The sequence below is a fragment of the Thamnophis elegans genome, chromosome 7 (assembly GCF_009769535.1).
Source record: "Thamnophis elegans isolate rThaEle1 chromosome 7, rThaEle1.pri, whole genome shotgun sequence".
Classification (NCBI taxonomy): domain Eukaryota; kingdom Metazoa; phylum Chordata; class Lepidosauria; order Squamata; family Colubridae; genus Thamnophis; species Thamnophis elegans.
The window spans coordinates 219,650-358,162 of record NC_045547.1 but is presented as its reverse complement, the minus strand read 5'-3'; the positions used below and the strand labels follow the sequence as shown (position 1 = coordinate 358,162).

The window sequence follows — 138,513 nt, the reverse complement described above, 5'->3', positions numbered from 1 at the left end:
TCCTGAGGTTTCCAGGAAAAAGAGGGGTGAAGATTTTGTTTCCAAGCTCCTTTCGACTCCGTGGCCCTTGGGCTATTTTTCTGATTTAAATGCAGCTCCCTCCAGAAAGGTTGCTTAGAACAGAATAGATCAGAGGAGGAAAAAAGAATGGAACCCCCCCCCATTCCTAAATGACTGAGGAAGACAGAGGATGTCTCCAGAGTATGGAAGAAGCATCACGGGGGGGGGGGGGTCTCAAAAGGGACCGGCCTCACCTGAGCCCTCTTTGCATGAGAGGCTTGGAACATGTGCCTGTGTCTGTGGGGGAGGGGGAGAACACTTGGGCTGTGCTAACATACAGCAATGCCCCCCAACCACCCCCACCCCCCAGGGAGTTGTTGGGCTCCATCCCTGGAGGCTTTCAAGCACAGGCTGGGCAGCCACTTCTCGGGGGGGCCTCTGAGGATTTGGCCTAAAGGGCCCCTGGGTCCCTTCCAGCCCCCAATTCGTCAGTCCCCCCCCCCAGCACCTCCTTCGGGCTCCTCTGCCCACCTGCTCCTTCCCTTCACTGGGAGTCCCTCCCCCTCCCCATGGGATCTGGGGATGCTCCCCTTCTGGCCCTCTGGAGATGAGGGGGCAGCTCTGCCCCACCTGGGCTTTGGGGCCGTTTCAGCCATTGGGAGAGGGGCCCCCCTGCCCCTCCCCAGCCCCCTTTTCTCAGGACTGCACCTGCCAGACCCCCTTCCTCCTCCCCGGCCGGCCGGTCCAAGAGCTGGGGGGGGGGGGCAGAGGACAGCCCACAGCCTGTTAGGAGGCCCCGCCCCCCTCCAGGGGCCTGGCGCAGGAACCGGCTTTTCTCGTCCAGCCGGTTTGACTCGTGTGAGGAGCTGAGACTGCTCTGGGTGCAACAGGGCTCCCCGGTCCCTGCCTCCTGAGGGCCTGGGCTGGCTGGGCACGATGGAGGTTGCAGTCCAAGCTCAGCCTCTGACTGAAGGGTTCCTTGGACCCCCTCCTCTCTTCCTCTGGTCCAGGAGCCGGTGGGGCAGCTTTCCTCTTTCAGAGCTGGGGGTCAGGAGGGGTCCCTCAGCCGGCTTCAGGTGGATTGCCTGGAGCCCCCCCTCCCCCCGCTTGGGATCCGGTGAGCCTGCCAAAGGGAGCTGTGGAGCTTGAGCGGCTGATCTTCTGCTTGGCTCCCTGTCCAGGACAGACTTCCCATGAAGGGCCCCCCAGTAGCCCCTCTCAGCCAGCAGAGCAGCCCTGGCAGGCTCAACCTGCCCTTCTGGGCAAGGGGGCTTCGGGGAACTTGTGTGCAGAGCCTGGGTTTGAGCCGCTGTTTGGTTGGCCCCCAGCCCAGCTGTCCTGGACCCATTTCCTTAAGAGGTTTTCTCTCCCAAAAGCTTTTTCCAAGGCTCTTCGGCCATTTGTCTACCTTTCCCTCTCTCCTGTCAACTCTGTCTTCACAGCAATCCCATCAGGTTGGGAAACAACGGCTGGGCCAGAGTGGCTTCAGGTGGGGATTTGAACCCAGATTCAAGCTGAACCTTAATTCTGCACAGGCCAGCAATTACGCTAATTAATTTGTTTGTTTGTTTGTTTGACACCCAGCCAATCAGCCCTCAGCAAAGTACAACTCTCCACATCTGTAATCCGGGGCTGAAAACAAACAGCTGGGCCACATTGAAAAGTAAAACCACACTTAATGATGAGCTCTGCAAAAGTGGGGAATAATATTTGAATCCAATGAAACGAGTGGCTTAAATGAGGGAGGGCCCAGGGGCCTGATGGCATAGCTGGGTCTTCAGCGGTGAGGGCTTCTATCTAAGGAAACAAGGTGTTTGGGGTGGGGGTGGGGGAACTAAGGGGGTGAGAATAGCTAAGGGACACCTAGAACTTTCCGTGCTGTTTCCAGGCCTTGAGCCTCGAAGGGGGTCCAGCAGCACCTGGAACCTGGCTGGTAGTTAGTGAAGCTCTTGAAGGAAAGGGGCTGCGTGGGGTATTTTTTTGAAAAGCTTTTTTATTTTTCCATCACCCCTCTTACATCACTAATCTCACAGTGTGTCGTCTGGCTACAGTCTTTGTGTCATCATATTTAACAGTTACATCGTTTAAAATCTATTTTTATCTTGCCTTTACATTTCAATTGTCTTTTAATTCAACTCCTCCCCTATAATTCTAGATTCTTTTCCAAACTATTCAATTTTCTGATTCTTTTTGTCTAGATTCATTTTCTATCCAGTGACAAAAACATCCCCATATCTTATAATGCTCTGGTTTTCCCTTCCTCAGAGGGAGAGGTAGTTAAAAAGGAATATTAGACTGTGCAGAAATGAACAGATTAACGCTGGCAATGAAAGAGAAGGAAGAACCAGGACCGTGTGGCTTCTGTGGGTGGCTTGAGATGAACCCAAAGCTTTCCGGGCAGGTCATGGAGTCCAAATGCTCTTCAAGGGCAGCCGCACGCAGAGTCCACTTGGAAGGCAACTGGGGGGGCGAGTGACAGGGGAAGAAGAGGAGCCAAGAAAGGCCACTGCTTGTGGACAGGAAGAAGATCCCATCAGCCGCGGCTGATCCCTGCTCTCCAGCGGAGCTTTGAGTCTTAAGTTCATTCCAAATGACAAGCCTGTTTGGGAGCTCTGAAGCCCCTTCAAACGGCCAGGGGGAAAATACCTTGGAGCCACCCGCTTTCTGCCTTCCTTAGAGAAGTCCCACCAGGGCTCTACATTTGCACGGGAGGCCTGCAAAACTAAAAGAAAGCTTCCAGGTTTAAAAGGGATCTTGAGGGATCAAAGGATCCTTTCTGGGCTAGGAACCGGGAGGCTCTCTAGTCCCATCAGAGGCCTCCAGTTGGTTAGATTTAGTGATATTTTTTTTTATTGATTTTATTAATATTTATAGGCCGCCCTTTTCCCTGAGGGGACTCAGGGCGGCTTACATAAAATGGGGAAGGGCCAGGGCTGGCCACTTAGTTGGGCCTAGAAAGGAGGAAACGGCAAGTCCTTTGAAAAAACAGCAGGGGGTGTTGCCAGGTGTCAAAAAACAACTTCAAGCACAACTTTGTGTCCCTTCCTCCTCTTGTGCAAAGCCCAAAATACAAGTTCAGGAGGGGATGTTCAGCTCTGGATGTCCAAATGGGATCTGCCAGTGATGGACCATTGCAGGAACCTGTGGTTTACCAGCGCCACCTAGAGGCCAGATGTGTTGTCCTGGGGAGAGGCCTAAGAACAGGGGTCCCCAAATTTGGCAACTAGTCTTAAAGTTGGGGAGCCCTGCCTAAGAAGGTCCCTTCGTCCCGTTGTTCTCAAAAAGGCCTCCCGCTTTTGCTCTCCTGAGTTCCAAGGACAAAGGCCTTGAAGATGCCGTGTGCAAGAGGGGCCTTTTCTGAAACCCAATTCCCATAAACATTTGGACCTCCCTTCTGGCACCGAGGGCGTTACTTAGCTGGCTAACACCAGCTGGTGTGGTGCAGTGGTTAGAGCGCCCATTGTAGGCTGATTGCCCACTGCCAGGAGTTTGATCCTGACTGGCTCAAGGTTGACTCAGCCTTCCATCCTTCCGACATCTTTTAAGAGGAGGTAATAGCTGAATAAAATCATTTCTATTTGTTGTGATGAAGGTTAGGAGTCTCTCCTTTGTATACTTTTGGCTTTATTTGCATATTCTTACCTTTATTTCTACGGGGTTTTTCTTTTTGCTTCTATTATGTATGTCTTTCCAATGTTTTCCTTTTTTTATTCATTCTGTTTTGCCATCTTTATTTTAGTGTGTATTAGTTTTACTCTCTTTTTATAACTCTGAAATGCCTTGATTTGGGTTCAGTCGGAGCAACTGAATGGAGCTGAGCATTTACTGGCCGGATGCCCTTCCTGACGCCAACATGCAGTTCACAGCAGATATTTTTTTCTTTGCGTCCTAGGAGAGAAACATCTGCTGCTACCTAGAATTGAACTATCAACCTTCCAAGTGGGAAGAGAATGTCTTAGGCCATCCCACTTCTCTGCATTAGTTTTAGTATTGTAATTATATTTAATAACATTAATTGACAAAGGTATAACAAATTCGATCCTGTGGCTGCTTTTAAAAGGTACTGTGGTGCCACGCAAAGACCAGGATTTTCTCTCTCCCATCACTCACTTCAGCTCACCAGGATCCCAGGAGCTGGCAAACGGGTCACTCGCACAGCACAAGGATCAGTCAGAAGGAGGGTGATCCAGTCTGCTCAGAAGGCAAAATAAACTGTCAGTTGCAATTCGACCTCCGGCAGGCCCTGCTGTTGTCTCTGGCAGGATCGTCTTTGGAGAGATAAAGCTATTTTGTTCCCTCTCACAGCCGGCGCTTGCTTGGCATGGAGAGATCCGAAAGAGGGGAGAGCCCAGCAGCCCCAGACCGGGGATGGAGGTGGGTCACCCTGCCCCAAAGGGACCTTCTCTCGGCCTTGAAGAGGTCCCAGTCCAAGAGGAAGGAAAGCCCCCCCCCATTGATGCAGCTGTGACCAGGTGGCCCCTCCCCTACAGAGGAAGGAGCATATCTCCTGCTGGGGGGGGGGCTTAGCCTTTGGGGAACTATTTGTGTCAGGGAAGAAGGGGACAACCCTATTGGAGAGGCAGCTGAAGCCTGTGGAGCACATCATGCATTTGGTGAGGCTGTGCATCCCAGGCCCTTCCATGAGGGTTTCCAGAGCTTTGTGGGGACACATTCAGGTAGAGAAGCAGGCAGGCAGCTCCAGGACAAAAGAAAGGGCCATTTAGCGGCCTTCTGCCCAACTTAAACAATTGTCTTTACCGGTAACATGAATTGTGCCCTAAAGTGAGGATTCCACATCAATATTCTGCCCATCGGAGGAGCCTCCTAAGTCTTCCACAAACAGGACTTTCTCTTGTAGGCCAATAAAACCACTCATGAAGTGCATTGCTGGAACTGGCCCAGCATCTTTTCCATATCAGCCTCAGAGGTTCATGGTTTCCCCCTGCAGATAAGCCCTGCCCTGAGGGGATGAAAGACCCCTTAAAGGCTGTTTCCATCCTCTGAGGGGATCCTCGTTAGAACTTAAGAAAGGTCCTGCTTGAGGGCGGTATGATCCAGCATTGGAGTTGGGGGCTTGGAAAGTGCCGAGGGGCCTTGTCCTAACCCTGAATGTGTGTGCAGAATCAGGGTCATTAGCAAAAGGTGGGCAGCTGCATTTTGGGCTCCCTGCTGTTTTCAAAGGGGTCTTCAAAGGCAGCTCATGGAGAGGTTTGGTGGAGGGTCATCCAGAGCTGAGCAAAGCCTCTTCTGGCCCCCGCGGGTGATGGACCTGCTTCCTCAGGGACGGTCCCATTTGGCTCTCCAAATGTGGCAACTTTAAACTCTGGCTGGCTGGGGAATTCTAGGAGTTGGTCCACAAACCTTAAAGTTGCCAAGTTTGGAGAGCCCTGCCTGAGAGGCCATGCTGGAGCCAGCGGAGCACAGCCACTCCTTCTCCTTAGCTTGAATTTCTCTCACCCCCGTTGCCCTCCGGTAGTTGCCACTTCTAGGCCACTCTCTCCTGGGCTCAGCAGTGAGCAAGACAAAGGCAGGAGCTGCTGCCTGGTGCCCCTTTTGCCCCGGTGAGTCCTGGTCTCTGGCTTGGCTCCCAGAAGATCCAACACAGTCATTCCAGCGGTTATCCGCTGGGTGTCGCTCTTGCCCCAGCTGTAGAACCAAGCCCCCCCCCTGGGTCTGGGGGCTTGGCCAAGAGAGCCTTCGTGGAAGTTGGGAGGTGAGTGACGGGTTGACGGTCGGGGCAAAAGCTTCCACGGGGAACGGCGCGTGGCGGCCTCATTTCGGAGGCACCGAGGAGCCGGTGGCGGAGGAAAAAACGCCCCCGCAACTAACTTCTTGGCTTTTGAAAATCCAGGCTGAAGAGCCTCACTCTGGCTCTGCAACGGTCCCCTCGGGGCCCCATGGCTGACCGAAGGCTGCGGGGAAAGGCCGCCTCGGGGCTGCTTCTCTTTAGCGCGAGCGCGCGTGTGTGTGATGCCTCCCAGCGCGCTCAACGCCTACCTTCCCCAAAGGGAAGCGCTCTTCCGAAGCCCTTCACAGCCTGGTCTTTGTTTCCCTGCTTCCGAGGCCTTATTGGACCCCCCCCCTCCGCCAGCTGAAATGCTCAGGTAGGTGTGGGTCCCTTCCACCCCCACCCCCTCTTCCAGGGCTGCTGGGGCTATCCAGCTTCTTCCCTTCGTCCAGCGCCTCTTCGGAGGTCCTCGGCTTCCCCGCCCGACGGCTGGCGGGAGGCAGCGGCTGCGGGGCCCTTATGCTTGGGGGCCCTTCCTGCTCTTTCCCACCGCAGTGGTCCCTCGGCCGGGCCAGTCCTCGCAGCGCATTTCTGGGCCATGGCGGTCCCCGTGCATATCGGAGGCGGCGCTTCTTTCCAGGCCGGGGCTGGAGACGGAGCGAGGCAGCGGGAATGATGAGGCCTTGGGGCCCCGGGAGGCTGGCTGCTCCGTTTGGTCCACAGATGCCCCCGGGCAGACTCTGCTCTTCCTGGCCCAAACCTTCCTTGAAACGGACCCGCTTCATCCGGTTACCTCCGCCCACCCTCGGCTCCAAAGAGCGGCCGGGGCTGAGAAAGAAGGAAGGCCCTTCTCCAGAAGACGCCCGAGGCGGGGGGGGGGTGTCCCAGCCCTCCAGCGCAGCCGGGCGATCGGATCCTCCGCGCGTTGTCGGGCGCTGCTGAGGCTGGAGAAAGCGCTGAGCTGGAAAGGCGCCCCAGGGCGGGGGAGCCGAGTCGGAGGATTTGCCTCTGAGCGCCGGAGCCACAATTCAGGTGGGATAAATGAGATGAAATTTTTATTACGCTCGCAGACCAGCGTAATGGAGAGGATAATTTGGTAAGTGCCTCGTTCGCTCTCCACGGAAAACCGCTTTCATGGGAAAGCGAGAAACGGGGGAAGCCCCGAGCAGCCGCAGCGGCTTTCAGCGGGTCGTGAGAGGGAGGGAAGGTGGCTCGAAAGGGCTTCGCTGGCCTTCAGCCTTGGCACAATGCCAGGCGCTCTCCGTCCAAAGGACCTGGAGTGGGACTGTTTCTCCTGGATCCCTCCTGCTGAATGTCCCCGCTGGGCGGAGGGAGCCTAGTCCTGCCAGCAGGGGGGGCGGGGGGCTCGTCTGCCGGCTCACCAAAGGCTGGAGAGGACAGCTGGAAGCATCTGGAGCAGCTTCCCAGGGATGCCCCAAGGAAACTTCCTTGGCTGCTGAGGAATACTGAGGGAGAGTCATCCCTCCCACCCCAAAAGCTGCTTCTATTTATACCTGCTCTGAATGCTCCTCCTTCCCCCCCCCCCAGGTGGAGCCCAGGGAAGGGCTCAGGTGCCTTTCTCCGAAGCCCCTCCAGCCCTGCGGATGAGGGTCCTTGCAGCGCTCTAGTCTCCCCTCCCCCTTTGCTGGAAAACCGCAAGGAGACTTCTGGCAATGGAGCAGGAGAGAAAAGGCTGCTCCTTGTTGGGGAGCCTTCTGGGGAAGCTTGGATGCCCTCGCAAGCAAGTCCTGGGGGGTGGGGGTGGGGGGCAGACGGTCAGGAAGCAGCAGGTGGCTGCAGTGTCCGGGCTCATTTGCCTGACAGTTGAGAGCACCTGTGGGCCCCTCCGCTTCACCTCCTGGCTAGTTCATCAATTGTCTAGGCTGGAACCAGCCTGGAGAAGACCTTCCCACAGGAGCCACTAAGGGACAATATTTGTGGCCCAGGATTGAAATGAAGGGTTATGAATGAAGTCTCTGAGCTTGGCAGTTTCCTTGCAAACATTTCTTGCTCAGCACTGATGAGGTTACCTAGATGGTTAACAAGAAAGCTACCAAACTCAGAAAGCACCAAAGACCCTTCGTTGGCACCTGTGTTGGGATGGGGTTGCCCTGTCCTCATCCTTGGATGCAAGAGGGCAGGGAAAGGGTGGGATATGAGGAGCCGAAACAGAGGGAGGCCGACATCTGCCCCGAATTTTCCCAAGGGATGGGGCCTGTGCTGCTCGCCTCTGGCAGGGCCCCTTCTTAAGGGCCCCACGGAGGGCAGAGGATGGGCACGGCCTGTCAGCTGCCCGGCCTCTGAGCAGGGAGAGAGCCAGCTCCTTTCCTTCCTGCTGTTTCCCATCAGCTGCTCTCCTTCCTCCCCTCTGCTGGCCTTTGTTTTTCAAAGCGCCATTTCATTCTGTTTGTTTGAATCAAAGAGGAATAGATTTCCCATTTTTCCCAGCGAATATCTAGCACACGGAGCAACACCAGAGCCCAGCTACCAACCCCCCCCCCACCCAGAATGGAAAAGGACTCAGCTTCCATCTCAAGTGTCATCACTGTAGCAACTGCAGGGGGGGGGGCAGAGGCAACCAAGGATGAGGTCTGGGGAGGGGGGAGCGGATGTTGCTGTCAGAGGCTTTCCCTGGGCTTTTCCCCTTGCCTTCCAGCTGTGCTTTCCCAGAGTACAGTAAAGGTGGACAGGGCCCTTGCGGGACAAACTCTCTGGGTTCCCAGCCAAGACGGCTGCCGGCTTCTATTCTGCTGGGTTTCAGCTGAGGTTAACTGGGCCAAAGAGGTGCAGCCAATGTTGGTGCCCCTCACCAGTTGGTAGAGGCTGAATATTTCTCACTATTGTGTTCCATTGCACACTGGAGCCCCCCCCCTCTTGTAGGATGTGACCCCAGAAGACCGAGATCCATGAACTTTCACCAGGTGCCGAGTCATCTCTTGCATGATGGGGGGGGGACCCTTGGAAGGAAGGGGGGCCCTCCGCTTAATTTTGGTTTCCGCCAGGCTGAGGCCCAGGGAAGGAAGAAGCAGCCCTCTGCTACTCTAAGACGGAGACCCCCACACTAAACTGCCCAGCTCTGAATATAAAGTTGACATGGGGGGGGGGCGACCTGACCCTGCCCAGGTGGCGCACGCAGGGCCTTCTCCTGCAGCCCCGTCCCTGGCACCCCCTCTGGTCACATCCTGAACTAAGCGGGCATCCAGGTTCTCATCTGGGGAAGAAGAGGGGAGTTGTCCTCAGCGGCCTCTTCTGCTTCCACAGCACCCCAGGATGTGCCTCCCCCAGAGCTGGGGGGTCTTCAGAGCCCACCCCCCTCGGCACAAGGCCTTCGCAGCCGCCTCTTTCCCCAGCGCTTCAGGGCTGCTTCGAGCCATTAGAGCTGAAAGGCAGTGATGAATCCGGCCGGGGCTGCTCAGCCGCTGGCGGAGAAAAGCAGACAGGATTAATCTCCTGCAGGGCATTGGGGCACAGGCGGCGCTTGACGTTTCGCAGATAAAATTGCTGAGATTCACACTGCGCTTGAGGTGGCTGGGACAAGATCTAATGAGGTGCCATCCGGCCGTTGTTGCAGCTGGTGGTGGGAGGAAGCGGGGGGGGCTTCTCCGTAGCGGAGGCCCAGGCCCCGCCTGACTCCTTCAGGCAGCTGAGGGGAGGGAGGGAGCTGGAAAGAGTTTTCCCCTTCTGCAAAGGGAGCAGAGCAGAGCTGCAGCTGGGGAGCAGCCTGGATGAAGGGGCTCCTTGGCCTTGGTGGTTCATTGGGTGGGGATTCTAAAACGAGTGCAGAGAAGAGCAAAAAAGGAGATTAGGGAAGGATGAAAGACGTGGAGAATGGGGGTAGGAGTTGGGTATGTCTGGTTTAGTGAAAAGGATTAGTGGGTAACAGGAGAGCAGCATTCCAGTATCTGAGGGGCTGCCCCAAAGAAGAGGGGGGGTCCACCTATTGTCTGAAGTACCTGAAGGGCAGGACAAGAAGCAACGGATGGAAACTAATCAAGGAGAGAAGCGACCTGGAACTAAGGAGAAGCCTCCTAACAGGGAGGACAATTGAGCCGTGGAACGGCTTCCCTCCAGAGGTTGTGGGGGCTCCATCACTGGAGGTTTTGAAGGAGAGACTGTCTGAAATGGAATCGGGCTTCCTTCCTGAGCAGGGGGTTGGACTAGAAGACCTCCGAGGCTCCTTCCAGCTCTCTGGTTCTATTCGGTTATTTCAGAGCGTCAGAAGCTGCCTGGCTCTCTGCTGGATGACCTCCTTCAAGATTTAGATGGTGGGAATGTGATCTTCCTCGTCCTAGTAGCTGTCTTTGTGGTCTCTATTTGGCCCCGGTGCATTCCTGGACCATCTGCAAGGGCGGGGCACCGCTTCCTGGTAGCCCCCCTCCTTTTGGAGCTGGTAGAGGAGCAAAGCAGCCAAACTCCCTGCTTGCTCTGGTGATGCGTCATCTCACACCTCCGCCCATGCCGATCTGGAGATGCCACGGAGGTCCCATGCAGAGTCTGGAGGCTCTGGGAGACTAGAAGAGCAGAGATGGAACTTGAACCCTTTTCTGCTGGACTCCCCTGAAGCGTCTCCATGACTCAATAGCCCTACTAGGAGAGTAGGTGCAATAGCAATAGCAATAGCAATAGCAGTAGACTTATATACCGCTTCATAGGGCTTTCAGCCCTCTCTAAGCGGTTTACAGAGAGTCAGCATATCGCCCCCAACAACAATCTGGGTCCTCATTTTACCCACCTCGGAAGGATGGAAGGCTGAGTCAACCCTGAGCCGGTGAGATTTGAACCGCTGAACTGCTGATCTAGCAGTAGCCTGCAGTGCTGCATTTAACCACTGCGCCACCTTGGCTCTTAATGGAAGCAGCTGTGGCTATGGGGGCCTTTGCCCATGTCTGGGACTGTATTGGGGCTGCATTTGGCCACGGGGGGGTCTTGCCCACCACCCTTTGGGCTTGTGTTCTGCAGCACGACCTCCTGGAAGGCCACCGGGGATGGCATCTGGCCCAGGGGCTTGCCTGCCCTTCAACAACCCAGGCCCTGTTTTATCTGCCACTGCATTTTGGTGCTTCACCTGCAGAGCTCTGCAGAGGTTACCCCCTTTGCCCCATGGAGAGCCCCCCCCCAAAGAGCTGCCCATTCTGTGCAGCCTTCTGGAGAGGGGAGGGGGGAGCCTTGAGGATCTCCACTTGACGGCAGCCCCCTCCCCATGGCCCAGGCACTGCCCGAGGTCAGACGCCTCCCCTCGAGGCTCCTGAAGTCGGAAGCTGCGATTGTAACAAATCGGCCAATAAAGAACTGATGGCAGCGCTCAGACCAAGGGGCCGACTTCAGGGTGGGCAAGGGCCCCTGGTGCCCCTGGGGGGGAAAGGCCGCACTTGCCCCCCCCCAATCCAAGTGCCCCACTGGAGAAGGGCCTTTGCTGCTGCCCAGTGCAGGAGGATCCCTGAGGATTGGGAGGTGGGGGGAGGGCTGCCTCAGACCCCCTCCAGGCTTTCAATCCAACCTTCCTCCTCCTTCCCAGGCGGCCTCCCTCCTGTGTGTGTGCTGAGTGGGGGTGGGGGGGGACCAAGGCTGGGCTGGCAGAGGCTGTGAAGCCCTTGAACCTTCCCCTGCAGAAGGCCAGGAAATCCCTGAATTTCCCCTGTTGGCCATTCTCCCCTCTGCCCCCCCCAGTGCCTTCCTAGTGCCTGATGGGCTCTGGAGTCCACGGACAGGGCCCTGCTGCTCCCAGCCGAGCAGAGGGAGAGGCGGGCTGTGCAGCTGCCTGTCCAAGGCATCCGTGCCCAGAGAGGAAACGTGGGCAGCCGAGCCTGAAATCTCCTGGCCAGGCCATTTATCAAGCATTACCTTCCGCACACAAGTGCAGCCTCTTGTCTGAAGGGTGAGAAAGCCTTTCGCTCCCCTTCGGCCGCTTCTCTCCAGATGTGTCAGCTCCGATTATCCTCAGCCGCCCGAAAGCAGCCCAGGCCTTCAGCTGCTGGCGATAGGCAGGGCTCACCTGTCCAGGAGAAGCCAGGAGGTCTCTGGGGATGGGCGGGCAGGAGGGTCCCCCTCCCTTTTCAGCAGCCCAGGGGCGCTTTCCCACACAGGCAGGCAGCGAGGGACCCCTTCAAACCCTCGGCTTCTTCTTCTTCGGCTGCGCTTTCAGGAATTCTGGGACTGGAAAGCTGAGGCAAAGAGAAACTCCCCCCCCCCCCTTGTTTGTATGTGTATCTGGCAACTCAGCTCCTCTGTCTGGTTCAAATCCCTCCTGCCTATTGCTGCTTGCCCAGCCGCAAGGACCAGCCAGGCCCACCTGTTGCCCTCTGGCCCTCGGAAGCCCTTCTTAGGCCTCAAGACTTCTGGTGTCCTTTCGGCCCGTGTGGAAGCAGAGAGGCTCCCTCTTGAACTTAAGAATCAAGGGGGAATCCGGACACTTTGAAGTCTGGAACAGATTTTATGGCTGGTATAAGACAAGGGGACAAGACTGGAACAAGCTTTGTATACGGTGATTGGACAGAAGGGTAGACACTGTACTAAGTGGGCTAATAGTTAACGGTTAAGGCTAGGTGTATATAATGCGGATGTGTAGTCGCTGTGACTTCGCCTGAACTGCATTGTTTTGAATGTAAAAACAATGAAAATGTTTTTAAAAAAGATTTCTGGGTGTCCCAGGACTACGTAGAGGGCAGGAGTTCCTTAAAGGCAGGGCAGCTGGGGCTTCTCTGCAGGTTTCACAACTCCTCCTTCAATTGCCGTTTGGGGGTCTTTGAGCCAAAGCTTGTGGGGTCCTTCTTTGGCCCTTCTGCTGTCTGCCAGAGTCTCCCTCCGGCTCTTCCCAGAGAGCCCAGGAGTTTCAGGGGAGGGTAGAGCCCCCCACCCCACCCCCAGTCCCAGCTACTCCCATGCAGTTCTGAAAGACGGACCAATTAGGAAGCCTGAAGCTAACAAAATGCAACGATAATCCTAGAAGTCACTTTAGGCATATCTCCGTAATGAGCATCTATCCCAACTGCTACGCTATTTCTTTATTTATTCTGCATTTAATTCCTGGGCTTTGGGCCACCTGCAGAGGCTCCGAGAAGCGCATATCCCCACCTCTGCCTCGGGTTTGAAGGAAGGCAGCCGTCTGAAGCCTGCAATGCATTTTCTTGAACAAAGAACATTATTTTATGATGGGAAGAATGTCCCGATGAAGGTGGTGCACTTCGCTCAGAAACATTGTATAAACATTGTATAAATGTTACCTGCGACTTTTGAATTCCGGTTCACATTGGAACTGCCAAGTGCGGCTCAAGAGCCAACCGCAGCCCCACCATCAGAGCAGCCTCCCTTCACCCGGACAGCTGACCATCGTCCCACCTGTGAGAAGGTGGCTCCTCTTTCGAGCCAAGTGTCTTTGGGGAGTTGGGGGGCCTTCAGGGGCAGCTTGTGCTCCGTCCTGCACCGGCATTGTCGTGCGAGACCTTTGAGGCGGGTAACCTACCGCCAAGCCCCCCTCCCCCCGGCCCTTCTTGTCTGATGACGTGATCCCTCGCAAATACTTTTTGGGGTAAGGGCTTCCTGGCTACTTATTGGAGGAACAGCAAGCCCAGACCGCAAAAAGATCCGAGAGAGAAAGGCTCCAAATCCATCCACGCAGGCGAAGGCAGAAACAGGCGAGCCGTTGCTCCGGTGGGCCTCGTCTTCATCGCTCCGAACGCTCCCCAGGCTTCATGGCTGCATCCTCAGCTGCTTCTCTGCGGGAGGCCCAGCCCTGCCTGGAGGGGGTCAGCAGCAGCCTGCCCATCACCTGTTTCCTGCCCCTCCTCACCAGCTACGCCCCCAAAAGAGAAGCTTCCCCTCTGCTGGGAAATGCACATTCTCTTCACACTGAGTGGGGGGGGGGTTGTCGTGTTCCCTTCACATCTCCATCGGGTTACAGGGCCCCCTGCCGAGGCTGGCAAGAGGAAGAGGAGGGCAGCGCTGGCCTGGGGGAGAAGCCTCCTGGGGAACATGACAGGTGCCTGCAGGCCCAGGGTGGCCTCCGACTGGGGCTTCGCCTGGCCAACCTGCTCCACGGGCGCTCCAGGTAGACGCTGGTGCTTCCCTGCTTCAGTCCCAGCTGGGGGCTAATGAGCCTGGTGTCCATCAGAAGACTGTAAAAGTCCTTCACCAGGTGAGGCTCTCCCTCCATCCCCCGTGACCGGCACTTCCTCTCCTGAAGGCTCCCGCTTCCTCCTCCCACCAATCAGTGGCCAGCCACGGGGGGCCAAAGGGCGTGGCTGAAATGACGAAGACCCCCAAGAGGCTCAGGATCCTTCCCGCAGTCTTTGAGGCTGGCGTCCTTGGGCCTCAGTGGCCGGAGGTTCCCAGCCCTTCGCTTCGCCTGACCTGCAAGAGAGAGGCAGCTGTTACGGGAGGCACCCCTGGAAAAACCCCATGAGATCTTAGGAACTTCTGCGGTGGCTAGAAGACCCCCCCCCCGGAGAGGCTGAGGGGGGCTGGGGCATTGCAAAAGGGCCCTGAGCTGAACCTGGCCGGGAATTCTGCCCGAGTTAGAGGGAGGGCGGGAAGGGAGGGAGAGCCGGCTGTCCAAACTCCTCGTGAGCAGAGAAGCAGGTTCTGCTCAGAGGTCCGGAGGTCTCAGGCCCCTTTCCTGGGCCTGGTGTCCGGCCACAGGGCCCCAGGGGTCCCTCCCGCCCTGGGCTGACCTCCTTCTCCCGCTCTGCCTTTCCTTCCAGCAGTTTGGCAAATGTGCCGTTAATTCTGCTTTTTGAGCTTTATTCCTCTTCTGAGGCTGAGCTGTGGGAGGGAGACTTTGCCACCTTCAACGTCCCCATAATCACAGATTAATCGTTTGATTTAGCACCAAATCGTGGCTCCCCCAGACTCGGAGGGAGGGAGTGCTCCCCCTTCCCACAAACCCTCTTTCCCTGCTCGACTCTGCAAAGCGCCCAGGAACTGAAGCGCGGCTGCTGTCGGGAGCCTCCTGAGCTTCTTTCACAACCGCAAACTGACGGTCTAGTGGTCTCCCTCGCCGCCCGGAGCCCCGGGGAGAAACACGACGCAGTGCCGGCTACAAGTGGTCGAAAGCAGGCTGTCAGCGCCTGAGTGAGTCCCGTCCCCGGCCCGGCCTTGCCGCATCGTGACAGCCACGTGAGCCTGGCAGAGTCCAGCAGCAGCGAGCGAGCTGCCCTCCCAGAGGCTTCAAGTGCACAGTCGGTGTGGGGCCCCGACTGACCCCTGGCCTTGCCCGGCTTCCCTCAGCTCAGCCCAGGAGGGAGGCCTGACCCAGACAACCCCTCCGCCCCCCCCCCCAGTGGGAGCAGCTTCTGTGGGCTGCACTCGCCCCCCAGTTCCCAGGAACTGGATCTTCCTCAGCCTGCAAATGGCGCAGCTCTCCTGAAAGAAATCAGAATAGAGATGGAAGGGACCTTGGAGGTCTTCTAGTCCAACCCCTGCTCAAGCAGGAGAGCCTCGACAATCCCAGACTCAGAGGCTGCTCAGCCTCTTCTTAAAAACCTCCATGCTGTTAAATTTCTGTTAAGTAAAACATTTGTTGAGTGAGTTTTGCCCCATTTTATGACCTTTCTTGCCACAGTCGCTAAGTAAATCACTGTGTCGAACCTGAAGATGAGACCTGTGCAGCCATTTTTTGCTGCCTGTTTACTAGTAAAAGAATTTGGTTTGACTTCAGGTTGGCCACTCTCTAACTCTTGAGAAGGGGGGCTGTAGAGATGGGGGGGGGCAGGAATGTTACGTCTAGGTGGCCTCCCTTCCCATAGGAGGAAGAGGGGAGGAAGGTGGAGTTTGGGGTCCCCGGACTGACAGCCTGAGGATGGATCGGAGATTGTGACCACGTCGGAATTGCACCGAGTCCTTCCAATGTGATATGTTCCTCATGAAGAGACTGGAAAACGGATGCCTTGGGTTTTATTTCACGGGACGTGCGACTCCCTGCGCTTGACACACTGAAGTTGTTAAATTAGCAGCAGAGTAGAAGTGAATCTGGCTCCCCCAGTGACTTTGCTCCTCAGACGGTCGGAAAAGGGGATCAGGTGACCCCGGGACACTGAAACCATCATAGATATGAAGCAGCTGCCAAGCCTCTGAATTTTGATCCCATGATCATGGGAACACTATAAAGGTCATAACTCTCAAAAATGGTCAGATTTCCCAGTGCTGTTGTAACATTGAACAATCTGTTGTTGTAAATGGAGGACTGTGGGTAGGGGTTCAGCCGGAAGGGGGCGGGGCCTAAGGAAGATGGGAAGCGCTGAGCAGACAAAAGCCCCCCCTCCCCCCCCAGGACTGAAGAGGCAAGGGACTCAAACGGAGCCTTCAATATGGGCGTCTCCTTTTCCAAATCAAGTGGCATTTCATTTTGAGCTCCACTGAACTAATAATTAGGGTTTCAGCAAGTATTTGAAGAGGCCTTAATATGCAACACAGTTAACCAATTTCGCAACTGCCCATTTGAATTAAAAATTCAGTGCTGATTGGTGAATTTCATAAATGAAATCCAGCAGGAGGTTTCAGCTCTTATTTTGCTGAGAGATTTTCTAATCAATTTGTGCACTAATTAACTTATGAATTGATTGCTCAGTGCCTTGGTTGACTAATTTTTCTTCTGCTGGGGGGGGTGGCAATTCCCCCCCTTTAAAAAAAGCTCCTTTGCTACTGATCCTCCGGCTTAATGCAGTAGTAATTAATGCTATTACTATGAAGTAATCAGGAACCCCCCCCTTCGTCATTAAACAAACCGAGCTGCTGCTGTTGGCTCCCCTTTTGTGAATTGAGGAAGAAGAGAGAAGCCGTCTGGAGGTCAGGCGAGATGCAGGCAGGAGAAGTTTCCACTCCTGAGTCCGGCTTTCTCGCCCCAAAAGACCCCTGGGCTTCCTTGCTTTTTCCCCCTCTGAAAACTCTCCGCTTCTCATCCAAGGAGCTTCTTCAGCTCTGACTCAACTCCTTTAGTGAATTTCTGGTGGAACTTGGGAACATCTGAGAGGAGATCCAGGCCCATTGCTGAAAGCCACCGTTGGGAGCCTATTCAGATATTGTTCACTACGTGGCTCACCAGAAGTTCCCTGGAAAGTTCTCGCTGGGATGAGTTTCTTCCTTTGCCAACACGAGTCTTGCCCTCCGTCATGCCAGAATGAGGACGGAAGAGGAAGCCCCTCTGTGCCAGGCCTGCCTTGAGGATGGGCCTCACGTGGCTGGAGGACATCCGGCAGCAGAACGAAGCTCTCCTTCTGAGTGACCCACGGAGACCTCACGCCCCGTTCTTCTCCGAAGGGACCATTCCTGAGCTCAGGAGGAAACCCGTTTGGCCCATTTGATCTTCTTAAACTGCAGCAAGCTCCAGGTTTGGAACAATTGAAAATGGCTGGTCAGAGAGCCCAGGAGATGCTTCAACCGGACAGGGGAAAGAGAAGGAAATGCAGTTCTTCGTTCCAGCTCCTGGTTCAGTTCTGCATTCAGCTTCCCCTCCCGCGTGGTGTCCTGCCTTCTAAACTCTCCCGCTCAGACTTCACCCTGATGGGCACAGAGGGAGCATCATTCAGTCTTCTTAGACTTCTCTCTAGACTAAACGGCTGGAGGCTGCTGGGTCATCATTATTGGGTAGAATCAGCAGGGCAAGAAACTCAGGATTATAATTCTGAATTTTCCTTATGTGTGCACCCTGTTCCTAAGTGCTAAGTAAACTGTGGTTCCTATTAGAAATAGTGGCTTTCAGTATCAGTGGTAGTAACAGCGGTGAGAAAGGGGAGGAAGCCACGGATTTCATACAGGAAGGAGGAAAAAAACCACGGATCGCCATAAACTGCAGAGAGGCTGTTTCTGGCCCAGGCAGAACATCATAAACGGGGATGCTTCTCCTTCAAAGAATGTGCCCAGAGTGGATGCAATCTGGGCTGCCCGGCTGCAGGATCCTCGGTGCGGCTTGTTCTCGACGCAGTGCTGTTGTTGATTGCCGCATCCCATCACCGGTTTGTTTCCAGCTTGGGACCCACAGGGGGAGGCGGGTCCTGCTGCCTAAGAGGCTCCCCTCCACCCTGAGCACGCCTGCCTGGCCCCCCGCTCCAGTCCTGTCATTCCTGCGGCTGAATTCTTCAGGCACTTAAAGATGGCGATTGTGCTGGGACTGAGGCTAAGGCAACGGTTGCAGGAATTGGGGGTGTCTCATCTAATGAAAAGAAGGGCCGGAGGGAGGGAGACGGGACCTGATGGCCGCCTCCCAGGATCTGAGGGGCTGCTGCAGAGAAGAGCGGACAGGCCTGTCTCCAAAGCCCCCCGAGGGCAGGACAAGAAGCAACGGACGGAAACTCATCACGGAGCGAAGCAACTTAGAACTAAGGAGGAATTTCCTGACAGAGGAATTGAGTGGAATGAAGTCCTGGGGGCTCCATGGCTGGAGGTTTTTAAGAAGAGACCGGGCAGCCGTTTGTCCCCTGTTTGAGCAGGGGGTTGGACTAGAAGACCTCCAAGGTCCCTTACGATTCTATGAGGAATTGGGAGCTTTGCTATCAGAAGTGAGCAGCGCCGCTTTCCTCATGACTTTATGCCAGAGCTGGCTGGGATTCTGCACCCTGGCCAAGAGGCATTGGGAGAGCGAGCGCCAGGGGGGCCACAGTGGCCCATGGGGGCCCACTCCTCCCAAAGGCCTGTGCACCACGAGGCCTCCTCCTCCTCATCCACGCAGCCTTCCCCCTGCCTACGGTCCCCACAGATCCAAGCATTGGCATCTTATGGCCGATGTCGTTGCAGGCAGGGTGACCGAGTGATCCAGGTCATGGATCACCTTTGGAAAGAGCCCAGGCTCCCGGGATCCAGACCGAAGCTCCCCCACCCACCCAGGAGGCCCCCATAAGGAAGCCAGGCTGAAGAACCCGGCCCAGCTTCAGCCCTGGCTGGAGACCGAGGAGCCGCGCTCGCTGACCTACATCTTGCTGAGGATGCTGGCAGTGCTTGGGGGAGGCTGCCCATTCATCTGCACTGAGGCGGCCCCCCCCAGCCCCCCCCCCCAACAAGCAGCCTGACTGGTTCGATGAGAATGATGAGGAGATACAGGCTTTATTTGTTGAAAAGCATCGTCTTCATCGTGTCCATCAGAACCACTTATCGTCAGCTGCCAAGAAAAATGCCTTTCCCGGCGCTCGTAGGAGAGTCCAGAATAAACTGTGAAAAATGCAAGATGCCTGGCTGGGCGCCAAGGCAGGCAAAATGCAGAGATCCGCTGATATAAATGCCATGAAACGATTCTTAGAAGCCTTCCGCTCTCTCCGTGGGCCTCAGTCGCTGGGGATTTCTCCTCCTCCCGGGGCTGATGGCACGACTCTCCTTAGGGAGCCGGCTCAGATCCCACAGAGACCCTTTGAAGCTGCCCTCAGCTGACCATCTTCCCTTGACCTTGAGCTGACTCCCCAGGCCAACATCACCAGCCCCACGGGGCAGCTGCCGCTCCAGCCATCTAGCCGAGGGCAGAGCCCCGGGATCCCACCTGCGGAGACCTTCAGCGTTGGTGGCCCTGGGTTATTCCAGTCTTTTGGAAACAAGGATCCATTCCTCAGGGATTGAACGCTGCATCCGTCACCTACCTCTCCAAGGGGAAGGGCTCCTGCAACAAGGGTGGCCCGGAGGTCCTTCCTCAAGAGGCGACTGGACTTCCTCTGTTTTCCCTTGAAGACGTTTCATGTCTCATCCAAGACTCTGGAAACGTCTTCAAGGAAGAACAAAGGAAGTCCGGTCGCCCCTTGAAAAAGCACCTTCGGGGCAACCCTGGATGGCTGAGGAATCTCCACAGACACCTCTCAACAAGTACGCGGCAGCCGCGGAAGAATCTCGTGGCTCTGTGAGGCCCAGAACAGCCTCGCAGGAGTTCTGCTCAATTGCCCGGTCACTCGGCTGGAGCTTGGCCAGAGTCACCCTGAGGCTGACCCAGAGGTTGTAGGACTATTGGCATGGTTTTTGCTATGTTCCAACTTTGGGAGAAGCTTCAGGGGCAGAACTGTGGACTCTGTACAATCTTTGTGGACCTCACAAAAACCTTCAATACTGTCCCCTCCCCTCCAAAGTTTGGCTGCCCTGTCAAGCGGATGAAACCAGTTCCATGTTGGACTGAGAGCCAGAGTGCTGGGAGGAGGATCATCCCCTGAGGCATTCCCAGTGACGGGGGGGGGTGTTAAGCATTGCTCTGTGCTGGCACCCACATTGTTCAGCATGATGTTGATTGCGATGCTCAGAGTCATGCCTTTTAGGACAGTGGCGCTGGAACCGGCCGTAGATCTGGCGGATGGGGGGCTCCTCGCCCCGAGGAGACTTTAAGCTGTTGCCAGGAAACTCTCCTCAGTGCTTTTCTTCTGCCAGGGACCCCCGAAGGTCTCCTCAGAGCCAGTGAGGCAGGTCAGTGAGGACAAATTCTCTGTGGCTTGAGACAACTTTGGACTCACCGTCAACCAAGGACTGGAGCCGTGGACCAGCCTGGTCCTCCTGTGCCAGGCACAGAACCCAGAGTCACAATCAAAGGGCAGAAACTTCAGCCCCTGAGCACTTTGACTTGCCCGGCAGCCCCCGTCCCGAGCAGTGACCGTTGGGGCCGAAGCCAACGGCAGGGGAGCCCAGGCCGGCTCTGCTTTCAGTCGGCTGGGTGGGAACGTTGAGCAATCAGCCCGGCATCCAAACTGAAGGCCTGCGGAAGAGCTGTGGGACTCCCTGCCCTTCCGCCTGTCTGTGGGAGGCATGCAAGACAGCTCAGCCGTTTCCACATGGCTCGTCTTTGCGATACATTAGGCATCAGGCGGCTGGATCAAGTACCAGGCATCGGAGTTCTCTCCAGAGCAAGTCTCCCGTCACTCCACACACGGCTGGCGAGAGCACAGACCGGTGGGCAGGTCGTGCGATGTGTGCGCCGGGAGAGCACACATCCAGGCGGCTCCTTTTGGGGAATGCTGGGCTGGAAAAGGCTCTGGTGGAGGGCAGAGGAAAGGTGGCAAAGAGGCATCAACGGCCTCCCTCTCGACCCTTGGCAACCATTGGGACAAGATCGCTCAGCCCGGCCTCCTCCACAAGGGCTGCCAAGCTTAGGAAGCCAGGCTCACTGTGGAAGAGCAACCGAAGGACGAGTTCTGTCAGTCTGGGAAGGGCAACGCTTGCCCAATGAGTGCCAGGATGTTCCCTGCCCGAATGGGCCTGGCTAATCGCCTTCGGACACACCACGCTCAGTTTTAACGTGGCTGATGGCGTTGATGGAGCGTTGAGATCTCCATCGACCATAATGTTCAAACAGCAACAGATTGTTGAAAATCTTAGAAAGAGGTTAAGATCACCTCCTGCTGCTTTGGTGCAAGAGGAAGGCAAAGCAATGGAAATCCCTGGGCACCACTTCTTTACAGAGCTTCAGGCGCTGGCACCAAAGAGAGGTTCACAGTTATGGGCGCAACTTCACTGTGGCCCCAAGGGAAGCCAAGCGATGGGCTGAAGCCCAATGTGAAGACATCCCAGGCCGCCAGGGCTCAGCAGCCTCCCCCTGCGGGGTCATTGCCAAGACTCCGTGGCCCCGTCAGGCACTGCAGAGTGGATGCCCTGCCGCTTCCAATTTTCCTTACCCTGATGCCCATCATAGCTCCCTGAGCATTCATGGTCCCAGCCATTATTATCAAGAGGAAAAATTTAGAATTATCCAGGACTTTTTCAGCTGGGAATCAGATCTGGGCTGGGACCGCGTGGGTTGCTCGGGTAGGGCTCTGGAGGATTGGGGGTGGTGGTGGCAGGAGACAGTTCTGGTCCTGCTGGACTTCTCAGAGGTTTTTCATTCCTTTGTCCATACTTTCTTCTGGGCTAAGTGGGAGGTCCAGGCAGCATTTTGCAGATAGTGAAGAGGCGGGTGATATTTCCTGACAGTCAGAGCGCTTGACGTGTCCGGAGGTTGTGGGTGCTCCCTCGTTTGAGGATTTCAAGAAGAGACGGAGCAGCCACTTGTCTGAAGGGTCTCCTGCTGGAGCAGAGGGTTGGAAGGGCTGGAAGGCCTCCAAGGTCCTTTTCAACTCAACTGTTATTCTGCCATTCTATTATTCTGGTAATTGTCATGTTACAAATGTTATAAACCGCCCTACAAGGATCACTGTATTTTTTTTTATTTCAGTGTAACTCTTGTCCCCTGGCATATTGGCCATGGCAAGTTGGCTGCAGGGAGTTGGCTGTGGTGAGCTGTTGTAGCCCCCCCACCACCACCACCACCTCCTCCACCACCACCACCACCACCAGGGCTCTGAGGCTGGAGAGGCTTCTGGCCAGGAGAAACACAAGGGACCCCAACTGAACCCAGGAGGACCTGGTGCAAATCACCTGCCAGGAAGGGGCCTTTCAGCCAGGAAGCCACGGAAGGGCCCTTTGTCTGGGCAGAGCCTGGGAGGGCCTTGCCCACTAAAGCCAAGGGGGGGGGGCACGGCAGGACAGGGTGGTCGGGCTCCCAGCATGAAGCCCAGGTTGCACCATGGGGACCCTGCCACGCAAGACGTGAGTGACGTTGAGCCTCACCAGGCGTCCATGGAGGGCCTGGGAGCTCGTGGCACAGCCAAGCAGAGGCAAACCGGCCTCCCTTCCCTTCCCGGCTGCCGTGGAGATTGGCGAAGGATGGCAAGGATTCACGGGTTGAGGCTCTAACGGGCTCCAGACCTTCTCCGAAACGACCCCGGGATCCTCTCGTCTGCTCTCCTCCTTGTGAGGCACTCGGGGCGCACAGGCTTGGTGGAGAGCCAGAGGACTGGATGCCCGAAGGGCTGTGAAGGGAGGGTTGTTACAGCCACCAGATGGGCAATTGGTGCCTGGCAGGTGAGGAAAGAGTAACCGGCCTGACTGGCATGCAGAAAGTCTTGGCTTCCGGCTCCTGGCCTGGCAGGAACAGCCCCCTCCCCCCCCCGCCGTTTCTTCTCCACTCCCAGATCCTCCTTGATAGGAGGAGGCGTTCTGGGGACCCGCCTTCTCCCAGGTGGGGCATTGGGGGGGGGGTCTCGTGGCCGCCTAGGGGGAGGCGCATGGGATACAGGGAGGGTGGGAGGGGGCTGTGCAGCAGCAGCAGTAGCAGCCTCTTCAGGCCCCAGCCATCTCCCTCCACTGCGGTTTGATTTATTGGTAGAATTGTTTTATTATGTATGAATTAAAATTAATTGCATTTTTAGTAGCTGTGAACAATGGATATTTGTTGCACAACGTGTTATGGTTACAGACTAGTAATTTTATTGTTGATGATACTGAATTAATTGTTATGGATGGAACTGGCTGATTGTGCTGTGCTTAATGTGTGGATATGGATTCGGCTTTTTCCTGTTAAATTTTGATGCATGGCTGTGATTCCGAGAGCGGCTCAGGAGGGCCAGGAAGAGCGCAAGCCTCTTATTTTGCCCATCCATCAAGGCTGAAGAAGGCAGGCTCCCCTGCCCAACTCCAGCAGGGGGGAATCGGAGCATTCAGCCCGGGGTCTGCTTTAGGAGGGCCCCCCGGCTCTGCCACCGCTGCCGCTGAAGGATCCCTAGGGAGTCTTCCGGCTACTCGGCCCTTTTATCACCCAAGAGGCTTCTGGGCAGATATTACCTTTAAAGTTGAACCACACCTGCGGGCGAGAGAAAGATGGGAGGGGGAGGGCCAAACGGAAGCTGGTCGCTGGGGAGTTTTTACTCTCTGTCCTGTTTGCACTCCATGGGCCCCTGGCTTCCTCTGCCCCTTCCTCTGCGGCTGAATGGATCCAACATTAAGACTTCAACTCCCAGAATTCCTCAGCCAGCCAGAGTTGAAGCCCACAAGTCTTAACGTTGCCTAGTTTGGAGACCCCCGCTCGGAGGAATGTCCATGAGTACCTAGGCCGAGGTGTATGGCTGGCCCTGCACAGATGAACCCCCGAGAGGAGCTGATCCCAGCATGCACAGAACCCCGGATCCAGGGAGCCCCGAGTGGCCCCGAGGCTTCTCCCCAAGGATTCCTTCCTCGCTGAGCTGCTGCCAAATGAATGCCAAGACAGAGATTCTGTGTTTCGCCTTCAGCGCCTCTCCTCCCTGCAGCCCCTTCCTCAGCAAAGGAATGACTGGGGGGCGGTTTTCAAAGGGTCATAGATGAGGAGGTGACACACAGACACCCCGGTGACCAGAGCCCCGCCCTTTGACAACATGCACCTCATTGAACCCCCTTTGAACGGGTGGGGCCTTGATCACCTGCTGTCCCAGCCACCGGGGCCTTTCGCCTTTCCTTTCCTCATAGGTGGGCAGCCAAATGTAGAGCTGGCCCTTTCCAGAGGTGGCTCTTGCAGCGTCTGACAGCTTCCTAGTCCAGCCAGTTTCCTCTGGGACGTTTGCTGGGACAAGAGACCAAATAAGCTTAATTTCTTTTTGGGGGGGGTAATTTTGCCCCCTCTCAAAATATTTTCTGACCACGTGAATGATCACCAGTCAGCCATGGGCAAAGGGCAACTGCTATTTCAAGCTGCATCACTAGAAGTAGATCTCAAATCATGAGAAATAAAAAAAATAAGGAATCCATCCTACTTTAAACTGGACACAGTCCATTTGCAGAATAGCAGAGTTGGAAGGGACCTCGGAGGTCTTCTAATCCAACCCACTATATTCAGGCATGAGGCCCCATACCATTTCAGACAAATGGTTGCTCAACCTCTTCTTAAAAACGTCCAGTGTTGGAGCATTTACAGCTTCCGGAGGCAAAGGCTTTTCCCCTGATTGATTCTTCTCACTGTGTGGAAATTCCTCCTGAGTGAGATCTCGCCTTGATTGCTTGCCATCCCCTTCTTCAGTTGCTTTGGAGAAACACAGCAGAGTGCCAGGTGACCGAAGGAGAAGTGTGTTGTGGCTGCCAGTAGCCAGCAGAGCTGGTAGCAGATTCGGACAGTGAGGTGGTTGGGGAGGAAGATGGGCCAGTCCTGGAGTCTGGGGAAGACTCTGATGAGGGCTCTGTGTTGGAGGCAGAGAGGGGACCAGGGCCATCTGGGAGTTATCAGCTGCCTTCAGAGTCATATGTAAGTGAAGCAGAAGAACAGCTGGAGCCTGTTCCCAGTGTGCGCATGCGCAGAGTTGCCAGACAAAGGGAACAGCTAAAGAACAGCAGCCGACTTGGGAGGAAGGCCACAGGTGGATGGTGAATGGCCCCTCCCAGAGGACATAAAAGAGGAGCGAAAGGGGAGTGGAGTTTGCAGGAGGCAATTAGTTCGCTTAATTGGTTCGTGACTCTCCGAGACTCCTTGCCAAGTTCTGCAGATATCGGCCTGGCAGCTCTCCAAACCAGATAAGGTCTGTGGCTGTAAATCCTCCCTTGAAAGACTTTACTGGATGTGAATGAGCAGAATTCACAGTAGATAAATAAAAGGATTTTGGTTGGGACCAGGACTTTGCTTCATGCTCTTGGGAAGCCTCGGTCAGAACAAATGGTTGTCCTCCCATCAACCTGGGGCAAGCAGGAGGCTCTGGGCTACAGAGGCTGATCGGCTGCAGATCAATGCTCCAGAGTGGATCCCTAACCAATAGGTTTCCGAGTGTTTAGGAAAGAGCATTTTGGAGGCGCCAGAAGGGCTTTCCTAGGAATAGACCAGGCCTGACTAGCCTGAATGCCTTTTCACAGAGCAACCCACTTCCGTGTCCGTGGAAGGGCAAGTGGCTGCTCTTCAACAAAGGGCCCAGGGTAACAACCGTCACCATTACACGGCTGGGAAGCTGGCTTGTCAATCAGATGCAATGAGCGAACATGAACGCTGGAGAGAAGCCTCCGATGGTCGGGAATGAAAGAGATTTGCCTGGGAAGCTCGGGCCTCCCCGAAGTTCTGGAGGACCTCCAGCCAGCCGCTAAGACCTGACAAATGTCTACTATGTACCCTGAGAGCATCTGCACCAAGACAAACTCCTTGTGTGTCCAATGACACTTGGCCAATGAAAGAATTCTAATTCTAATGAGACTTCCTGTCCACTAGACAGGAAGGGATGATCTCTTTGGCCTGGCTGATGTTGCAGCCACACTTCCTGTAGAGAGAGAGCCTGCAGAGAGCCGGCCATTCAAAGGAGAGCCTGGCTGACAGCCCCACATCCTGAGAATCAGGCAGGTTGTGCTTCTGCCCTACAGAAGCCCCATGTCAGGGGGGTCCCCAGAGGCCTCGATTTGCCCAGATAGGAGGCTGATGTTCCAATTCCAATTCCGATTCCACAGGTTCGAATCCCGCCTTCTTATCAGGCTCGGCTGCAATGAGCATCTGAGATGCTGCTGCATTCTTACATTTCAACTGGAAAAGGAAGAACGGTCCCTTTCTTTAGTTTATTTATGGAAAAGCTTATTTTTCCTTAGGAAACATCGATCTTTATGACTTATGGATGGAAACCCACCTCCCTCTGAAGGCTGGGCAGCCGCTCTTGCAAGAAAGCTGAGAAAGGAAACTCAGCGGAGACGGAGGCTGTGGTTAGCAAGAGCTGAGCAGGGGCAGGACTGACACCTGGTGGTTTCTCTTCTCCACAAGTCAGAGGAGCGGTTAGCCAGCCCCCCCCTCCTCCCAACGCCAAGCCCTGCAAGAGCTGCCCTGGGGGCTTCTGTGGCTGCCCAGCCCGCAGGAGGAGAAGATGGGCAAGGCAACCACGACTCTCTCAGCTCTGACTGAAGAGCAGGAGGGTCAAGAAAGGACCTCTTGAGATCCAGCGGGAGCTGTTCCATTCCAAGCCTCACTGAAGGGCTGGGGGGGGGGGGGCAGAGAACAAGCAGTGGCACGAAAGGCCCCACCTGCACCCCACTGCCCTTTCAGTCAGCAGCATGGAGGGCAGGCGTCTCTGCACACCTGGGCAAAATGTTTGATTCCCCACAGATGAGGACGGGGTGCCCAGTTGCCTCTGAGAAAGGACCCACCATGTAGGCAGAAATGACACTTTGGGAATCACATTTCACTCAACCACCCAATTCGGGTTCCAGCCAGCATCTATGGAGATGCCCGAATGAAGCCCGCTCTGTTTCTCTGCCTGTCTGCCCTGCTCAGGGTGGCACTTTCTGCAGGGAAGGAAAACAAACCCACGTCATGCGGGGTGGGGGTGGGGACACACAGGCCACTCTAAAACAGGTCTACAGGGTTGCAGGCAAGGATGCCCGGCCTTTGGCAGCCCAGAGGAGGGCTGACTGGCAGAAGGCCCACTGTCATTGCCTCTAGGCTGGACTGGGGGCTCCAGGAGGACTCGCTGGCCACCCCTCGGCATTCCCCCACAACTCAGGAGCTCCCCCATTGCAGGCCGCCCTTCACCTGTGGCCCAGGCGCTCCCAGAGTTGCCCGAAGTGACTCTGGCCGGTCAGGGGCCATTTGCGCCAATTGGCTTCGGGGGGTGAGGTGAGGAAAAGCCTCCGCGTAGAAATTGCGCCCTGAACGCCAGTACCTGGCAGGTTTCCCAGCCCGGCCCTAAAGCAGGAGCCTTTCCGGAGCTTCAGCGCGGCTTTGGCGGATCCGGGTTGGCGGCGCGTCTTCCCCGAGTTTTGCCTCAAGTCGTCTCTCCCTCCGCCGGAGTCCCGCTCGAGCGGCTCCCGCTTCGCTTGCCGGCTGAGGGAGCGCCGCCAAGGCCTCCGGTCGCTCCAGCTGCGCCTTTCCGTGGCCCCACCTGGGGGGCAGCCAGGCTCGTGTCCGGCGCGGCCGCGTCTCCCTGCGCGCCCGGCGAGGGAAGCGCCTCCCTGCCGAGGGCGGGGCGCAGCCGCTCCTGCCGCCGCCGTGGAGCTGTCCTCGCCCGCGGTGCTGAAACTGACCGGGCGGGCGGGCCCTTCCCTGACTCTGCGAGAGCAAAGCGGCGGCGGCCGCGGAAAGAGGCTCTTCGTTTGCTGCCGGCCTGACATGGTCGGCAGCTCCGGTCTGCCCAGTCCCGGGAAGGAGGCGGCGGGGGGGGGCACCATTTCTGCGAGCATCGGTGGAGGAGGGGTTGACAGGCTTTCTGGGGGAGCGCCAGGTGGGCTGGACTGTGGACATCGGGGGGGAGACGGGAGACTCCCTCAGCCGGACAGAACCACAAGCGGACAAAAGCGTGGAGCGGCGGCCGGCGAGTTCCTCCCCCCGGGAGCTGCTCGTCCAGTCCTCGTGAACCTCTGGAATAGCGCGTTTCGCCAGCCCCGCTCGCGCCGCTCCCGCGCTCTCCAAATTCGCTGTCCCCCACAGGGTCCCGACGGAAATGCGAGCAGCCTGGGCCGCTCCGGGCAGAGCAACAGTCCCGCCCGAGGCCCGCGGGACCTACCTTCGGGGCGACGGATCCAACGGGAGCGCCCGCGAGGGCGACCCTGCCCACCTCTCTCCTCTGCGCCCTTGCCGGCAGATGCGCAAGGCGATGTCTCCCGCCCGTCCGGGAAGGCTGGACTGGCGTAGGGCTGCCCGCTGGAGCCCGACCCCACTCGTCCGCTGGCCGAAGTCGTCTCTGCGGAGAAGTGTCCCCGCCTGGACGCCGGGCGGCGGCGGCGGCTCCTCCACCCCGTCCGCTCCTGACCTGCATTGACGTCACTGCGTCACCAGGTTTCCCCTGGAAACACGGAGCAGCTAAAAATAGCAACCCGCCGAGTCAGCCCCGGAGAGGCAGCCGGCAGCCACCGGCCAGTAGAGTCGCCCTGGGCCGTCGAGGAGCAGCGGGGGAGGGGCGCTGGGTCCGGAGGAAGGGGAGCACCCGGGCGGAGAGATTGGGGGGGGGGGCGACTGGAAGCTGCTAGCCCCGTCCCGCAGCTGCTGGGCTGCTGGGCTGCTCCTTCCCCCTTCTCCACCGACGTCACCCTTCTCCACCCTTCTCTTCTGGGGTAGCCAGCTGCCCCCCCCCCCACTGACCTCTAAGCAGCACTGTGGGGGCTGCGCAGTCTTTTGAGATCCGTACCCTCACCACCATCCAGACCTTCCGCGCAGCCCTCAAGATCTGGCTCTCCCAGCAGGCCTGGGGATAGGTTCCCAATTCACCCGCCCGAGTGTTTGATTGCTGAACGAAAGTTGTGTTTTACTATTTTTCTTTGTTCACATTTTGTTTTGTTTTTTTGATACTGCACCCCCCTCCCTTGTGACTGTAAGCCGCCCTGAGTCCCCTCAGGGAAAAGGGCGGCCTATAAATTTTAATAAATACTCAAATACTCAAAATTTTGGGTTTCAGCCGGCCGGCAGGTGAAAGGCTACAGGAGGCCCACAGGAAAGGTGAGCCTTGAGAGGCGAAGTCTACCAGTTGGGGGCTGGCAGAGGCTGAGCTGCCCTGCTGGTGGCTCTTCCAAGGACCCCAGGAGGGCTTTAGGAGGCCCAAAGTGTTTGCCACCAGCATTTCAGGCCTTGGGATGTGGATGTCCACCCCTGCTGTTCCAGTGGCTGGCTGGCTCCAGGGCTCTGGAAAAGAGCTTGGCTTTAGGCGAGGGGGGGGGAAACCACCTCTTCCCCCCTGCCCCCTCCCATCACCCCTCCCTATCCGCCTGCATCTCCACAGCTGAGTCCATGCAGCCTGCCTTCCCTTGGTCAGCCACAGGAGCCCAGTCCTAAAGGATTGACCAGAGACCAGGCAAGGCTTCCCATCCGAGGAGGCTAATGTCTGCTCTCCAGGGGACTTGGGGGAGCCAGGCTGATTTTCCCCATGGAGGGGGGGGGCTCCTCTGATCCCTCCATCAAGGTCAGGTGGCTTCACCTCTGCAGGCCTTCCCAGGAGGGGGACACAGTGGATAACCCTGGGGGGGGGGAGCAGCTGCTCCTCCCTGCTGCCGTAGCCCTTTCTTAATTAGGGGTGCCTTTTTTGTAGCTCCTGCACTACTTCCACACACCCTTAAGAGAGGTTAATGCTGAGCAGACACAACATGTTGTGTGAATGCAGCTTCTAGGAGTTGGTGTCCACAAGTCTGAAAGCTGCCAAGTTTGGAGACCCAAATCAAGTGCGAAGGAAGGAAGGAAGGAAGGAAGGAAGGAAGGAAGGAAGGACATGGTGGTGTAGTGGTTGGAATGCAGCATTGCAGGCTGACTCTGCCCACAGCCAGAAGTTTGATCCTGACCAGCTCAAGATTGACTCAGCCTTCCATCCTTCCGAGGTCTGTAAAAAGAGGACCCAGATGGTTTGGGGCAAGAGGCTGACTCAGTAAACTGCTTAGAGAGGGCTGTGAAGCACTGTGGAGTGGTATATAAATCTAAGGGCTATTGCTAGGTGGGAAGGGAGGGAGGGAGGGAGGGAGAGTTGTGGTTAGGCTGACTCTGCCCATTGCCAGGACTTTGATCTTGACTGGCTCAAGGTTGACTCAGCCTTGCATCCTTCAGAGGTCAGTAAAATGAGGACTGTAGGTCCATGATGGCAAACCTATGGCATGCATGCCACAGATGGCACATGGAGCCATATTTGCTGGCACACAAGCTGTCTGCTCTGCTCGCATGCATGTACCAGGCAGCTGATTTGGGGCCTTTTGGAGAGCGGGCGGAGGCCATTTTCACCCTCCCCGGGCTTCAGGAAAGCCTCCGGAGCCTGTGGAGGCTGAAAACTCCCCCTGCCCATGTGTGCGGGGGTTGTGCCCGTGTGCATGGGTGAGGGTCGTGCACGCATGCGCAGGTGGCCAGGGCACAATTTTGGCATGCCTTTGGAAAAAGGTTCGCCATCACTGCCCTGGGTTGTTGGGGGTAATTCACAGACTCTGGGAGTGCTGTAAAGCCAAGGTGTAAATAAGGCCAGGTGGTCTCTGGAACTGCAGCTGAGAGGGCGGCTTAGGAAGGGAGCATCACAGGGGCACACGGGGGAACACTCCTGAATTGCAGCATGGCCTGCTTGACCAATCGCAAGTGGTGAGTAGCCCTTGAGAGCAATTACAATGCCTGCCGTTTTGGAGGCATTAGAGGATGCAGTTGCGAGGGGAGCGAGGCTCAGGCCCTGCTGTCCGAGGCAATTAGTGCACGAGAGGAGCCCACGCAAAGGCTTTCCAAGCCACAGCCGCCCGCCTGATCTTTCAGCAGCCCCCACGAGACCCCCAAATTGTGCATCAAGTCTCTTTGGGGCTGCGCAATTCCCCCGAGAACCAGCAATGGAAAATCTGGACCCACATTGTTTCAAACTCCACAGCCACTTGGCCTTACGAGGTTAGCCTAGTTATGAGGGGTCCCTTGTGCTCTCCGAGCTTGATTGTTTTCTCGCAGACGTTTCATTACCCAACTAAGTAACATCATCAGTGCTGAGCAAGAAACGTCTGCAAGGAAACCACCAAGCTCAGAAAACACCGAGGAAACCTCATTTCAACACTGAGCTACAAATACTTTCCTTTGTTAACCTACTTCCTTATGAGGTTAACCCAGTTACCACACTGAGAGGTAACGTGCCCCAGAGTCCTCAGGCACTTGGCCACCCTGGGGCACCCCGGGGCAAGGTGGGCAGCCAATAAATTCAATAAATAATTAAAAAGAAAGCAAACAATTAATATTTCTCAGGTGCTGCAGAGGCAGCTGCCGGCTTGTGAGCTGGTCGGAGATGCTGAAATTTTTTCACCTTCTGCTTTTTTAACTCAAGGTTTTCTTCTGCTGCTGGTTTTTCCAGTTGGATGCTTGCTAAATTATGCGGTTTTGTAACTAATGTTGCAACATCCGGAAAGCCAGGAGGAATCCCTCCAGGCCCCCTTTTCTCTCACCTGGGGAGGGAAGCCCAGCTGAAGAATCCTTGCTCGGCTGCCTCCTTGTCATTGCCCCACTGGGGGCGGGGAGAAACCGTGGTCTGCAGCTGCTGTGGCAGGGCCCCCTCTCCACACCCCTCGGGCCTCTTGGACAGCCCCCCTTATGGAGGGAGCCCTACTTGGGCGCAGGCCCTCTGGTGATCCCCCCTTTGGGTATGAAGAGGGGGCGACTGCTCAGTCGGTTCCAGAAGGCCCCCCCCCTGCCCACGCCTGGCTGCCCTTTGCTCCACCTTAGCCAGCAGCTCCAGGCTCACCCAGATGATGCCAGCCTCTCTGCCGTTACCCAGCAGCAGGCAGCACATTATGGGCTGTGGAGGAGGGGAAAGAAGCAAACTGGAGCAGCAAAAGCCCCCGCCAGTTCCCTTAGTGGAAGACCAGCAGGTGGGGCATCAGAGGGGCCTCCACTCCCAGGCATCCCCCCCCCTCCATCTTTACCAGGCCGTGGCTGCGAAGGGGCAAGAAGAAGGATCAAATGGCCATGTGCAGGATCAAATCTTCCTTCCTTCCTTCCTTCCTTCCTTCCTTCCTTCCTTCCTTCCTTCCTTCCTTCCTTCCTTCCTTCCCTGCCCCAATGCCAGCATTCTGGGTGTTGACAAATAAAAACATGAGGAATAACGTAGGAATAAAATCAGAACTAAAACACCGAAGGCCCTGATCATTTTCCCTAGCTGGGTCCTGAAATGTCTGCAAACAGCCAAGCTCAGAGAGCACCAAGGAACCACCATTCCACCCTGAGCTCCAGGGATTCTCTTCTCCTGGGAGCAAAGAACGAAAGATAGCAGATGCAGCTCCCTCCCCACCCCCCACCCCCGGCCAGGGCCTGGCTAGTCTAGGGAAGGAAAGGACCAGGGCAGACAGGAGAGCATCTTCCAATATTTGAGGGGCTGCCACAGAGAGGAGGAAGGGGGTCAAGCTGTTCTCCAAGGCACCCGAAGGCCAGACGAGGAGTAACGGATGGAGACTGACCAAGGGGAGATTCAGCCTGGAACTAAGGAGGAATTTTCTGACAGGGAGAACCATCAACCAAAGGAACAGAAGCTGCCTTCAAAGATTGTGGGAGCTTCATCACTTGAGACTTTCAAGAAGAGACTGGACTCTGTCAGAAATGGTGTATGGCTCCTGCTTAGTGGGGGGGGGGGGGTTGGACTAGATGACCTACAAGGTCCCTTCCAACTCTGCTAATGTATTAAAGAGAAGCAGCCAACCCAGAGGACCAGAACCAAGAGTGGCACTGCTGCAGTCTCTTGGCATTTGCTGACAAGAAAAAGGGAGGCCCAAGGATGAGAAAGCCGGGATTTCTTCCAGAGGTGGAAAGCTCCAAGGCAGGAGAGGAGGCCGCTGGGCTGGGCAGTCGGAAGAAGCTGGGCGGCCCAAGCGTTTCTGAGTTTAAAACTGGTCCTTTGCGCTTGAGACGGAGCCGTTGCACCCTTGAGGGGCTTCCGTAACGTCTGTCTGGGTTTCAGGATAAAAAACAGACTCTTGCTTCAGGCCAGAACTAGAGCAAACCTGAAACCTCTTCCATGCCCCTTTGCCCCTCCCTCCCAGGGCCGGCTGGTGGCATGAACCCCAAGGAGAGTTGGGGCTTCCTGGTTCCGCCTGCTCTGAGCCAGGCAATGGGGCCTTTTGTGGGCCCTGGAAAGCACGGCCGGCCTGCTCTCCTTCAGGCCGGGAAGCCTCCTTTGGGGACGGGAGCTAGAGGGGAGGGGGTAGAGATTGCGGGGCTCAACCCCTTGCCCAGAGATCCCCAAATCTCTGACTCCGTGAAACCAGCCAGTCTGAAATCCTCGGGAGATTCCAGGCAGAGGCTGCTGTTGATTGACAGCTCTTGTCCTCTGAGGCTGCAGCGAGTCTCCCTTTCCTTTTTCCATGCGGACTGACCGCTTCTTCCTCTCTCAATTTCCTTTGGCCCTAGACAGTCCTAGACGTTTGCAGACCCCCCCCCCATCTGCCTTCTCTTGGGCAGGTCAAGGCTTCCTCGCAGGGTTGGTGTTGAAGCTCCTGATCATCCCGAAAGCCCTCACTCCGTCTCTCCCTTAAGTCTAGTGGCCAAACTGGAGAAGAGAGACTGGGCCGTCCTGAAGGCCAATGGAACTATTCTCCCCCCCCCTTCCGCAAATCTGGCTGCGATGCTTCCACTGTTTGCATCTGGGTTCTTCCTGCTGCCTCCCCCTGCCGGCTCACGTTCAGCTGGGGATCCACTGGGTCTCCTAGATCCTTCTCAGGCGCCCACCCATGCCATCTGGGGCTTTGGCTGTTCTTCTTCCTCTGACTCACTGCTGACCTTCCCCCGGTTGGGTCTGGCCCGATGGCCGAGCCTGTTGGTTTCCCATGGCGTCTGGGTGGTTTCTCAAGAGGCCCAACAGCCGGGGCTGAGGACGGGGCCTGGGGAGACCCTGACCATTCCTTCCAGGGCCCTCGGGACCATTCCTGGGTATTGGAGGTCTCTAGCCTCGCCTCCTTCCTTTAAATGTGCAGTTTTTCACTAATTGCTGCTTTAAATACATGGAACTTGGATTCAATATTGTTTTAAATGTGGTGGGCAGCAATACTGGTAGGGCCGCATGGATAAAGCCCAAGGTGAGCTTCGTGCCGACGCCCGGTCAGTTCTGGGGAAATGGTGCCGCTTCCCTGGAGGAGTCCGGGGAGCGAGTGACCCCCTTCCCCAGGGCAGGTGGAGTTTGGGGGAGCTGCGGCCCAGCAGGACGGATCCCGGCAAGTGGGGAGGACCCGCCTCTCTTCTCCACAAGAGTCTAATTTTATAGCTGTTAAGTGGAAGAAAACGTTAATTGCAGCAATATTGTTCATTGTTCGCCTTCGTCTCCCTGTGTTTGTTGTCTGCAAACAAGCTGAGTTTAGCACTAATTGTTCTGTCTGTTAATTGCCTGATCTGAGAGACACCTGAATTGGCAGTTCCTCCCTCCCCCCGCCCCCCACAGGCAGCCCATCCTTCCTCTTCCTCTTCGCCACCCCTCCAGATGCCCACCCATCTCTCCAGCCGGCTCAGCCGCTCAGAACGAGATGTGGCAGCCAGGAAAAAGCCCCTGGTGAGCTGGGCTTGGCAGCAGGGTGAAGCTGGCACCATCCGGACACCTGATGCTTGGCTGCCCGTCCCTGGGCACCTGCCTTTTTCACCCCGAGACAGAATGAAAGGGGGACAGGAAGTTGACTGGCCTAAACTGAACCTGGATTGGCCCCCCAGAGCCAGGGGCCAGTTCTGGATCCAGGTCCCCTCCGATGGCAGCCTCCTGGGTCAGCTAGCCGGGGATCCCTCCTCCTGAGGAATGTAGCGGCCATAATTCTTTGATTGCTAAGCAAAGCAGTCACTAAGTGAAACTGCTGTGCTTATGATTTAACTTCAGCTTTTCTTTGCTTTACAGACCCGCAAAGGTCATAAATGTGAGGACTGGTTGCAAAATTACTTTTCATCACCATCATAGCTGCGAATGGTCGCTGAACAAAGCAGACGCTAAGGGAGGACTACCTATATGGCGCTCTGTGAGGGCCTGTTGCCACCTGCTCCTTCCACCAGGAGGTCCGTCCTTTGGCCCGCAGAGCCCCTGGAGCTGAAGGTCTGCTGTCGTCCCCCCCCCACGGCGTGTGATGGCCCGGGGGGGTGTGTGTGTGTCCCGTCCCTGAGAGGAGGTCGTTTCCTTAGTTAAATTCGGGAGGTTGCATCGCTGGGGGAGTCCAGCCCCTGCTGCTCTTTTCACACAATCCGACGTACCGGATAAAGCCGGGAAAACCAGTGAAGGCCGTAAGCCTGGAGGGGCCTCTGCTGCGGAAGAGGGAGCGGCCCTGGGGCAGACAGGCAGGGGGGGGCTCAGGCAGCCTTGGATTCCTCACCCCCAACCCGCCCCCCCTGGCCAGGCTGGCTTCTCTGCTGCTGACCTCCCCCTTTCTCCTCCCCCCCCCCCAAGGTCCCAACTGCAGAGGGGGCTCCGCAATCGAATCTCTCTTCAGACCCGGCTGGACAAGAGAAACCTTTTCACATTGAAGGCATCCAAAGGAAGTTAAAGAGGAGAAATGAATTGACTGGATTGTCTTATTTAGCCCCCCCCCCCCCCCGGTTTGGTTGCCATGTTGTGTCATGGTTTCTGCTTTTTAATGTTGCCGCCAGATTGAGATATGAGCTAAAGCAACACACACACAAAACCGGGAGGGGGATCTGGGCCTTCTGAGCAGCCAGTGGAGTCCCCCTGCCAGGTCAGCCAGGTGGGTGGGGCCCAATCCAGAGGGGCGGGGCTGAGATCAGAGAGAACACCCCCCCACCCCCACCCCCATGCAATGCAGGTCCTCCCAAGAGCCCCTGCCAGCTCCATGTATCCTGAGTGGCTCAGCCAGGGGATTGCGACCGACACTAATTGGCTCCTCCGGGGCTCTCCGTCCCAGGGGGAGGGGGGGCTCCTTTCCTCCCAGGGAGGGGCCTCTCCCCAGCCCCACGGCAGCTTCTTTTCTCCACAAGAGTTCAGGGAAATATGGGGAGCTTCCTAACAAGGCAAGCTGGGCTGTCATGCCGAAGCTTCACTGAGCAGGAATCGTTCCTTCTGCTTGTCTTAAATCTCCCGTCTCCCTTGGGGAAGGAACCCTGTCTTCAAGCTGGGGAAATCTTTTCTTTACTGCCTTTATTTCCAGTGTGTTTCAAGACACACACACACAAATAAATGCAGACACACACACGCGCGCACACACCCCTGCATCTGAAACTCTTCCCAGAGGGCCCAGATCACCCCGGCTGGCGTTTCCTCCATTTTCTCTGGTTCTTCTGGGTCCCTTTTACGACAGATCGATATGAAAGCTCTGAGATTTCGGCCGTTCGTTTGTGCTCCCTTTCCCAGCGGTTCCTGACATGTGATTGACAGACCTTGCCCCAGTCAGAACCTCCAGGACTCATTTTGCCATTTTCACAATAGCTCTGGGCAGAGATTCGATCTATCCCCCCCCCTCAAATCCCCCCCCCCTGTGCTGGTTCCTGGCAGCTCAGATGCAATCAAAGGATCAGGGGAGCCACCTTCGTCTGCTGACCGACCAGCCTCTCTTGTGGAAAGGCCCCCATGAGCTGCCCTTCCTGGGCTGCAGAGAGTGGGTGAAATGAGGCTTCCAACAGAGCTGATGCTGGGGAAGGGCAGGCCCTGGGCTGCTGCCCCTCTTGTGATTCTGACCCACTTGACCGAGAGGCCGGGTTGACGGAATGAGGGCAGACAGGCAGCGGCTGAAGTGCCCGCCCAGCGTGGCCCATGGACAAAGCGAGAGGGCCGATCAATGGACGGAGATGACCTGCTGAAGGCCGACCTCAGAACGGGGCAGACACCACCGTGTGTCACTTACAGCTCAAACCACTCAGCTGCGCTGCTAATGAGCCCAGGCCCATTCTGGGCAGCCACCCTGCACAATGTGTGTGTGTGTGTGTGTTGCATTCAGGCAGCCACACAACCAGAGCAGATCCCCCCCCCCCCAAGCAACACAAGGAGAACCAGGCCAGAGTGGAAGCAGAACCTGCTGCAAAGCCAGCTGTCTCCTTTGCCCCCATGCCCCCCTCAGCAGCCGCTTCACACCCACAGCCACACCGAGAGGTGTCCTGGGAGGCTCCTCCTGCGGTGTGATCCTCACACGGGACAAACGGGGCACCTGTGCGGGCATGCAGCAGGCTGGGCATCCAGGCTCAAAACAAGGAGACGGCTGGGGTGTCAGAGCATTTCTGGCTCCGGAGCTCCAAAAGCCCCCCCCCTTGGGAAAACAGGGCCTTTTAAGTGGGCCGTCCGGGGGAGGAGGCTGAGCCTGCACCCACCCCGGGGATTTCAGGCCACTTCAGGAGGCCTCAGGCAACACAAGGGGGTCTTAACACATCACGGCTCTGGATTGGAACGATGCCAGCGCGCGCGCACACACACACACACACACGTCCTCTGCGCCTACACAGCCACTTCCTCCTCCCCTCCCCCTCAAAGCCTCCCCCCCCCCCAATTCCAGTTTGATCTGCGGAAGAGAGCAGCTCAGGGAAGCCTCCGAATGAAAGTTGCTAATTTGGGAAGCAGCTTCCAGGGCAAAGTCTTCTGGCCTCCAGCTGAGAGGTGAAGGCTGAGTGGGCAGCAGGGCTTTCAAAAGACAGATGGAAGACGACCTCCGGAGCCTCTTCCAACTCAGCAAAGTCGGTGATTCTCTGGCTTGTAAAATTCCACGGAGCGACGGTGTTCACACAACCAAATTGCCCCCAAAGGAACCCCCGTTATGTTTAAGACCCTGGCCTAGAACTAAGGAGAACTTTCCTAACGGTTGGAAGAATCAATCAGTGGAGCCGCTTCCCTCCAGAAGTTGTGGGTGCTCCATCCCTGGAGGCTTTTAAGCGGAGGAGACTGGACAGGCATTTGTCTGGAACGCTGTAGGGTCTCCTGCTTGAGCAAGGGGTTGGACTAGATGACCTCCGAGGTCCCTCCTAATTGTTGCATTTGGAGAAGCCTCAGAAGATCCTTGAAAATATCCTCATGCAAAGAGTTTAGGAAGAAGAAGGCAGCAGTTAGTGGAAGCCAGCTGGGATTTTTTAAAAATGAGTCGTGCTGGACCAAGGTTGTTAGTGTGACAGCGAGTAAACTAGCAAGCCAAGGGAATGCTCTGAACATCGCCTAGGCACCCGATGCAGGGGGCTCCTTGGTGAGAAGCAGCCTGGGTGGGTGGTCCCGCTGCAAGATGGCTTCACAGGTGGTGGAACAGCTGTGCCTCACGGGGGCTTGTCAGTGCATTCGCAGTACATGGGGAGAGGCAGGTGGAGGGTCCCCCGGGGGTCTCTGACTTGGCCCTTCTTTACATTTTACATTTTCATCAATGACTTGGATGAGGGGATGGGAGGGGCTCCCAGCGGGTTTTCAGGCAGGCTGGGTGAGTGGGGGATGGGTGTGCAGTTGCTCAGAAGAGAAGCTCCAACGTTTGGCTCTGCGCATCAGGGCCAACAAAATGTGGTTCAATGTCAAAAATAATTAATAAAGTTCTACGCTAGGCAGGAAACAGCGGCTGACGGGGGGGCCTCTGGCGGAACCTGGCTCAGCATTTCTTTTGGGGGGGGGAGGATCTGGACGTGCTCTGTACTTGGGGTGGATCTGTACTGGGGGGGGGGGGGGGATGGAGCTGCAACTGTCCAGTCAATGCCAACCATGCCATGTCAAAATCACAGGAAGGGACAACTCTGCTCTATGGCGCACTGCGGATATTCTGCCCACTTCTGGATGCCGTCACAATGAGGAAAACAGGGCTAAGAAGGAAAACGGAGGCCACACAACTCCCCCCCCCTCTGTGGGCAGGTCAACTCTTTGCCAAACCCCATCAGAGCCACGGCCACCCTCCCTGCCCAGACAACACCCCCCCCCCCACGCCTTCCAAGGTCCAGCCACTGGAGCAGAGACGGAGGGCAGCTGAGGAAAGACCAGCAGAGAATCCCCCAGCCTTCGGAGCCCTGGTGGCACAGTGGTCAGAGTGCAGTATTGCAGGCTAACTCTGCTCACTGCCAGCAGTTCGATCCTCACCGGCTCAAGGTTAGCTTCCATCCTTCCAAGGTCAGTAAAATGAGGATGCAGATTGTTGGGGGGCAATAGGCAGACTCGTAAACCACTTAGAGGGCTGCAAAATACTGTGAAGCGATATATAAGTGCTATTGCTTCCCTCCTGCTCATCTGGTGGCCCCCATGCTCCACCCTTCCCAGTTGGCTCCCTCCTGGAAGCCCCATAACGGAAAGGACCCCGGCCAAGTTGGCAAGGGGCTGCCCGGCTGGCCCGTCCTTCAGCTGCCTGGGAATTCCTGCCTTGCAGCCTGACCTTCTCTCCGCCTTGAGCTCCTTCCTTCAGTGTTTTCCAGGGCATGAATTGGAAAGGAGGCAGAGGGGAGAAATAAGACAGGGAGAGGGGATTAAATCCTGTGAAAATGGTTAAAGGATTCTGGGTCTCTTAATGCGAAAGAAGAGAAAACAAGACAGACGTCTGATCCCCAGAGGAGGAAAAGTGGCTTCATCCAGCAGGTGCCCAAGATAAGACAAGGAGCAAAAGGCGGCAGAAGCGCAACAGAGAGACTGCAAAATCTGCAACCAGCAGGCATCTCCTGCCAATGGGAAGCTTGAGGCAGTGGAGCAGCCTGTCTCCTGGGGGGGGGAGACGGGGGATGCTGCGCCATTGGAGATTTTCAAGAGAAGGTCTGGGATAGGAGTGGGAGAGGGGAGTATCCTGGGAAGGGCAGATAATGGGAGTTCTAGTCCCACCTTAGGTATAAGGAGGAAGCCAGCTGGGGGATTCTGGGCCAGTCCCTCTTGGTCAGCCTAGGGAGAAGGAGAAAAGGGCGGGACCCTTCCGAAATCTTGCCAAGAAAACTGCAGGGACTAATTCATGAACTGCCCAGGAGCCAAGACTGACTCAAAGACACAGCAGAGGAGGAGGAGGACAGAGGGTTGGACTAGAAGATCTCTTAAGGTCTCCTTCCAATCTCCTCTTCTATTCTCGCTGCCTAGTGGGGGTGAAGTGGGTCGTGGGGACGCTGCCGCAGACCCGGCCGAGCTCTAGAGAGGAAGGGGGGACCTTTCCAGGCCGAGGACCCCGAGGGCCGCCAGGGAGGGGGAGAGCAGCCCAACGGGACGGCCGGACAAAGGAAAGGGACGAGCGAAGCCGCCAGTCCATTAAACCGGCTACCTGGAGGGAGTGGAAGCCCCCTCCGAGCATTCATTGAATAAGAGGCGCATTTGAGCCTTGGACGCAACGGAATCATTGGAGAGTTTCGCTCACTGACTTCCTTGCGGGGGTTCATCGGGCCACGTGCCAGACACGGGACAGGCGGGGCGGGGGAAAGAGGGCGTCGACTGGCCCCGCCCCTTCCCCTGCCCACCCAATTGGAAAGGTTTGCCGCGGGGGCGGGGCGGGGCGGGCCAGCTGGCCGAAGAGGCTTCGCCGGCGAGGCTCGGCCGGTTTCGGGAGGCTTCGCCGGGCAGGAGGAAGCGGCGTGTCGGAGACCACGAGGAAAGGTCGCCGGCCGAAGGGGCGCGGCGCTGCCTGGGGCTGGGGCCGGGGGCTGGTCCGGGCTGCGGGCGGGAGCTGCCGCTGGGCGCGCCTGGTAAGTCGGGCGCTGCCGGGAAGGCGAAGCCCCCGCCTCGACCGGACGCGCCAGCCTTGGGGCCCGGGTCGGCCCCACCGCACCGCAGGAGACTGGAGCGGGCCGAGGGGCTGAAGCCGAGAGGCCGCCTTCGCCCCGCCGCTCGCCCCGGCCAGCTGCTTTTCCCCGAGCCCCCTGGAAGCCGGCAGGAGGCGCTTTCCCTCCATCGTGGCCCCTTCTGGCCGAGGGGCTCTTCTGGATCGGGGGATGCGGAAGGAGAGGCCGGGCCACGCATTCATGCCCCGGGCAAAAGGGGGGGGGCGCCCAGCGAAGGTCCTGGGAACCGGGGGGGGGGCGGGAGACGGGTGGTCAGTGGAGTTCCCACCGAAACGGGGGGCCGCCTGCAGGGCCCGCGGGGAGACCCCGGGATTCATGAGGCAGCCCTGGGAACCGTCGCCGGGCCAACGGAGAGGCGATTAGAGGCGTCTCCCCCCCCCCCTCCGGGAGGAGCTGGTCGCTTCTGGGCCCCGGGCTTCAGGACGGAATTCCTGTCGGTCGGTCGGTGGGCTTCCAAGGGCAAGAGGGAAGGTCGGGGATTCGGAAAGGGAGCCTGTGCTGGTGCCAGGAGGGCTCTAGGCGGGTTTAGCCTTGAGAAAAGACCCCTGGGCAGAAGACGCGATTGGCAGCCCTCTTCAAAGACCCGCCTCCCCCCCCCCCCCCGACTCTTGTGGCTGTGTCCCCCCCCCCCCGGCTGCCAGACGCAGGGGGGGGGGGCCTCAGGTAGAGGCCGAGGTTCTTGGCTGCCCTCCTGGAGTGCAGGCTGCCCCGAAGGGTGAGCACTATCTTGGGTTAAATGCTGGGAGCATAAAGTCCCAGAAAGCCATAATTCCCCTCTACTCTGACCAGACCCCATTTCTGGACGTCTTCAATCCAGTCACACATTGAAGCAACTTCAGAGGAGGGGGGAGGAGGAGGAGGGGGGGTTCCGGGGCAAGACCTTGTGAGGAACCTGTGAGCTGGTGGAACAATCTGCCCCATTAAGCTGCTCCCCCTTGGAAGGAGGAAGCTGAGGGCCCTTGCTCAGTGCTTCAGCCAAGAAGGGCTGGGACTGGATGACCTCTGAGGTCACTGCCAACTCTCTTGCCATGGTCACTGCCAGTAGGAAGAGGTTATGTGCCTGCCCGTCCCACAGCCCAGGTCCTTGTTGTACCCCAGGAGACCTCAGCTCAAAGGCTTCTTTTTTAAAAAAAAGTTTTTCCCCCTTTCAAATTCATTCATAGATATACATTCTTATAATTGCTATTTAACATTTGTCTGTTCATCATTAGACTCTATACTCATTTTTACGAACATATATAAAATACTGTTTGGGTCACTTTCTTTCCACCCCAGGCCTCCATCTTATTTTGCAAAAACCTTACTTCTTCCATCTTTTCAACCTCCCTTCTCTACCCTCTTCTTTCCTCTTCTCCTTCCTCCTTTCTTCTTCCTCCCTCTTTCCCTTCTCCTCTTTCTTACCCGCTCTCCTACTCTTAATTCCCCACTCGGCTCAAAGGTTTCTGTTGGACTCCTAGTTGTACGATCTGTGGGAGGAGCTCCTTTCCAGAGGGCAAAGGGACAGCCGGAGGACAAGACGCCTCCTCCCTAGCCAAGCCCAGAGCTGGAGGAATGCGGATAGTTGCTTTAGTCTGTCAAGATGCTGTCTGTAGGTAAAGAGCAGCAGAGAAAGCAACGCTGGAAGGGTCACTCTTGGCTCCTGGGCCACAAAAGGATCCTGGGCACTGAAGAGCCACCAGCCACCCCCATCCCTTCATCTGGAGGGGGGAGGGAGTCACGGAAGGGTGGGAGGGACCTGTATTTCCCTCCCTGACTGCAGAGGGAAGGCAGCTTCTCTGCTGGGTTGCGTGAGTGCAGGCTCCCCCGGCAGTTGGCCCGAGAGAGAGAGAGAGAGAGAGAGAGAGAGAGAGAGAGAGAGAGAGAGAGGGGGGGGGGGGCCCTTCAGCATCTGAGCCTCTGCTGTGTAGGAGAACGAGGCAACCCTGCCTCCTCCCCCCTCCCCCCAGCCTTAGTTCTGGGAAGAGTGAGCTTCTGGCCACCTCTGAAGGGCTAAGAATAAAGCGCCAATATTCCCTAGCTGGCTTCCGGTTCTCTGTAGTGACTCCCAGCCACATCACATCTTTGGGCCTGGTTTCTGGGAATCCTGGCCCCATGCCCAGAACTGGAGGCAGGCAGGGAAGTGCCAAGAAGGCTAAAATGCTTGGACGGATTTTAAAGCTTCTCATTCAAACTCCAAATGTCAGGACGGCATCATCAGACTCTGCACATGGCAGGGAACTGGTTGCCTGCCTGCCAAGTGATGCTGGTAGGAGCAGCCGGAGAAGCCTACCTGGGTAGGAGCAGGACAGCGGCCGAACCGGCGGCCTCACCTGCCTCTCAGGGGTGGCCACCAAGTAAGGGGCTGCTGATGGATTTCACGGGGTGCAGAACGGCTCCCCCTGAGCCCAACTTTGGGGCCGTGACTGGTGGTCGATCTGTCTCTGCCTGATTGGAAATAAGGCTTTGGTTGCTCTTCTTTGGGTGGGGTCCCAGCCTGTGGATTTGGGGGGGGGTCTCCCCTTCTCTTCCACAGTGTCTGCCGGCACTCCAGTGAAGGGGATGCCCCCTCTGCGCCTGGGGCCCTGGGCTAATTGGCAGAGGCAGGGCCAGCTGCTTTGGCAAGATCTGCGGAGGGGGGGCAGTATTTTTGGGGGGAGGGAAGTTGCAAGGAGGAGAGAATTACAATTTCCCCAAAGGTTGCAACAAACAATTGAAATTGCAGCCTCTGAAGAGCTCTGTTTTTTTAAAGATTTTTTTAAAATTTTAAAGCAAACAAAAACATACATTATGTTGTAGGGGCCCTCTGAGTCGGCTCTGGAGGAGGTGGAGGACGCTGGACAGGGTTCCGACTCCGAGCAGGGCGCAGAGAGACTGGTTGGCCACCAGGTGGCGCCTGAGCCTTGGACCAGTGGGGAGGAGACGAGAGTGATCCAGAAGCCAGCAGTGAGTTGTTCCTGGATGCACGCCATCGAAGGGCTACTCGGGTCAGGAGCAATTATGCAATTACAGGAGGTAATTGCGCTCAGCTGATGGTCATTAGGTTCCTCTCCAGACTATAAAAAAGACTGCTTGTGCACACGGCCCTCTTGCAGAAGTCAACGCATTGACTAAAGAGACCTGTTGTAACTAACGTGGCAGGCTGGATTGCTGCCAAGGTTTGTCTGAGTTGCTGCCAAGGTCCTTATCTGTTTGTTCTGCTTGGCTTTCAGCCACCGAGATTTTGGTCTTGCTAATTAAAGTACATTCCAGTTAAGCTTGTCTCGGCAGTCGTTACTGGACGGAGGAGGGGGTCAGAACACATATCTATTTAGCATGTCGTTTGGTCACAAACATTTGTGCATCACCGCTTTCAATTGCATATAAAATCAGTAGTTATCAACCCACTATAGGTTAATACATTGATTATCATTGTAAATCATATATTCAGTTTACTCTTATGATTTCTTCCTTTTGTACATATACTCTAAAGATTAAATTCATATATATGCTAATTATCTGTTACATCATTGTAAATCTATTAAGTAATAACATATCTTTATGGTATCTCTTATTTTAATATTTCTTACAGTATAAAAATGATTCACCAACATATATTTGTATATCATTACTTTCAATTATATTGTAAAATCGTAAAATATCTATCAAATATATATAAACACATTTATCATTGTATCTCATATAATCAACTACAATTATTATTTCTTAATTTTAAACAAGATATTCTAAATATTCAATTCATATATATACCAATATTCCATTACTTTGTTGCAAATTTATAGAATTTATATATTCAATTCACATATATACCAATATTCCATTACATTGTTATAAATCTATAAAAACTATATAAGAGTAATATATCTTTATATGAAGAGCTCTGTTTTGAAGTCTAATTTAGAAAGATTCTTTTGAAAATCTTCCAGACACATTTCATGGCGGAAAAAATAAAAGTTAAGCGTCACCGTGACAGATATAAACTTAATATTGTTTCTCTTATTCTCCCTGCACTGAATTCCAAGGGCTCCGTGTGGGATTCGGAGGGATTCGATTCCTGCAAATGCCAGCCAGGAAAGTCACATGCTGGCCCCATGCCCCCCTTACCCCCCCCCCCAATCAGAAGATCTCCAGGCAAGAAGGGCCATGAAAAGGAGGCTGACAGGATCTGCTTTGTTAGCGAAGGCTCTTTCGCTTGGGGGCTGCTGCGGCTGAGTGCGGGGGTGGGTGGGTGGGGGGTGTTCCTTTGTCACTGCTGCTTTCCACTCAGATTGAGGCCTCCAGTGCAGGCCCTCCGTTCAAATCCTGGCACAGGACTGTGGAGTTCCTCCTGAAGGGTCTCCCTTGGCCTCTGCGCCCATCTCACCCTGGGACTCCCAGACCCATAGGGCTGAGTTTGGAAGCCAGAGAGAGCCCAGAATCCCTTCCCCCTCCCCCAGAGCAGGAGAAGCAGGAGCATCTTTTTCCCCATCATGTTTTATTTGTTTTATTTATATAACATTTAATTTTGATCAAACAGTATGTGTACTGGGCACGGTTATGCTTAAGTGATCATATTTTTGTTGCTATATTTCCTCGCCATCATATTTATAATATAATAACATAATATAATAACATTACTATTTAACGTATCATCTTTAACAACTCCCCTCCTTATCATTTCCTCCAATTGCATCTCCTCCTTTCTAACGTCTATTATTTAGCCATTGATAAAATGTGCCCCACATCAAAAAGGATTCCCTTTCTTCTGTATCCCGAATAGCAAGTGTTAATCTATCCATTTCTGCACAGTCTAAAATTGTCCTAAATCACATTCCCCTCAGACGGGATCTCATCATCTTTCTATTGTTGTGCAAATACCCTGTTTCCCTGAAAATAAGACCTCCCCAGAAAATAAGCCCTCCCTGAAAATATTGCAACGCAGCAGCTGCCATGAGGTGTCCGTGCCTGCTGTCTTCTGCACCTCAAAAATAATACGACCTCCCTGAAAATAAGGTCAAGTGCTTATTTCGGGCGTCAAAAGAAGACGAGACCCTGTCTTATTTTCAGGGAAACAGAAGAATTCTAGTTGCAGTTAAAATATGCAGGATCAAACGTGGTGTTTTTATCATATGTTTCAGGTAGGATGCCCAACAAAAATATCTCTGGCTTCAAATCTATATGTTGTTTATCATTTTTTCCAGCCATGTATGTATTTTTGTCCAATGTTTTCTTGCTGTTGGGCATGTCAACCACATATGATAGTATGAACCAGATGCTTGCTTACACTTCCAACATTCAGCCGATCTGTCTTTAAACTTCTTGAAGGAATAAGTTCCCAAAGATCTCAGCCCTTCGGAGAAGGTTCTCTAGGTCCAAAGGGGCGGCCGATGGGAGAAGGGGGGAGGGGGCTCAGATCCAGGGAAGAGAGTCCCTCAGGAGGGTGGTCAGGCGACTGGACCCTGGGGGGCAGAGGGCCTTTGCAGCCCCCACTCAGCAATGGGGGAGGCGAGCCTGGGGGCTGACCAGAGGACCCTGGCAGGGATGGGGAGTGGGTCTCCAGAGGGAGCAAGGCCAGGAGTCCCCAGTGGGTGGGAGAGGAGGGGCTTCATTCCCCCACCCCTCAAAGCACCCAAGAAGGGCAGGACGATCAGCAGCTGTGGCCCCCAACCAGGGCTCCGTGCCGAGAAGGGGGTCGGTGAATTGGGCACAGCAGCACCACTGGAAGTGGGCAATTGAGAAGGGGGAAGACCCCCCAGGGGCCCATAGATGGCTCTGGATCCTGCCCCAAATGGCCTTGGAAGGGCCAGGCCGCCTTCAGAAAGAAAGTGGAGCTTCTTGGGGGCAAAGAACAAAGTCCATGGGGAGGGAGGGAGGGAGGGAGGGAGGCGCCCTCCCCACCAGAGATGCCAGGGAGGGGCTGCCAGTGGGAGGGCCGGGGCCGGGTGAGCCACACGATCAGAAGGAGAAATGGGAGGTGGGGGGAGGGGTTGGGAGCGCATCCCTCTTCACCTAAGGAGTCATTTGGTAACAAAACCCTTTTCAAAGCCATGTGTAAAATACGGCTTTTAGAACAAACCAAGAGAGACGACCTGCATCCTGCCTGGATTTTCATGCACACCCCGAGCTGCCGCAACAGCCCCCAGCCCAGCGAGCAGCGGGAGAAGGCCGAGCCGCTCTGGCCGAGGGCAATGCGCGCTGGCTGGTTGGCTGGCTGGCTGTCCTTGGGCCGGGTTCACGCAGCACATGGAGCCCTCAGCCCAGAAGAGCCAGGCACAAGGGCTGGGTTGCGTAACAGCACAATGTGACAGCCAGGGTCACAACACACACACAGAGGGAAGGGCCCAGTTCCCACAACACACTCCGCACAAACGGCCCCCTTTCAGCTGCGCTGATGGGTGGTGTGCAGCAGCTGATTATGGGGATGGATGAGGACGATGGGATCGGTGTGCTGTGCAATCCCATTTACCCACATGTACACACACACACACACACACACACACGGCCTGCTTCCCCTCTTCACTCTGAAGTGGCTGGTGAGTAGCCAGCACTATCGATGGATTAATTGATTGATTGGTTAATTAAAACCATCTACCTGCTTCCAAGCCGACTTCCCCTGCTCAGTTGTGAAAATGCCAGCTGGGAGTGAGATGGGAGAACTCAAAGGGGGTGGGGGGCTCCTCCTGAGGGTCTCTGTTCCCCAAGGGAAAGTGGGCTGCCCCTCCCTGTAGTCAGATGAGGCTTCCTTCCATATTGGGGTTGGGGGTTCCTCTGTCACATTTTATTGGGATTGGCCCCTCTCTGAGGAGCATCTGATGAGCATCACAGCTTGTGATCCCCCCTCAGCTGATGGGAGTCTTGTGGGTCACCTGTGTGTGTGTGTGTGTGTGTGTGTGTGTGTGTGTGTGTGTGTGTGTGTGTGAGGGCTGAAGGCAGCTCCTCTGGGCAGGCAGGAGAAGGCGTCGTCTGCCAGCAGTCGGGAAAAGGAGACTTCGCAGGGAAGAGCTGCCGCCCTCCTGCCACAGGGGTGTCCCTACAACACCTTTACTCCATGGGTGAGAGGACTCCAGCAGTCGCATTCACAGAATACACAACGCTTAGGTGTGTGTTTGTGTGTGTGTGTGTGTGTGTGTTGCACCTCAGAGCCAGCCATTTGGGTTAGTGTATAACACATTTATAATTTAGCCAGCCTTGTGCAGAAAAATGGGTCAGCTCCAGAAGAATCCGCCTTCTGCCGGGTCTCGTATGCCAGCGGCTGGAGTCTCGGGGAGGCCCCCACCCACCCAGGGCTCTTGCGGGGCCCCCCTGCAGCAGGGCCCTCGTTTCTCCCCTGGTGGGGCAATGGGGGGGCACCCGTGTGGTGGAAGGGAAGGGCAGCCTTGTGGCGAAGGGCAGCCTTTTCACCTGGAAATGCCCAGCACAGCCTGAGAGAAATGCTCTTTGGGTGCCCTGCAGATCTCTGCAGAGAGACTGGACACCCGAGGCGAATGTCCTGCGCCTCCCGTCCATCTGGAGGGCCCAGATCGCCACAGCGCAGCCCCTTCCCTCCCCCCTTGGCTGCCCCCCCCCATGGGACTCTGCCTGCCTCCTCCAGCAAACTCCCCCTGGCCCCCTCCCTTTCTGCTGCTGGTGCCCCCTAACTGCCTCAAGTGGCCTTTGGCTTCCCAGCCCCGGGGACACCTGAGCCCAGCCCTCCCTTCGACCCATGAAACAGGAGGGGGTCCCAGGCAGGATGTTCCTGCTACACAGCTGTGGGGCTTCCCTGCCCAGTGTAAGCTCCGGCTGGCAAGCCTCCCACAGGCTGTTGGGGACGCAGAACCCCCACCCTGCAAGGTAGGACCCCTGCATGACAGGAAACTCTGAAGGGCGGGTAGAACTGGCCCAGGGAAATTCCTTCGGGCTCTTCCTTCCTTGTGGGGCTTGCCAATCACAGGTGGGGGGGACAGGAGAGGCTGAGCCCTTCTCTCCCCCCCCCCCCGTCTTCTAAAGCATCTATGTCAGGGACTGGGGCGGGGGGGAGGCGCTCACCTGCCCCAGAGGCCCAGAAGATTTTGTGTGTCTGTGTGTCTGTGTGTCTGTGTGTGTTTGATCTGGCTTGATCCCAATTCCAAATTTGTGGCTGGGATGCCCTCCCCCCCTCATGGCCCTATTGAATATGTGCTCTACCTGCAGCCGGTCAGGATCGAACTCCACACTGCGGTCTGTGCCAGCAGGGCTCTACCAGCCCAGGCTGAGTGGCACCTTGCCTCTGAAGGTCAGGGCCTCAGCACCCAAGTACTCCCAAGACCATCACTCCCGACCTGGCCGTTTCTTCCTGGAGGAGTGCTTGGAGACCCTCTTGGTCCCAGGTGAGGTGAGGGGCCGAGGGCTCAAGGGCCTCTGAGCCTTGCTTGCCGCGTCTCCTGGGGTCCCCAAACCCCTTCAGGGGGGCTGAGAGAGACGTTTAGCTGCCTTCCTCTGAGCCGGTGAAATCGTCCGGACTGTGCTGGGGAGTCGGTGCTTCTCTAACGCTGAGAATTAGCCAGGGGGAGGCGGAGACGCCCTGAAAAAGGCTCTGATCCACTCATACCTGAAGGCGGGGGAGGGGGGCTTGGAAAGCCCTCAGTGGTGGGATTCAAATCACTTAACAACCGGTTCTCTGCCCTGGTGACCAGCTGGGTAGGCGGGGATCGGTGGTCATGTGACTGGGTGGGCATGGCCAACTCAACATCACTCAGGTCGACGGGCGCTTGGCCTTAGCTGTTACAATGCAACGAGGGTTAACCGGAGAGGCAGTTTCTGTAAGCAGAGCGAAAAAGATTAGGCTAGAAACAACACCAGAATGTTTCCTTCCTGCCTTCCTTACAGGATTAGCCCTGCAAAGTGTGTGTGTGTGGGGGGGGGGAACAAAAGGAGATTTCTTCCAACAACCGGTTCTCCGAACGGCTTAGAAAGTTAAGAACCGGTTCTCCCGGATAGGTGCGGACTGGCTGGATCCCACCACTGCTGCTGGGCCTGGTGCCAGGTGGTCGTGCCCGTGTAGGAGGCCTGGGGCTGCATCATCTCCCCGTGGCTCCTTGGAGGAGGAAGACCCGGAGGAGATGCCCTCACGGATCCCTCCCTGCCCTGCCTGCCAGGCCCCCGCCCCTCCATGCCATTGCCCAGGTGCTGTGGAGGGGGGGGGTGGCACTCAATCAGCAGGAGAGGCTTCCAGAGCCTTGGCAGAGTCCCCTGCCATATGTCTCTCCACGAATGCTGCAGCCCCCTCTGCTCAGGGGCTGCAGCATTCGTGGCTGCCTCCGAGGGAGGGGCTGGGGTGGGGGGGCAGCTGGCGGCTTCCTTGCACTGCAGGGGTCAGGTAGTTATGGTGAATCTGGGGAAGGGGCAGGATGGAGAGAGTGGCCTGGGGGCCCTTCTGGGAGCCTTTCTGGGGGACGGAGCCCTCGCTCTTTTATTTGGGTCTGGGGGGCATTTCTGTCCTTCCCTCCATGCAGGAGCATCTCCAGCTGCTTCGGCCAGTTATGAAGAAGCCCATCAGATTTGCCAGAGGTTATAGCACATCTGGGGCAGACCCTTTGGTCTCCTTCCTCCCTCAACAGCCGTGTGTGTGTGTGTGTGTGTGTGTGTGTGTGTGCAGACCCTTTGGTCTCCTTCCTCCCTCAACAGCCGTGTGTGTGTGTGTGTGTGTGTGTGTGTGTGCAGATTACTCAGCCCCTCCCTTGTAGAGGCCCTTGGCCGCTTCTTCCTGGCTCCTCCTACGGCTGGGAAGGCTGCTGGCATCGCCCCCATGCTCTGGTCCTATGAGCACTTGGGATTGTGCCAATCCGGCACTGCCCAGGAGGGAGACCTAAGCTGGACAGGAATCGGATCCCACCGGCTGTGTGACATTTGGGGGGGGGGTTACAGGTTACTGCTGCTGCTCTTCTCTGTGGCTCTTAGTGGGGCACTCCCTGATGCCTTCCCCACAGCTCCCTTTGCCCTCCCTATTAGCAGAAGTGGTTCCCCTGCCCCTCCCCCACAGGCCCTGCGTGCCCATTAGTCAGCCAGACAGGCCCCCCGCGAGGGCAAGGCAGAAGGGGCCCCCCATGCACCCCTTTTCCCATAGAAGCTGTCGGGGGAGGAGGGTTTCTTTCTGAAGCTGCTTCTGGCACCCTCGCGAAAGGCCACCTGCCCTGGGCCCAGGTAGAGGCTGGCTGACGGCCACAGGCTCCTCCCACACGGCCTGGTACTCCTCCTCCTCCTCTCCACCCACAGCTGTCAGGAGAGCCATTTCTGGAGCCGGTTTAGCCCGCTTTCAGCTGAGCCCGACCTCCCCATTGGGAGACGGCCTGTGGCTCCATTCGTTGGAGAACTGGGGAAATGAGCCAGGCCTCCGTTCCCAGTGCCCATTTTGCCCAGTGAGTGATCCCACCCTCTGCAGGGAAGGGCAATGGGTGGCTGCCCTCTTGCCTGCAGGCGGCCCCTGGCAGGAGGGGAGGTGGAGCTTAGGGGAAGCCCCCCCTCCCCTCCCCCACATTGCTTCCCCTAAGGGGATCTGCATCACGAAGGGCAGCACCCTGGCGGCTGGGCAGTCTGCCCACCTACAAGGGTGGTCCCATCCCCCCCGCCCCCCATGGCCTGGCACGGCTGGCAGCCAGGCAGGAAGAGGGTAGGGCACCCTGGTCCTCCCTGGAAGGAGCGTAGAGGCAGCTGGGAATCCAGAGCAGCAAACCCAATGGAGCCTCTGCCTGCCACCCTTCACTCACCCATTCCTGGGATTGGGGGGGGGGCAGCCCCAGCTGGTCCTGGCGGTGGGACAGCAGCCACTGGGATGAGGCCGCGGGGGGGGGCAGGACTTTGTCCAATCCTTGGCTGTCCCCCCCTCCTCCTCCCTCTACTGGGCTGGACCCTGTGACAGAGCCAAGGACATTTGGGGAGTGTTGGGGGGCTGCTTTCTGATCACTCCCCCCCCCCGCTTTCCAGGTAAGAAACTGTAAGATAGAAAAGCCAAAACACCAAACAATAGAGTCTCCCCCCCCCCTCGCCCTCCCCCGCTTTGCTCTCCTTGTTTCCAGGACACCCACTCGCCACTTCAGAAACCGCCTTTTGAACTTTCTTTTTTTTTTTTTAGCATGTTTTGATTGTGAACTATATAACAAGCAACAGCAACAATAAAATGCATCAGTGATTTTACAAGAGTGGAAAACAGAGACAGGAATTCAAACAACCAGAAGGAGGAGGAGGAGGAGGAGGAGGAGGAGGAGGAAGAAGAGGGTGAGGAGAGAAAGAAACCACTAAAAAGGGAACGAGGAGGGCCATGGACTATCAATGTAAGGTGAATTCACGCCAGGAAGAGATGGGGAAAACTCCCCGGACAGGCGTCTCTCTCCCTCTTTCAGCTTCTGCTTTGGAGAATCCCCTCCGTCCGAGGCCAAATTTCACCCCTTTGTCTTGGGATGCGGCCTCCTTCCTTCTTCTCCCCCGAGGACTGGCTGCTTGGACACAAGCCCTTCTTCGGTCTCTTAAGCAGGACTCACAGTCTTGGCAACTTTAAGACTTGTGGACTTTGACTCCCAGAATTCCCCAGCCAGCTATTCTGGGGAATTCTGGGAGTTGAAGTCTTAAAGTTGCAAGGTTTGGAGAGCCCTGCTCTGAAGCGTCCCCACCTCCTCATTCTTGATCTTCTCCTTGTTTCTTCTTCCCGCATCTTCTCCAGCCCCCCACTTTCCCGTTTCTCTTAACATGCCTGCCCAGGAAAGAAGGAAGGGAGGGAGGGAGGGAGGGAGGGAGGAAGGAAGGAGATTCTGTCAGGCCTATTTTTTGTGCCTCTTCCGACATTAATTCACTGACTGCTGCTTTCCCCCAAGCATTTGAAATCTCGGAATGTCTCTGTTTCCCCATCTTTAATAAACTTTTCACTACGTTACACAAATTCATTTACTGGCTCTAATTGTCCCGTCGTATCTGCATAACTTGCAACCGTTTACTCTGCTTTCCCTGTCACAGGCAATTACCCTGGTCTTGGCCACCTTTATTTTCCAACGCCCGTTGCATCTATTTCCCGTTTTCTGGCCAAGGACTTGGCGTTGCCTGCCCTCCAAGGTGCGGCTGAATCATGACCTCCAGCCCGATCTCCCCGAAGGCTCTCCCAGGACTCCCTTCCCTCCTTCTGGGCTCCCTGGGCAGAGCTGAGCTCCTCCCGTCCCCCTTGGGACCGGTTCCTCTCCCAGGGCGGGAGGGTCTTCCTGGTCACCTCCAACATCCCATAATTCTCCAGTCGGGCTCTTGACATGGGCAGCAGCCCTCCAATTGCAACCATCCATTTTGCAGCCATTCAAAGCTACGTTAGCCCTGCAGAAAAGGGACTTATGACCGTTCTTCACACTTACAACCATTGCATCATCCCCCGTGGTCACACGCTCAAAATTCAGATGCTTGGCAATGGATTCATATTTACGACGGTCGCAGTGTTCCCCTTGTGCGACCTTCTGACCAGCAGAGTCCATGGAGGAAGCCGGGTTGACTCAACAACCGTGTTCCTAACTTAACAGCTGCGGTGATTCATTTAACATCAATGAGAAGAAGGTCATAAGATGGGTCAAAACTCACTTAACAAATGCCTCACTTAGCAACAGGAATGTTGGGCTGAATCAATTCGAGGACTACCTGGATTAACAAATCTACCGTGAAAGTTGTGTCAGGTGCCCAAGGCATTCTCAGCAACCAGCTCAAGGACAGAAGCCCAGGAAAGATTCCCCGATTTTCTGCTCGTAGCCCCTCCTGGGCTCTCTGGGTCCCCCTCTCCCCCGCGGGGGCAACTTTCTCCCTCCTCCAGTCCATCCTCCCTCCCTCCCTCCCTCCCTTCCCTGCAGCCTCCCCCTTTTTCAGCCTTCTTTTGTCAAGTGTGACTTTTTCCCATGCCTGTTTTCTTGGATGAAATATTTATAGCATTCATTTCAATTCAACGGTTCAGAATATTACCCTAATTTCTATACAAATCTCTGGAACCCCGGCCCTCCTCCCAGCGTTCTCTCGTTTTAATTTCCCCTGAAATGATTTCAAGGTTTTTATTCTGAATCCCGTTCATTCAGCCAGAGGCTCCTTGCGTTTTCCTCTTCACCGGCTTCCAAAATATGTTTTTATTTCCATCAAAATTGTTCTGCATTTTCTTGGCCTCGTGTCATCTGAGCTCTTCCTCGGCTGCCGTCTCTGCAAATCTCCTTTTCCGCATTTCCTCAGCTTGTCAGAGATCATTTTGCATGGCGTGTTTTTCTTCCCCACAGCCTGGCCCCTTGCCAGGCTCCTCCAGGCCTCCTTGTTCCTCCTTCGACTTTGGAGTGGCTGCCAGCGCTTGGGTGGTGGGCTTCTCGGCCCCTCTTGTTGCCCCCTCCCCATCTGGTTTTCCCTGGGATTCTATGCAGGAGACCTCATTTCTCCCCCCAGGTTGTCTCGGATTCTCCCCAAACCAGCATTTCCCTTCCGACCGACTTTCGGAGTGCAGGAGAGGCGAGCAGCCCTGTCCTCTCGCGCCGAGTCTCAACACTGAAGACGGATGAGCACGGGGTGGGGGGAGCTTCAGGCTCTTCAGAAGGACCCCTCGGCTGCCTCTGGGAAACTGGAGTGTCCTGAGAACCGTTTCAGTACGCTGAAGTTTCTAATGGCTTCCCTTAGGAGGTCACTGGAAGCGTTTAAGCCCCCTGCTGTACCTGAAATGGTCTGGGGTCTCCTGCTTGAGCCAGAAGACCTCCAAGGTTTATCCAACTCTGTTGTTCTGATCCTGGGGAGCCAAAGGGGTGCAGCAGGGCCCAGAACACCTCAGGAATAGGGTCATGGACACTATGACAGTCACAGCCGTCCAGGGAGCATCCAAAGGGGGGAAGCCTGGGAAACAGATCTAGGTGCAAGGGGGGAGGGGGGAAACTGAGCCTGCAGGTGGGATGAAAGGGCGGTGGGGACCCTCCTCAGGGAAGGACACGGCTGCTGCGGAAAGGAAGTCCAAAGGGCCAGTGCAGGAAAGGCAGAGAAAAGGCCTTCTTTGCTTGTGTCCAAGGAAAGGGGGGAGGGTCCCTCTGGGGCTGGGGGGCAGCTCGGTCTCCTTTGCATCGCGTCTGTAGGTGAAGCACTCCCTTCTCTGCCAAATGAGGTGGCAGGAGTGTGTGTGTGTGTGTGTGTGTGAAGGGACAAGAACCTAACACTGAGAGCTGCGGCCTGAAGGGCAGTTCCCCTCCCCCCCTTTACTCCTTTGGGCATCCGACTCTCCGGAAGGAAGAACTGGGAGGTTCCTGGGCTTTGCACTCTCGTGGGGGGGGGGACTTTTTGGCCCAAGCGTTAAAGGGGCCCCTTAGAGCTCCTGGCGTATTTTGGGGGGTTACGATTTGGCAGGTTGCAGCTCTTATCGGCTCCAACTCTTCACTGAATACTTCCCACTGCCAGCCGCGTGGCAAACCTTGGAGGTGGGAGGCACCCATGGTCCACGGAGTGCAGAAAGCGTGGACCCCTTTGTGACCCATGGAGCCCCCTGGAAAGTGGGCCTTTCCCATGGGGAGTGGAGGATTCCAACCTCTTGAGCCTCCACTTCAGAACTCGCCTCCCCCGATGGGATCCGGCCAGGCCCCCTGCGGGATGCTGCTGTCAACAGGCCACCCAGCCCCCAGTCAGGAATTGGAGCCGCCTCCTCCTCCCTGCGCCATCGCTTGTTGCAAAGAAGGTTCCCCGGTCAAAGCTTCCTTCCTGGAGATTTCAATCCAGCTGAGGCTGCCCAGCCCAGAGACCCCCCCCCCGCTTGCTCCTTGTGCAGGGCTCCCCACCTCAGCTGGCTCTGAACCCCTCCTGGGGAGGACGCCCCCCCCCCCCCCCCAACCAGGCTTGGCTCTCCTCTCTGCCGCTGAAGGCCTGGGCAGGTTGTCCCGAAGCCCTCGGAAGGGAAGCCTGCTTGGTCCGTGGATGGTTGACTAAGCCAGCCACCCTCTTCAGCCCTGGGAGCCTCGGTGGGTGAGCAGAGGAGGGCTGGCTGGGGAGGGGTTTCCGAAGAAGCTTCTTGGGCACAAGGGGCTCCCCAGAGACGGAGTGGGGGGGAGAGCGGAGGGAGAGGGGCCCAAAGCAGCTGCCTGCCTGCCTTGCGGAGGACGGCCTGGCCGGCCCCTCCCATCCAGCCTCTTCTTTGTTGCAGAGTCCTTGCTGCTCTCTCTGAGCTCGGACCTTTTATCACCCAACTAGGGAACATTATCAGCGCAAATGAGGGTGGGGGTTGATTCAGTTGTGGGATTCAGCCCACTTAACAAATGAGTGCGCGGCTTCCGCCACATGGCAAGGGTCGGCCGAGCAGCCTTTTGCGGCCTGCTCCATCTTTGCTCTCGGAGGCAGCGACTGCTTCTCTCCGTGTGGAATGCTGCCTCTCTCTGCTGCAGGCGTCCCGGATGGGACTTCCAGGAAAGTGGCGGCTCACAGCTGCTGAACTGCACAAGAGACGCCCTCTCTCTCTGTCTCTCTCGCTTTCCCTCTGTGTGTGTGTGTGTGTGTGTGTGTGTGTGTGTGTGTGTGTGTGTCTCCCGGCCAGAGCAGCAGTGGAGAAAAGCAGCTGCTGACCCAGAGACCACATGGAGCGTCTCTGCCAGTGACGGGGCTTCAGCAAGGGACGGCTGCAAGATCTTCACTGCAGCGCTTTAGGTAAAAACCGTCCGGTAGTTTGAGGCCAGAGGGGGGTGGGGGCCCAGGATGAGGGTGGAAGCCCAGGGCAAGGCTGGATCTTGGGAATGGTGCATTCCCTGACCCGGCCAATGCGGGCGTCGAGCGAGTGGTGGCTCCTGGGCAAGGCTGGAGGTGGGGAATTGCACATTCCCCGACGCATCTGAGGCAGGTGGCGAGTGGGTGGCGGCTGTGGGGCAAGGCCGGAGCTGGGGAATGGCACGTCCCTGGGCCCCGACCCGAGGCAAAGGGCAAGCGGGTGGCATGCTTACCTTTGGGGAGCAGAGAAGGGGAGGCAGAGAGATTAGCTGGACGGTCTGGACCGCGTGGAAAAGGGAAGATAATATAGAGGGCAGGGCGGGGTGGGGCATGTTGGGCGGGGCTAGCTGGTGGTTGATTATACTGGTTCTCTGAACTGCGCAAAAATAATAACAGCTGATTCACCCGAACCAGTCCGAACCGGCTAAACCCCAGCCCTGGTTTGATCCTTCCCTATAAGCAGTGTCAGCATTGGTGGGGCGGTTTCTTTCTTGGTGGTTTCCTTGATCAGGGTGTTTCCTGCCCGTTTACTTGCCTGATGTTGATCCCTCCTCCCCCCCTGGGTATTGGCCGCTGCTGGAGGGGATTGTCTTTTTTCCCCTCCTTAGCTTTTTTCTCCCTTGAATGTTGTGCAGATATGGCTCACCTCTGTGCGCCTATTGATGGCTGATTTATCGGAATGCCAAGTTTCCAGGAGTTTGCTAGCACATTTGGATTTAGCTCAGTCTAGGACGCTTCCCAGCTGAAACTGTGGTCGAGTCTGTCCAGGAGATTAAGAAGCTTCCGCCGTCTCCTCTGGATGCCAGTTGGGGCCCATGGATGTGCTTGGCCGGTCTTTGCTTGCCTGTCCCACACAGTGGCCGTTACGGCCCTTGTTTCCTTCTGGATCTTCTGGGTCTTTTGGTTTATTTAAGCTGTTTTGGAGGACTTTAGTTGGTCTGTGGGCGACGGTGATGCCGTGTGTGGTTGTAACAGTCTGTCGGTTGTTCCCGAGATGTGTTTGATATATGGCGGTGTTGTCTTTTGCATAGTTTTTGTTGGTTGTGCTGGGCTGGGCTGAGTGGCCAGGCGCTTCCTGACAGAGTTGTGTGAATAGCCAAGATGTTGTGTAGGCGGCCGGCTTCCTTTTTCTGCTGTTCTGAGTTGCTCTGGTGCGTTTGTGCTCGTCTGAATAAGGGCTCTTACCCGGCTCCTCTTGTGGGAGGCTGGTCGTTTCTTTGGTAATGGAGCACTTGGTTAGTGTGGGTGGCTTTTCCATAGATTTTGCGTTTCTAATTTGCTCTTGTTTCCTCTGCTGGGGAGGAGATCCAGGAAGGGCAGCGCTGTTGTTGTTGTTGTTTTCTTCCTCCCTTGTTAATTTTCATCCTTTGGAGATGTGGTTGGTTCTTTTCTTTAGGAGTATTTGAAAGGCCCAAGTGCTGCCTCCTCTCCCCTGGTGCACAAACACCGCCTTGCAGAAATAATCCCAGGGATGAAAGCCTTCCAAAAGGAAAGCCTGGAAAAGAGCTTCCGAGGCCTGGGGGTGGGGCCTCCCACATGCTGCCCCCTTGCAAGAATAGCCAAAACCAAAACGGCCTTGTGAGGCTCCCGCCTTGGATTGATCCTTCTGGATCCAGCTGGATTAGTCTAATTTTTCTCTAATAAATTTATCAAGAAAAGGCTGCACTACGCAAAGGGTGAGTAACTATGGCAACTCCTAGGATATCGGTTAGCTTTAGGCTTTGACCAGGCCAGGAACCCCATGCCAGGGCCCGGGTGTGTCCGGGTGTGTCCGGGTGTGTCCGGGTGTGTCCGGGTGTCCTTCATCAGTGTCCCCCTCGGGTTTTGAATATCTCAAATATTCAAATGCCAGCATGATTTAAAATTTGACCATGTTCTGGAAGGGAAGTAGAAGCAAATTCCTTAAAAGGATTCGCTATGCCCGTACAGGACCTTAATCTGCTTATTTTCAGATATTCGCCTGTCTGACGTGAAACCCTCAACAATAATTCAGCCATCGGACAGAAGGTCTCGTCAGAATTTTTCCAAAAGGGTTAACTACTTATTTGCTTGTGAGAGCCTGGGAGATGATTCACTCTTCTGTATATTGTTATCCACATTAAGTTGCTATTTCATTGCATTAAACAAATGAAGCGTGCCTGTGTGTTTGTCGTGTGTGTGAGTGTGTGTGTTCATTTTAAGTCCCAGCCTTGGTTTTATAGATTTGGTGTTAATACTAACATGTTATATTTCCGTTCCAGAAGATGATATCAGTGTGGATGTTTTTACTGCATCCCGTTTTATGCTGTCCATGAAAGAAGAAAAAGGGGGTTTAGAAGCACACGGGGGGGGGGACCTGATACACTCAGTTAATACTGTAGGCTGCAAACTTGCGGCCCATGAGAGAACTTGGAGTCGACCAGAGACATGCGGTGAGCTTCATGGCCGGTGAGGCAAGCGCCAAAGCCCTGCCGTCGGGGCTTTAAAGTGGCAGCGTCCGCCATAGAGCAGGACCGGGTCGGGACTTTAAAGTCCTGCTGCCGGGGCCCTGAAGTGGAGGCCCGCTCATCCCGCCGGCCAGCGCGCGCACACTCCGTCCCTGGAGTCGACAAAGCCGCATCCCCTTTGAGTAGTTTGGAGAACCGGCAAATACCACCTCTGGCTGGCCTCGCCCCCATCTATTCTCTGCCTCCCGAGTCCCAGCCAAGGGAGAAAGAAAGAGAAACAAAAAGAAGGAAGGAAGGAAGGAAACTCATTTTTCAGCCGGGAGATTCAGCCAAGGAGAAAAACAAACGTTGTTGCTTTAAATCGGAACTGAGCATGTCTGGCTGTGGATTCTGGGAGTTGAAGTCCACAAGTCTTAAAGCTGCAAACTTTGGAGACTCCTTTAAATTGAAAAGCTGCTCGGAAGGAGGTTTGCAAAGTGACATTGATCAGTTTGTTTGTGGGTCAGATGAACAACAAACTGGATAAAAGGAAGGATTCTTATATGTTTTTGAAGTTTTGGGGTTTGTGCAACATGGGCTTTGGGTTTGGATGATTCCCTGTGAATGGAGCCAAACTTTCATAGGCTCATTATCTCATTATCGCTAACTGGCATGAATGTGGGATGAGCCTCAGGCAGGTTTCTTTGTTGGCAGCTTGATTTTTCCTTTTCTCGGAGCCTTATGAGTAATATTTTATTTGGGGGGGGGTTGCTTCCCACAGAGGGAAGGGAGAAAGAAAGAAAGAAAGAAAGAAAGAAAGAAAGAAAGAGCACAGCAATTTACGGCTAGAAGGCTACTCAGAGGTCATCTAGTCCAACCCCCTGCTGCAGCAGGAAACCTTACATTGTCTGGATTATTTTGGTGCCTCTAACAGAGAGGAAAACTGCCAGAAAGGAGAAGGAGTTTACTAGGACAAGGCTGCCATGCAAAGGAAGGCAGAGATAGTCCTTGACTTATGACTACAATTGAACCCAAAATTTTGGTTGCTAAGCAAGAGCGTTGTTAAGTGAGCTTCACTACATTTTACCCAATCCATGACATCTCCTGGTGAGTGACATCAAGTTGACCACATCCACCCAGTCACATGACCACCAAGCCACGCCCACATAATGGGTAGTAAAAAGTTTTGCAACCCCCCCTTGGGCTGCTGCCTAAAGGAAGAAGTGCGTGTGGGACCCCCGAGGATGCTCTGGGGGGCTCTGCCAAAACTTTGCCCACCAAACGCAGGGATTCCCTTACCGCTGGAGAAGGACCCTCACAAAGAGATGTGGGGAGAGGAGGGGGGCAGGAGGAGAGTAGCTCATGGGGGTTTCCCTGTTATTGTGTCTTCTCCATTCCCTTTTCTGGAGGGGCAAGAGGAGGGGGGGCATCTTGCAAAAGAGAGCAGCTCCCTTCTCCCCCCATCCTGGCTGTGCCCCCTCCCTATTAGGGCTGCCTGGCTTTGTGAGCCCAGTGGGGGAGGGGGGCACCAGGCGGCCAGGAGGTGGACTTTCTGTGGAGACTGAGGGGTGGGATACGAAGCCCCTGGGAGGGGATCCCGGCTGATAATCCAGTGACCTGCAGATGAGCTTTCCTGCCAATGGAGCGATTTGACTTCTTCATGGGGAGTTTAGATTTGCCAGCCTGCATTAAATTCCAACCTCCTGGAAGGAATTAAGTGGCCGGAGGGAGCAGGAGGGAGAGGTGTGAGAAGGGGGGGGGGGAGGAGGAGGAGGAGGCAGGCTGAGCTGCAGATGGTTCCAGAATCCTCGGCCAGCAGATGCCCCATGCCAGCCTCTCTGGGGGTTGGCAGCCCCACGGCAGGAAAATGGGGCAGCCCCCCCCCCCCGATCCGGTTCCCTCTCTGTCCTGAGATGCTGCCCAGCGCATGGCTCCCAACTCCGGCTCATGACCCTGTGTGGCTCTCCTCAGCGGCCCCGTTCACCTTCTAACGCAGGAGGGAGGCGGGAGGCCAGCTGGGAGGAGTCCCTTTCATGAAGAAGCCACTCCCCCCTGCAGAATTCCCAGAGGTGGTTTTCAGCTCCCAGAAAGTCAACTTGCTGATTTGAGATGCTGGCAGTCGTTCCCCCTCCCCTCTCTGCAGGGGGCAGCAGCCAGGCCCCAAGGAAAGGAGGTGGCCGGAAGCGGGGCAGAGACCCTGGGCAAGGAGGGGTCAGCAGAGAAGGCAGGGCACGGAGCTCCCTCCCTTGACTCCCATCAGGGGCTGATGATGACAATGCCCGGCACTGCTGGGGTCTGCCTTTGGGGCCACAGACCAGGCCCCTGGCCAGCTCACTGGCTTTCTGAAGGCCCCACTGCTCCCTCCCTGGGCCCACCTGGGTGCCCGTCTCTGCAGAAAGCAGGGATCTCAGCATCCCAAACTGCCTGGCCCTCTGCCCTTGTGGGGCTGGCAGCTCTGCTGCAGGTGGCGTTTCCCCACTTCGCTCCCCATATCCATCAACCTGTCAGCCTCTGCAGGCATAACGCACACGGCTGCTGGCATGGGACTCTCTTCCCTCCACGCGCCTCCCACTAGGCAGCCCAGTTGCCTTTTCTGCTCTCCCAGCCTGAGCAGGCCAGCCCCATGGAAGGGAGTCAGGGACCAGGAGCCGAAGGGCTCAGCTGGATGAGGCCAAAGACAGGGGGGGGACACCGACTGGACCCCTTGCCTGTCCGTCTCACTCGTGGGCCGTCCAGCTGGTGGATCCCGGGCTCTCTGTCGGCAGCTCACAGCCCTGCACAGTTGACCTAAGCAGCCCGTGATGCTTCGGGGGCGCATAACGTCTGCGCATCCTTTGTGCCCTCCATGCTTCGTGTTCTGTGGCCCAGTTGCAAAATCCATGGAGCTTCACGGTAGTTTGCAACCAAATTAAACTGTCCACAATACAACATGAACCCATGAATAATAAAGCAGGCAGGGCCGGTCTGAAGCAGCAGCAACCCTCCTGCCTCCAGATGAACCCGGCCACAGGATAAAAGAGAAATAGCACCAGCCCCGTAATATCAATAGAAAATTAAATTACCATCAACATCACTTTACCTGCAGCACACAATTAGCGGCCGGCCCAAACCAGCCAGATGTCAGCAGGCCCCAAAGGGCCCGAGGGAGGGTTCTGTGTGTATAATTTCCCCTTTCAAAAACATTTATCTCCATCTAGGCGTCCCTTTCACATCAGGGCTTCTACGGGGCACAAATAAAGAGCCGATAGCGAGAACATCACAAATGCTGCCCAGCCACGAACCTCCAGCCTTAACCCCTGCAGTCCACGCCAGCAGTGCCCCCCCCCAGGTGGACCCCCCCCCAGCAGTGGGTCAGCAGTGGAGGCCATCCTGCCCTTTCCCTCCTCTTCCGCTGGGAGCAAGTCCCCCTCCCTCCACTTCTTCCAGGAAGGCCAGTTCAGAGCCCTGGGGCCTTCCGGCTTGGTCCCCCCCCCCTCTCCCCCCTTCAGCTCTCTCCCCTCCCCAAGGGCTCTCTCTCGCTCCCCCCCCTCCTCTCAGCCCCTCCACTCTTCCTCCAGGGGCCTCTCCTGGCACTTGATCCTCAGTGGATCTCTCTGCACGAGAGGACCCACTGGGTTCATTGGGACGGGGCTTCTCCCCCCCCCACAGACTCGCTCCTTCATTTGGCCACTGCCTCCCCTGGAGCTGCTCTCCTGCCCGCAGCCATGAAGCTCCCAGAGCTCCCTTGGGTGGGAGTCGACCCCTGGCTACTTCTGGACCTGCTCCAAGGTGGTCCCTAAGGCCACGTGTGGGCAGCCAGTAGGACTTTTAAAGACAGTGGGGGGATTTTTTGAAGAAAAAAGCAAAATGCATCTTATTCCATGATTCCTTTATGGGCGGTGCCAGGCGGTGTGCAGAGGGCCAGCGCTCCTCCCCCTTGTGCCCAGCCTTCGAAGAGGGCACAGCGGTGCCCCAGGCACCCACTTTGGGTCAGTGTGAACGGCAGCATGAAGCTGCAGGAGGGAGCTAAGCGGATTCTCAGGTTCCAGGCACCTTCGTCCCACCCGGCATCCTCAGAACCAGCTCTGCAGCACAGGGACCCCCACCGGCCCCTGCAGCTTCCTCCTCCCCCAGCAGACAGCCCGGCTTCTGCTCTCAGGGGCTCCCCCACAGGCCCCGACTGGCAACCTTCCAGGTGCCTTCCGGGAAAGGCAGAGGCCTTGTCTCTGAGGTCGTGGAGGGGGGGTCTCTCCCCACATCCCCCAGCCCTGGAAGCTGCTTCTTCCTTGCTGCTCCTTAAGCTGCCTTGGCTAATGGGATTGGAGGCTCAGTTGGGCAGGGAAGGCAGCCCCCCCCCCCAATGGGGGAAACCCAGAAGTGGGTCTGAATCAGGACGTCCTCATCGTTGCTAGAGGGGTGTGATGGGCTGGCTGCTGAAAGAAGGGTCATGGCACACACTTGAAAGTCAAGCAGGAAGACTGCAATTGGGTGTGTCTGTGTGTCTGTCCGGCAAGAACAGAGAATTCTTGTCAAAAAGGAAATATGCACGTGTAAAGCCTGTATGGGCAGTTAGAAAGTTGATTAAAAATAACGAGGATTCGGCAACGTGCAGACCTCAGCCAAAAGTTAGCGATGGAGACGGTCTGCAGCCAATGAAACCCCTGTTAGGGAACTCCTGGAGCTTTCATTAGCCAAGGCTCAGGAATGGGACAGCTAGAGACCAATAGAACCAATTGTAGAATGATTGCTAAAATGTTTATTGGAGGGTATTTCTTGTTCTCGCACCTTGTCCCGCCTTCTCCTTTAGTGGAAACGCCTGATGCTTCCTTCATCCTTTGTTCTTGGTTCTTGGCCTTTTGACCAGGAACCCTTTTCCTTCCCTTTCCAATGAAAAGCAATCAGAAAACCTGCACCTGGTCTCTGGCGCCCATCGTTGGCTTCGGCACCAGGCTCAGACCCGAATTGGGGAGGGCGGGTGGGGCTGCAGAGGGGCTGCTGTTTTGAAAGAGCCAATGTGATGTTTTGGTAGGAACAATTGCATAAATTTACTATTTGAAACATAAACATAATTTTTATAGTGATGGGAAAAGGGAGACCGAAGCAGTTCTGCAAAGCATCTTGGGAAGGCGAGGGAGACTCCAGAAGCGGAGAAAACCCGGCTGTTTAAATAACCATAAATTGAGGGTCTGAGCGCAGAGAACTGGAAGAAGCAGAGCTGTAAAGAGAATTTAGGGTGCAAAACAGTCGTCTAAGAAAAAGTGAACCTCATTTTAACTTACATTAATCTATCATAAGATCTGTACATTTATGAAATGTTTGAAAAAAAGAGCTATTTTATGGCCCGAGACTGGTTGTAGAAAAGATCACTCACATTGTATTTTATTGTCCATTATTATCTGTAAACCATAAAAAGCGAACCGTTTTGTAAATCATTGAAATAGTAAATCACTATTTAGTAAATAAATAGAATTCAAATAACTGCACAATCTGGTTACTGGATTCATCTGTTTCCTGGTTCTTGGTCTCTCAGCAGCTTTGGAGACCCTCGACCAGGAGGGCCTTCTGCACGGGCATCAGGGTTTGGGACCCCGGGGCCCCTTTGGCTAAACGGTGTCATTTATCAGGACCCGGAAGGAAGGAAGGAAGGAAGGAAGGCCGGCCAGGTCTGTCCTGGCACCTGCCCTCTGTGGCAGCTTCCCCTCCAGGGCCCCCACCCCACCCCGTTCTCCCTTGGAAACTGCTGAAAAGCTGGCTGGTCTTGCAGGGCCTGGAGGCATCTCAATTGTGCAATTAAAAAGAAAGAAAAAGGAATCTAGGTAAATGGACAGAATCAAGGAATCCCTGAAGAGGAAAGTCTCCCTACCAGCCACCCGGGCACCTCCACAGCAAAAGACCCAGGGCAGAGGGCTGCCTTTAGGGCCCCTTGAAGGCTTCAGCAGACTCTGGATTCTTCTTGGGCCACAAGACTGGCTTCCACCCTCAGCCGCCCCAGCTCAGGGGCAGAACTGGCTGAAGGGGGGTCTCAGCCAGCTGAGGAGCAGAGCGCTCAGGCCAGGTGACCAATGGCAGCTCTCACCCCCAGAGGGCCCGGGAAGAGGGGCTGCCTGGGCACCAAGCCATTGGCACAGAAGGACCCCGGTTTCTGCTGAGGAGCACAGCCAGGGTTGCCTCAATGCGGCCTCTCACTGGGCGGGGGGCGGGAGGGGCTCTTGGGAGGGGAAACCCAAGAAGAGACGCTGTTGAAGGGGCTGTTGAAGGAAGACAAAGAGTGAATCCAACCAAAGCTGAGTCAGAGCCCGTATCAGGGATTACGCCTTGGCATAAAAGTGGCAAAGCATATTTTCCCTGCTGTTATGGCTCTGCAGTGGCCATCTGGCAGCCCCTCCAGAATGACTCGTTCACCCTCTGAGGAGGAACGGCTCAGAGAAGGATCATTAAGGGGTGAGGAATATTCTGAGCACCCAAGTGGATTTAATTGTTTGGATCCTGAAGGTCCCATCAAGGTGATGGAAGCCACCCTGAGGGTAGTTAAGTGGAACGTTTGAATCCTTCATTCCTGAGGAGAGGGACGGCAGCCGTGGCCGTTGCCCCTTCCGGTTGGTGAAGAGTGCCCAGGAGGCCACAATGCTGGGCAATTTTGGTCCACTCCTTTTAGGAAAGGTTGTTGAGAAGGGGACGAGGCTGGGGCTGCAGGCGATCCTGGAGAAAGCTGGTGGCCTGAAGGCCTTTCCGTCAGGACAGAAGAGAAAGACCCCAGTGGTTGAGAAAACCACTCAGAATCTGCAGGTAGCTCAGGATCTGGCAACCCAGGCCATTAGGGGTGTTCCTTTTTTTCTTTGAAAAGTGTTTTTAATTTTTAAAACAGAGACAAACAAAAATATAAACATATACAACCTTCTGCCATTTCATATAGCGTGTTGTTTGGTTACAAAATGTTGTGCGTCCTTTCCATGGTCACCTCTTATAATTCTATATCAAATCACAAATTGTTCAATAGATAAACATAAGTACCTTATTGTTATATATCAATTATTATTCCTTAATTTTAAATAGAATATTTTAAATATTGAATTCATGCATACAACATCATTCCATTACATCATTTTAATCTGTTTAACAATACTAAACCCTTATAGTATTGCATATATCATTCTATTATTCTTAAAATATAAAAAAAATATTCAATGTTTTCCATTACCATGATTTTTATCTAACCATTGATAAAACAAATCCCAAACCTTATAAAATTGTTCATCTTCTTGTTCTCTAATTTCAAATGTCTTTAGCAGATTTCTTTTTATTATTTTTTCCCTTCTACAACATCTTTCAGTCATTACATCAACATTGTTATGTCATCATACCTGTACATGTATATAATATTTCGCTTCTATATACTTTATACACAGTTCTATATATATTTATATATATTGTTTTTTGGCTTAATTAATTTTATTCCTGTTTTGCAGTCATTTGTACCAATTGTTCCAAATTTCATAATATTCCGACTCTTCAGGACAAATTAACACTGAAATTAAAAGATAAATTTCAGTGTTAATTTGTCCATCTCTGCACAATCCAAAGTTTTTTTTATCACTAATTCGTCCGAGGGAGTATCATTTTGTTTCCAGCATTGGGCAAATGCTATTCTAGCTGTAGTTAGCAGATGTGCTACTATATACTTAATTTTCTTTGTATATTTCCCTTTGATTATTCCCAGTAGAAAGATTTCGGGTTTGTATTTTATCTGTTCTCCTGTAATTTCTTGCACCCATTTCCAAATTTTTGTCCAATATTTTTGTGTTTCTGGGCAGGTCCACCATATGTGATAATAGGTCCCTTGTACTTTTTTACACTTCCAGCAGGTTGGCTTCATGTTTGGGTACATTTTAGCCAATCTTGTTGATGATAAATGCCAACGCTAAAACATTTTGTATATATTTTCTTTAAGTGCTGCTGATCGTGTTAGTTTATAATTTGTGTTCCAAATTCTTTCCCAATCCATTAGATCTATGTTGTAACCAAAGTTTTTGGCCCACGCTATCATGCAACCTTTAACTTTTTCTTCTTCTAATGTTACTTCTAATAAATATTTGTAAATTTTCGTTATGAATTTATTTTCTGGGCCAATTAAAAGTTTATCTATTTGTTGTGATTCTGTGTATATTCCATATTCTTTTACGTCTTTTTTGTATCTCGATTGTAGTTGGAGATATGGCCACCAATCTATATTTATATTTTGCTCCTTTAATTCTGGATTTGTTTTCAAATTCCCTTGGCTGCCTAAAATTTCACTACATCTAACCATTTTTGATAGATCTCATGTATTGGGATGTGTCATGGCTTCCATAGTGGAAAGCCATGTCGGTATTTTCATGTAATGTTTTTCTCTAATTTTATTCCAGACCTGTATCAGGGCATCTCTAATATAGTCTCTGTGGAAGTATTTTTGTTTCTTTTTACCCTCCTCCCATAGGAAAAAAATGCCATCCCATTTGCAAATCGTGGCCCTCTAATGTTAGTATTCTTTTATTTTTTTAATTTATCCAGTCCCTGATCCATGTTAGTCCTGCTGCTTTGTAATAAAGCTCCCAGTCCGGGAGTCCCATACCATCTCTGCTTCTGTCATCCTGTAGAGCTTTCAACTTTATCCTGTCTTTCTTCCCTTGCCATATAAATTTTAATATAATCTTATTCAATTTAGCAAAAAAAAATTTTTTCCTAATTTTATGGGGATTGTTTGAAACAGGTATAACAGTCTGGGTAGTACATTCATTTTTATCACTGCTATTTTCCCTAATAATGTAAGTTGTAGTTTCCCCCACAGTTCTAGATCTTCTTTTATTTGTTGCACTAATTTTGTATAATTATTTCCTTTTATAGTTGAACACTTTGCAGTTAGCCATATTCCAAGATATTTAACTTTATTTGTCACTTGCAGTCCTATTATTCTTTCTAATTCTTTATTTAATCTTTTCTCTATTAATCTTTAACCTGCTACATCTCCATATTTTCCTAGTTCTCGCATTAAGCTATTTCCTGTTTCTAGTGGGTCTTCTATAATGAATACCAAATCGTCTGCAAAGGCCTGGATTTTATATTCCTCTTTTTTAATTTTAGTTCCTCTTACTTCCGAATTTTGTCTAATTCTTATTAAAAGACTTTCAAACGTCAGGACGAAGAGCAGAGGTGATAGTGGGCATCCCTGCCTTACTCCTTTCATTATTTTAAAGGTACTTTCCCCATTTAATAATATATTATATTTGCCTTTTGGGTGGAGTATATTATGCTTATAGTATCAGACATTTAAGGCATTGGAAATTAAGCTAAGAATAATTAAATAAGGAGTATGATTGTAAATTTTGATTGTTGGCACAAAATATTTGTACCCAGATGAACACTGTTTAATGGAAAATGGGTTGCTTATATCAACATTATATATATATGTATGTATGTATGTATGTATGTATGTATGTATACATACATACATACATACATACACGATGGCTGGGGAGATGTTGGGGGGGGGCAGGTGGGTAGGTGGGTAGAGTTAAAGTGAGCTCAGTCTCCTGATCCAGTTGCAAAGGGTGAACGGGGCAGAAACGATACAGACTCCTCCTTCCTTGTTCCAGAACGGAAGGAATAGAAACTGCGGAAGGTTAGATTTTAGGAACTTGCTCTCGACAGATACAACGGTCGATCAGTGGGACAGGTGGCCCTTGCTGGGAGATTCCTCCCCTTCACTGGAGGTTTTCCCACAGAGATTGGGGGGAGGGGGTTGGCTTCTGTGTGGGGCTGCAGTGTGGGGAATCCCACAGAATGCAGGAGCTTGAGAGCCTCTCATGCCCCTTCAAGCTCTCGGATTCGGTGGCCAGAGGAGAGTGAGAAATGATGTATTGCAGCACTGGAGGCAAAAGGCCTGAAGGGGCAAGAGGTGCCCCATGGGGAGTTATGCAAAACACAATACGCATTTAATCGGCATATCACAAAGGATCCGATGGGGCCGTGGCATTTGCCTGTGGGTGAGGGCAGTTGTAGCGGGATGAAGAGCATGGCTTGAACTGGAGGAAGAGCGGAAGGGAGAGGCGGCTTGGCCTCCCAGGGCGCCTGCCATCGCTTAGCACCTCCGGCAGCCCTGAGCCTTTTCTGGCTGAGCTGACAGTTTCATCCTCCCTTGCCTGACAGCCCCATTTCTTCTCCTTCAGCAAGCAGGCAGTTCCCGCTTCCTTTCCAAGGTCACGTCTGCCCACACTTAAGCCGTGGTTAAGTCAGGTCTGTAACATCTTTTTCTTGACAACAGCACATTCGTGGTTTGCAACTGGCTTCACTCAGGACACCTTCTGGATTTATTTCTCGATTTGCATATATAGCTCGATTTATTTATATAACTGAGAGGCAGACAATCAATAGTTATACCGGAGTCACAACTGTTAAAATACATTAAAGAATAACTACAAACAAGATACATAATAAAAATGAGTCTGTGGAGCACACTCACCTATACACAACACAACCCCCCTGCAGGTTCCCCAGGGACCCCCGAAGTTGCTGGAAGAACCACGTTCCTCTTCCTCTGGAAGGTTAACAGGGACGGGGCTAAACTCACCTGGTGTGTGGGGGGGGAGGTCCCAGTGTCCCAGAGGGTGGTGGGCACAGGAGGGAAGACCTGCCGCACTCTGTCCTTGTGGACATGATGGGATGGGTGGACAGGATTGGGAAGAGGAGGCCCTTCGGATAACCTGGCCAGGTGAGGTCCAGCACCTAGAATCGCACCTGGAACTAACTGGCAGCCAATGAAGCGCCTGGAGCAGGCGTGGCCCCTGCCATCCTAGAGGCACACGTAAAGGCAGCCACGTTCTGCACCCGCTGGAATTTCCAGAGACTCTTCAAGGGAAGCTCCATGTACGTGCAAACTCTTGGGAGTAATCCACTCTGGAGGTGACTGTGGGCAGAGCCCCATGGGCCAGGAAGGGGTGCAGATGCCGCACAACACAGAGGATTTTTCTAAGAGTTTCCACCCAAGGACACTTTGCTTCCAGCTGGCTTCAGAGGGCACTCCGAGTCCAAGAAGAGTGGCCACCGGGGGGGGGGGTGCGGGGGGCGAGGCTTCTTGGTCCAGGAAAGAGACGGCTCCCCTCCCTTGGCACGGCTGCTGCACCTCAGAGTCTCAGGATGAGGGGTTTGGGGCACAGAGGCCAGGGGCTCTCCGGGATCTTAGCTCCAGGCCTTCCCTCAGAACAAGGCAGAATCTGTACAGGCCCTCCCCACGGAAAAGGGGGGTCTCAGAGGGGATTTGGAAAAGCCCACAAACCCAGCTGGCAGGAGGGAGGTTTGGGGCAGCTGTTTCCATGCAGAGCTGGCCGCCCCCCCTCCGGGTCATTCTCTCAGGGAGGGGGGGAAGCCGTGGGCGCTGGCGGGCTGCTTGTTCCTGATCAACCTCTGGGTTCCATTTATTCTGAACATAATTAATTCCAGGACACCGCAGTGGCTGACAAGTTTCAATAATTAGTACAATCAAATCCCTGTAATTGGAATAGTATTTGCAAGCCCTTGGAAGGGCTGCGCTCGGGGTCTCCATGGAGCTTCCTCTCTCTGCGTGGCATATGCGTGTGCACCGGCCCTGCAGAGCCACACAAGGCACCAGTGTCTGTGGCGGAGAGAGGCCGGCTTGCACGACCCAGCACAAAAGCCAGCTCTGGATCTCGGAGCCCCCCCGCCCCCCCCCCCAGCAACAGGAAGCAGTGGTTCGTTCTGCTGGATCAGCACCATGGACAGCAGCCAGGCCACCTTCCCCTTGCCTGCAGTCCTCCCCCCCCCCCCCCCCGGGCTTTGAAAGTCCAGATGCCCCGTGTCCTGAAAGGCTGAAAGGCTACTGGCCTCCTCTCCATCTGAAGCCCTTTTGGGAGGAGAAATTCCTCCTCTTCCAAGCCCAGCACTGCAAGTCGATTCGGAAACTCACCCTTTCTGCAGGAGGGGCTGAATCCCACCCCTCCCTCGTGCACCAACCACAATTCAAGCCAATTCTTGAATTGAATCTTTGGCGGCTTTTGTGCTGAAAACTCTGCCCAGCTGTGGCTCAGCCTTACCTTCCTGGGGGTGGGCAGGGGGGCTGAGGGCCGTCTCAGGGCTTTGGCACCACTGAGACTTGCAGAGCTCCGAGTCCACTTGTGGCGGGAGGCCTTCCTTTCTGCCAGTGGTGGCGGAGGCCGGATGAGCAGCCCCTCCCTCCCTCCTGTCACAGGGTGGCCAGGAGAACCTCCCCACTACCAGGGCCCAGGAACCCCGTGGAGACTCAAAATGCCAGGCTCCTGCGGCTGTGCGACTTTCCCCAGAGACGAGGGTGAGAGGAAAGCCGGTCGCAAGGAGACCTGAAATTCTGGGAGTGCCATTTAGTGCCATGTTGGGGTCTGGCTAAGCAGAGAAATGTCCCCCGTCACTCCAAATGCCAGCCCTGGGAGGTGACCTTGCCACAATTGCCACCTACAACTTGTGCCAAGATTGTGCGCCCCAGGCCTGCGGGGTGAAAGAGGTAAGCGCTCCTCCGTCTGTCGGTGTGGCCCCTGATGTACAAGGGCCCCACCTGTTCATTTGCTGGGATCGCTTCTAATCAGCTCTGCCAACACCCGAGACGCAGCACCGGGACGGAGGCAGTGCCAGCCTATCTGCGAATCAGTTGCCCATCCAGGGAGGAAGGGGCATCAGCCGGCCTCCACCCAGCAAGGAGGGGATGGGAACTGATCCACCTACGCAGAAGAAAGTGGTTTCCTCCCCCCTTCATGTGGGGCCCATGAGAAACGGGGCTGCCCAGGATCTTCGTGATGGCAGCTTGTCCAACAGAAACATGCCTGGATTCCTCTTTGCTCCTTCGAATAGTTTTGGGGAGCAGCATCTCTGCAGAGCTCTTCTCCGGCTGAAAGAGCCCCAGGGCAGCCGGGGGCCCTGTCCTCAATCAACACCCCCCACCCCCCCCGTGGATGACGCCCCCTCAAGAGGAAGGCGCCCCCAGGGCAAAGGGCTTCTGGTGAAGCAGAGCTGCTATTCAACCGGTTCCCACCGGTAAGGAAAATTTGACCTAATTCGCGGAACTGGTAGCGACCTCTACCTGGCCCCGCCCTGCGCCCGGTTGCCACCCGCTCGCCCCACGGCCGCTCAATGCTCGCCCTGCCCATCCCAGCCCTATATAGGTTGCCTTCGCCACACGGCCCAGCTAATCCCCTTGCCTGTCTCCTCCGCACGGAATGGAAATAATCTAACCGGCAGGGCCCCCAGAACAGGTGCAAAGGGACCTCCAGCCCCCCTTGTGCAACCCCACTCGGGCTGCGTGTCGGTGGGTAGGGAAGCAAAAGACCAGTGGGGGCCCCTCCCCACCCAAGCAAAGAAGAGAGCGCCCGGCCCAGCTTCTCACTACTTTTATTTGCTTCCAAAGCTCGACTTAAATCATTTCTCCTGCTTGCTCATCAAGAGGCCAGGTGCAGCTGCTGGGGGCGGTTTGGGGAGCGCTCCTCCTCCTCCTCCTCCCCTGCTTTGCAGGGCCTGCTCCCTGGAGGTCTGAGTGCCTCCCCGTGCCCCTGCAGGCGCCAGGCTCTAGCTGCAGGCACAGGCTGTGGCGGTGGGGGGGGGGCAGGGAGGTGGAGGGTCTCAGCGACTGTAGCCAAATTCATCTGCATCGTCAGCGCGGAAATCTCCATAACGCCACAGGTTCAGCTACAAGGAGACAAGGCAGCGGAATGAGCCCCCCGGGGAGAGAGCCCCCGCCCACTCAGACAGGGTGTGTGTGGGGTGTTTCCCTCACCCCTCCCGTGGGGGGAAGACCTCGGCCCACTTACCCGGGCACTCTTGGCAGCCTCCTGCGCATTCACGTATTCAGTGATCTGGAAGAGGGAGGCGGAGTCAGAGCCCATTGGCCCCAGAGTCCCTCCCCCCCGGTCCCTCCCCCCCCCCGCCCTCCCACAGGGCTCACCACTTTCTGGAATTGCTTCTCCTTGCGGGCCTCCACCATGACCAGCCCCGTCTTGACCAGCCCCAGCCCCACATCGGCCTTGGAGTCAGCAAACTGCAGCGTGACGTGGGTGCAGCTGGGCCCCACGTACTCCACGTTCAGCAGGCACTGCGTGTTCTGGATGTCCCGCACGGCGCTGTCCACCACGTCCGCCCGGGCCTCCTCCTGCAAGGGGCGGACGCTGTCAGTCAAGCGGGGATGGGGAGCGCCAGGACAGAGACGGGGCGCAGAGCAGCCTTGCTTTGATGGAAGCGCAGCCCCCCCCCCTTGTGCCTGCCGAAGGGGGAAGGGGCGCTGCCGGAGGGAGCCCCCTCTGTGGACCTAAGGGCCCCCCCACCCCCCATGGACAGGCTGGCTTCCAGTGAGCTCTCAGAGCCCCAAATGAAAAGAAGACACGACACGGTCCCCCTCCCAGGACACAAAGGCCACAACGCAGCTCCCCAAAGTATCAGCATCCATAACCACAAACGCAAAAGCAATGAAGAGCATAAATCAAATTTAAAAGGTTCAAAGGGGGTTCAGCTGCCCACCATCAATCCCCCCCCCCGTTCCTCTACTGCTCGGCTGCCGTCCCTGGGGGGCTACAGAGGGGCTTCCTTCCCTGTAAACCAGCCCTGGACTTACATCTTGAGGCACCTGGATGAAGGCAAACTTGTACTCGGTGGCCTGGGCGGGCAGGACCCGTGTGCCAAAGGCCGGTGGCAGGGTGGCCAGGCGGGTGGAAGGCAGGGTCTCCTTCTGGGGGGGGGAGAGAAGGAAAGCAGGGGATTAGTGGCTGCAGCGGCCCATTGATGCCCCCCCCCCGACTATGACCGCAACTGTTCCAAGCAGCCAGGATGGCAGCCAAAGGTGGCACCACCTGAATCTTGGCAACCTCTCCCCCCCCCAATTTCTCCGGCCCCAGAGCCCCCCCCCCTGTCCTGGGCAGCTGCTTCTGGTGCTTGGAGCCGCTGCAGCCGCTTCCTTCCGGGTATCAAAGGGGAGGGGAGAATACCCTGCGCCACCCCTCCCCCCGGCCCCCCCAACTCACATTGCCGTAGTCGATGTAGAAGACGTGCACTTTGGCCAGGGACTCCACCTTCTCCACCCGGGCCCGGTACCTTGGGGAGGGGGGGGGGGAAGAAGTCACAGCTGGGCATGAGCTCTGCCCAGGGGGGGCAAGGAAGGGCCTCTGACCCCTCCTGCTCGGCCAAACTCTGCCTGCTCCTCGGCTTCCCTTGCCCCTGGCCCCTCCCATCCTTCCTTCGTCCCCAGCACCTCTCCCGGCAGCCCCTGTCCCCAGGGACCGGCTTCCCCTTCTGGACGTACACGGGTCCCCCTTGAAAAGCCCAAGCCCGCCCCCTCCCTCTTGCGACCGGCTGGGAGACGGGTGGGAGCGGTCTACCCGGAGGGCACCAGAGGGCATAGGTCCTGCCGTGGGTTCCTGGTGAGGAAAGGGGTGCCTGGTGCCAGTCGGCCTGGCAGGAAAGGCTCGCTCTGGCTGGGGCAGGGGGTCTCTGGGTGACCAAGGCATACCATTCTCCATCTACAAATTTGGCAATGCAGAAGTCCCCACGACGGGGTGTGTAGGCCCCCTCCACGGGGGGACAGGCAGCAATCTCGCCCCGCATGCTCTCCATCAACTTCTCCAGCTGGGTCCCTGCGGGGGAGGGGGGGTAGAAGGGGAGGAAGTGTGAGTCAGGCTGGCCAGCCCCCTCCCCCCCCAATCCTAGCCTGATCATCCCCCGGGCACTGTGGCCAGTTCTTGTGCCCTGGCCTCCCCTCCATCCCCCCCCCGGGACCATCTTCCCCAGCCAGAGCCCCCAGCTGCCTCTGCCCCCTAAGCAGCCCCACCCCCAGCTGCCCCTCACCCGTCTCCACATCCTGCACGTAGAAGTGGAGGTCGTCGGTGACCTCGGTCACGAAGACCGGCTTATAGTTGGCCGTGCGCTCCTTCTCCTCGGCTGTGGGCACCACGTCTTCCACGGGGGGCTCTTCATACTGTGACCACACCTGGGGAAGAGAGGCGTGGCGGGGGTTTAGCACAGCAGCCCACCCTAGGGGAGAGCCAGCCCGCTTTCCATGCTAACCCAAACTGCGCAGCCGAGTCTTCCAGGCGGGGAGCAGCACAACTGCCCCCCCCCCCCAACATTTGAACGCTGATTATTCCATTGGTTGCCCATCACCAAGGATTTAACTCTTGGTGGCCGATGGGGGCCCTCCAGCAACCCCCCGAGGCCCCCACCAACAGCCTTCTGCCCCACACCCACCACTGCCCTCAGCAGCTGCTCCAGCTTCCCGATGCTCTCCCAGGGCAGCCCCACATGGGGCCCACGGCAGGGAATTCGACTGTCCGAAGACCCTCCTGCCCCCCCTCCCGCCCCCGGTCCAAGAAGAGGCACAGCTGGCACACCAGGCGAACCCTCCTGGCCACGGCTGCCCCCCCCCCACTCCTCCAGCAACTCACGCCGACTTCCACCAAGCGGCCCCTCGTGCTCAGAAGCCACTGTTGGATCCTCCCTGGGGGCCCCAGGGGGACAACCTGAGGGGGCCTATTGGCTGTCTGGGGGGGGGGGGCTGTGGCCTGGGGCTTATGAACCTTTCAGGCCAGCAAGAGAATGGGAGGGAAGGGCTTTCCCCAGGGGAAGGATCCCCCTGATCCCCTCCCCCGCCACAGGGGCCCCACTCAGCCGTCCGAAAGGCACCCGCTTCTCTCCTGCCCAGCCGATGCCGCTTCTCAGGAGGGAACCTCTGATCACCACCAGCCCAATCTCCTTCCTCCCCTTCCCATCCTCCCCAGCCGCTCTTCATGGCCTATTCCTATGCAGCTCCCACCGGCCCTGCCTGGTTCCCCCACCTGCAGAGGGCGGCCCTTTATTGGGCCTATTGGGGGTCTTTCAGCAGCCCCTCCCCACCGGAAGACCCGTCTCCGGGGAGGGAGACGGCCCCAGACACAAAGGCCTTCCCGGAGGCCTTGTGGGGTGAAGAGGGGGGAGCCCCTCCGGCTGCTTATTTAATTTTAGCCATTCTTTATGTTCCAATGGAAATGAAGTTATGATTCAGTTGCTTTGAATGCTGACTCTTTGATTCTCTTAATGCCACCGGCTGCCTAATTGGCTGGAAGCAGATCAGTCCCCTAAAGCGGCAAACAGGCTCCCCACCTCCTGTCGCTGCCCCCTTTCCTGGGCAGCCCTTGAGAGCAGCTCCCTCCGCCCATCTTCTGCCCGGGAGCCAGAGAGGGGTCAGGTATGACACCCCACCCCCCTCATTTCCTTCCCTGGTGACCTTCAAGGTCTCCAAGGGGCCCCTCTTGAAAAGTGGGGGCAGAGGGAGAGATGCAACCTTCAAACGGTCATTTTCTGCACCGGAGCTCCTCTGGGCCAGTTCGGGGAGCAGGGGGCACAGGGGGCACAGAGAGGCAAGAGAGGTGCCTGCCAGGGGCAGCCACAGCAGCATCGGGGGGGGGGGGGGCAGGTGGGGGGGGGAGTGTCCAGACGGACCCAGCACTCAGGGGTGGGGGTGGGGGGGGGGGCAAGAAACTGACCAGATGCTTGCAAGGAAGATTCAGATAAGCTGGCGGCCTGAAGCCACACAGGGGAAGGCAGGCCGCCCTCCCGCTTGGTAAGGCTGCTGCTTGGACCCTTCCTGGAGGGTTCCCTGGCAGGCTGCCCGAGTGGGCAAAGGGTCCAGTCCCTAAGATCCGCTGGGTGCAGGAGGGCAAAGGTGGGTGCTGCCCCCCCCCCCGGTGCTTCTGGGCAGGGATCCCCAAGCCCCTTTCAGGTAGCAGAGCTTGGAAGGGGGCCCCTGGGAGCGAGCCCTGTCCAGCCACCCCAGCTCAGCACCCCCCCCGTTGCCCCCCCCCGGTGCCTGAGTGGTACCTTCTCCTTCTTCTGCTTGGCAGCGGCCTCGGCCACCGTCAGGGGCTTGAAGTAGTTGCTGCGCTCGGCCGTGAAGTGCACTTTGGAGAGAGCCTGCTCCACCAGGGCCACCGAGAGGTTGAGCCCCTCGATGTGCAGCCAGCCAATGAAGTTCCCGGCCTTGTCCATGCTCTCCACCTCCACCTCCACCTGCGGGCAAAGGGGACAAAGCAGCCGGCAGCTGTGGGGCAGCCGAGGCAACGAGGGCACTGCCACCCCCCCCAGCCGTGCCATCGGCCCCACAGAGACACCCTCCGTCGGGTGGGGAGCCCCCACCAGTCCCCCAGCCCAGGCTTCCTGCCCCCCGTCTCCCCCTGAGGAAAGAGCAGCCCACCCCCGCCCCAGACGGCAGCCACCGGTGACTTTGCTCAGAGCGCCAGACGGAGGGCGAGCAAGAGCCGCCAGGCAGCAGAGGGGCCGCCCTCCATCCGTCTTGTGAGCCCACCTGCGCAGCGGCCTCTCCCAGGGTGAGCCTCCGCGTGGAGCCTGGGCGGCAGCTTTTGGGCCTGGCCTCTGCTGCTGCAGGGGAGGGGCAGGAGCCCCCTTGCAGAAGAGCCGCCCTGAAAGCCCCCTGAGCAGGACGGAGGAGAGCTCTCGGATGGCTGCCCCCTCCCTCCCTGCCTCCACCCTCCATCCGGGCCAGAGGGCACCGGCCTGGCTTGCCATAAAACTCGGCCCTCCTGGCCGCAAACGCCTGTATTCATTCCAGCCGTTTCAAGCCACGTTGAACTGGCTCAGAGATCATTTTAGCCCACCACCCAAAATCCACTTGGGGAGGGGACACCAGCCCAGAGCCCCTCTCTCAGGGCAGGCTGTCCCACGGCTTCTCAGTCACGGCCGAGGATGCCCTGGCCTTTTTTCGCTTCAGGAGGGAAGGCAGGGAGGGAAGAAGCAAGCAGGCCCCTGCGGCTTCCAATCCACGCTCCCTCCCTCCCTGGAGACCCCCCACCCCCCCCACCGCCAAGACCGTGCCAGGCCCCAGGACTGCTTAGAGCTCCTTTAGGCTCCCTTGCCATGGCTTTGCCCCACGTCCAGCCACCTCCAAGCCTCCCTCCCTCCCTCAGCCGCTGGGGGCCCCAGCCAGCCAGCCCAGGGCCAGGGCAGGCCTTCCACAGAGGAAGGAAACGTGGCCTCCTCATGGCCTTCCCGGGGGCCTCCCCAAAGGGCCCACCCGCCCCTATGGCTGCCCTGGCACGACTGGCCCACCCAGGCCTCCTCTGCCACCCATCACAGATGCGTGATGGGTGGCAGCAGCCCCTCTATGCTGTCTCCTGCTCCGCCCATCAGACGAGGACAGCCTGGAGGTTGCCCATCGGGCTCAGGGAAGCACAGGAGGAGGAGGAGGAGGAGGAGGAGGAGATGCCGGCAGAGCTGCTGGCTGTGGGGCAGAGGGGAGCAGTGCCCAAGCGGGCTCAGAGGAAGCCCCCTCCCCCTCAGAGGCAGAGGGGCAGGAGGATGCATTTCCCCCGGCCCTTCTGCTCTGCCCCCCCCCCCAAAAGGAAGAAGGGCCAAATGAAGAAAGTGGAGGGCAGAGTTCAAAAGATGGAGGAAAAAAATGAGGAAAGAGATCAGAAAACTGTGGATACTGACAACAAAGTGAGTGTGGTTGGTAATGGCAAGAGCGGAATATGGAAAGGGGAGATGGATGGATTGGAACTCTACTCCAGTCTTCAAAGCACAGAAGAAGGAGAGAGAGGAAAATTGACGGAGATAAGGAGAGAAATCTTCAGAGAAGCACCACCAAAGATAAGCTGATGGAAAGAGCAGATGCTGGGTTTCTAGCTTTTATGAGATACGAAAGGAACAACATGTTGCAAAGAGAAGTTCATACAAGATTTATTAAGAAAGTAACTAGAACATTAATGCTACAAATGGCAAGAGATATAAGACCGCACTATTACTGGAAAGATACAGGATGATGCAATGAAAATGTATAATAAAAACTAAGCTAAATTTAGTTTACTAGTAGTACGTATAAAATGAAGTGACAATAGCTATAGTTAAATAATGATTAATAATAATAATATATAGATATATTAGTTTGAGAATATGAAATTTTATACAAACAACACATGGAGATTATGAGAGGAGGTTTAAAAGCTTTATCTAGAATATGTTATAAAGATGTATTGTGATTGGATGATTTAATAGAATGTTATCATATAATTCTATTCTGGATTTTGAATATTATATATAAAAGGATGTAAAAACAATTATAGTCCAATTAAGGTTGAGATATAACAATTGTGATATACATGGATCCATGTGAATTTAAAACATGTGATTTGATATGAAAAGCAGGTGATGATTATGGAAGAGACGCACGGAAATACTCTAATCAACTGACACACTTTCTACAATTTGTAGTGGAAGATGGTTTTTTTTAAAAAAAATATTATTTTTTATGTTTGTTTGTCCTTGTTCTAAAATAAGTAAAAATTGTTTAATTAAAAAAAAAGGAAGAAGGGCCAGGCTGATCCCCCAGCGGCCTGTGAGGAGAGTCCTGGAGGAGGAAAAGGCCGCAGAGGGGCTGGGAGGAGAAGGGCCCACTCAAGGGAAGGGGCTGCCGACCTATGGCACCTCCATGGGCAGGGATCTCTACAGCGGCCCACACATTTGCCAGCTTCCAATAAGCGAAGGGCAACCTCGGGTGTTTCAATGAGGAGGAAGGGGAGGCTGTACGGAGGCCTCTGCTCACTGTTTCTTCTTCTGGAGAGTCCACTGCCCCTTGGCCACCGGCCCATTGGCAGACCAGGGTCTCCACAGGCCCAGAGTCCCGGCCCCGCTCTCCTCTGCCCACCTGGAGACCCCAAAGCACCCCAAGGGTTTGCAAGGGCAGCACCCCAGGCGCAGTGGGGGGCAGCAGCTGTGGCCCTGGGCAGCCACCCCCAACCAGCTCCCCACTGCAGCCCGGCCAAGCCTTCCTATGAAGCCGGACAGGTTCCCCACAGAAGTGGGCCTTCCAGGGGGGCCTCTGGGCAGCTGTCGGGTCTTGACATTTCCTGGCATGAAACTGATATATATATACATATACTGTTTTTATTGTGTTTTTAATGGGGGCCTTGAATGCTAGCAGCATGTTCCCCTGTGCTTAGCTGGCGGCTGCCACCAGGAGCTTTTCAGAGGAAAAGAGGAAGAGCCGCCTTCCCAAAAGCTCTTTGCCAAAGCGGCTCCTTAGTGGGCAGACGCTTCCCAACCCCAGGCGGAAAAAGAACTCAGCAAAAATCACCTTGGCCCAAGAAAGTTCTCGGCAGGAGAACCACTGAAAACCACTGAGACCCTCAGGCCTCGGGTGGGACCCCACCTGGCGCCCTCCAGCTCTGCTCCAGGCAGGTGGAGGTGCCATGAGGCAGAGACGGGAGCCCTGCAGCCGTTGGCTTTAAAGGGGAAGAAGAGGGGTGGGCAGAGCAGGAGGGTCCCGGTGCCAGGGCCAGCGAGGTCTGCAGCTGGGCTTCTCAGCTGCCCCTCAGAGGAAGCAGGGACTCCGCACAGCCCCCAAGAAGGGCAGCCACCGCAGGGGGAGCCCTGGGATCCCTGCCAAGGATGAGCAGGAAGGAAGGAAGCAGCCGAGTTTGAATTTCAGAAACCAGCCCGGATTAGCCACACTTGGGTGCCCCGGCTCACTCAGGCGGCAAGAGCAGAAGCAGCCCCAGCCGGCCGGCCAAAGGAAAGGCTGAGCCTCGCTGGGCAGGAGACGCGCTGGCAGAACCCTCCGGGTGGCCCTCCAGGCGATGCAGGAATCCCCGGGGAGGAGATGGGCATGCCTGGCAGAGGGGAGACCAGCCCCCCCACACACAACAGCCTGGCCCCTGGCCCCTGAGCCGTCTCCCCCCACCCCAGGCCCTCTCAAGACCCGATGGCTCTCCGGCTCTGCTCCCCAGAGACCCCGTTCTGTGGGTCTCCAACCCGCTCCCCCCATTTGTGCAAGGCCAGGAACACGGCATTCCCCCAGCGGCTGGATGGGTGAGACGATGGGTGAAATTGGCATTTTTCTAGCGCTGAATCCGGGTTTTAAAGTGGCCGGAGACCCTGAGCTCCCACCCTCTTTTTCCTTCTATCAGGCGGGGTCCGGTTCTGAGCTCCCAACGTCTAACGTCTTGATTTTTAAAGGTTTTGTGGCTGTTCTCTTGTGTAACGCACAGCCGCCTTTCTGTTCCAAGCTTTTTCCTCTGACTGACTTACGACCTCAGAATTCCTATTATTTTATGGCAGAAAAGAGAGCCTAAATTCAATAAATTCAATAAATGACCACACGATTCTATGGGGGAAGCAGAGAAGCTGCTTGGAGTTGAGATGATGGGTTCTCTTCTCCCTTAAATTGAGACCCCTGGCCTCGGGAGGAATCACGCATGTGCCCTTTGCACATGCTTGGGAGCCCATTCAGTGGAGTCCAGAGGCAAAGCAGTGGCTGTTGGGATGCCACAGAACTTGCACACACACAGCCCAGCCCAGCAGACCCTCACTCTGCCCGTTTGTCCCCAGCGCCTCTTGCTCTCTCCAACAGCCTCAAGGCAGCTGGGGGTCCCTAAAGTGCAGAAAACCAGCTGCCCCACTTAGCGCAGCCCACCTGCAAGGGGGCTCCGAGGGCTCCTCCCTAAGCCCACTTGGGCGACCCTCAGGAGGGACCAGGACTCTGAGCCAGGGCGCCTCCTGCAGGGCTCCCAACCACAACCCCAGCCCACCCGAGAGAAAGCAGCCACGGCTCTCTCCCACAGCAGGCCTGGGCAAGGGGGCCGGTCCCCTGAGCTTGCGGCAGGCCCCATCCTCGCCTGCCCCCCCTCCCAAGGCCCAGGCAGCCTCTGTCCCCGAGGGAGCCCCGATTCCTGTCCGGGACGGCAAGATCCCCTGGCAGCCGCCAGGAGAAACGGAGCCAGGAGGGCAGCGGCTCCCGCCCCGCCACCCGTGCCCGAGAGAGGCCCAGCAGGGCTGCGATGGGGAGGGGCGAAAAGGGGTGTCCGGCCGGGGCTCTCCGAAGGGCCCGAAACCCTCCCCCCCCTGCAGTCGGCCCTTTGGCGGCGCCGGGACAGCCGGACGGCCCGTTTGTCCGGCGCTGGCGCTGGCGCTCCGCTCTACGGGAGGCTGCGCGGCTGGCCGCCTTCCCCGCTAAGCCCCGGAGGGAGGCGGCGAGGCGAGGGGCGGCGTTGCCTGCGCCGAGCGAAGCCGCCCGCCCGCCCGCTTGACGCTGCCGCCCTGCCTGCCGAGAAGCCCCTGCGTCAGCAGCAGCGGCAGCAGCGGCCGCGGTGGTGGCGGCGGCGGCGGAGTGAAGGACAAAAGGATGCGAGAGCCGCCCGGGCGGCTGCTACCTGCGCCAATCCCAGGAGCCGCGAGGGGGGGCCGCTGCCAGGCGCGACGCCGGCTTAGGATGGTCCGGGGCTCTGCCGCTGCCGCCCCCGCTCGCCCGCCTCCGCCTCCGCCTCCCGCAGCAGTCGCCGGGCTCCGCTGAAAGCTGCAGGCGCGGCGGGTTGCAGGTGCCGCAGCTCCCCGCTCGCCGCCTCGCCCGGGACTCCCGCTCGCCGCCCCTGGCCGCCCCGGCCCCCCCGCCCTAGGCGCTGCGCCCCGCCGGCCAGGCAGCGAGGCGCGGGCGAGAGGGAGCCGCCGCCGCCGCCGCCGCCGCGCCGGCCATGGAGCTGCGTCCCCCGCAGCGCCCCCACCGCCGCCGCCACCGCTCTCGCCGCCGCCAGCCCTTGTCCCGCCGCCCAAGGACGCGCCCGCACAGCGTCGGCGCCGCTCGCCCGGGCGCCCAGCGCGGAGTGCCGCGGCGGCCGCCCGCCCCGCCAGCCCCTCGGGAGGCCTGACTCGGGCCTCGGGCGACCCGCCACCGCCTCCGGCCGGCCAGCCCCCGCCCGCCGGCCGCTGCGCCCCGTCCCTCCCCCCCGATGGAGAACGGCAGCGGCGGCGGCGGCGGCGGCTCCCTGGTCCAGCCGGGCTAAGGCGGGAGGGCGGCTCGCCCCGCCGTCGGCTCCGAGTCCCCCGCTATGGTGAAGAATGCTGGCGCCGCACCATGAAGCTCCTGCGGCAGGCTCCTCCGCAGCCCGCCCGGAACGCCGCCCCGCTCGCCTGCCTAGCCTACCTCGTGGCGCAAGCGTGGCTGGTGGCGTGCGCCGTGGCGGCCAGGCCCGGGCCGCAGAGCTGCCCCTCCGTCTGCTCCTGCAGTAACCAGCTGAGCAAGGTGGTCTGCACGCGGCGCGGGCTGGCCGAGGTGCCCCCCGGCATCCCCTCCGGCACGCGCTACCTGAACCTGATGGAGAACGGCATCAAGGTGATCCAGGCGGACACCTTCCGCCACCTGCACCACCTGGAGGTGCTCCAGCTGGGGCGCAACGCCATCCGGCAGATCGAGGTGGGGGCCTTCAACGGGCTGGCCAGCCTGAACACCCTGGAGCTCTTCGACAACTGGCTGACGGTGGTGCCCAGCGGGGCCTTCGAGTACCTCTCCAAGCTGCGGGAGCTCTGGCTGCGCAACAACCCCATCGAGAGCATCTCGTCCTACGCCTTCAACCGCGTCCCCTCCCTCATGCGCCTGGACCTGGGCGAGCTCAAGAAGCTCAAGTACATCTCCGAGGGGGCCTTCGAGGGGCTCTACAACCTCAAGTACCTGAACCTGGGCATGTGCGCCATCCGGGAGATGCCCAACCTCTCCCCTCTGGTGGGGCTGGAGGAGCTGGAGATGTCCGGCAACACCTTCCTGGCCATTAAGCCCGGGGCCTTCCACGGACTGAAGTCGCTCAAAAAGCTGTGGATTATGAGCGCCCAGATCGGCGCCATTGAGCGCAACGCCTTCGACGACCTGACGGCGCTGGTGGAGCTCAACCTGGCGCACAACAACCTCACCTCTCTGCCCCACGACCTCTTCGCCCCTCTGAGGTACCTGGTGGAGCTGCACTTGCACCACAACCCCTGGAACTGCGACTGCGACATCTTGTGGCTGTCTTGGTGGCTCCGGGAGTATATCCCCACCAACTCCTCTTGCTGCGGGCGCTGCCACGCCCCCACGCACATGCGGGGAAAGTTCCTGGTGGAAGTGGACCAGACGGCCTTCCAGTGCTCGGCCCCCTTCATCCTGGACGCCCCTCGGGACCTCAACATCTCCGAGGGGAGGGTGGCCGAGCTCAAGTGCCGGACCCCGGCCATGTCCTCCGTGCGGTGGCTGCTGCCCAACGGGACGGTGCTGAGCCACGCCTCCAACCACCCCCGAATCTCCGTCCTCAACGACGGCACCCTGAACTTCTCCCAGGTCCTCCTCACGGACACGGGGACGTACACCTGCATGGTGACCAACGTGGCAGGGCACTCCAACGCCTCGGCCTACCTCAACGTGAGCACGGCTGAGCTCAACACGTCCAACTACAGCTTCTTCACCACGGTCACGGTGGAGACCACGGAGACGTCGCCCGAGAACCTCTTCCCCAAGTTCACCAAGCCGGTGCCGACCGCCTCCACGGGCTACCAGCCGGCCTACACCACCACCACCACCGTGCTCGTCCAGACGACCAAGACGCCCCGGCAGGACGCCACCCTGGACGGCAACGACAAGATGCAGACCAGCCTGGACGAGGTGATGAAGACCACCAAGATCATCATCGGCTGCTTTGTGGCCGTGACCCTTCTGGCGGCGGCCATGCTGGTCGCCTTTTACAAACTCCGCAAGCGCCATCAGCAGAGGAGTACGGTGGGGGCCGCCAGGACCGTGGAAATCATACAGGTGGACGAAGACATTCCGGCCTCGGCGGGGGCAGCGCCCACCACCGCCACCACCGCCACCCCTTCGACCGCGTCCGGCCTGTCAGGTGAGGGGGCAGTTGCGCTGCCGGCTATTCATGACCACTACAACACTTACAAACCCTCCCAGGGGGCCCACTGGACAGAGAACTGTTTGGGGAACTCCCTGCACCCCACGGTCACGACCATTGCCGAGCCGTATATAATACAGACCCACCCCAAGGAGAAGGTGCAGGAAACGCAGATCTGACTCCTTCCCCCCCCCTCCCCGCCATTATTAAATAAATGCAATAGGATGCACAACAGACAAAACCAACTTTCCTACCCAGTGGGAGGAGGGCAGTCCCTCCCCTGTCCCCCCCCCCCCTGTATATGCTTCTATATTAAGTCTTGGGCTGGAAGAAGCAGCAGATTCTATTAAAATGTAAAGAAAAGCCTATTTTCTAACTTGTTAGCTGTACTGGGAAGGAAGCGTAACTCCGAGTGGTCCCCCCCCCCTCCCTTCCCCAGGGACAGAGGCATAGATCCCCCCCCCCCTGGGGAGTTCCGGCAGCATCAAACCTATTTAAAGCAAAAACATAAACAGCCTGGCTCCCAAAGACAGTGGCGGAGAAAACAGAAAATTTCAGAACCAAGGAACGGTTTTGGGGGTGGGAGGGGGGAGGGGGGAGGCAGGGGGGGGGTGGGAGTTGTCCTTTTTAGAAGATGTTACTTAGAATGCAGTAAAAACAAACCGGTTTCTATAGAGACGCTCTTTTCTTAAAGCCTTGGAAAAAAGCCGTCTCCATATTTGCAGTTATCTTATTTCAAAAAGAGAAAAAAGGGTGGGGGGAGGGTGGGGGAGGTGCACTGAGGGTTTGTACTGTGCCAAATGTTACAAATGCAATAAAAAGGTCATTTTTATTTATTTCGTTTTTTAAAGACAGTTACCGGAAGGGAATTCAATACTTGTATCAAATTGAAAAAAAACAAAAATTAAACCAGCGAGATTCATTGCTCTGTCCTCTCTCAGTGAGGATTTGGGGGGGGGAGGTATTGGGGGGGGGTGTTTCTGAGCTGCCTGCTTGCTCTCCCTCTAGAATAGGTGGAAGGAAGGACGAGGGGCTGCTGGGGGCCCAGGCCGGCCGCGGCTTCTCTCTCTCTCTCTCTCTCCCAAGCTCTGCGCCGCATTCCTGCGGTCCTGTCCTCTGGGTTAACCCTCTCGGGGTGCAGGGCCTGGTGCAGCAGCCCCTTCTGGCTGGCAGAGGAGCAGGAGGACGCCCCCTCCCCACAGAGAGGCCAGGGAGGCCCGTCCGGTGGGTGGCCGCCCGCTGTATGATCCAGGCCCCCCCTCCTTCCCCCCCTGGGCCACTCCCCCCTCCCCCCTCCAGCTGCTGCCGCTCTGCCCCTCCCCTCCCTCTGAGGGCACAAGCCCTCTCTGTCTGCTCCCCCACAGGGTGGGCAATTCGCCCGCCCCCGTCCCATCACATCCTCTGCTGGGGAGGGGCAGGCTCAGCCTCCAGGGCTATGAAACCCCCCATTGTCCTGTGCCTGGCTCTCTTGGGCCTGGGGGGGGGGAGGCGGGGATCGGGGCCATCCATCATCGGAGAGGGGAAGGCAGGCAGAGGGAGGGAGGGAGGGAGCGCTGGCCCCAGAGCCAGAAGAGCTGGAACTCAGAGACAACCGGGCGTTTGTATTTTAATGAATATTGTCGAGGTTTTTAAGGATGCCCTGTCTCTATAAAGAGTTGCCTCCAATGCCAAGGGTGGGGGAAGGGTGAGGGCAGCTCCAGCCCCAAAATTTTGGGACCCCGAAACTGCCTGGCTAGGCTGAAGGGCAGAGCCCCCCCCCAGGACAGGGCAAGCGAGCAGGGAGGGGCCCCCTCCTCCAGTACAGGTCAAGCCAAAGGTCAAGGAAGCCCCAGGGACTTAAGTCCCAAATTGGCTACTTCTTAGCTATTTCAAGTGCAGTGGCTGTGGGGGGGGGACCCAGGAGGGTAAGGAAGCCCCCTCCCCTCCCGAGAAGAAGCCCCCTCCCTCCATGCATCCAGAGAGAAGGTAGTCACACACACCTCCTCGGGACTTCCTGGAAAGGGGGCCTCGTGGCTGGCCTCCTGGTCTCTTGGGGGGGGGGTTTCCCCATAGGAGCTATCTCCAGCCTTTGATCAGGACAGCCCCCCAAGGGGAGGGGGTCTTTGGAGGCCTTGGGCCCACAGGGCAGTGCCACAGGTGCCAGTCGAGAGGAAGAGGCCTCCAGCTGAGCTGGCTGGTCAGGAAGGAGGGGGGGATAGGGCTGTTTCCCAGAGGGCCCAGATCTTGGGGTGCAGTTCTCGTTGTGGCCAGATGGCTGGCCCAGGAGAGAGAGTCCCCAGAAGGCCCAACTCTCCGGGGGGCCCACATCTGCAGCGGCCTCTCCCCCCTGGCACGGCCCACCGGCTCTGCAGGGCTGGGGAGAAATCCCACCCACCCACCCACCCCCCGCTTGGGCCAAGCCAGGGCTGGCTGCTCTCCGCACTCGGCCTCCTCCCTCCGGCCTCAGGGCCCCTCCCCAAAGAGGATGGTCAGTTGGGTCTGCGGCACCTCTTTGGGCCCCCTCCCCTTCCTCCCCTTCCTCCCCCTGCTTAGCGACTTGGGGTTGGGTCTCCAGCCCTTGCTCCCTCCCTCTGCCCCACCAGGTGACCGTTTGAGGGGCTGGGGGTGAGGGGGCTTTCCTGAAGAGAGGCAGGAGGCCAGAGGAGGGCAGAGAGAGCGGAGAGGGTCTCCTGCCAGCCCCTACAAAGGGCCGGAAGCGGCCAAGCCAAGGCTTCCCCTCCCCTGGGAGCTGACTCTGCAGCTGACTGCTGGGGCCCAGGGAGGGGAGGGGGGCCAGCTGCCACAGCATCCGACTCAGTGGCTGCCACCGCTGCTGCCGGGCATCCAGGCAGCACAGAAGGCAGAGGGAGAGGGGGCCCCTCTCAGGCCGGAGAGTCAAGGGGGCCGGAGCCTGAACAGGGGAAGCAGCCCAAGGATATCCCCTCTCCCCCACACAAGAGGCACTGTGGGGGCCCAGGAGGTTGTGTGGAGGCAGGGGGCAGAAGGGCACAGGTGGGCAAAGGCTGTTGTGGATGTGGGGGGGGGCAGGGCCCCACCCGCCCCCAACCTCCCCTTGGGCACAGGCTCTGCTCTTCCTGGCTGGCTTGGCTCATCGCCCCACCAAAACCCCCCTGCAAAACACAATATCACAACAAACCTCAAACCCATTAATAATAATTATAATCAGCACCACTAAAACAGTAAAAGGAGAAAAGGAATCGTGCTCCAGATTAATGGTTAGCAGATTCAAACAGGTAATTAAGCCACTGCAATTAGATGATAACTAAAGGGGCACCTTGGCAGGGGGTGTCGATTCCCCCGGAAGAGTCCTGCAGCCCCCCCCCCGGGCCAATCCCCCCCCCCCCAGGAGGGCCACCATGGCAGCTCAGCGCAAAAGGGCACAAATTCCCAGGCCCCTGGGGAGGAGCCCCAGAATCCCTTCCCTTTCTGCTGCTTCCCTGCACCCCCCCTCCAAGCCTCAGTTGACGGGTGGGGGGGGAGGTAGGGAGTTCCTTGGTCTGGCCAGCCATGCTGCAGCATCCCCCAAAGGACCAGTCCGGCCCTTGACCCCGAAATGGGGGGCCAAGGGGGGCAGCCTGCCTTGGTCCCCTCTCCCACTGCACCCTCTTGGCAAAAGCGAGGGGGGCTGGACGGCTTCCCCCCCTCCCGGCCCAACTGACACGGCAGCCAGTCAAGAAGCACGAGATACCTTTAAACTCTGATCTACTGTTTTTAATCTCCGTGTTTTATGGCGTTCAGTATTTTTTTAACATCACCATCCCTGAGGCTTCACTTCAGGATTTACTGCTGACAGAGGCCCGGAGGATCCCTGCTGGGCAGGACCGATGCCCCCCCCCCCCACAGCACGGGCAGGAGAGACAGACAGGCAGCCCCCCCCCACCCCCGGCAGGCAACTGCTTGAAATCCATATCCCCTTCCCCCAAATTGGCCTCGAATGCGCTGAGGAGCCACTGGAGAAAAGTGACCTCAAAACAGCCCCCCCCCCCCCCGAAGGTTGGCAGCTGCATCAGCTAAAGCCAACGGAAGGGCCAGGCTGCCCTGGGCCGAGAGGGGCTCCCCTGCTCGGACCTCCCCTGGGGGCCCCCGCAGGAAGCCCCCTCCTCTTCCCCACAGGACCGAGGGGAGTGGCGGCCACAGGCGCTCCAGGCCAAGCGAGGGAGGGGGCCAAGGGGTCAGCTGGGCAGCCTCTGCTAGAGCCACCCAGCCGGCACAGCTCTCTTGCAGGGGGCAGCCGGGGTCGGCTTTTGGTGGCCTGAGCCCCCTCCCCAGGAAGGCCCAGGGCTGCAGAGCCATGCTGGAGGAGGCCCAGGGACCCTCTGGGGGCCTCGTGGCCTGGGAGGGGGGGGGAACCCACAAGGGGCGGTTTGAAGGAAACAAACCCCTTGACGGCTTCCCCCACGGGCTCCTCCCACCCCTCCCTCGGGGGACCAGCAGCCCAGGAAGCTATGGAAGGCAGGAAAAGCCCCCCCAGCCCTCCCCAGCCCTGCCCCCCTCCCATTTTGGAGGATCTCAACCCCCCCGCCCCCCCTCCACCTCAGCTCTGTCCTCAGGCTTCCTGCTGATGACCAAGTGCCTGCAGGCATCCCTTTCCTGCCAGTGAGTCAGTCCTCCTTCGCCCGTCTTCCTTCCTGGCCCCTTCTGTCTTCCTCCTCCCCTTCTGCTCCGGCTTCATCTAAAGGACCCCTCCCCACTTCTCCCCTGGGGGGGGGGGACTCTCTCTCTCTCTCTCCTGGAACGAGTGGGCAGAGACACTCGCTTAGAGACGGCCATTTTCCTTGCATCCGTCATAACAGATGCCATGCTGCCCACGACCCTTCTACCCTCCCTGGCACATCCCGCCCTCTCCCTCCCCAGCAGGCGCCCCCCCCTCCATGTGCCTCCCCTGCACTCTCCGGGGTCTCACCGACAGTCCTCTGCTTCCTCAGCCAACCCCCCCTCCCCTCCCCCAGGCCACTCTCTCATCCCAGGTGGGCTGAAGCAGGCAAGACGGCAGCCACTGGCAGGGCAGGCAGGCAGGCTGTGGCGGGCGGGCGGGGGGGGGGGGGGACGGGTGCTCCTAAGGGAGGGGACAGCCTCAGAATGACAGCGGCTGCACCGCCAGCTCTCTAGCTTAGTTCCGAAGGAGCCTCCTCCAGAGGTGGGACCCTCCCCACTCTGCCCTCTCCCAAGCCAGGGATTTAACCCAAAGACTGAAGGAGGAAGCGGGGTCTTTGCCGGCTCCTGCAAAAGCTGTCAATGAACCCAAATGCCCCACTGGGGTTTTGGCTTCACAAAGAAGTGGGAGAAGCCCAGCTGCCTTTTCTCCCAGCCAGGAGGGCTCGGGGCAGGGTCCCAAGGCAGCACCTCTCCCTGCTAGTCCCTGGCAACCCTCTGCAGGGCTGTCCCCTGCCTCCGCCCCCACCCCTTTTCCCCGGGAGCCCCAGCCAGCCCAAGACTTGGGAAGGGGCTCCCCAAAATAGGAAGGCCTATCGCTTGGACAGGCCCCCCGGAGTCCCTCCCGGTCCCTGGATTTTCATCCCTGCAGTCCCGCCTGTCCTGAGTCCGGAAGGGGAAAGGAGAAGCCCTGGGGGGAATGAAGGGAGGGGGCCCTTAGCACGCTCTCTCTCGGCTTCCTTGCGGCCATTTCATTATCCCAACTATGGGAGACCCCCCTCCCTCAGACTGATGCCGCTTCTCACTTGGGGTAATGAAAGCCTGCAAGAAAACCGCCCAGCTGAGAGGTCAATTACGCAGCCCCCATCCTCCAGGAGGGCCTTCGCCCCTCCTTTCCCCTGAGGAAAACATCTGTCTTTTCCACTAGCCCCCAGCCCCCCCCCTGTCCACTGAACCCCCTCTCAATTTCCTTTCATGACGGACTTGGGCTCTTTCTTCCAGTGGGCACAGCTGCCTCTTGGGGAGGGGGTCCCTCTGGGGAGGGGGTCAGGAGGGATGGCAATGCCCACTTATCTGCCAAGCAGTGGGGAACCCTGCCACGCACACACGGGTGTGGGGCTGGACTGGGAGACCCCCAGTGCCCCTTTCAGCCCTTTGATTCCCTGGTTCTGCCTGGCCCCCAAATCCCCCAGGCAAGCCAGCCCCCCACCCAGGCGCTTTTGGCCTCTGAACTGGCTGCCCTGCTGGGGGTCTCCAAGGGCCTGCAGTTCCATCAAAGGGCTCCGAAAGTTCTGGGGGGGAGGGTCCCCACTATCCGGCCGCCTGGTGATTTGATTGATTGATTTGATTGATTGATTACATTTGTATGCCGCCCTTTTCCCCTCTGCTCTGCAAACCCCCAGAAGGCCTCTGGGCAGCCTCCTCAAGGCCAGTGGCTCTGGGCGCCCGGCCGGCCGTTTCCCCCAGATGATCCTTCGGCTGCAAACATAACAATGATCCCCCCTCCCCGATGATTTGCCCAACCTCCAGTAGGTTCCTTCTAAAAATAGCCGCCTTGCCTGCCACCAATGGAGCCACCGGCTCTATTTGTGGCATCGCTTGAAGCCAGAGGAAGGCGGCGGTGGCTCTGGGCTTGTGGGGAACAGCCGGGCTAGAGGCTGCCCCGCGTCCCCTTTGGCCTGGAGCTGGTGCCACCCCCCTGGGGAAGGTCCAGGCCCCCTCGCAGAGGAGAGGCACAAGCCTCGGCCAGGTTCAAGAGAGGCCCGGGGTCTTCCGTGCGCCTTGGAGACGGAATCCAGAGGGCAGGAGGAAATGCGGGAGCCGCTGGGCCCATGGCTGTCCGTGCGAGGAAGGACTGGAGCCAGGGAGCTGCCCCTTCCCTGCCTTCCCCCGCTCCCTGGGTCAGCAGGGAATCACGGGGGAGGGAGGGAGGAGGGGCTCCCCCTGGCTGAAAGGAGGTGGGAGCCCCCTTCCCTAAGTGAGCAGCCATGCCAGAGACCCCCCCCCCTACAGCTCTTCCCCTACACACCCCCAGTGCCAGCCCATGGAGGGCCCTCAGCCAGAGGCCTCTAAAGTGAGCCTAGCGTGGGGACCGTGTGGGGCACCGGCCCAAGGTTCAGCTATCCAGGGAGAATCCAGAGCAGGAGGTCAGCAGGACCCTCTTCTCCTTCACACAGCAGGCTGAGCTCCGGAAGCCTCCTCACGGAGCCGCTGCTGCTGGTGGTGGTGGTGGTGGAGGGCCTCAGCAGAGCCCCACAGGTGTGGGAGAAGCCCGCCTTTCCTCCCTCCTCCCCAGCGAGAAGGACCTGCCCTGCCTTCCGGGAGCAGCAGCCGGAGGAAAGGAAGGCAGGCAAGGCAAGCAGGCAGCGGGGGGGGGGGGGGGGGCGCTCAGGTGGGACACGCCCACTGGAGGCCAAGGCCGGTGGCAGGGGTCAGAGCGCCCTTGCCAGGGGGGCAGGAGTGGCTGTGCAGAAACCCTGCCTGCCCAGCACCGCCACTCCCTGCCCAGACTAGGCCGTGGCTTCTGGAGACCGCTGACCTGAGGCCCTCTGGGCCCCACCCCAGCTGGGATGCTCAAGGCAAGAGGAGAGGGGCCCTTCCTTCTTGCAGCCCCTCCTCCCTGGCCTGGGGGCCGGTGGGCTCTTGAGGGGTCCCACTCAGGCCCCCTTCGGCTGGCGCTCTCCTCACCTGCCTCGGGAGGCCTGGAGAAGCCCTGAAACAGGGGGGGGGGCAGGGAGTTTGGGGTTTCCATCCAGCCCCCCCCCGCCCCACAGGCCCCACCCAGCAGAGGGAGGGAGGGAGGGACCGGAAGGAGCAGGGATGCCATGGGACGCCTGGGGAGGCCCTGAGAGTCCCCCCCTGATAGCGAAAAGGAGCCTGAAATGACTTCAAGCGGGAGAAACTGCCGAAAAGGCCGAAGGCTGCGTCCTCCTCCTCCTCCTCGCTTTCTCCACCAGCCGTTTCTGAATCGGTGGAAGGTGAAGAGCGGAATCAGACTTGCCAGTGAGATTGTCATCATTATCGCCTCTTGCTGGTGAAAGCCAGGGGGGAGGGGGAGCTGGGGGGGGGGTCTCCTTCCCCAGTGAAAGGCTCCCAGGGGGAGGGGGAGGGAGCTCAAGGGGGCGGGGGGAGGGCATTGGGAGCAGGAGGGCTGTCCGAGGCTGGAGGGGGAATGGAAAGGCTTTATTTTATTTGTTTCTAACCAGCCTTCATTCTTTTTACAAATAACTCAAGGCGTGGCCAACACCCCTCCCTCCCCCCCTCCCTCCCCCCCTCCTCATTTCCACCACCACCTGCCCCCTCTAGGCGGAACCTGGTTGGCTCTCTTGGCTACGGCGGAACCTGAACTCACGATCATCCGATTTGTGGCCTGGTGCCTTACCCACTAGACCTGACTGCCCCTCTCCCTCTTCCTAGAGCACACAAGGGTCTCCCCCTCAAACTCATTTTACAAAGACCCCCCTGTTCACGCAGGCATCTCCTTCCAACTCCTTATGTGGCTCCCCTCGGCCAACGACGACGCTGGGCGGCAAACTGGGATTCAAGGATGCTGGAAGTAAACCAGGGTTTCCAACGGCCGAACCCCCCCACCCCCCCTCCCGTCAGCAGCTGAGCCCCCTCCTGCCATCCCCTCCCAGGGAAAGCGCCAGGCCAGCCAGTCGGCCCAGAGGGAGGAGAACAGAGCAATGGGAAAACGGCCGCTCCGACTCAGCAAAGGGGGGAGAGAATCGGGGGGGGGGGGGATTGGAGGCTGTGGGGGGGGGGGAGCCACAGGTGGGGAGGGGAGAAGAAAAGGATGGAGAGAGGGAGAGGGCGCCTTGACCTGCCAGCAGAGGGAACGGACGATCCGGCCGCTCGGAGGACCGAAGACCACGGAAGGAAGGAAAGGTGGGCCAGGAGGAGAGTTTGTGTGGCACAAAACATTTTTTTTTCTTGGCCTGCCAAGATGCTCAGACTGAGAGCAGCAGAAGGCAGGGAGGGGGCTGCGCGAGGGGCCTCCGGCCACACCCTGGGGGAATTAACCCCAAAGGGAGGGAAATGGGGAGGAGGCAGCCAAATAGGGAGATCCTCCAGGCCCCCCCAAAGGAGACAGAAACCCAGGGGTCAATATGGAAGGGGCTCCCGGATGGGGGCGAGGGGGGGGGGGGGCGAGGGAGGACCCAGGAAGCATCTGGGACAGGAGGGAGGGGGGCAAAGCGGGCCAGGCCTTTGGGAGAAGAGGGCCAAAGAAATGGGGAGGGGCAAGCAAGGGCCCCACTTGCCCTACTTTCTCCCCCTTCCCTTTAGGCGAGGTTCCCGGTCTGGCGGTTCCCTCCTTTCTGTGCTGTGCAGAAGGGAAGGGGGGGGGTGGCAGGGGGGCTGCAACCTCTCACGGGTCCACACAACAGCCCCTCCCCCCACACACACAATGTCACGTGTAACTCTGTGCAGCTCAGCCCCTGGACGGACTCCCCCTTCCCTGCCCTTTCGAAACCAGAAAGCAGGTTCTGGGGGTCTGAAAAGCACGCAAGACCCCTCCCTACTCAATCACCCTTTGGGATTTGCTGGGCTGTTCTTGCTCTGGTCAGCCGCAGGGGACCCTCTCCCAGGACTGACACCCCCCCCAGTGGCCATGGGGAGAGGGACGCACTTGCCCCACGCCCAGAAGTCTGCTCCCTACTCACTGGCCCTAAGAGGTCAATCCAAAGAGCCACGGGCCAGCCGGCAGCCTGCGAGGGCATCTTTGGCTGTGCCTGCCCGGCCCCAGCCCTGAGCCCCAGCCCTGGCCACTCACGGGGCTCCCTGGGGCCCACAGGCAGGGGAGTGGCAGCCAGCTGCCCCTCTGGGCCCGTTGTCCGAAGCAGGGAGCCTCAGCAGGATCCGAGCCGCCGCTCCGGCCTCCTGCAATGTCAGTGCAGGCCACTTGTGGGACGGGGTGCGACGGTGGCAGAATGAAGGCCCCAGCCGACTAGCCAGGGGATGCCACACGCCTGGCACCTGCGCCCAGTCCTTCTGCAGACGGCAGCCAAGGGCAGAGACCCCTGCGGTCCAAGGCTGGAGGCAGAAAGAGCTGGGAAGGCCTCCATCACAGAGGCCCCCACTGGGCCAGGCACACACACACACACACACACACACACACACACACACACACACACACGGTGTCGGGGCCTCCCGAGCGCATCAAGACGGAGCAGGGAAAGGCAGCCAAGGTGCCAGGTGGGCAGGAGGCAAAGTCGCAGAGACGCAGGAAGGCCGCCTGTCCTACCTCTCGCTGCAGCACCAGCTCTTTCGTGAACAGCATGGCTTCTTCGCTGAAGGGCTCCCCTTCCTGGACCAGGCCTGGCAGGTTCCGGGCTCCACGGGGACACTCAATGCCTAAGAGGGAGAGCGAGACCTCGGTCACCCACAGCCATCCCGCCGTTTGCAGCCCCCTCCCCCCCGACATCAGGAGGCGTTTCCCCCAGATGGGCCACACAAAGCCCACGGCCGCCCAGATGCTTAGAGACCAGGAACACAAGAACCAGCCCCCAGACTCCTTTGCTCCTCCAGCCTCCCCCCATGCCCACTGCGCTCCCCAAGGGCAGAGAGGGTCGCTCTCAGGCCACTGGAGGACACCCAGCCAGCCCTCCCACCACACTGAAGAATCCCGAGCACACAGTGGGTGAGGGAGGACACACAAGACGGCAGAACCGGGGCCAAAAGTTCTGGCTTCCACAGAGTCAGATGGAAACCACTGAACTAAATGCGAGAAAAATGCAGAAATAATGATAAGCGCTCAATTTATCATTAGTCTGCGCAGAAGGAAACCCCGACTCAGAAACTCCCGATCAGCCACCAAAGGCGAAGGCAGCCGGTTTGCAGCAATGGGCGTTTCCGAATCCTTGAAAGCGACTGCTGTGCATGGAGGGCAGGGACTCTTCCCTCCCCTGGCTAAGGAGGACGGAGACTCCTAGGGCAGAGAGGCCAGGAGGGAAGGGAAGGGGATGGGCAGAGGACCGGTTTTCTCCCAAGGGCACAGAAGGGTCCCGGGGGGGGAGGGGGGGCGCTCTGGGCCCAGCTAGTCCACCTGCTTGGGTTTGATTGACGGCACTATAGCAAGGCCTTGCCATGTCCTTGAGTAACCTGTGCTCTTCCCATGCCGCACGGCCACCACCATGGCTATCACAGAGGGCACCAGGACACGCGGCCTCCTTTCCATCTCCTGGCTCTCCTCCTTCGGCTCCCCTCCTCCCTCCTCCACTGATGCAGAGGCCGGGGGGGGGGCAGGGGGGGGGCGGAGGTTGAGTGCCTCCTGCTTCTGCCTTGGCCCTGGGTGACACCAGAGGAGGGCGGACTTCCTTGTGAAGGGAGGCCGCACCACAGAAGCAGCAGTTGCCCTGGAGGGCTGGAGCAGAGGCTGAGACCCTGAAGGAAGGAAGCCAGGCCAGGCAGCCAGAGGAGGAGGAGGAGGAGGAGGAGGCAGCCGGGGCAGAAGGGGAGAGTCACTAGATTCAAAACCACCTGGCAGCCCCCAGGGCACCTGCAGCTCCTTTGCGGGGGGGGGGGCTGTGTCTGACCAGGAGCCGACCGGTCAGTTCTGCATGGGACTGAAGAGTGCAGGGTGGGCCAGTTCCATCTTGGACTTCGAGAAGGAAAAGTGGACTCTCCAATGCTGGAAAGTCAATGCGTCTAGGGGGTTTTAAAAGTGATTTCCTTGAGAAGAGTTTTGGACGCACTGGGCCCTCCGAGAACGCTTGGAAAGAGACGAACACAGGATTCCCTACATCGGCAACTTAAGAAACGGGAAGAGTTTAAAAGCCCCTGTGATTTCCCCCCTTGGTATAACTTTGTTTTTGTTCCAAATTATGATGTGCATTGAGACGATTCTGGGAAGCAGCCTTGCATTTGAAGACCTCGACGTGGACCTCCTGGCGCCTGTCATCTTTCGAGGAGCTCCGGGGCTCCACTGAGCCCGGTCGGTGGTGGCTAAGAGGAGAGTCCCAGGTAACTGGAAAATCAGCCCATCTCCTGACTGGGAGGAAGAGGCCCAGGACGCCGGCTGAAAGGTGGGTTGAAAAGGCTTCTCCGAGAGAGCAGGGACGCCTGTCAGTCCTCTGCCATCTAAAATCTAATCAGAATTCCCTCTGCCTCTTAATGACTATTAATGAAGTTATTAATTGACGCCTGGAGAAGCAGAGGAGCCCCACAGCACTGCATTCCCCCCCCCCCCCGGACTTTAGCAAGGCAGTTTAACTCTCCTGAACCTCCTCAGGCTGCTGGCACAGATGCCCCAGGACCCTGGGCCTAACGCTTGGCTGAAGGCAGGACCTTTCACACGTGAAGAAGAAGCATCCCCACAATCTATTGGGAAAGGTAAAATCACATAAACTTAGTCTAGGAAAACAGGCTTAACCCCCCCCCCCCCCGTTCCAATCTTCCAGAACCGCCTTGAGGTTGTCTTTTCTTCCCTTGTGGAAGCGAGGAGGGTTCAGCCAAATCACCAGCTGCTTCCCAGGGCACCTTGGGATGCCAGTCGCTTGCCCCGGGATTCTCATTCGAAGAAAACAGGCCTTCTGCCCACCCAGACTCTCTTCACCCCCCCCAACCCCCTTGACCCTTCTTCCTTTGGGGAAGAGGCAGCAGAGGGGACCGAACCCCAAAGGGGGGATCCGAAGCTGTCCGAAGAGGCCCCTTCTGCCAACCTCAGGGCCAAATCCCAGGTTCCTCTCCTTGTCTGCCTTTCTATGGGCACCCATTTTATCCTCCTCCACCAAATGGGAGGCCGAGGGGGCTGGATAACTCCCTCCAAAAGGGGGGCAAACGTTGAAATAAAGTTTCAAAATAAAGATGCAGCCTGACAAGGGACTGGATGTGGCTGGGGTGGCCGAGAGGGGACTCCAGGCCACGGAGGGACCTGGCGGCATAGATGGGCAGCAGCTTGGAGTGGAAGCCACCCCCCCCTCTGGTCAAGGGCCCTACAGAAACCCCCACGTGCATCTAGAGGAGGCAACATGCTCTACTCCACTGCAAAGACGACAACCGAAAGACTTCCGAAGTCGGCTACACAAAGTGGCTGGGAAGCCGGAGAAAAGGTGGAGTCTGCAGCCCCAAAGGGGCTTTTTTCAAGAGGCAACTGAAGATGTTTCGCTTCTCATCCAAGAAGCTTCTTCAGTTCCGCCCGAGCTTTTTGAGAATTTAAAAAAAAACCCACCACCCAGAAAGTCCAGTTGCCCCTTGAAACAACTGGGACGACCGTGACCTGGACGACTGAGAACCTCCATAGACCGGAGTCTGCAGGTTTCCCCTGACCTCTTCTCACCCAGCCTCCAGTTAACAGAGTAACAAAGCTGGAAGGGACCTCGGAGGTCTTCTAGTCCAACCGCTGCTCAAGCAGGAGTCCCCCCACCACTCCGGCTGTCCAGTCCAGTCTAAAAGCTCCATGGCTGGGGCTTCTGGAGGCAACTTCCATCCCACGGGCAGATGGTTCTCACAGTCAGGAGGAAATTTCTCAATTCCAGGTTGCTTCCCTCCTTGGTTAGTTTCCACCCATTGCTTCTTCTCCTGCCCTCAGGTGCCTTGGAGAATAGGTTGAGCCCCTCTTCTCTGTGGCAGCCCCTGAGATGCTGGAACTCTGCTATGATGTCTCCCCTTAATTCTTCTTTTCACTAGACACACCCAGTTCCTGCAACTGTTCTTCCAGTCCCCTCATCGTCTTTGTTGCTCTTCTCTGCACTAGAGTCTCATCATCTTTTTTACACCGTGGCAACCAAAACTGAATGCTGTATTCCAAGTGTGGCCTTACCAAATTCTGTCCCAGAGTTTCGGCTGCCTAGGACTCTGTGGGCTTATTTGGGAAGCTGCAGCACACGGCTGGCCCCTATTCAGCCACCGTCTCCTGGGGCTCCGAGCTCCTTCTGTCTCCAAGGCTGCTGCTGCTGCTGTTGAGCCAGGGGCCACCTATTCTGTACCTGTACCTGCTTTGTTCTCCTAGCCCGGGCTCTTCTCTTGCCACTGAAGGGCCCTTTCCTGGACGGTGCCCTGCGTCCTTCTGGGTCTCGAGCCCGTCTTCTGAAGGGTCGGCTATTCCCCCCAGCTGGGTCTCGTCTGCAATGTTCAGTTGGCCTCCCCCACTGTGTCCCTCCTCCCCCTCTCCTTGCAGCTTTTATCACCTTATTTTGGGGGGATTTCCACTGGCTTTAGGGCATTTTTCAGGATGTGGTCGAAGCCACCCAGGCTGCCTCCAGAAGGGCCACGGATGGCACTGGGCTGTCCGGCAGCCAGCCAGAGCCCAGGCACAGGGGAGGGGGGAGGCTCCTCTTCCGCCCCTCTCCCTGGACCAGAGGAGAAACTGGAGCGAGAGAGGAAAGCGCTTGGTGCGGCAGAAACGCGGCACATCCGGCCCTGCCACAGATTCTCCCCCCTGGAGAGAGCTGCCTTTTGCCTACGAGGCTCTTCAGCATCCTGCGAGGAGCTGGCACCAGGCAGCGCACGCCCCGCTCGCTCCGGCTGCTCCCTGCCAGGAGGAAGTGCTGATGCGGCAGCAGCGGGAAACTGCTGGCCACAGGAACAGCCCCCCCTCCCTCCCCCCCTCCCTCCCCCTTTGCCCCAGGGAGCCTCGAGCAGCCCAGGAGGGGCAGGCAGCTGGGGGGCAGCTCCATCTCACCGATTCGGGGGGGGGGGGCAAACTAATCCCCCCCCAGCTCCAGCAGGCACGCTGCCCCCTGCCTCAAGATTTTTCGGGGGAGGGGGCTGCTGGGATGCAGAAGGCGGGAAGAGTGGGGAAAGGATCCCAATGCCCCCCCCCAAGAGCCTCCCTGCTTCCTTGGGGGGGGGGGGTGAACTCTCTGGGTCGGCAGACTGAGCCGGGGGAGGGGCACGGATGTGGACAGCCGGAAGAGGGGTGGGGAGGGAGGCCCCCCGCCCCTTTTCTTCTACAGAGAACCAGGCTCCAAGAACGCAGGGCAGCTCTGGGTGAAAAGAGGACACGCTCACTCACGGCTCCTGAGGGGGGGCTGGGGAGGGTCGGGGAGGCAGGAGGGGGGCCCAAGCGGCCCAGGGCCAGGGCAGCAGGCGGCAGCCGAGGGGATCAGCCTTGGCAGGGAGCGTGGAAGGCCCCCCCCCCTCACTCCACGGCTGACAGGCAGGCCGAAAGTGGGGGGTGGGGGAATTGCAGATCCAGGATCATTAAAAAAAAGGGATGGTTTAAAAAGTCCTGCTGCTCATTTGGGGCGTTCTACACACCTCAGTCCTGGAAGGCGGGGAGGGGTGCTGGGGGGGGTGTCGAGAGGCAGACGGTCCTCCCCAGAACCAAGGGGAGCGTGAGAAATCCCAGCCCTGCAGCAGAGCACTGGAGAGGAACCGAAGGGAAGGGGCTCTGGGGCAAACGGCAGGCGGCTGCATCCCAAGCAGATGGCAGCTCACCCAGGGAGACGCTCCGGGCCCCAAGGCTGCCCTCCCCGCAAAGGAGGCGCCAAAAGGGGGGGGCACCTGCACCGCAACCCCGGCTGGATCTGCAGGCTGGCCTTTGTCTGCCGCGTATCCCTCCCCTCCCCTCCCCTCCCCTCCCCAGAAGGGGCTCACGGCAGCATCCCCCTCAGGCCCATTTGCCAGGGAAGGAGGGTTCCTACACAGCCAGGCGGTGGGGAGAGGGGCATGTGGGGCCACGGGAGGCTCTCTCGCCCCAAGGGGAGGGGGGGCAGCAGCATCACCCACGGCAGCCCACGGCCCCAGTTGTGCGCATCAAAGCCTAAAAATGGAGCGTCTTTGGGGCACAAAGAGAAGCAAAAGACGAGCTTAGACGGACTCTCCGGAGGGAGGCTGCCCCACGGCCCTGCCTGGGGTTCGCGCCATGGCTCCCAGCCCCTGCTGGCTTGGCTGCCCTGTGGGGAAAGGGACACCCTAGGCCACAGCCAGGAGGGCCAGGACAAGAGGCCGGGCATGGATTCAGCCCAGGGGGGTCATCCCAGGGCAGGTGGGCGGACAGCATTGCAGCTCCCCCAAAAGGCAACCTCCCCTCCCCTCAGGATGTCAGCTGGAGGGCATCCAGAGAAACCCCCCCCCCCACGCCAGGTGGGGGCTGGGTCAGGTGAAGCTGCTCCTGCCCTGCAGGGTCTCCCTCCAAGCGACTGGGCCTCCCTGCAGCTTCTCCATCCGCCTGGCCCTTGTCCTCGGAGGGGGGACGGACGATGACAGGGGCTCCTCTCCGCCCCACTCTTGCCCCCTTAAGCCCCCCAGTTCCCTCCTCCATGGGAGACCCCTCCTGCTGCTGCTGCCCTGCCTGCAGGCGACCCTCCATTGACAGCCACAATTGGCACCAGGGTTTTGTGGGTGGTCCTGAGTGACTGGACCTCTTGACCGTTTTATGGCCGTCGTTAAGTGATTCCGTTCTCCTGAATGGGGGCTTTTTGCAGAAAAGGAGCCATGGCTTACTCCGCTTGCCAAGCGGCTGGGGGGGGCGGGGGGGGGGGACAAGGGCGGCTGAAAGCGCTTCACAGGCCATAAAGCACTCCCTCCCCGGCCTGGGGTCATTAAAGGACAGGTCATAATCCGAGGACTCAGGGTGTCCTCCTGGGAGCCTTCTCTACTTTCTCCAAATTCCTAGAGGTGACCAGACCCAGAGCGATGCAGGTCGGAGGAAGCCGCCCGACTGCTGGGGAGGACACGGCTCCCACCTGCTGCAGGGGCCTCACCCACATCGCCCCAAGATCTCCTCCTCTCCGGGTCCTCCTGGCCCCCCTCCCCCCTCCCTTCCCAGGTGAGCAAACAGCTGCCCTGAATGCCTGGGCGAGGGGAGGGAGACCCTGGGGCCAAACCCCCTGGAGACCCCAAACACAGGGCAGTGGCGGCAGCAGCAGCACCACGAAGCAGCTTCCGGAGACCGTTCCCCTCCGACCCTCCTCTAGAGGAGGGCTGCCCTTGATCCCCCCCCCCAGAGCCCCAGGGATGACGGGAGGGCTGTGCAGAGGCGGGAAGGAGACACCCTGAGCCACACAGGGTCCCTCCTGGCCTCACCAAACAAAACCCTCCTCCTTCTGCCCTTCTCTCCAGGAGGCCCCCCAGAGCCCCAGCACCAAGGCACCCCAAAAGCTGGGCAAGCCGTTCTCACGTCAGGGGGTCCCACCCCGGTCCAGCAACGGTGCCCCCTTCTGCCCTGGTCATGTGGCACCTGCCTGCTTCTCTCAGGCTGCCCAGCTGAGTTAGGGGCCGAATTCAGGGCACCACCACCCACCCACCAACTCCAGGGACCTACAAAACCCACCCCTCGCCATCCCCTTTGGGGCTCCAAGGACTTAGGTCGGGTTTCCCTCGAGGGGAGGGGGCTCTCCTGGCAAAAGCCACTCCAGAGCCCCCTTTGCAGCACAAGGCCCAGGGCCCACTGGGAAAGGGGGGCTCCCAGAGGCTGCCTGCAAATGCCCCCACCATAATACGGGGAGAGCCAGCTGAGAAATAGGGGCGCCAGCTGGGCATCCATCATCAACCAGCGTCCCCTTCGGAAGCCCCTGCAGAGCAGCCTGAGAGGTGGGAGGGGCAGCCGGTTCCTCTTCTCTTCCTCCACTTTACGACTTGGGTGGGATCTTAGAGGGCATCGAGTCCAACCCCCCACTCACTCCTGTTATCTAACAAACCCTCAAGCTCCCAGCAGGGGGAGGAGGTGGGTGCACTGCTCAACAATTCTTACCAGAAGGAAATTCTTCCCAACCTCCCACCTGAGCCGTGGTGGCACAGTGGTTAGAGCGCAGTACTGCAGGCTAATTCTGCTGCCTGCCGGCTGCCTACAACTGAGCAGCTCAAATCTCGCCAGGCTCCGCGTTAACTCGGCCTTCCGTCCTTCCCAGGGGGGGGGGGGTCAAATGAGGAGCCAGATGGTTGGGGGGTAAAACGCTCAGAGAGGGCTGGGAGGCCCTGGGAAGCAGCTCATAAGCCTGAGGGCGATGGCTGAAAGGAGGCCCTCCCGGACTTCACAGACACCCGAAGGCCACCCTATAGCCCCCACCCCCACCCTTCGGCTTGCTCCACAGCCTCCCCTGGAGGCCTCTCTGAGGGAGGAGGGCCCCAAGGAGTCCAGACTGGCCAGGGGACATTCCCTCCCCCGGGGCGCAAGGCTTCTGTTTGCACAGCCCAAGCCTGGAGCAGCCTGGGGAGGCGCCCCCCCCCCACTCCCTCCCCATGTATGGAGATTGGCTCAGGGTGTTTGTCTTGGGTGGGAGGCAGCCCTTCTCTGCAGGCTTCTTCCAATTCAGCTAACCCCCTCCCACCCCAGGGAGAGAGCGAGAGAGGGAGAGGGAGAGGGAGAGAGAGAGAGAGAGAGGCTCCTTCCAGCTGGGGAGGCTGGATCCAAAAGGGGGGCCAGGCCCAGGAAAGCCCCCTGAAGCAGAGCAGCCCCCTCCCCAACCGGTTCCCATAGCAACAGAACCTAAATACAGCTCCCCACAGGCCTGGGGAGGCCTCCTCCCCCCTCCCAGAGGTTGGTGTGCCCCCCCCCCCCCGAACGTCTCCATGTCCAAAATTAGCTCCGCTTCACAAAAGCCACGGCGGTGGCAACACCCTCACTGCCCTGATGACGGAGCCATGCCGGATAGTTATATTTAACCACTGATCCCTGCTAAACCACCACTTTGGAGAGTCCATGAGCCCTGTGGCGGGGGCGGGGGGGGGGCTGCTTCCACCATGGTCTTAGGAGGCAGCCTGCCTCCATCAGGGGCCCCGGATACTGACAGGGCCAGGCAAGAGCAGAAGATCAGAATAAGAGCTGGAAGGGAGCACGGAGGTCTTCTAGTCCAACCCTGGGCCATTTCAGGCCAATGGCTGTCCGGTCTCCGGCCAAGGAGGGGCCAGGGCAAAGCCGCAGAGGGCCTGAAATTCAGCCCAGCAGGCACACACCAGAACGGGGGGGTCCGCGATCAAAGCCCACCAGTCCAACCTGCTCTCCCCTGTCCCGCCAAGCCAGCTGCCCAACCGGCAGGAGAGGCTTGGCCCTCCAGGAGCCCCTCTGGTCTCCCTGGGGGCTGCTGGACCCTGGGGGGGCTCTGCCTGGGTGCCCTGAACTCTGCCGCCTCGCAGGGACACCACCATTCCCTTCCAAGCATCACTGCCCCCCCCCCCCCCCAGGAAGGGAAGGATGCGGGAGGAAGTCCTCCCCAGAATCCCATAATGGCAGAATCCAATTACAGAGGTAAAGCCAATTCGTAGCTCTCCCCATTCGCTCTAATTGTGTAATTAAATTAAAGGCTGGCCAGGAACCCCATTACACGGAGCCAGCAGCCTCCCCATCCCATCCTGGGACCCCCTGCAGGCCCCCCGGGGCTCCTGCACTCAGCCCGTCCCCACGTGAGCCTTTCCTCCACGTGTGGCATCTCCCCCCCCGGCCCCCCCGAGGGGAGTGGGAGTTTTAGCACATTAACATTTTTAAATATCAGAGTCCCATTTTCTTGTCTTGTGCAGCTGACTTTAGGATGAGTTAATTATAAATAAGATTGCAAGTCGAGGTATCTCCGTAACACGCATAGGCGGCACGAAGGAGCTCGTGGGCTCCCCGGCTCTGCGCACAGCCCAGGCGCCTCCTCCGTTGCCTCCATCTGGCCCCTGCCTTTGCCAAGAGGAAGGGGGGGCACCGGGGGAGGAGGAGATGGCATCACCCCTATGCCGGGGGAGGGGGAGGAGGGGGGGAAGCTTCCGGCAAAGCTCCTGCATGGGGAGGGGGCCGTGTGGGAGGGGGCTGGTGGGCCACATCCAAGGAACAGGAGCAGCCCCACCCTGGAGAAGAGGCCCCACGGAGCGCCTGAGCCCCAGCAGCCCTGCAGAAGGGAGGGGGGGTAGCAGGTGTGCCAGTGTGGGGGACTGGCAGTAGCAACCCCCCCCCCATCAAATGGATGCCCCTCCCCACCCCCACTGGGGCTCAAATGCTGAGTTTTTCAACCAGGCGTAAGGGGGCCTGGGGCGCTGACCCACCTGCCTCCGATCTGGGCTTGCCCAGCCATCAGCCCCAGGCAGGCAGGGAGTGGGTGGGTGGGCTATCCAGGGAAGCAGCCCCAAGATCTGGGAAGGGATTCTGGACAGCCACCGCAGCATAAAATGGCAGCTGGTGGAGGGACCCCCATGGTGGGCCAGAGAGAGGACGCTTCAGGCTTTCCGACCGGTTGCTGGGGCTGCCCAATGGCCCCTCCCCAAAGGCCCTGGGCGCAGACTCGGCCCCTCCCCAGGGAGATGCCAGCAGACCTTGGGCACCAAGGAATGGAGGCTGCCATCCTGCCACGCCTGCCCTTTGCCCAGAATGCCTTCCTGGCGCCATCCGGCCGCTTAGAGCTGCATGGCCTCCCCGCCCCTTCCCCCCCCCGGGGGTCTGGAGGAGAGGAAGCCCAGGGCCCATCCCTCTGGGCCCCCCTGGAGTGAGCCCACTTTCCCCATAAGCGAGCTGCTCTTCCTTGTCTTCCCGATAACTGACGGCCATGGAGTGCAGAGCCCCCTGAGGGGGGAGGCCTTGGTTCTCCTGGCAAAGCTGCTCTGACGGAGGCCGGGTGAGTCAGCCAGCGGAAGGAGCGCCAACTTCATAGCGCCAGGAGTGGAGGAGCCGTGTCTGGCGCAGGCCATTCATGGGCTCCATGCCAAGGAGGCAGAGCAGCAGGAAACCCCAACTATTTTGAGGGGAGAACCCCTGTCTTCCTTGGAGATCCTCTCTGCACCTGGGCCGGTGCCGGAGGTGGAACACCACGCACCCCTTCCCCGCGTCCCAACCAACAGACCCTCCCCTTTTGCAGGGAGCCCTCCTGGGGGGAGCAGGCGTGTGCCCCGAGCCCTTGGAGGGCCCCACCTGGCAGCCCATCATCCTGAGCCCTGAAGCAGAATTCACCCCCCCCCCGAGGGAGTTTCCCCCTCCAGCTGCTCCTGCCCGGTTGCTCTTTGGCTCTTCCCCACTGTGGCTGCCCCACTGCCCCCCCCCCTTACTCACCTGCCAGCAAGAAGGTGATCAGGCAGGTCTCCTTGGGCAGGTAGAGCTTGAGGCGGGAGCCGCTGAAGACGTATTCCACCACGGCTTCCGAGCGGCCGGCCCGCTGTAGGAAGGGCAGGAACTGCTTGGCCTTCTGGGTGTCCTGGGGGGGGGCGGAGAAGCCGGTGAAGGGGGGGGGGCGCCTGACCCTTGGAGTGCTGATGATGGGCTTCCCCTCCTCCTAGAGCAAGAGGGGGGCTTGTCCAGGGGGGGGGCTGTGCCCCCTTCTTCCCTCCCGGCAATGGCCTTGGGAGAGGCTTCTCCCGCTCCGGGGCTCTGGGGCCAGCAGCTGCTCCCTGGCACGGATGCCCTGGGGGGAAGCGGCTCTGCTTCCCGCTTAGCCCGAGAGAGCAAAGGAGGAGGGTCTCTGCTGCCACCGGCCAGGCCCCTCTTCCTGCTCTGGGTGGGGGGGTGTCAGGAGAGCCGCTTCCCCACAGAGTCCATCAGCCTCTCGGCCTCTGAAGGTCTCAGCTGCAGGAACAGGTCAGGGGCTTCTCACCAGATGCCTCCCTGATGCCCGAAATTAGATCACTGCCGACAGAGGTGGCTCCCAAGGGTTTAGCTGGCACGGAGGCCCTCATCCCACGGGCACACGGGGGCCGCTCCAAGGCAGGCAAGGTCGGGGAGGGGGCTGTTCTGTCAACCCTGCGTCCGGGGAGGGGGTCCTTGGAAGCAGCCTGCCTAGAGGCTCCGTGCCAGCGGAGACAGGCTCCCTTTTGAGGGAGGTTGGTCAGCCGGACCTCGGCACCGGCTGCTTACCTGCCAGGCCAGCCCCAGGCCCGGTCAGGGGCCCTTCCCACTCGGGACCAGGCCTTGGGTGACTGCGTCCGTTCTGGCCTCCGACAGGAAGGTCCCTTCTCTCCACCCCCGCTGGCCTTGGGAAGCAGGGAAGGGGGGGCTGCCATCCTTTGACGCCCAGGGGCAGCCAGATTCCCTTAGGGAGATGGGGGGGGGGGAGAGGGAGGGAGGGAAGCAGGAAGATTCCTCCCCACCAGGAGTGCTGGGGGACAGCCGGAAAGGGAGCCTGGCCAGGCAGCTGCGTCAGCCACCAGGGGCCTGGAGGGAAAGGGAGGAAGCCACTTCTGCCAGAGCCGGCTGAGCTCCTCCCCCTGCCACACGCCCTGGCAAAGCGGCCATCGGCACCCCAGGGACATTGCCAGAGTCCTGCCAAGAGCAGGAAGGAGGAACCCCTGGGACGAGGCCAGAGGCTGCTGCTCCCACTGAGCCGCTCAGCCAGGCCAGCAAGGCAGCGGCTGCCCCCCTCTGGCAAGGGGCCGAGCCACGGACACCGGGGGGGGGGGGGGGGCAACCGGCGCAGGCCTGCCAGTCCTTCCGTTCCCAGGATGAGGCCGTGGAGGGAAAGGAGGAGACCCCACGCCAGGCGGCTGGGCCCAAAGGGGGCTGCTTACCCCGGAGATGTCGGCCACTCGGTGGATGGGCACCTCCTTCTTGCTGTGCAAGCCTTTGCCGTTCTTGACCGCCCTGTTGGGGGCAAGGGAGGGTCAGCCGCAGCCAGGAACCACCCTGCCCCCTCCCTCCCAGCCCCCCTGCTCCCTCTGCGTGGGCTCTGGGGACCTACGGAGCCACGGTGCCTCCGGGGGCACAAAAGGGGGCAGGTTTTGTGGGGGGCAGAAGGGATCAGCTGGGGGGCCTCTGAAGGCTCTGACGTCTGGGGGGGGGGGGGCAGGCTGAAGGCACCTGCCTGGCAGGAACTCTGGAGGGAGGCAGGGACAGAGTCCTGCCAAGAGCGGGCGGGGTGGGCAGGGGGCAGAAGACCCCTGTGAGACACCCCCCCACCCACCAAGTTCAAGAAGAGCCACCTGCTTCCAGGACCCAGAGCTTGGCCCACCCCCCAACCCTGCAACTGTCCCCTCCTCTAGACACATTGGAAGACCAGCAAGGCTTCCGTTGAGGCCCCTCCCAAGTTGAGGGGGCACAAGGACCGTGGAGCCCCCAAAACCGGCTGCCTGGGGGAGGCTCCTGGGTCAGGGAAGGGGCTCATCTCCCGGCTTCTTTCTTCCCAAAGGTTGGGGGGGGGAGGCACCATCGAACCTTTGGAGACCCCCAGACAGTCCTGATTTCCAGCAGAGGGGGTGGGAAGAAGCTGCTGGGGGGGGGGGTCCCTTCTTTCCCTTGACCCCCAACCCTGCCCCACTGGCCACTTCCCTCCACCCTCCGTGCTTGTCCTGGGCGAGCCTGGGCCCCTGACCACAAGGAAGGGCCCCCCTGCCCTCTGACATGGGCACCTGGTGAAAGTGCCCCCTCCGTCCCTCCCAATGGCAGCCTGCCCCCCCGAGCCCCTGAGCCCTACAGCTCACCGGGCCTCAGCAGCCAGCAGCTCGTCATAGTGGGAGGAGCGCTGGTCATCGTCCTGGCGGTAGCGGATGACGGTGGCCAGCCCCTTGCTGACCAGCGCTTCGGCAATGTTGCTGCAAGAGAGGGAGATGAGCAGTCAGCCAGAGAGAGAGGCAGGTGGGCAGCCGGGCGCTCCTGAGCCCAGGAGAGAAGCCAAGGCCTGTCACCCCTTTGCCCCTTCGCCGGAAGGAGGCCCGGTGCAGCCAGCAGCTTCCTCACACACAAGGGAGGGAGAAGGCAGCCAGCAGGGCTGCTCAGGGGATGGGGGTGGCTGGCCACGGCCCGGGGCCTGATGAGGCATCCCTCGGTCGTTGAAGCTAAGGCCGGGGGAAGCCAGGTCTGCTCCGCTGAGACCTTCTGCCTGGCCCCCCTCTGTTCCTACCGGCTGCCCTCCATGCCCACCGTCCCCGACACTCACATGCCGCCAATGGTGACTGTGGCACAGGTGCGCTCCGAGAAGGCGGGAACCGTGTCGGTGGCCCCACTGGCCGGCCGGATGTAGTCCACCGTGACGTTCACCTAGAGGGAAGACAGGGAGGCCTCAGGGTGGGAGGACGGCCAGCAAAGAGCCGCTGGGCTCAGCAGGAGGCCTTTGCCCGCCCTGAAGCTGCCCCTGCTGAGAAACCCTAACCCATCCAGAGGGGAGAAGAGGCTCTTGCCCACCCGGGCGGGGGTGGGGGGGCCTCTGATCCTGCCTGGCTACAATGGGGGACCCAGAGCGATGCCTTCCCAGGGCAAAGGCAGAGACCGTTCCGTCTCACTCAGGGGAGAAGCAGGCGAGGCTGCTGTGCCTCCATCCGGCCCAGGAGAATTCTTCACAGGACAGGCTGGTCCCCCCCGCGCCCCCCCAGCAGCCCTGCATCCCAGCCCAGCCCTCCTCTTCAGCATCGCCTGGGAGGAAACTGTTCTGGTGGGCCCCCTCCTCCCCCTCCACGCGCTTATGCCGCTGGCTTAAGATCCCTGGTTTAGGATTGAGCCTAGCTTTCCCAGGGTCACCTGGAGGGAGGTTCTGCCTTCTCCACGGCCTGCAAAGAATTGTGGCAGTTAGGAAAGCTGAAAATAGCCACCCGTGAAGGCCCCCCCCCCCTCCGAGGTTGCCGAGACCTTCGTGCCCTCACCTGGGAGACAAGCGGCAGGGCCCCCCAGCCTCCAAAGCAGCCCCACTGCAAGCCCCCCCCCCCCAATGAAGAAGGTCCAGGACGTCTCCATGGCAAGAACCGGAGGCTCCTCTCTTCCAGAGGCAGCCCTGCTGTAGCCGCCCTGGGGGAGGAGGGGGCGTCTGTGTGTCGTCCCCCCCCCCACTGCTGTTGATGGTTTTGGGTCATCCAAATGCTGAGCAGGAGCCACTTTGCTTCTAGACCCCAGGCCAAGCAACCCAGCTCTGACCCCAGGCCTGGAGGCTGTGTGGGCCCAGATGGGGAGGAGGAGCCTACAGACTCCCACCCACTGAACGGCTGGGGAAATTCAGGCCCCCGAATCTGGCGGCCTCCCCTCTTTAGTCTCGCTTGGGTTGCACCTCCCAGTGGGCAGACTGGGCTCCTGCTGGACCGAGGCACAAGTGGGGGGGGGGGCTTGCGGAGAGAAAGAAGAAGGGGGGGTCCCTCAAACAGCAAGCACAGCCTCCCTGCTCCCCCCCCCCGGCAACTGTCAGACAGTCTGCAGGTGGTCCAAGGCAAGGAGAGGAGGCAGCTAGAGGAGGGAGGGAGGGAGACCCTGTTCCAGGAGGCAGCAGCTGCCCCTTCCTTGACTCCCTCCTTCCCTTGGAGCCAAGCGGCCGTCTCACAGGAGGGGGGCGCAGGGGCCCCCCATTTGGGAGTTCCAGAATGGGAAGCCCAGACGCTTCCTTCGCAGGGCAGGGCTGGTTTGGAGGGGGGGGGCAGAACCGCACAGCCACAACAGCTCTAGGGGCCGTCCATCTCCCAGCCTCCCTAGCCAGAGTTGCTAAGCAATATGGAGAGGGGCCCCAGGCTCTCCCCCCAGGCCAAAGCTGGAAGGGGCTCCCCTGCCAGAGGGGCCTGTGGACGGAGCCCAGCCTAAAGGCAGGAGACAAGCCAAGATCTGCACGGCTGACGGGCCAGGACTGGATTGGGGGGGGGGGCACTGGAGCTGCTGGGGCTTCTTGGGAGGGACTCGGGGACAGCTGGAAAGCGAAGGACGGTGGTGGCCCAGGGCCGAGCGAGGCTATTCTGGCACCCGGCCAAAGGAGAGAGAGAGCCCCCCCCCACATGCCACCCTGCAGCCACCAAGCCTGGGGAGGCCGCCGCCCCCCTCCCTCCCTCTGCGCTCTCTCGGCCCCGTTGCAGGGCACCCTTGATCTCGCTGGGCGGCAAGGAGAGGCAGCCGGCGGCTCAGCCTGTCCCTTCCGATCAGGAGGCAGCCTGGCCTCTTTCGGTCATTAGCACAGAGGACGTCTCCATCACTGGGCTCGACCCAATTAATCTGAAGGGAAGAACGTGGCGCTGACAAAAGGCATTGGGAGGAAGCCCCCTCGGCCGAGGGGGGCCACCCAGCCCCCCCCTCACAGAGACAAGCGGCTGCCCGGCAGCCCGAGAGCCACCGGCCGGCAAGGGCAGCCTCTCCTTGGGCCGGCACCGGGTGCTCTGTGTAGCCCAGGCACAGACAGCTGCCCGGTGGCACCAGGGGGTCAGGGCAAAGGCCCCAGAGCAGAGGCCAGGAGGAGCCCCGGACGGACCTTGGCCTCACCTGGCCAACAGCCTTGGCTGACCCTCCCGCTCAAAGCAGCATCGGCTCGGCCAGCAACGGGCCTCCCCTTCCAGGTAGACGGTCTTGCCAAGAGACCCCCAACCCCCCCCCCTCCCCAGACGGATTTTTGCATGCAAGAGCACAGAAACCCCCCCCCCCCCCCGGGCTGAGCCTCTGATCCCTCCACAGCCGTTCCCCCTGAAGCCGGGGCCTCCGCCTCTCCCTGCCCCACTGCCATGGCTGGCCCCTGCCCCAGAGAAGCGGGGGGGGGGGTTTCCCCACCTATTCTCCAAAGCCCCAGAAGGCAGGAGAAGCAGCAAGGGGCCGTTAGAGAGAGAGGGGGGGGGGGGCAGCCTGGAATGAAGAATATCCTGACTGTGAGGACTATCTCCTCCGTGTGAAGGGCTTCTCCGTCCGAAGGCTGTGGGGCCACCATTGGTAAGATGACAGATGCCAAGGTCAGAAAAGGAACGATGGTTAACGAAGCAGAAACGACCCCAGGTACTTTATAGTTAGGGCTGGAAGAATACGTAGCGTAAACAATATCACTACCGGAATGGACCAAAGTGCAGATTAAAACATCTGGCGTGATAAATGTTTAAAACTATGGAAACAATAGATATAAGTATGTCGTATAATATCAACTTCCTATTTTTCTTTTTTAGGTTGAATATTGTATGAATAAGAGAAAAATGGACATAATTAGGATATATAACATTATTATGTATATTTTAAAAAGAGCTGATACAACCAGCCTATCCCTGTTGCAAAGCTGAAATTGTGATGTAAAATGAAGAAAAACGTACAATAAAAATATCTTAAAAAGAAAGGAAAAGAAGAGATTGGACAGTCTCAAGAAGAGGCATCCGCAGAGCTGCTTGAGTGAGGGGCTTGCCACCTGCCCAACGGTGCCCAGCCGGCCCCCGGGGGAAGAGGCCTTTGCCTCAGCCGGCCAAGGCCGCTCCGGGAGCGGCGGGAAAGCCACGGACACCTCCGTCCACCGCTTCTCTCGGCCCCCTTGGAGCCTCTCGGTCGGTGCTCCGAGGGCGGCAGACACGCCACCCTTTCAGTCACCCTCCCCTGCCCAGACCCTCACACAACCCGCTCTGCCCGCCTTTGGCCCTTTTCACCCACCAAGACGCCAGAGCACAGAAGCCGCGAAAGGAACCGAGAGGGTTTAAGCGAGGGCACGGCCGGCCCATCCATCCCGTTGTCCTGGGACCCAGACCGCCCATCAGCCGGCCGGCCTGGGCCCACAGGAGCCGACTCTTTCGAGAGGCCCCGTCACAGTGGCTGCCTCGAAGGAGTCACTTTGAAGCGGGGTGCAATTGAGCCAAACGCTTCTGTGGGCGGAGCACTGGCAGCCGGGTGCCAGCGTCTGATCGTGCCCCAGTCCAGGCTACGGCCCTTCTCCACCAGCCCAGCCCCACCCAAGGGAGATGGGGCAGCAGGGTCCCAGAGCTGGCTGGGGAGCTGCTCCGTGGGCGGGAGCACCTGGGGTAGGGGGGGGGGGTGAGAAGGCAGGGGGCAGCCGTTGCCCCAGAAGGGCTGCCCTCCGACCTGCCCAGGTTCTCAGCACCAAGCGGCTTCTGCAGGACGCTTGGCAGGGAGGGGCCCCAAGGAAGGCCTTGAGTACAGGTGGCTTCACCTGGCTCCCGCTCGGGAGGGGGGGGGGTCTCTCCTGCAGCGTAAGGAGAGATTTCCGGACAAGCCCAAGAGATACGTACATCCCCAAAGCAGGAAGGTGGCCGCCACGCAGGGTCCCCACAGCCCCTCCCGCACCACAGCCCCTCCCCCGCCCAGCCAAGGGCAGCTCACCTTCTTCCCGATCAGCTTCTTGCGCAGGAACTCCCTGGCCTCGAACATGTAGGGGATGTCATAGAGGGGACGGAGCTTCCGGTTCTTGTCCTGGGGAAGGAGAAGGGGGGGGTCAGTCTGGCCGTCTCTGAGCTCCCAGGCCCGAGAGGGAACCCCAAGGAGGCCCCGGGCAGAGTCCCAGGGGAGCAAAGGCGGGATGGAGGGGCCCGTAAGGCTGGGGCCCAGTGTATTTCCCAAAGGCCTGTCCCCAGAAGCAACCTAGGGGAGGGGGCAATTCTGGAGCCTCGCCCCCCACCTATTCTTCCCACAACCCTCTGCAGCCCAAAGCCTGGATTTCCTCCTAGGCAGCAACAATTCTATGCCATAAAAACGTCTTTTTTTTAAATGGGAGGATTGAGACAGGAGGTCTCCTTTCCTCACAGAGGCTGAGGATTATGGGTCATCCTCGTTTAGCGACAGCAACTCAGCTGCTAAGCAAAGGGGTCGCTAACTGAAAGCCAGCTACAGACCTAGGACCTGATTTCAGCTCTCCTCTGCTTTCCAGAGCTGCAAAGGTTATGAATGGGAGGATGGGTCACAAGGTTAATTGTTCGTCACTGTTGTTAATTGCAAATGGTCACTAAATGAGGAGCAGGAGCAGAAATAGTGAAAACCACTAGGAGGGAAAGACACCCAGGAGACGATGAGACGTCCGGGGGAGGAAGCCCTTGGCAGGGTTGGCCAACCGAAGGGCAACGGAAGCCTCTTCGGATGAAGCCACAGCAACCAGCAGTGTTGCCCAGGAGGGAGCCGGGGGGGGGGGGGTCTTTGGAGGACCCTCTTGCAGCCAACCAACCCAGAAGGAAGCTCTTCGGGCAGAGGGAAGGGAGGCCGGGGGTCTCTCGGACGGAGGCTTCGTCCGGGTGGTTCAGCCGGGCCCCCTGCGGCTCCCTCTCCAGTCGACCCCCCCAGGCACCCAAGGGCCCCGTCGTAGCGGGGGGCCTGCTCCCGCCAGGTGTCCTGGGGGGGGTGGCAGCAGCTCCTCCTCCACTGGAGAGGGAGAGGGGCCTGCTGAGGGGCTGCTGCAGAAGCATCCTGAGCCGAAAGGCTTGTGGGCAGGGTGTCGGGGTGCCAAGGCCGGCTGGGCAGCTGCCTAGCAAAAGTGCACTGCAAGGCCAGGTGCCCCGGAGGAAGCGAGGGGGGGGGGAGGAGGAGGCAGCAGAGTCCCCAGGGGCCCCCTCCCCAGCATCCGTCTGCCCTCCCGCACGGCCTCCTGCCCCACAGACGGAGGGCTTCCTTGGGGGAGAGGGGCTACCCGCAGAGAGGGATTGATGGGGCAGGTAAGGCAGAAGCTGCCCCTTAAGTCTGTGTGGATGGAGACTCACGCCCCAATCCATATCTCTGCATGCAAATTGATAAATAATTTCACAGACGATAAAGCCACTCAATTAATCTTCCACCCAAGTCACAGCAAATAAAATCAATTAATTTGCATCTTGTTCCCGCTTTATCCCACACCGGTGGCTGCTCTTCAATTACAATTAACCAAGGGGATTGGCTAAAGCGCTAAAGCGGCAAAACCCCGAAAAGAACCCCTCTTCACACACACACACAAACACACACACACACACACAGAGCAAGTTTTGTACCAGGAGGCAGTTGGGGAATCTGACAGGACGTAAATCCCACAGGAGCCTCCTTGGGAAAGGCTGGGTATAAATCCAGCAAACACATAATTAAAATAAATATTGGGCTCACCCCAGATTAATTTCTGAACAAATCTTGCTCCTATTTCATCGATTCATTCATTACCGTATTTTATTTATTTATTAAGCAGATTTATACGGCCATCCGTCTTGGAAGTATGATCCTCGGTGGCTAACAAGAGATTAAAAATAATAAAACCCCAGATGAACAAGAGGTGGAAATGAGGGGACCCAGAGGAAACAAGAAACGCCTTCAGTGGGTCCCCCCAGCCTCCCTCCTGACCGCCTGGGGCCAGACCCCCCTGGGGGGGAGGGGGTATCCCTGGTTCCCCAAGAGAGAAGGGCACTTTTAGATGCCCTTCTCCAGCTGAGGGGACCCGGAGGGGCCACTCCTGCCAGATCTACTGGGATGGATGGAAACGGAGGGGGGGGCAGCCGCACCAAGAGCCCCACCCCTCCATGCCTCAGAGGTCTGGTGAGTAATCCCTGCAACTGAAAAAAGTGTGTGTGTGTGTGGAGGGGGGGGGGAATCCGTTAATGGTGGGAAGCTGGCCGTGTGGGTGGCTGGGGGCCCCTCAGGGGACGGGGGCTGCTGCAATGCCCCGGGTGCCCTCACTCGGGCCCATGGGCACTGGTCTCCCCACTCCTTCATGCCCCCCTATGCCAGCTGAATGGGGGGAGGAAGAGCCTCTTCTCCCCAAACCCCATGGAGCTGTGGAATATGGGGGTGGGGGGTGTTCTCCCCACATGCCTCCCCTAGGTTGGTCAGCCCCTCCCCCTCCTTTCTCTTCTGAAGCCGCAGGGAGGAGGGGGACTCCCGGAGGAGGTCGCCCCAGAGGAGGCCCCCGCAGGGGCATCGGCCGGATCAAACGCCCTGAAGCAGGGAGTCCGAGGAGGAGGAGCATTGCCAGCCCAGCAGCCACGGGGGCTCTTGGATCTCTTCTGCAACTCCTGCATGGGGGGGGGGGGCCTCTGGGGCCTGGATCCGAGGGGGGGTTGGAACATGGGGAATCTCAGCTGAGCCGCAGCGGCAGCAACAGGGCGGCCACAATCCCCCCTCCTCCGTGGGCAGCAGAAGGGTCCCCCTCCTGAGAGGCCCAGAGGGGTCCGCCCTGATCCAAGGCAGATCAGGGGGGGAGGGGCCAGGGGCTGCAGGGGTCACCCGCTCCCCCCGACCGCCATTCTCTTCGGGGGACAGAGACCCGCAGCTCCTGGGGCCCCTCCTGGCCTGGAAGAGGGGAGAGGGACGTAGTGGTGCGGGCGATAGCGGCCATGCCCCCCCCCTCCGACCCAGCCAGGAGCAGGAGGGGGGCACCAGCCCTCTTCCTCCGCTTGAGCTGCCGCCAGAGGAATTTATGCTGGGCCACCGAGCGCCTGTCAAGGGAAGCCATCAATCCGGCTTTGCCAGCCACTCTGAGTTATGGGCAGCTGCTGCTGCTGCTGCAGGGCCTGGGGCCTTCCCCTCCAGCGCATCCCCTGGGCCTGCCAACCCCTGTCTTTCCCCATCCTGGATCCAACCAGGCGACCGGTCCACGCTGACCCCCAGGACAAGAGGGGGGGCAGACTTGCAAGCAGCCGCCTCCCCCCCCCACCAGGCGGAGCAGAGGCGGCAGCAGCAGCGCCAAAGGCTGGAGAACAACAGGGCCCCCTTTTCCCTGCCCCCCTTCCTCCAGCCTCCCCCCCTCGAAGGCTGCCATGGCACTTGGGGTGCTCCCCAAGAGCCCCAAGCCTGCCCCCTCCCAGGAAGCAAGGACAGGCCTCTCGGCTCTTTCACGCCCCTGCTGGCTTTTCAGTCCTGCCCCAGGACCCCCTCGCGACATCCGGAGGAGCTCACCGGACCAGAGGGCAGCCCAACCAATGGCCCGGCTGCCCCCCCCAATCCCCTGGGCAATCCGCCCCCTTCAGCCTTGGCAGGATCCAGTTGGTCACACGGCGAGCCAAGCAGACCACTGGGCCTCCAATGCCGCTGGGGGGGGGGCATTTTCGCGGGGAGTTTGCCCAGGGGGTCTCTGGCCCAACTCCTGGGCAGAGTCCTAATTCTGGCCTCCCTCCGTTCAGGATGGGCATCTTTGGGGCAACCTGCCCGCCTTCCTTCAAGGAGCAGCAGCACAGGTGCCTTGCCAGCCTGACACACACACAAACCACCCGTGGTCTCGGCGGCCCCGGAAGGACGTGGGGGCAGCCTTACTGTTTTCTTCCAAGGGGAGAGCAAAGGGGGGGGGGGCGCCCAGCCTAAAGTAGCAGCCAGAAGTAACTCCGTCCTTCTGGAGGGTCTGCAATGCAGCTGCTGCCCTGGAGCAGCAGGACGATGAAGAGGACAGCGGCCCCCTCCCCCCCCCGGCCTCAACCAGGAGAGCCCATCCAGAGCCCCTGTGCGCCACAGACACCCCCTCCAGGAGGCAGAGATGCCAGCCTGTCACCCAGAAGAGGGTCTCCTGTCCCCTCGCAGCAGAGGAGCCCACCAAGGACAGCGCAAGTGGTCTGTGCCGCCTCTCCTCGTCCAGAGGACCCCCACGGTAGCCATGGCCGGCTCAGAGGGGGAGCAGAGAGAGGCTCCAGCATGAGCCTGGAGGGTCCCTTCCTGAGCCACCTCCGGAAGCCAGGCCACCACGGGCCTCCCTGCAGCAGAATCCATGCAGCGCCGCAGCAGCCTAGTTGGGGGCCAGCACCATCCCTCCCCCCCCCCAGGCTGTCAGCCCTCCAGCAACCCCGAGAGTCCTGGCAAAATTAATAAGCCCAACCCAAGCAGCGGGAAAGCTTCCATCCACCCTGCAGGCCGGACCGACTTCCAGGACACTCCCCCCCCCCCCCCCGCATCTATTACCTACGGTCAGGCCCTGGGCTGCTGCCCCTCTTGTGATTCTGACCCACTTGACCGAGAGGCCGGGTTGACGGAATGAGGGCAGACAGGCAGCGGCTGAAGTGCCCGCCCAGCGTGGCCCATGGACAAAGCGAGAGGGCCGATCAATGGACGGAGATGACCTGCTGAAGGCCGACCTCAGAACGGGGCAGACACCACCATGTGTCACTTACAGCTCAAACCACTCAGCTGCGCTGCTAATGAGCCCAGGCCCATTCTGGGCAGCCACCCTGCACAATGTGTGTGTGTGTGTGTGTGTTGCATTCAGGCAGCCACACAACCGGAGTAGATTCCCCCCCCCCCAAGCAACACAAGGAGAACCAGGCCAGAGTGGAAGCAGAACCTGCTGCAAAGCCAGCTGTCTCCTTTGCCCCCATGCCCCCCTCAGCAGCCGCTTCACACCCACAGCCACACCGAGAGGTGTCCTGGGAGGCTCCTCCTGCGGTGTGATCCTCACACGGGACAAACGGGGCACCTGTGCGGGCATGCAGCAGGCTGGGCATCCAGGCTCAAAACAAGGACACGGCTGGGGTGTCAGAGCATTTCTGGCTCCGGAGCTCCAAAAGCCCCCCCCCTTGGGAAAATAAGTGGACCGTCCGGGGAAAGAGGCTGAGCCTGCACCCACCCCAGGGGTTTCAGGCCACATCATGGCTCTCGATTCGCACACACACACACACACCCTCTGCGCCTACACAGCCACTTTCTCTTCCCCTCCCCCTCCAAGCCTTCTCCCTCCCATTTAAATTCCAGGTTGATCTGCGGAAGAGAGCAGCTCACGGAAGCCTCCGAATGAAAGGTCTAATTTGGGGCTGGCACAAATGAGCAACCCCCGGGCACTCTCCTCCAGGAAGGCCAGGGCAGACAGAGGAGCCGGCCGGGGGGATCCAGCGATCTGTGGAGCCCCCCAAGGAGCCTGAAGCTGAGGAGGGTGTCAAGGAAGCCAGGCTCACTCACGGATGCCCAGAGGGAGCCACACGTCAGCCCCGTGCCTAGGACACGCTACACCGGGCAGTCCTCGCTTAGTAACCTTAATTGGCTGGAAACTCCCCAGTCGGCAAATGGGAAATCACGAGCACCAAGGACTTCCAGCGCCTCCCAGCCACACAGACCCTGCTCCCCCCCCCCACCCAAATCCTGTCTCCAGATAATCCTGAAGCAAAGACATGAAGCCGGCCAGAAGGGTCCCAATATGCCTGAGGCCCAGAGAAACCGGGGAGGGGGGGCGTCAGGAGGGGAGGAGGTGCGGCACAATCAGAGCCTCTGGTCAGGGTCTTCTCTCGTGGGCCCCCTCGGCACTTCTAGCTTCCTGGGGAAAAGGGATCAAAGTCCTCAGAATACAAACTGATGGTTTTATGGGTTCTGAAGCTGCTGTAAAAGGGATTTTTAATAAAGTAAGAGAACTGGAAAAATATACATCTCGGGTTATAGTTCCAAGGGGGGCCTTCTTTCCATGTCGATGTCTGGAGGGAGCTCAGCGGTTTTCCCTCTGACAGGAAGGCCGCCCAAATGCAGGAGCTCCCTCTCCACACACACCCCCCGCAAGGCCTCGTTCCCGGGGGGGGCCAGAGGGGGCCCAGGGAAGCACCACAAAGGGCCAGAGGGGGCAGCCAATCCTGCCGGGTCCCCCAGCAATCCAGCCCTGATGTGGGGCAATTGGGCTTTTCTCCCCAGGACGGTCCTTCCAGAACCCCCGCAACCTTTCAGGCAAGGGATCCGGATGAGGTGAGGGGATCCCTTCTAGACGATCCGCAGGTCAATGCTGACCTGGTCCCTGCGTGAGCTTCCCCAGGTTCTCCTCCCACACTTCTCAGTCCAGAGACAGATACGAAAGCTGAATTCCACTGGGAGCCTCTGGAGAAAGGGATCTGGTGGCAAATTCCTTCTGCTTCAGCCATTCTGGGATTGAGTGACCTATATTCCTTCAAGCTTCTGCTCTTGGATGGATACCCTGACATTCTTCCGCACAATTTCCCCCTACAACCGAGAAGCCGCCGTTGCTCCGCTCACGTCTGCAACCTGCCATGCCCTGGGGCTGCAACGCGGACCCAAATCGAGGGACTCCCCTCACTTTCCCCAGCTGGGCTGAGTCTCTCCTGCTGGAAGGCTGCTCTCCTCCGGGCTGGCCCGATGCTCCCGGGAGGAAAGACTTTGGCAATGGCCTCTCCGGATAGCAGCGCTCTCTTCCTTGTCCCCCACGGACCCCCGTGCTCCTTCCGTGCCTTCCTCCAGGCCCTGCTTCCCACTATCCAGGTGGGTCTTTATGTGCTGCTGGGGGCAGGAAGTCGGGGTGGCATTTTCTCCCTCTGCACTTGCCCACCTGTGGATCGCTGGGGGGCCCCAGCCCTGACCTCAGCATGCTGAATTTGGCTCCCCAACAGCCGACTGTAGGTGGCAAGCGAGGCACGTGGCTTTTTATACGGGGCGAGACTCAACCGCGAAACCTGAGCAGCCCCTCATTGACCGACCCAGTTAAGAGAAGTGATTATCCCAGGGCTCTGCGTCCTTTTCCAATCAAGGCAGCCAACGCTGGCCTAAAGGGTTCAATAAATGTATGTCACGTTATCTATTAATAGGTCTTAGATGATCCTTGGATTGCGTTATCAGCCAGAGGTGCGGGGGGGCCTTCGGGACCCTGGGTGACCCTGAAGGTTTCTTTCCGGCCGGCCTTTGGAGGGAAGGACCGGAGGGCAGAAGCCCCTGGGGGTGGCCATCCTGCAGCTGAGGAGAAGAGGGGATGGAGACGCATCCGATTAAAGCTGTTGGCCGAGAATCCAAGAAAGGAGCAGGCAGGGCAGCAACCAGAAGCAAGAGATAAGATACAGACAGTCCTCAACTTATGACCATTCGTCCAACAGAGTGAAGACCAGATTGCAATGCCCACCTAGGAGCAGATGGCTGAGAGAAGCAGACTTTGTGGAGACAACTATAAGGGGGCTCAGTTGTGTACAGGAGCTTTAATAAAGACGATGGAGGCATAGAATAGGGAAGAAGTAATAGAGACCTAGAATCCAGTCTTATTAGTAGAGAAGGGATAGAGGGACTTGAAGTCACCCTTGGGCGAGAGAGACCAGTCATATTGGAATTCAAGGCAGACACAAGCAGTAGAAAATTACCTAACCAGTGTCTTAAACTTTAAAAGAGCTGATTTTAACAAACTCTTGAGAGAGCCTAAGAAAAATTCCCTGGATGAAAATCCTACAGGGGAAAACAACTCAAGAAGAATGGGAAAGAGAAAAATATCATCATAAAAGCCCACTGAAAAGAAAAACAAGTAATCCGAGCAGAAATCAGCGGGGTTACTGATCAGCTGAAAGACAAAAGGGGCAAGGACAAAAAATGGAAAGAGGGATCCATAATTAAGGCAGAATTATCAGCAGATAACTCGAATCTGGAAAGATGAAGTCAAGGCCCAGAATGAACAAAAACTTGCAACCAAAGTCAAGATAATAAAGAGTTTGTTTCAACATATAAATAACAAGGAAAATGTCAAGGAAACAGCAAGTCCACTAGAGAGAGAAGATGGCAAGGAAGTAAAAGGCAGCAGAGAGAAAGCAGAGCTTCGTAAATCATTCTTTGCATCAATTTTCACGCAAAAAAACCCCAAAACCATCCTATAGCTCAACCTACCAAGAACGTAACCATCAATGGCAGACGACTAATAAAAATTAAAGTAAGCACAGAAATGGAGAGAGAACACGTGCCTAAACTTGACGAATATAAATCACCGGAATTTGATGGATTACATCCCAGAATTCTGAAGGAACTGACAGATGTCATCTCAGAACCATTGTACCATTGTCTTTCAAAAATCCTGGAGTACCAGAGGATTGGAAAAGGGCTGATGTGGTTTCCACCTTCAAAAAAGGGGAAAGAAACAGACCTGGGAAACTACAGACTAATCAACATAACATCAATACTTGGGAAGATACTTTGGAAAAAATAAAAACATCTGCAAACATCTAGAAACAAACAAAGTTATAACTAGAAGCCAACACAGGTTTGTTAAAAACAGATCATGCCAAACCAATCTTATTTCACTCTTTGACAAAAGGATTAAATTAGTAGACCAGAGAAATGGCTGTGGACATACTGTAGTTAGTGCCCAGCAAGGCATTTGATGAAGTGGACCACAATCTATAGGGAAAATGTGATCAAGAGGAGGGGTGTCTCTCTCAGCCCCTGCCCAGATTCCCACAACGGCACACTTGATATTCTGAAGCGGACGGAAGGGGAGACTACGGGAGACCGACTTATGTGGGATTTGCGTTCCTGTCCAAGCCTGGGTGACCAGCATCCCAGGGTCCCAAAGAAGCCGGCTGAGCCTACGAGGCTCATCGATGGGAACTGCAGAAGCCCAGGCGAAACGCCAGGCGCCGGGAAGAGGCGCTCGCCTTCCTCCACAGGAGAGGAAAAGAGGAATTAAAGAGGGCAGCAATGGCTCAGCAGGCTTTGCTCACCATCCAGTCTGCCACACTCATTGTATCTCCCCTCTGGATCAGGCAATCCCCATAGTGGATGTGGGGGGGGGCGGGAGGGAATGCTGTAATGTATCTTAATTTCAACAAGGCATTTGGCAAACTCATCTAGCAGTCCCTCCGGGCAAGGACAACTGAATGGACCCACAGAACGGCCAGCATGAAAACCGTACTCCGGAAGGGCCCAATTGGGAGCAAGATGGATCTGAGCCCAGCAGCCCCTGGCAGCCCCCTTCGGCCAGCGCATCTTCTCCTCTGCTCTGTAAACGGCCAAGTAACCCACAGGTATCCCACAAGTCCTCACAGAGCCCCCAAGCCTAAATGGTGGCATCGTCCATTGGCAAAGGAGCCTTCTCTCTCCAACAGCCAACGGACGAAAGAAAGTGGCACCGGGCTCTTTCACGGAGGGGATCCCCTCTTTTGCAGTATCCGAGTAAGAGGAGAAGCTCCGGAGCCAGGATTTGGCAGCTTCAAGAGGCCGGGCAGGTCAAGGAGCCTCCTGTCTCCATTGAGGGGAGGGCAGGCCTGCTTCTGTCCAGCCTCCCAACTCAGCTGCCCGTCCGCCCTTCAAGCCAGCCAACGGCTCCACAAAGGCTGCTCCCCGCTTGCCTGGGGCCTGGCCCAGAGCAGACTGACACGGCTTCTCCTCCTCTGTCTAAAGGGAGGTCATTACTGTGCTGGTGACTGCTGAATTCCAGGGAAGCTTGTGGGCAGACGAAGGAGGCCTCCAGCCATCCAGAGCAACTGAGGAGAGAGAGTGCAGAGGAAGGTGGTGGTCCCGGAGTGGCCATCCGGGGTTGCTAGGGGGCTCAGCAAGGGCTGCTTCTGCCCTCCCCATCGCAGAAGAGAGGGCGCTGCCTCCTACCACTCGTAGCGCCCGGCAAGGCAGCAGAGGCGGGGGGGGGGGGGGGGCCTTCCCCAGCAGCCGAAGAGAGAAATGTAGCTGCCCAAAGAGGGGCAAAGGAGGTGAGTCTTTGCAGGAAGCAATTAGTTCATCTAGTCGGTTTAAGCTCTGAGACGCCCCGTTTGACTCTGTGCTCCCTCTGTGCTCTACATGGGGCTGCCCCTGAAAAGTGTTCGGAGACTACAACTAGTCCAGAATGCAGCCGCGCGAGCGATATTGGGTGTACCAAGGTACACCCACACTACACCTATCCTCCGCGAGCTGCACTGGCTGTCCATTGGTCTCCAAACACGATTCAATGTTTTTGTTGTAAGCCGCCTGGAGTCCTTCGGGATTGGGCGGCCTATAAATTCATTAAATCTAATCTAATCTAATCCTTTGGCCTTGCAAAACTAATGGACAATGAGGCCTCTGGGCTCCTTAGCAAGGCAGCAGAAGACCACCAGCCCCAGCCCTCCCCTCGCCCGAAGGAGCAAGTCCCCATTTATTACAAAGGGACGACGGAGGAGCCTCTGTCTCAGCTGAGCCTGCCCCGCCCTCTGTCCACAAAACGTGGCATCCCAGGAGCCACCGAAGAGAGGCTGCCAGGGAGAACGGCGACTCCTTCCCTCCGAGGAGGAGACAAACCACAGGTTCCTCATCTCTCACGCAAACCATCCAGAAACCCAGCGTAATTAGGCCTCATCAGCAGCTGCGTCCTGCGTCCTGATGAGTCCGTCTGGCTAAGGAGGGGCCTGCGTGCCCCCACCCTCGAGTGGCATCGCCAGAAAGAGCCCATCAAGCCAGCACTTTTCAGTCACATTTTAGTCTGCGCATCAAGGAAGAGGTGGGGGGGGGTGTGTGTGTCAGCCGGAGGGATCCTTGCTGGCCAGTTCCCCTCTGCCCCCCCCCCCAACCCAAAAGGCTGCCGGAGCCTTTTGCCCTGGAGGGAGGCCTTCTCACCTGCCATGGCTCAGACCCTTGGGCTCCAACAGCCCCCCTCCACTGAGAAATGAGCCCCCCCCCCCCGTGCCTGGATCATTGGGGGAGGAGGGGAGCGGCTGTTTGGGAGTCTTTGCTAGGACCTTCCAGGAGAAAAACGGCTCCCTTCAGAAACTGCAGCTCTGGCTGCTATTTGTGCTGCCCAGGAAAAAGCGCCTGCAGGTGCTCTCCGAGCCAGGCTGGCCGGAAGGTGCCAGAGGAGGCCTGGGAGGGTCAGTGGGGAAGGGCTGCCCCAGAAGCAGGCAGGGGGCCCGGGCAGCCCCTCCTGCTCAGCCGGGAGCAGATGACGGCTGTCCCCCTTCATCCGGCAGGGAAGCTCTTGGGCCAAAAGGAACTGGACCCGGAGCCGGCAGGAGGATTTAATGCTGAGAGTTCTTAAGACACCTGGCATCTTGCAGAGGAACGAACCGGATCCCAAGGAAGCCACAAGACCAGAGAGAAGCCCGGCCAGAAGCAGACTGAGCAGTCGGCTCCTCTGACCCCGGCTGGCCCCAGGAGGAAGCCCCCCCCCCCCAATGGGCCCCACCTCTCCTGGTGCTGCCAGAGATGTTGGGGGGGGGGGCAGCCATTTCAGGCTCTGCCCCAGAGACACTGGGGGGTGGGGTGGGGGCTGTTCCGTAGCGGGAGCGCTGGCTGGGAAGTGGCCTTTCTGAGACCGGCTGAGGAATGACCCGAAGTGCCCCTGCTCAGACAAGGTAACAGGAACAATTTCTTTGGATCATTAAACCGAGATGCTCAGCTTTAAATTTTCATGTTCCCTGCTCTACTACAGGAAACGGACGTGTGTCTCTCTTCCCCCGGCCTTGTTTACAACGCGGGTGCAGCCCTTCCGCCTTGCTTGGGGCACAAATACATGGCTGCGGCCGCGGCGGCATCTCCGGAGCTGGGAGCTGATGGAGGAAGACGGGAGCGGAGGCCGGGTCCTGGGGGCAACACCACAGAGACTCCGAGGCACCAGGCCAATCCGAGGCACCAGGGCCCCTGATGAGCCGAGCTGGGGGGGGCGGGGACGGACGACCTTGGAAGCAACCATCCTTCCTTTCTCTTGCCCCAGCTGCCTCTTGGCCCTTCCTGGAGGCAGCTGCAGCCCTGGGGAGAATCTGGACCTCCTCCCATCATCCTCTGCCACCCCCACCCCCACCCTTAGTTTGATTGCTGCCTTTGGGAATGTGAGCCTTCCCAGCCGATGATGACCTCCTTTGCGGCTCAAACAAATGAAGTGGAGAAGGGAGATCTATTCCAGGAAAGTCCAAGAGGCTAAACACGCCCTTTGCTGGCCTCTCGCCCTAAGGGGCTTCCGAGCAAAGCAGAGGTCGCAGCCCAGGCTCCCCCCCCCCCGTCCCCCCCCCCCAAGGTGGAAAGATCAGCCACGGAGGCCAAGCAGAACTCCCTCCCCTTGCAATTGCCCCGGAGGAGAGAGAGAGAGGGGGGCTCCTGGGGAGCAGGAGGGGAGCCTAGGGCTGCCCCCAGCTGGGCGGAACCCCTCCTCCTCCACAAGGGGCATCCCCTCGGGTGCAAATGGGCCAACGGCAGTTATAACAGGGAGACGCCTCCAGATCCCAACTCCCCAAATCAAAAAAGGGGAAGCATAACCCAGAATGGAGGGAGGGAGGGGGGAGGGAGAGGGGGAGGGAGGGGAGGAGGGAGGGGAAGGGTCTCTCAGTTTCCAGTCTTTGCTTCCAGGCATCAAAATATCAACCATTTTTTTAAAGACAGAGTTTCTTGTGCTGAGAAACATCAGGAGAACTTTTAGACCTAAATACAATTCCTTCTCTTGCCTCCCAAAAGGAGCAAGATTTTGGGGTAAGCAGACCCCACTGGATAGATGCCCCCCCCCCACCTCCACCTGCATCTGTCTCCAACCATCTTCCATTTCCTCCTCACCAGGTAAGAAAAGCTTTGGCTGCAGGCCCCTCCCCTCCCCCCCCCCCCCCAAGGCCAGGCACAGGGGAGCTGGGAGGATGCCAGGCCAGACAGAGGCTCTGCCTCCAGTTTCTTTTTTTTTGGGGGGGGGGGGGATTCCAGGTGCTGGTGCTCACTTTTAAAGCCCAGGGGCATGCTGCTTGCCCCCCAAAGAGAGTCACCTGATGGGCGCTTGGGCCTTTTCCGTGGAAGCCCTGCCCCCCCCCCCTTAGGTTTTGTAGGTCCCCACCCTCCGTGCCTCCTGTGGGGCTCTGAAGCCCTGCCTTCCCCCCAGCACTGGGAGATGGGAGTGGTCCATGGGAGCTCATTTGGCACCCGGTGCTGCCATTTTTGTGCTGTTCTAACTTTGGATTGGGGGACAACCGGAGTTGGTTAGAAGAGAGGCCGCTACAGAAATATTTCAAATAAAGAAACCCTCCTCAGTCCTTCCTACCAACTATAACCCATCATTCCCCATCATTCCCTGGGGCCTTCCCATCCAGGCAGCCGATGGCCTCCTCCTAGCCACCCCCACTTCTCCCTCAGCCCAGCCTCCCCCCTCCTGCTGCTCTCCAAGCAGGCCCAGAAATGTGCCCTTTCTCTGGAGTCCATGCTCCCCCCCCCCTTCTAAGGCCTGCCTGGCACCAAACAGGCCCCCAACAGCATCCCCCTCCCCCTCGGACAGAGGGAGAGGAGCCTCCGCTTTCAGGCAAGAAAAGGGATGCCAGAAAGGGGGCCCAGAGGGAGACCCCAATGGAGACAGGGGGGGAGGGGCTCAGCCGTTTCCCTCTCAAGACCAGAATCCCCCATTGAGCTGCGCACGCCAGGCTGGTCTGTGTGTGGCAAGACCTGCATTAGAGGATCTTTGACGGGGCTGAAGGCCAAACCCAGGTGCTCCTGAATCAGCCCCCTCCCCAAAAGCCGTGCCCTACCTGAGGCCCTTCCCCTTCCAGTCTGGGAGGCCGGATACTGGAGAGGTGGATGGTCTTGTAGTCCCCGGAATTCAGCTTCACCACCATGGCGTCTGCATTCAGCACCTGCACCACCTGGGAGAGGAAGGGAGCAGGAACTGAGCCTTATCTCAGATGCCCTGAGCAGAGCCAAGGCTGCCCTTCCCCACCGAGGGCCTTTAACCTTGGCTCCTTTGGCCAGGCCCCCTAGCAGAAGGAGGCAGCCTCCTGGGCTCCGGAGGGTGAGCCCCAAGGGGGGCCAAGGTGAGTATGCCATCTTCCTTCTGACTCCCACCCCCCCCAAGCCCCGGGAATCTTTGAGGGGGAGACGGAGCCCTGGAAGGCTCCCTGGGCAACAGAGCAAGGGGCAGGGGCTTTCCAGCCAGCCCACCAACCACGCTGCCTCTTATGCCCTTAAAAACACACACCAATAGCGCCACCTGGTGGCCGTTTCCACTCTCCACAGCACCAGATGTTCCCAACAGGGCTGCAACCCCCCCACCCCCCTCACCCAGTGTGTGGGGCACAAGCCAAGCTGCCCCATACGTTTATCCCACAGGGATCTGCAAGCCAGAGGAGGCTTCCACACAAGCAGCAATTCTCCTCCCTGAGGCCGTCCTCCTGGGCTGCCTGGGGAGGGCACCCAAGGCCGCCGGAGGAAGCAGGGGGGGGGGGGCGGGGAGCACCTGAGCTGCGCCCCTCCTGCTTGCTGCCTTTGCCTGTTGCCAGCTTTTGGGGTCCCCAAAGCCCCCTCCTCCCCCAGCCCCCTAAGCCCCCTGGGTCCAGCCTGCCAGAGGGGAGCTGCGGGCAGCCCAGGGGACTGCCGGGCCCGTCAGGAAGGCCTCAGGTAATTCGAGGCCCTACCCACTCAGCGGGGCACACACTCGACCTCGTATTCCTCTCGGAACAGTGGAGTTATGATCTTGGTCTGAAGGGAAATGAGATCATTCCCCTGTCGTGGTCAGACCACTGCCTACTGAGGCTAGACTTCCGGAGGCCAAACCCCCACTGTGGGGAGGAGGAACCGACCAGGTGGTTCCGCCCCAGGCGACTGATGGACCCTGTTAGGTTCCAGACGGAGCTTGGGGTCATTCCAGATGCTCTTGCCCATAGTTCGGCGGAGACTCTTGCTGCGGCCTGGCACTCGGCGGCATCGGAGTCCCTGGACCGGATTGCGCCACTACGGCCCCTCCGGGTCAGCGGCTCGCGGAGACCCCCTTGGTTCACCGAGGAGCTCCGCGAGATAAAGCGCCGGAGGAGACGCCTAGAGCACCTGTGGAGGTCCGATAGGTCCGTATCGAGCCGAGCACTGTTGACAGCTTGCACCAAGGAGTATATTCGGGCATTGAGAACCGCCAAAAGATCACACATTGCCTCCTTGGTAGCGTCCGCCGAGTCCCGCCCAGCCGCCCTGTTCAGGATAACCCGCTCCCTCCTAAATAGGAGGGAGACGGGGAACCCCCTGCAGGGTAAGGCTGAGGAGTATGGTCAGTTCTTGGCAGACAAAGTTGCTCGGTTTCGATCGGAACTGGACTCCACCCCCGCAGATCCAGCCGAGACACAAGGGAATGACTTGGTAGACCATCTCTGGGTTGAGTTTCAGGATGTTGCCTCCGGGGATGTGGACAAGGCTATGCGAGCTGTGAGTTCCTCCACCTGCATACTGGACCCGTGTCCCTCTTGGCTGACTGCCAACAGCAGAGAGGTGACATGAGGCTGGATCCAGGCGGTTGTTACCGCCTCTCTTCGGGAGGGACACCTCCCCACCGCGCTTAAGGCGGCGGTGGTGAGGCCCCTCCTGAAGAAACCGTCCTTGGATCCAGCAGTTCTTAATAACTATCGTCCAGTCTCCAACCTCCCCTTTGTGGGGAAGGTTGTTGAGAAGGTGGTGGCCTTACAGCTTCAGCGTACCTTGGAGGAAGCTAACTATCTTGACCCCTTCCAGTCTGGCTTCAGGCCCGGTTACAGCACAGAAACCGCTTTGGTCGCATTGACCGATGATCTCTGGAGAGCCAGAGATGGAGGCTATGCGTCCATCCTGGTCCTCCTTGACCTCTCAGCGGCTTTCGATACCATCGACCATGGTATCCTTCTGCGACGACTGCGGGAGGTGGGAGTGGGAGGCACCGTGTTGCGGTGGTTCTCCTCCTACCTCTCGGACAGGTCGCAGTCGGTGTTAGTGGGGGGGCAGAGATCGTCCCCTAGGCCCCTAACTTATGGGGTGCCGCAGGGCTCGGTTCTGTCCCCCCTGCTATTTAACATTTACATGAAACCGCTGGGCGAGATCATTCGGAGGCACGGGATTAAGTACCACCAATATGCGGACGATACACAGCTGTATCTGTCCGCCCCGTGCCAACTCAATGAAGCGGTGGACGTGATGAACCGGGGCCTTGAGGCTGTTAAAGACTGGATGAGAGCTAACAAACTGGTGCTCAACCCGGAAAAGACCGAGTGGCTGTTGTGTTTTCCTCCCAAAAATTCGGCTAACGTTCCATCAATCAGGCTGGGTGGGCAAAATTTATACCCCTCAGATAGGGTCCGCAACTTGGGAGTCCTCCTGGATCCACAGCTGAGTTTTGACCACCATTTGTCGGCTGTGACCAGGGGGGCATTTGCCCAGGTTCGCCTGGTGCGCCAGTTGCGGCCCTACCTGAACCGGGAGGCTCTCACAACAGTCACTCGAGCCCTTGTGATCTCTAGGCTGGAATACTGCAATGTGCTCTACATGGGGCTGCCCTTGAAGAGCATCCGGCGACTTCAGCTAGTTCAGAACGCGGCCGCGCGAGTGATCATGGGCGCACCACGGTTCGCCCATATAACACCGATCCTCCGTGAGCTGCGCTGGCTACCTGTCGATCTCCGGGTGCACTTCAAGGTCTTACTTACCACCTATAAAGCGCTCCATGGTAGTGGATCTGGCTATCTGAGAGACCGCCTCCTGCCAATTACCTCCCTGCGTCCCATCAGATCGCACAGGGTAGGCCTCCTCCGAATTCCATCCGCCAGTCAGTGCCGACTGGCGACTACACGGAGGAGAGCCTTCTCAGTTGCAGCTCCGACACTATGGAACAACCTCCCCGTGGAGATCCGCACCCTCACCACAGTCCAGGCCTTCCGCACAGCCCTCAAGATCTGGCTATCCCGTCAGGCCTGGGGATAAGACTTTACTCTCTCCCCGCCCGAATGTTGAGTGAATGTTGTGTTTTTATGGTCAATTTTTTTATTCACATTTTTTTTCTTTTAAGTCTTGTCTTGCACTCCCTTCCCCCCATTGTTGTAAGCCGCCCTGAGTCCCCTCAGGGAAAAGGGCGGCATATAAATGCTCATTAAAATCTAAAAATCTAAATCTCACCCACCTTGGCCTGAAACTGCTTCTCCTTCTGGTCCAGGTTGGCCGTGGGAGCCACGTAGTCCCTCCAGATCCGCAGCCGGTGTTCTTTGGCGTACCTGGGCCGAGAGGGGGAGGGCAGGAGGCTTGAGTGGGGGAGCCGCTGCCCGGCCCCACGGCCCACCCAGCCACCCCGACTGGCAGGGGAAGAGTGGAGCATTTATGCAGGCGGGCTCTACCCACATTTGGCACCCGGCACACATTTGGGGGGGCCTGGGAAGCGCAGTGGGCATCACCCACAGCAGCGCATCACCCACTCACCCCTTCACCCTCCCTGGGGGGTGCCAGTTACGATTCCTCAGCAGGGGTGACAAGAGGCCAAAGTGCCCGTCCTCCCCACGTCCCCCCCGGAGGTGCTGTCTGAGTCCCCCAGCAGCGCCTGGAGTCAAGACTAGGTGCCACACGGTCACCCCCAAGGTGCAGAGCCCCCCACTGGCTGACGGTGCAGCACCAGACTCAAAAGCGTCTCTAACCGAAACAATTTTGCGTCCATCCATGAGACCCCCCAACCGCTTTCCCCTGGAAGAGCCGGGGAGGCAGAAGGGATGCGGGAGGGAAGTGGCAAACGGCAGCTTAAGGCAGGGCCTGGTCACCACCCACATGCCTGCAATGTTCCCTCTAATTTTTTTTCAGTGTGAGCGGAAAAGTATAGTGTTTGAGCGGCACATTTTCATGCCTGAGCACCTGAATTTTTTTCACCGATGTCACCTAAGACAACAATGAAATCAGTATTATTTGAAACTCAAAGTTATGTTTATTCAAAGTACCTGCTTAATTAAAAGTGTTATATAACATCTTTTCTGCTGCCATCTCTTATTAGTATCAGTATTATGATTATATTACTTTGTTGTTTGTACACTGAGACTTTTTGCACCAGAGACAAATGCCTTGCGTGTCCATTTACATTTGGCCAATAAAGTATTCTATTTTTTAAAAGAAAATATCAATGGGTTATGAGGAGAAACAAGATAGTCTGGCTAGCAGCAGTGCCCCAAAAGTTGGGGGCCCCTGCTTTGGAGGTGTAAATAGTGCCTGAGGCTATTTATTGCTATCGCTGATCGAGACACCAAGGGAGAGGCATGGATTGTTTCTTGTTTTCAGGGAAAATTTCCCCCCTTTTGATAGAGGCGTCTTTTCTTGTTAATTCTTTTGAAGGGGAAATTCTTTGAGGAGGGGGGAATCCTTCTCACAGGATGATGGGGGGGGAATGTCTCAAACTCCCGAGGGAGGCGCTGGAGTGCCGGGGTAAATGATAGCGGGGTGGAGTCGGGCTTTCTTTAAATCCTTCCCTTTCTCACCTGCCAGGCCTTCCCGCTTCTTTTTTCCCCCTTTGCTGCCTAGGCAAGACAGAAACGGAGCCAAATTTGGTGATCCTCAGCGTTAAGCGCCGGCCCTTCCCCGCAGGCTCTGGATGAGTCTCGCTGAGTCTTGCAATGGAGCGAGGGGAGGGGGACAACAGAGAGGGAAGTGGGGGGAAGGTTGTCCCGGACTGGCTCTCCTCTCTCCGTTCACTAGAAAACGGCTTCCTTCCCTCGGCTTCCTTCGTGCTGAGTTATCCTTTAGAAACTTACTGTTAATGCCTACTTCCCTATCTCCCACAGGATATCGGGGCTTTTTTTCCTGCTCCCGCCCCCCCTCCACCGCCTTCCTACTGGCTCCCGTAGCCTCAAAGGCTCCTCAAAGCTGCAGCGCCGGGCAGCAAATCCGGCGGTGCTGTTAGAGGAGGAGGAGGAGGCAGCAGCCGTTAGTCCAGACTGCAAAGGACCTCCTCCCCAGCTTCCGGAGCCTGTGGAATTCACTGCGCGGGAGTTGAAAAGTCCTACGCGGTGTTTTCTTGCCATGTGCGCGGCCGCGCACCCACGCACCTTAGAGGGAACAGTGCATGCCTGGGCAGGCAGCCTGGGGCGGGGGGCGGGGGGACCCTGCGGACCCTCCCTGCCTCCAATTCCAGCCCCAAAGCTGCTCTCCAGCCTGCCGAGAGGAGCCGAGCACAGCCGCCCGTCCGGAAGGACCCCAGGCAGGATGACCCGCATTACCGTTCCGCGGCTCGCAGCTTCTCTGCCCCCCGGGTGTAGACGGCCATGGACCAGTCAACGCAGCGGGCGAAGCCCTCCTTCAGCAGCAGCTCCGTGATGTTCCCGTTCTGGGTGGGAGAGAAGACGGCCGTCAGGGACCCCCGGCTCTCCCCCTTTCCCCAGGCAGCTCCAGCTGGGACAGCCTCCCTCACCCCTCTTCAAGCAGGAAGCCCCTCTCTGGCCGCCCCCCACAGAATAGGGCCGGTCCAAGGGAGGGAAAGGGGCAACGAGGAGGGCAGGCTGAGGTGGGGGTACCAAGGCAGACCTGCCCCGGCTGGTTCCGGGCCCAGAGGCAGCCTGGAGCCGAGTGGCTTCCGGGCGGAAGTCCAGGCCTAGTCGGTCCTTCTGCAGCCCTTTGTGGCAGAGGGGCTGCCCATGGGAGCCCCCCCCCCGTTCTTATCCCAAGGATGCCATCCGTCAAGCGGTGCCTTCTCTGCCATGGCCCCTGCGCTGTGCCCGACCCTCCAGCCTTGGGAGCAGCGCTGCGGAGCCGGTCTTCTTCTTTCCCCCTGCTCTGCACCTGCCCGTAGGCCACCCCAGTCATTCCCTCCTCACGCCGGTCCCTTTCCTCTGCACGGCATCTCTGGGCCCCCCCTCACGGTTCACCCCTTTGCCCCTCCCCCTGGAGGTCTTGGGGCCACCGCCGCCCCCACCCCCAGCCCCCACTTGCCGGGTGCAGGATGGTGCCCAGGATGTTCTGGTTGTGGCAGCTCTCAAGGACGATCTGGACGTCTCTCTGCAGCAGCCGCGACTCTGTGAAGAACTTGGCTTCTGCTGCAAAGGGCTCAGGGGTCTCGGTGCCGTCGGCTTCCCGCTTGAACGTGGGGCACTGGGAGGAGAGCGCCAGTCAGGGCAGGGCACCCACAGCAGCCTATGCCACAAGGTTGATCACACACGCACACACACACACACACACTGAAGGCTACTGGGAGCCCAAGTGGGGATAAGGAGTCCGTCCCCCCTTCTCCACCCCAGGGGCAGAGAAGGCCCCACAAGCCCCCAAGACGGTGGTGGGAAATTCCAGCCTTTGGCCTCCTCGCGGCAGGGAGGCAGCATCGGGGCCAGAAGAAGAGAGCCCCAGTCAGCAGGGGCCCTCCATGGCCAGAAGGAAGGCAAGCTGGAGCAGGTCTTGGGGGGGCTGGGGGGCAGTTCAGTACAGAAGGCATCAGCCTCTCAGCGGCCCTTGGCACCATCGCCCACGGGGCCCTCTCAGGTCAGCTGTGGGGATCGGGGCTGGGCAGGGCACTCCTGCACCGCCATGGCCCTGTTTCTCCAAGGCCGGTAGGGCCACCCAGTGTGGGCGGGGAATGAGAGCCCCCCCCCCCCAGCTGCTCTTTTGGGGCTCAACATCCACACGAAGAATCCCTGGCGGGATGAGTGGCCATCAGGGAGCCCTGAGCCTCAAGCTGACATTTCCATTCTGCCCCAAGCGATGCTGCCTCTCCCCATCCTCCCCCCAGGGCCCTGCGGCTGGACCTTAGGAGGGCTGAGCGGCTGTGGGTGCAAGGGGCCTCAGGCTGGGTTGATCACCCTTTCCTGGACGGGGGTGGCACTGCCCCAGACAGACCCGGGGCACAATCTAGGGGCTCTGCTGGACCAGGGACTCCTGCTCAAAGAGCCCGGAGACAGTTGTGGCCAGGAGGGTCTTTGCACAAGTGGGACCTTTCCTGGATCGGGAGTCCCTGCGCTCATCTAGCCCAGCCCCCGTCACGCCCGGCCTGCTCCCAGGCTCTCTGCAGGGGGAAATCTTTGGAGAGCATCCCAAGGTCCACCGGGGCAGAACAGGGCTGGCTGCCCATCCGGTTCCAGCCGAAAAGGCCAAGGACCCCCCCACCTTCCCTGCTATGGCCTTCTGACAGGCCTCGAAGGCCTGGCTGTGCCAACCAGCCTGGCACCCCAATGGGAGTGGCCCCCTATGGAGGAGTAGCCTCACCTCCTCCTTGGGTGCACTTGGCTCCCTGCCTCTCCATCCTGCCCAGCTTCATGGAATTGCAAAACTGAACATCCTTATTTATCATTTTTATGTTTTATAGCGCATTTTAATTGAATGTCTGTAAGCCGCCTAGATGCAGCTCTGCTTGAGATGGGCACACACGTTTAACACATGCATACACACACGTGCATACGTGCAGCCGGGATACAGTGGGGGCTCGGATGCTCTCCTGGCAGGACACAAAGCCTGGGAAGCCCGAGTGCAGGGGAGGAGGCCGCTCTCTCTCGGGGCTCCGGGGCCAACCGGGGGGGGTGTGTGTGTGTGTGTGAGAAAGGGAGGGAGGGAGGCTCAGAAGGGGCCACAGGAAGCTCCTCTCTGGGATTCCTTCCAGATGTGCTGGTGGCCAGCAAGGGGGAGGATTCTACAGGAGGACCAGCTCTCTTCTCTCCTGACTGGGGGGGGGGGGGACCCTCCTCCTGTCAGACCCCCCCCCCCAGAGGCTGGACTCGAGGGGCCCGCGACCCTCTCTTCTTCCAACGACCCCTGGGAGTGGCTGACCTTGATGCCGGACAACATGACAGTGACCAGGTAGTATTCTGGCAGGAGTAAGGCCCGGACGACACTCCCATCTCGGACGTGTTCGATGATGGCTGCAGAGAAAGACCACTCAGCACCTGCTCTGCCCCCCAAGCCAGCCCCTCCCCACCTGCCAAAGGGGACTCACCGTTCACGGGCTTCTGGTGCATGGAGTCCACGAAGTGCCGGGGGTTCTCGATTGTGTACTTGAGGTCTCGGAGCGTGTGTGAGCCTGTCCCTTCGCTCCACATCCCCTTCTTGGCGGTCTTGGCCTGCTCCTCCAGCTCAGCCAGTCTGCTCTGCTCAGGACTAGGAGGAGGAGGAGGAGAGTCCTCCGTGAGGGAGGAGCAGAAGACCCCACCCAGTCTGGCCCGGGCAGCCCCCGCCCCCCCGCCCCCTCTCCCTCCTCTCCACAGACTAGTGATGACATTCCCAAGGAGCCTCCCTGGAGTCAGCTACGGGTGGCACTGGCCGGGCGGCCCTCCCTTCCTATCCGCAGCAGCTACGCTGAAGTCCCCGGGTTCCCCCCCCCCCACCTCTGCTGCTGCTCCTGCCCCAGGGGCTTTGGGGCCTGGAGTCCCAAGTGGAGGGAGGTGCTGTGGAACTAGGCCTGGGGTTCCACCTTGTCTTCCACACACAAAGACACACATGTTGCGCCCTGGAAGCTAGGAAGGGCCCTCGTGACTGAAAGGCCGTGCAGACTTTGTGCCCAGATCAGACACATCGGACGGGACCCTGGAGCCAGTCTCACCAGCCGCCTCCTTGGGGTGGAGACCTTCCCCACCAGAAGCCCCATTCCCTTCCAGCCACTGGGAAGACCCTCCCTGGATCGTGGCTCTCCTCCTCGAAAGCAGTGGCTGCTCCCGCCTCCCCAGCACCCCCAGGCCCTGCAAGACTCCCTCAACTGGGGGGGGGGGCGGGCAGAAGCAGCAAGCCAGCTGTTGTGCCACAGACTCCTGTGCATGTGCAGAGGTCTGTCATTCCCTTGTACAAGCATAGCTGCCTCCTGGCCTTCCAGGCTCTGGGTTCCTCTGAGCCTTTTGGAGACCGGGAGCCCAACAGGGGAGGGTGGGCAGCACTGTCCATTTGTCCAGAGCTCTGATTCGCCCCGCACCCAGCCTGACGGGAGGCCCCTTCTCTTAGGGGAGCCTGCGTGGGGAGCCGCCCTAGAGGCCTCCCTCTGGAGCGGCAGGGACACCCCCACCCAGGGCCGGATCCTTCCTTTACTGGGCAGCAAAGGAGCCAGGCCCTGCCCCACAGCCCCGGAGGCCTTGGGCAGGCTACTCACTTATTGGCGCGGACCCCTTCCCGGCGACAGGCCAGCCCCTCGGCCACCAGGGACTCCGCAATGTTCTCCCCGGACGTGTCTGCAATCGAGAGAGCGGCCGTAAGGAAACGGAGGGGAGCAGGGGGCAAGCCACGCCAGAGGATCCCACCAGCTCCACCAAAGCTAGCCCAGCACCCGTCACCAGGCGGCACAGAGGACGCCTGAGGGAAACCGGTGCCCGAGTCACCCCAAGCCCCGTTTGCCGCAGGGGATGGGTGGGTGGGAGAGCTGCCTTTGCTGAGCCTCTCCCCCCCCCGCCCTCTCAGCCACTAGAGCCTGGCAGGCGGTGCCCCCTCCCATCTCAGGCTGACCCCTGTGGAGCTCAGCTTGGCTGCCCCCCCCCGACTCTCCACGCCCGGCGCTTGAGGAGGGGCTGTTATCAGTGGACTGATCTCGGGCTCGGGGGGGGGGGGGAGGCACAAGGCTTAACCAGACCAGAAATCAAACAACCTAAAATTAATGATTCTTAAAAGCCCTTTTAAAAAACAAAAACAGGGGCATTCGTGTTCCTGGGGACAGGGGAGGAGGGGGGGGCATCTTATTCGTGACCTAAGGGCCACCCTAGAGGAGGCCCCCAATGCCCGGATAGGGTCTGTGAGGACACCCAGACCAAGGAGGCAGGACTGGCTGGGAGAAGACGGCGCCCAACAGGAGAAACAACCCACCCTCCACGTTGGGCCCTCAACGCGGCAACCGCAGGAGGGCTCCAGCGCGAGTGAGGCCAGCGCATCCTCCTGGATGCTCCCTGGAGCCTTCGGGCCGCCTCCCTCCCTCAGAGCAGGCCAACCGCACCCCCATCCGCTTGAGGAGAGGCTGGCCGAGGGCCCCCAGCTGCCCCCCTTCTTCTTCTTCTTAGCAGGGCCAGGAGAGCGGGAGGGGCGGGCCAAGCAGCCCCCTCCCGCCCAGAGCAGATGCTGGGGACGGGGCCTCCGGCTGCCGTGGGGTTTACCCACAGGGAGGGGCTGCTTTAGGTGGCTTTCCCCTGTGCCGGCTGCAAGAGCCTCCAGCCCCTGGTTCAGCCCAAGGCAGGGATGCCATCAGACCGGGACGGCCCCCGACTGGAGGAGGACCTCACCCAATGAATGGTTTCCAAGGGGTCAAGTGGGAGAGCCCCCCCCCCCATGCTGACCACAGACTCAAGAACTGCTGCTCCAGGATTAGTGGCTAGAGCTGCCCAGTCTCCAGGAGCCCCAGCAAACAGGCAACCCCCCCCCCCCCAAACCCTGGCAAGCAGTCCAATCCATGGGGCTGAAAGCCCAAGCAGAGGAGGCCTCTCACCTTTGCCCAGGTAGACCATGCCGTACTCCCGCCGGGGAGAGGTCTTGTACTCCACGGAAAAGCAAACGTCTTTGCCAATCAGCTTCTTCCTCAAAAACTCACGAGCTGGGAACGCCCACGGCTGGGAAAGTAAGGGGTTAGCCAGGGTGGAAAAGACGACACTCCCTCCCAGTCCCCCCACCCCCAGTGGGCAATCTCCCAGGCCCAGACCCCCCTCCTCAGGAAGCCCCCCTCAGCCCCAACACCAGAGCACGAGAGCAGGCGAGGCTGGCCGGGTGAGGGTGGCAAGGTTCACCCTCTCGGAGACCTGTCCTCTTCACAGGGCCTGGGTCCCTCGCCCAGTGTGAAGTGGGAGGGGGCTCCACACCCAACCCAGGCTTCTGTTTGTGAGGGGACTATGGGGAGAAGCCTGGGGGGCTCTAGGGGCAGCAGATGGTCCAAGTGCCTGTCCTCGGGGGGGGGGGCACATTCCCAGCACCCACGGGGTTCTTCTGGGCACTCGCTGGCCCATCACATAAGTCTCCGGATTCCCCCTCCGGGGCTTCTGCTCAGCCCAGGGAACCGAGAAGACCCCACTCTTTCCCTAACAAGACTGACTTTCTACCCTTCTCAGGACCAGCGTGCCCAAATCATCCCTGCTACAAAAACCCGTCAGTGGATCCACCCTCTGGCCCGTTCTAACCTCAACCCCGGTTCCAGGTGTTTCTGAAGGGAAAACCCATCCAGCAGCAGAGAATAAACCTCTCTGGCACCTGAGCAAAAGGAGCCCAAGACACAGGGGCCGCCCGGCCTGAGTGGCTGTGGTGGTGGGCAGCCACAGGGCCAGCAGCCCCTGAACGGCACCCACCCGGGGGAGGACCTGGCATGCTTTCTGAGCCCCTCAGTCCCATGTGGGGAGAAACATCCTGTGGCCATGGCTGATGGCGACCCACACTGGAATCTACCAAGGACTGGGGTGGGTGTGGGGGGACACAGAAACATAGGTGCTGGCATCCGAAGTCCAGGGGTGGGGACCCTACCTCGTCAGGGGTGTCCTTGCCATCCGGCTGCCCAGCAGCTGCTCGGCGTGCCAGAGTCCCGGCACGGATGTTGCTGAGATTGATCTGTCTCTCAGGAGGCGGGCCTCCCCGGGGCTGTCCCCGGACGATGATGGCGCAGCCCGAAAGGACCTGGCGAGGAAAGGAGGCGGGTGGGCATTAGGAGGGGCAGCCAAGACCCCCCACCGCACAGGCCCCACTCACACAGGAAGCTCCCCGGGAGATCTCCCCCACAAGCCACTGCTGCTGCCAAGGCTGCCTCCTTTCAGAAACGGCTGCCCCGGGTCAGAGCCTTCCACCTTCAGGCGGAGCCCTTTGGCACAGCCTCCCTTCCGCCCTGGGTTCGAGGCCACCTGCCCCCCCCACCGCCAACACCTTGCAAGAGCGCCCGTCGGCCACCACCGCTGCTACTAGCTACTCTGCCAATCCTGGCACCAGCCGCCCCCTGCCCACCCCAGCCGAAGCCTCGGGAAAGGGCACCGGAGGGCAGCCTGAAGGCCTTTGCGCCAGCCCCGCCCACGGACCAGCCCACCTGGCTGAAACCTGCCCCGGAGACCCCCGAGCAGCCAGCCGGCGGCCCCTGCTCCGGCACAGACGCTCCGTGGGGAAACCGTCCCTGGGCGGGGAAGGGGCTCCGGGGGGCGCAGTTCTCCGTCCCCCCAACATACACTCACGACCCCTGCCTGCCGCGCAGCCTTTGCCCGGGGCAGCCCCCTCCTCCTCCTCCTCCTCCTCCTCCCTGGCCAGCGGCGGCCACGTCCCCCGGCAGCCCCGAGGGCGAAGCGCCCGAGGGGTCCCCGCTGCTTTCCCCGCCGGCGCTCTGCACGCGCTCAGGAGCCGCCTTTACCATCTTGACGATGCCGCGCTGGAGGGCGGGCGCCTGGGCGGAGCCGGCTGCCGAGGAGGCGGCGGCGGCGGCGGCGGCGGGTCCGGCGGAGGAAGCCATGGCGCCGGGGGTCGCGCTGGAGGTCTCCGCGGGAGGCGAGGCGGCGGCGGCGGCGTCCGAAGAGCGGAGGGAGGAAGGGGGCGGAGCGGCGGCTGGGTATTTAGCCGGGCCCGCCCCCCGGCGCACGCGCAGCACACCCAGTGAGCCCGGCCCCTCTCGCCGGAAAGCCAATCGGCCGGCGCGATCCGGCGCCCCACCCCACGGGAGCCCGGCCAACCAATCGCCACGCCGCGAGGCGGCCAGCGAGGGAACGGAGCGTGTTCAAACAGAAGCGTCGCGGCGGGGGAGGCAGGACTTC

General features: G+C 58.4%; 2 protein-coding genes across 2 annotated transcripts; one reads left to right on the top strand and one right to left on the bottom strand.

The window, feature by feature from the left end:
* Positions 1-71,912: 71,912 nt before the first annotated feature.
* On the bottom strand, positions 71,913-138,297 carry SND1 (staphylococcal nuclease and tudor domain containing 1). Its single transcript, XM_032220676.1, has 24 exons — positions 138,117-138,297; positions 137,252-137,401; positions 136,233-136,353; positions 134,916-134,994; positions 133,776-133,936; positions 133,610-133,701; positions 131,789-131,947; positions 131,080-131,186; positions 129,012-129,102; positions 125,635-125,748; positions 111,896-111,985; positions 107,793-107,893; positions 107,338-107,448; positions 106,429-106,501; positions 104,981-105,122; positions 94,322-94,431; positions 76,376-76,564; positions 74,369-74,510; positions 74,034-74,157; positions 73,549-73,618; positions 73,143-73,256; positions 72,480-72,683; positions 72,346-72,390; positions 71,913-72,223 (listed from the first exon to the last, which is right to left on the bottom strand). The coding sequence occupies exons 1-24, from the start codon at positions 138,213-138,215 to the stop codon at positions 72,158-72,160; spliced, it is 2,754 nt and encodes a 917-aa protein (XP_032076567.1). The 5' UTR covers positions 138,216-138,297; the 3' UTR covers positions 71,913-72,157.
* LRRC4 (leucine rich repeat containing 4) lies at positions 82,302-86,585 on the top strand. Its single transcript, XM_032220677.1, has one exon. The coding sequence runs from the start codon at positions 82,416-82,418 to the stop codon at positions 84,381-84,383; it is 1,968 nt and encodes a 655-aa protein (XP_032076568.1). The 5' UTR covers positions 82,302-82,415; the 3' UTR covers positions 84,384-86,585.
* Positions 138,298-138,513: the final 216 nt, after the last annotated feature.

Excerpts from the sequence above, each read along its gene's own strand:
- LRRC4 (XM_032220677.1), top strand. The coding sequence starts at position 82,416 with ATGAAGCTCCTGCGGCAGGCTCCTCCGCAGCCCGCCCGGAACGCCGCC.
- SND1 (XM_032220676.1), bottom strand. The coding sequence starts at position 138,215 with ATGGCTTCCTCCGCCGGACCCGCCGCCGCCGCCGCCGCCGCCTCCTCG. Across the intron at positions 76,565-94,321 it reads AGCTGGTGCTGCAGCGAGAG|GTGGAGGTGGAGGTGGAGAG; the intron begins GTAGGACAGGCG and ends CTTTGCCCGCAG. Across the intron at positions 74,158-74,368 it reads CGTGCAGGATGTGGAGACGG|GGACCCAGCTGGAGAAGTTG; the intron begins GTGAGGGGCAGC and ends CCTCCCCCGCAG.